General features: G+C 45.3%; 4 protein-coding genes and 3 long non-coding RNA genes across 9 annotated transcripts in view; 3 read left to right on the top strand and 4 right to left on the bottom strand.

Annotated features, from left to right (window-relative positions):
- Nucleotides 1-2,248, top strand: part of LOC118379457 (XK-related protein 6-like) — a 143,536-nt gene extending 141,288 nt beyond the window's left edge. Inside the window, exon 3 of the mRNA XM_052471651.1 lies at nucleotides 1-2,248. This exon is cut by the window's left edge and continues 625 nt beyond it. Within this exon, the coding sequence (XP_052327611.1) occupies nucleotides 1-340 (340 nt within the window). The 3' untranslated portion in view covers nucleotides 341-2,248.
- Nucleotides 2,249-36,872: 34,624 nt separating this feature from the next.
- On the top strand, nucleotides 36,873-94,363 carry LOC127909564 (myotubularin-related protein 9-like). The gene is given in 12 exon segments (XM_052471649.1): nucleotides 36,873-36,983; nucleotides 38,160-38,366; nucleotides 39,711-39,819; nucleotides 42,419-42,544; nucleotides 48,424-48,597; nucleotides 54,554-54,771; nucleotides 68,671-68,832; nucleotides 68,921-69,023; nucleotides 69,025-69,066; nucleotides 71,130-71,350; nucleotides 86,643-86,794; nucleotides 94,170-94,363. Coding segments are annotated over 11 exon segments (1,653 nt in total). The 5' UTR covers nucleotides 36,873-36,983; nucleotides 38,160-38,184; the 3' UTR covers nucleotides 94,334-94,363.
- On the bottom strand, nucleotides 44,592-46,090 carry LOC127909566 (uncharacterized). Of its 2 annotated transcripts, none has more exons than XR_008071948.1 (3): nucleotides 45,794-46,090; nucleotides 45,558-45,629; nucleotides 44,592-44,837 (listed from the first exon to the last, which is right to left on the bottom strand). It is a non-coding gene; the product is annotated as an uncharacterized LOC127909566 (long non-coding RNA). The 2 variants fall into 2 exon arrangements; XR_008071949.1 differs by lacking the exon at nucleotides 44,592-44,837 and adding an exon at nucleotides 45,100-45,248.
- Nucleotides 90,107-91,143, bottom strand: LOC127909565 (uncharacterized). Its single transcript, XR_008071947.1, has 3 exons — nucleotides 91,036-91,143; nucleotides 90,612-90,695; nucleotides 90,107-90,223 (listed from the first exon to the last, which is right to left on the bottom strand). It is a non-coding gene; the product is annotated as an uncharacterized LOC127909565 (long non-coding RNA).
- Nucleotides 94,364-105,588: 11,225 nt separating the features above from the next.
- LOC127909082 (uncharacterized) lies at nucleotides 105,589-107,794 on the bottom strand. Its single transcript, XM_052468985.1, has 2 exons — nucleotides 106,716-107,794; nucleotides 105,589-106,580 (listed from the first exon to the last, which is right to left on the bottom strand). Exons 1-2 carry the CDS (start codon nucleotides 107,792-107,794, stop codon nucleotides 105,968-105,970), a joined length of 1,692 nt encoding a protein of 563 aa, XP_052324945.1. The 3' UTR covers nucleotides 105,589-105,967.
- Nucleotides 107,795-109,818: 2,024 nt separating this feature from the next.
- On the top strand, nucleotides 109,819-134,260 carry LOC118370622 (L-threonine 3-dehydrogenase, mitochondrial). Of its 2 annotated transcripts, none has more exons than XM_035755692.2 (9): nucleotides 109,819-109,977; nucleotides 119,719-119,914; nucleotides 120,576-120,618; nucleotides 120,909-120,979; nucleotides 125,705-125,854; nucleotides 125,974-126,146; nucleotides 126,354-126,444; nucleotides 130,766-131,035; nucleotides 132,439-134,260. In XM_035755692.2, the coding sequence occupies exons 1-9, from the start codon at nucleotides 109,834-109,836 to the stop codon at nucleotides 132,576-132,578; spliced, it is 1,278 nt and encodes a 425-aa protein (XP_035611585.1). In that variant the 5' UTR covers nucleotides 109,819-109,833; the 3' UTR covers nucleotides 132,579-134,260. The 2 variants fall into 2 exon arrangements, with proteins under 2 accessions (XP_035611585.1, XP_035611586.1); XM_035755693.2 differs by lacking the exon at nucleotides 109,819-109,977 and adding an exon at nucleotides 112,978-113,142.
- Nucleotides 129,905-130,757, bottom strand: LOC127909563 (uncharacterized). The gene is made up of 3 exons (XR_008071946.1): nucleotides 130,384-130,757; nucleotides 130,161-130,293; nucleotides 129,905-130,071 (listed from the first exon to the last, which is right to left on the bottom strand). It is a non-coding gene; the product is annotated as an uncharacterized LOC127909563 (long non-coding RNA).
- Nucleotides 134,261-143,580: the final 9,320 nt, after the last annotated feature.

Genomic DNA, 143,580 nt, shown 5'->3' with positions numbered 1-143,580 from the left:
GGCCCCCACCCCGGGCCCCCGAGCCTCTCAAGCCACCCCGACACGGGCCTTTGCGGGGGATGGGCAGGATGATGAGGCTACGGACACCTGTCTGCCTGTGTTCCAGGTGAGGTCCACGGAGCCGATGGACGCGACCGGGAGACCCATCCGACCAGAGGGGCCCCTCATAAAGATAGACATGCCCAGAAAGCGCTACCCGGCCTGGGACGTACACTTTGTGGACCGGCGGCTCCGCAGGACCATAAACGTGCTGCAGTACATCAGCCCCAACGCGGCGGGCATCAGGTATAGGGATGGGCCGCTCCTATATGAGCTACTGCAGTACGAGTCCTCTCTCTGAAGGAATTACTCTCCTTCCTTCTCCCCCACTCCTCCACTCCCTCTCTCTCTCTCTCTCTCTCTCTCTCTCTCTCTCTCTCTCTCGTCCTGTTCTTCCTGGATCTTCTCCTCTGCTATATCTGGTGCTCTCCCAGTCATCCAGTCCCTCTACATGAGCCTGTGTGTGTGTGTGTGTGTGTGTGTGTGTGGGTGTGTATATGCTGTCAACTCTACCAAGAAGCTGTCAAGACTATACACATATAGTACGATCATACTTTATTTTTGGGGAAAAACAACACATACAGAGAATCTAATATGAAAGATGATTTGCAAAGTGACATATATAACCCTCTTGGGGGCGGGGGGGGCGTTGTCTGTCTGTCTGTGTGTCTGTCTGAATGTGTATATAAAGTATGTCTGTGTAACTATGATGTGTGTTCATATATACTGCGTTGGGTGATGACGAAGGTGATGATGATGATGATGATGATATTTGTGATATTTATGTGTTTTTCCTGTCATGTGACTGGTGCAGTGATGAGAATGATGGAGGAGGGGTCGACACTGTGGCAGATCTTTGCACGCAAAGACACCAATCTAACTTCCATATCTCTACGGAATTGAATTCTTTAAATGGCTGAACACAAACGACAGCCCGTCAGCCTCAAAATAATCAGACCTACAGTTGAGAAGCACACAGGTATCAGATTACAAAGGAACACATAGGCACATTTTGACATTTTTTAAAATGTCTGCACAACTATATGTGACTATTCTATGAATGTCGATCACCTTCTCTCCCAGCCCTGGAAATGTGTTTTAATCATTTCACACTTTCTGCAGAGGTTATCCCTAAACACAGGTCTTGGATCAACTCTCAACCCCTAATTTCAACCGTTTGAGGAGAAATCAACCAAATCAGAGTTTATTGGCACAAATTCCACCCATAGCGTAACAAACAGTGGCCTCTGCTGGTAGCAGTTTGTAACAGCATGCTCGATGTGGTTATTTCTATGGATGGTTGACAATATGTCCCAGTGGCAATAAATCCCAGTGGAAATTTATACTGGGACACATGAGACAAGCATTAGTTCAGACACAACTCTTCTTTCCTCTGACATGTCTTTCTCCCACCAGTAAGAAAAACAAAGAATGCTAATGGCATGTCTCTATAGCAAAGAGGCCGGCACAATGTTTAGAGGTGTTTCTACGCAACGGTTGTAAGGTGAAAAGAGTTTATTCCGACATTCCAAAGAACTATGTTTTGTTATTGAAACGAACAACTCAAATTTTGAAATATAGTCAAATATCTAGATAAATCCAATAAGTTTAGAGGTCACAATGGTGGCTGTTCAAAAGCAACCATCAAAAAGCACATAACGATGTACAGAACAGAACAATGCAAAGACTTTCACTATTCCTCCAGCATTCCCTGCTGTTTCACTGTTCCTCCAGCATTCCCTGCTGTTTCACTGTTCCTCCAGCATTCCCTGCTGTTTCACTGTTCCTCCAGCATTCCCTGCTGTTTCACTGTTCCTCCAGCATTCCCTGCTGTTTCACTATTCCTCCAGCATTCCCTGCTGTTTCACTGTTCCTCCAGCATTCCCTGCTGTTTCACTGTTCCTCCAGCATTCCCTGCTGTTTCACTGTTCCTCCAGCATTCCCTGCTGTTTCACTGTTCCTCCAGCATTCCCTGCTGTTTCACTGTTCCTCCAGCATTCCCTGCTGTTTCACTGTTCCTCCAGCATTCCCTGCTGTTCCACTATTCCTCCAGCATTCCCTGCTGTTCCACTATTCCTCCAGCATTCCCTGCTGTTTCACTGTTCCTCCAGCATTCCCTGCTGTTCCACTATTCCTCCAGCATTCCCTGCTGTTCCACTATTCCTCCAGCATTCCCTGCTGTTTCACTGTTCCTCCTCTTCTTTGTTTCTCCCCCTCCTCCTCCTCCTCCTCCTCCTCCTCCTCCTCCTCCTCCTCCTCCTCCTCCTCCTCCTCCTCCTCCTCCTCTTTGTTTCTCCCCTCCTCCTCCTCCTCCTCCTCCTCCTCCTCCTCCTCCTCCTCCTCCTCCTCCCCCCCTCCTCCTCCTCCTCCTCCTCCTCCTCCTCCTCCTCCTCCCCCTCCTCCTCCTCCTCCCCCTCCTCCTCCTCCTCCTCCTCCTCCTCCTCCTCCTCCCCCTCCTCCTCCTCCCCCCCCTCCTCCACCTCCTCCTCCTCCTCCCCCTCCTCCTCCTCTTTGTTTCTCCCCCTTCTCATCCACCTGCATGTCTTTCTTTCCCCTCCTGTTTTCAACTTTACCACGAGGTCTTAGGTTGAACAATAAGCTCATCGGGTGCAAATACTTGTTGCAGGTTCTTAGAACAGAAACCTTGACCAGCATGTGTTGATATGTCATATTGTATTATACTTCAGTCTTATTGTTGTGCCCTGTTCTGTTCTACTGTTGAAATGATGATGGTGATGATGATGATGACGAGTGTACCTGTATTTGTGTTGTTGTTTTTTTACTCAACATGTTGAATTTAAAAGGTAATACTGGTCTTCGCAGTGTTCTCTGAAAGAGAACACTGTATAGCACAGGAGGTTGGTGTGCACCTTAATTACGGAGGACGGCTCGTGGTAATGGCATTTGTGGATTTAGTGGAATGGTATCAAATACATCAAACACATTCTTCCATGTGTTTGAAGGCATTCCATTCTCTTCGTTCCAAACATTATTATGAGGCGTCCTCCCCTGTGCAGCCTCCACTGCTGTATAAGGAGTACAGGTCAACTGTGCTGGCTACTGTTAAGGCAGTTCAAAACAAAGCCAAGTCATATAGAGCTGTACTGTCTACTCCAGCCCCTATACCCTATACCCTAGCCCCTATGCCCTAGCCCTAGCCCCTATGCCCTAGCCCCTATGCCCTATACCCTAGCCCCTATACCCTATACCCTAGCCCCTAGCCCCTATGCCCTCTAGCCCTAGCCCCTATGCCCTAGCCCCTATGCCCTAGCCCTAGCCCCTATACCCTAGCCCCTATACCCTATACCCTAGCCCCTATGCCCTACCCCTAGCCCCTATGCCCTAGCCCCTATGCCCTAGCCCTAGCCCCTATGCCCTATGCCCTAGCCCCTATGTCCTAGGCCCTATGCCCTAGCCCCTATGTCCTAGGCCCTATTCCCTAGGCCCTATTCCCTAGCCCCTTGACCTCCAGATCTAGACAATGCACACAGATGTGCCATGTTCCCTCCTGAGTCCAGAGGGGCTAGCTACTCCTGAGTCCAGAGGGGCTAGCTACTCCTGAGTCTAGAGGGGCTTGCTACTCCTGAGTCCAGAGGGGCTAGCTACTCTTGAGTCTAGAGGGGCTTGCTACTCCTGAGTCCAGAGGGGCTAGCTACTCTTGAGTCTAGAGGGGCTAGCTACTCCTGAGTCTAGAGGGGCTAGCTACTCTTGAGTCTAGAGGGGCTAGCTACTCTTGAGTCTAGAGGGGCTAGCTACTCTTGAGTCTAGAGGGGCTAGCTACTCTTGAGTCTAGAGGGGCTAGCTACTCTTGAGTCTAGAGGGGCTAGCTACTCTTGAGTCCAGAGGGGCTAGCTACTCTTGAGTCCAGAGGGGCTAGCTACTCTTGAGTCTAGAGGGGCTAGCTACTCTTGAGTCTAGAGGGGCTAGCTACTCTTGAGTCTAGAGGGGCTAGCTACTCCTGAGTCTAGAGGGGCTAGCTACTCTTGAGTCCAGAGGGGCTAGCTACTCTTGAGTCCAGAGGGGCTAGCTACTCCTGAGTTTAAAGGGGCTAGCTACTCTTGAGTCTAGAGGGGCTAGCTACTCTTGAGTTTAAAGGGGCTAGCTACTCTTGAGTCTAGAGGGGCTAGCTACTCTTGAGTCCAGAGGGGCTAGCTACTCTTGAGTCTAGAGGGGCTAGCTACTCCTGAGTTTAAAGGGGCTAGCTACTCTTGAGTCTAGAGGGGCTAGCTACTCTTGAGTCTAAAGGGGCTAGCTACTCTTGAGTCTAGAGGGGCTAGCTGCTCTTGAGTCCAGAGGGGCTAGCTACTCTTGAGTCCAGAGGGGCTAGCTACTCCTGAGTCCAGAGGGGCTAGCTACTCCTGAGTCCAGAGGGGCTAGCTACTCTTGAGTCTAGAGGGGCTAGCTACTCTTGAGTCTAAAGGGGCTAGCTACTCCTAAGTCTACAGGGCTAGCTACTCCTGAGTTTAAAGGGGCTAGCTACTCCCGAGTCAACTATGGTCTTCTATAGGAGGTCAACTATGGTCTTCTTTAGGAGGTCAACAGTCATTTCCAGAGAGGGCTAGTGCACAAAACCAACTAATGGGAATAGGTGAATGAATGCATTTCATATGCAAGTTAGTCCATTTACAAACCAGTTTTCTGAATATAGTGTGTGTTCAGACATTGTGTGTCAGTGTGGCATGATAATAGTTTTAACTAAGCATTAGTACTGTACTGACTTAGACATGGGGGGGGGGGGATACCTACCTGGGAGAACTGCACAGCATGGTGAAGGTCTGGGTTCTCTCTGACCCCTCAGAGGTTAGTTTTGGGTCAGGGGTCAGGTGGTTGGAGAGAGAGAGAGGGAGGAGAGGGAGAGAGGGAGAGGGAGAAGGAGAGAGGGAGAGGGAGAGAGGGACAGGGAGAGGGAGAGGGAGAGGGAGAGAGGGAGAGGGAGAGGGAGAGGGAGAGGGAGAGGGAGAGAGAGAGAGAGAGGGAGAGAGAGAGAGAGAGAGAGAGAGAGAGAGAGGGAGAGAGAGAGAGAGAGAGACTGACGGGCGAGAGGGTCTTGCCAGGGGTGGAAGTACGAGGACAGACTGTGTGAAACAGGGAAAGGTGTCTGTGCCACAGCCCTGTTGTCATGCCAACAGTTTGGCTCCATCCCTGGTTGCTGCTCTGCCCTCTCACCCATCCCATGGTGCTGTTCCCATGACAACCTTCAATTCCTGTTCCTGGGTGCAGAACAGAGGGGTTGCTATGCCAACCTTCACTTCCTGGTTACTAAGGGGTGGGGGGCTGAATGAATGAATGGAGATACTGAAGTAAGGACATGAGGTGCACTGCCATGCCGAGGTGCTGAAACCTCTGGGTGTAGGCTATAAGACTACAACCATTTAGTCTAGCCATGTTTAGCCCACCAAGGTGGGCTGAGACTACTTCTATTCATCATCTTCTTGTGTGGGCTGAGACTGGAAGCATATTCAGCCCTGAATACTGGGAGTGACTCTGGGTGAGCTCCAGTGGAACGTCAGACTATGTAATTATCTGTTGAATAAGTCCTTCCTGTCAGTATGCAACTTTGTCTTCTATGTTTTCTGACACAGTCGGTGATCCTTTTAGTTTTTTGTTTTGTCTGAATAAATCAAATGAACAATAAAATACCACAGTAAAAAAAAAACACAAATAAATAAACAAATAAACAGGCCAAAACAGGGATTGGTTCCTCAGGACCAATAGGATCATGGCCACTCAACTAGCTGACTCAGGGGTCAGGGGTCAGGGGTCTCTCGACACAGTCATGGGCTATAAAGTGCACTACTTTTGACCAGGCCCCATAGGGCTCTAGTCAAAGGGGTCAAAAGTAGTGCACTACTTTTGACCAGGCCCCATAGGGCTCTAGTCAAAGGGGTCAAAAGTAGTGCACTACTTTTGACCAGGCCCCATAGGGCTCTAGTCAAAGGGGTCAAAAGTAGTGCACTACTTTTGACCAGGCCCCATAGGCCTCTAGTCAAAGGGGTCAAAAGTAGTGCACTACTTTTGACCAGGCCCCATAGGGCTCTAGTCAAAGGGGTCAAAAGTAGTGCACTACTTTTGACCAGGCCACATAGGGCTCTAGTCAAAGGGGTCAAAAGTAGTGCACTACTTTTGACCAGGCCCCATAGGGCTCTAGTCAAAGGGGTCAAAAGTAGTGCACTACTTTTGACCAGGCCCCATAGGGCTCTAGTCAAAGGGGTCAAAAGTAGTGCACTACTTTTGACCAGGCCCCATAGGGCTCTAGTCAAAGGGGTCAAAAGTAGTGCACTACGTAGGGAATATGGTGCCATTTGAGAGGCAGCCACGGCATGTCCTCACGGGTCTCCGTCCATCCTCGGACTGCAATGCATTCTGGGGCACTGTTGTGTTCTGGGATACCTCCAAATGTTTCTGTGTTGATTTCATTTTTTTCCCCTCACACGTGTGAGGTTACAGGTGTGTTTCGGTGGGCAGGTGTGTTTCGGTGGGCAGGTGTGTTTCGGTGGGCAGGTGTGTTTTCGGTGGGCAGGTGTGTTTCGGTGGGCAGGTGTGTTTTCGGTGGGCAGGTGTGTTTTCGGTGGGCAGGTGTGTTTTCGGTGGGCAGGTGTGTTTTCGGTGGGCAGGTGTGTTTCGGTGGGCAGGTGTGTTTTCGGTGGGCAGGTGTGTTTTCGGTGGGCAGGTGTGTTTCGGTGAGCAGGTGTGTTTTCGGTGGGCAGGTGTGTTTTCGGTGGGCAGGTGTGTTTTCGGTGGGCAGGTGTGTTTTCGGTGGGCAGGTGTGTTTTCGGTGGGCAGGTGTGTTTTTCGGTGGGCAGGTGTGTTTCGGTGGGCAGGTGTGTTTTTGGTGGGCAGGTGTGTTTTCGGTGGGCAGGTGTGTTTCGGTGGGCAGGTGTGTTTCGGTGGGCAGGTGTGTTTTCGGTGGGCAGGTGTGTTCGGTGGGCACGCTCTACCATTACCTATAGATAAGGTATATATTGATGTATATATTGAAGTATATATTGAGGTAAATATTGAGGAATATACTGAGATATATATTGACATATATATTGAGTTATGTATTGAGGTATAAATTGAAGTATATGTCAAGGTATATACTGAGATATATATCGAGGTATATATTGACTGAGGTATATACTGAGGTATATACTGAGGTATATACTGAGGTATATATTGAAGTATATACTGAGGTATAAATTGAGGTATATACTGAGGTATATACTGAGGTATATATTGAAGTATATATTGAGGTATATACTGAGGTATATATTGAAGTATATATTGAGGTATATACTGAGGTATATATTGAAGTATATACTGAGGTATAAATTGAGGTATATGTTGAGGTATATACTGAGGTATATATTGAAGTATATATTGAGGTATATACTGAGGTATATATTGAAGTATATATTGAGGTATATACTGAGGTATATATTGAAGTATATACTGAGGTATAAATTGAGGTATATGTTGAGGTATATACTGAGGTATATATTGAAGTATATACTGAGGTATAAATTGAGGTATATGTTGAGGTATATATGGATACGTGATATGTTATCTTTAGGTATATTATATAAACTAGGGATATACATCAAAGGTACACTGTGATTCCCTCCATGCGTCATCATCATAGCCTTGTCGCAACGCTAGATGGCATGGCTGTCTTTCTCTTCATTCTACGGTACCTCATACCCTCACACTGAACCAGTATATTTGAATCCTTAATTTAACTCATTCAGCTCTCCAGATAAATCTTCTCATGGCATAGGCTTTATCTCAGTAGGACTTGGGTGGTCATTGTGTACGCAGAAAATGGGCGCTGCTATCGTCAACCCAAGCGAAGAGAAAACAGTCGAGACGCCCCACAGTCACTACACACACACACAGGGTGACATAGAGGACGAAACAGCAACGGCCGGGTTGGATAGCTTCTCCTTGTTGTAGTGCCTTGTTCCTCCGGGTGCTTTCGTCCAAGCAACGGCAGCCAGCTCCACTAACACCAGGTACCGGTGTCTTTCTTTACCTGTGTATCATGTGCATCGCAGATAACACCCTATTCCATATGTAGTGAAGTGCTTCGCCCAGGGCCCAGACACTAATACATTATATATGAAATAGGGAGACATTTGAGACAGATGTAGACACACCAAACAACCTATGTGACATCAGTCAATAACAACATAAAGAGGAAAGCTGGTATAAGATTATAATATTCATAATAATAATAATAATAATAATAATGATGATATTAATAATGATCATTAGAATATTAATAATGGGGTTACTGTGCCGGTGAAGCTGATTCCATATCAGAACCAGAGATTGGGTCCTATGTCTGTGAAACTCAATCTCTCGTTCTGAGAAGGACAGAGACAACAGAGAAATTCAAAGCAAGGCAATATGTGAACATTAGCTGTACCTGAGCCTGGCCTGTACCTGAGCCTGGGCTGTACCTGAGCCTGGGCTGTACCTGAGCCTGGCCTGTACCTGAGCCTGGGCTGTACCTGAGCCTGGGCTGTACCTGAGCCTGGGCTGTACCTGAGCCTGGCCTGTACCTGAGCCTGGGCTGTTCCTGAGCCTGGGCTGTACCTGAGCCTGGGCTGTACCTGAGCCTGGGCTGTACCTGAGCCTGGCTGTACCTGAGCCTGGGCTGTACCTGAGCCTGGGCTGTACCTGAGCCTGGCCTGTACCTGAGCCTGGGCTGTTCCTGAGCCTGGCTGTACCTGAGCCTGGGCTGTACCTGAGCCTGGGCTGTACCTGAGCCTGGCCTGTACCTGAGCCTGGCTGTACCTGAGCCTGGCTGTACCTGAGCCTGGGCTGTACCTGAGCCTGGCCTGTACCTGAGCCTGGGCTGTACCTGAGCCTGGGCTGTACCTGAGCCTGGGCTGTACCTGAGCCTGGCCTGCACCTGAGCCTGGGCTGTACCTGAGCCTGGGCTGTACCTGAGCCAGGGTTAGGTGGGGTATGTAAACATCAGCTGTACCTGAGCCAGGGTTGTACCTGAGCCTGGCCTGTACCTGAGCCAGGGTTGTACCTGAGCCAGGGTTGTACCTGAGCCATGGTTGTACCTGAGCCTGGGTTGGGTGTGTTGGTTCACCCTTCTTCTTTGTCTGAACCAAACTGGATTTTAAAAAAAATCCAAGTTAATTCAGCCAGCCAACCGGTTGGTTTGGAATCTGATCAAGAGAGAATAGATACTACCTCCCAAATGGCACCCTATAGTAGTGCACTATGCAGGGAATGGGATGGCATTTGGGACTCGTATATGTGTGTTGGACAGGAAGCTGGACAAATGACAGCACAGGACACGTCCAGGTGTGTTGGACAGGAAGCTGGACAAATGACAGCACAGGACACGTCCAGGTGTGTTGGACAGGAAGCTGGACAAAGGACAGCACAGGACACGTCCAGGTGTGTTGGACAGGAAGCTGGACAAATGACAGCACAGGACACGTCCAGGTGTGTTGGACAGGAAGCTGGACAAATGACAGCACAGCAACTATGGAGCTGGTGCTTCTTCTTCTTCTGTCTTGCGAGATTAATGATTTGTTGTGCCAACATGTCAAATTTTTCTTGTCTGTCGTTAGTCTTGTGATCAAAATGTCAAATAGAAAAATGCCTGCAACAACAAAAAGACACGGGAAAGACAGTAAACGTTGACAAAGTGTTTTCATGATTGGGTTGAACCAATCATCTCCACCATTGTACGATGACATCATAAGAGATTCCGAAACAGCTGTAGGAAAAGGCGTAAACACAGACTTACCCTCCCAACACCTCATTTCCTGTTTTTTTTCACAGCATGCCTGGAGTTCATCGTGAGGTGGCCCGAAAAGATATACGCATGTTAGGGCTGTCTCTCTCTCTCTCTCTCTCTCTTCTGTACAATGTCCTACTGTCTCTCTCTTCTGTATAATGTCCTCTCTCTCTCTCTCTCTTCTGTACAATGTCCTACTGTCTCTCTCTTCTGTATAATGTCCTCTCTCTCTCTCTCTCTTTTTCTGAATTCTTTGAATGCATTGATGCGTAGCAGGCCGTTGCAGTATTTGGTTCGGTTCTTTGTATCATGGCCTTTATTAGTTCTGATTTAGAGCCAAAATGCTTGGATGACAAAAAAAAAAATGGCATTTTAGTTTGTTCATTAAAGAATGAACCTGGTGCTGAACGCTGATCTTAAGGTGCTACCACCACAGAGACTGCAGAGTCTCTCGCTGCCTCTCCCCCCGACCCCCCTGCCCGCGGGGCTCTCTCTCTCTCTCCTTCGATCAGAGCATGGCCTTGCCCTCTGCCATCTGAGGGACCTGCCTGCCTCAAAAAATAAAAACACTTGCAGACACTCAATGCTCGGGGAGAACAAGCACCTCAACCCCTCACCGTTTACAGCGAAACTCTTTCAAAAATAAAACAAAAGGTGCCACCACTTTAGGATTCTCAATGAATCTGCACACAAATACAACCACAAAGAACTGTCCTATGTTAATGTAATGTTTTATTATCAGAATGTTTTAAGATTTAAAAAAAATATATATATATTATTTATTTATTTTTGTTCAAGAGGAAAAAAAAATGTCAAAAAACAAACAAATAAAGAATATTCATAAGTTTGGCCAAAAGTATAAAGCTCTTCTGATCAAAGGAATGTGGGTAAACGTATATAGAACGCGATTGCTGTGTTTTATTACTTCCTGTCATCTCTGTGTCCTAAACCTGTACGTATCTATTTCTGTTGTTACTGTAGAATTGGTTGTAATATTTTGTTAAAAAGACGAATTTTTTATATTCCAATCAAGACGACTAATGTCAATTTAAGGTTTGAATTTCTGCTGATTTTATTCAATTGTTATTGATGCTGTTTGGGAATATTGGTTGTTTAAATATTCATGACATTTTTATTTTTTTTATTTTTTTTTTAGATTGTATTAGATTGTTATTGTATTTCACAATTCTATTAGGAAACTCACATATAGTTTGTCTGTAGGTCTTCATAAAGGCACAATGTCAGTTAGTAAACTCATTGCTGCAAGCCGCAAGTATTTTTTTTATGAAAATGAAATACTCAAAACAACTGCTGAGACAAAGTGATTTATTATGAAAAAATGACATATAAAACACGTAAGTAAAATAGTTTCCTGGAATTCCCCGTTCTTAAATTATTATAATTTATTTTTTTAACAGAAACTGATGTCCTCTGAACTCTTATTAATGTCTGAAAAATAATACAAAAATAATAATAATATAATAATATATAAATATAATAATAATAATACATTCTGAAACACATGGTGCTAAAGTTATATTCTATTCTGTTCTGGGTTTTAGATGGAAAAAAAAAAAATATTTTATTTTATTTATTAATAAATATTATGCTGAGAAATGTCATGTGAAAGCCTTACTGTAGATTGCTATATCAGACTGTTCATCATCCCAGACGAGAAAATACATATAGTCTTTGAAAGTGAAAACAAAAATATACAAAAATATATATGATATTGTAGACTGTATTCACCTTTTTTGCCAGAGCAAACATGTATATGTACTGATGTGTGATATAAAACAGTAAGTTTCTTTTTATTTCCCCCCCCCCTGTCTATTAAAGAGTTATTACTACATTTACTCTCACTAACACTTATTATGGAGTGGCTGAGGTTCCGGATATTCTGTAACCCACATGTTTTGATGCTGTTGACCTGGTCCTTCTGTAGCTCAGTTGGTAAGACACACAAACACACACACCAACACACACACACACCAACACAAACACACACACCAACACACACACACACCAACACAAACACACACACTAACACACACACACACACTACCACACACAAACACACACACCAACACACACACACACCAACACAAACACACACACTAACACACACACACACACTACCACACACAAACACACACACCAACACACACACACACTAACACACACACACACTAACACACACACACACCAACACACACACACACCAACACAAACACACACACTAACACACACACACACTACCACACACAAACACACACACCAACACACACACACACTAACACACACACACAGACCCAGATTGAGACACATCCAATGCAAAAAAAAAATGATTGACATATTGTTGTATTATGCTAATTAGACGACAGTGGGGGTGTGGACATCGACGTGGGGGCGTGGACATCGACGTGGGGGCGTGGACATCGTCGTGGGGGCGTGGACATCGACGTGGGGGCGTGGACATCGACGTGGGGGCGTGGACATCGTCGTGGGGGCGTGGACATCGACGTGGGGGCGTGGACATCGACGTGGGGGCGTGGACATCGACGTGGGGCGTGGACATCGACGTGGGGGCGTGGACATCGATGTGGGGGCGTGGACATCGACGTGGGGGCGTGGACATCGTCGTGGGGGCGTGGACATCGACGTGGGGGCGTGGACATCGTCGTGGGGGCGTGGACATCGTCGTGGGGGTGTGGACATCGATGTGGGGGGCGTGGACATCGACGTGGGGGCGTGGACATCGACGTTAAACAAGCTATACGTATGCAGCATATCAAACAGGCAAGACAGGAAGACAGACAGACAGGCAGGGCAGGAAGACAGACAGACAGGCAAGGCAGGAAGACAGACAGGCAGACAGGCAGACAGACAGGCAGGAAGACAGACAGGAAGACAGACTGACAGGCAGGAAGACAGACAGGAAGACAGACAGACAGGCAGGGCAGGAAGACAGACAGACAGACAGGCAGGAAGACAGGCAGGCAGGAAGACAGACAGACAGGCAGGGCAGGGCAGGAAGACAGACAGACAGGCAGGGCAGGAAGACAGGCAGGAAGACAGACAGGCAAGTCAAAAGCGATTTTAAGTGCAAAAATGGGCTATTAGGGGGCACAGTTGTTTGACTGCATAACTATAAACATTACATCATCACACTATTCACTTCAGACGAGTCCCGTGACACTTGTGGGTCAAACCGTTCAGATGTTTTCATGAGAATATCGATTTTTCGGGATGTCTCCTGGTCTGTAGTGCTGCCATCGAACCGCCACGCAAGAAACGGACATCCCGTTTCTATGACGAAATGTAACATTTAAACAGAAGCAGCAATTGCCAAGCCTCACATCAACGAGGGGCCTGTCACTCCAAATAGTGCCCCCCCCCCTACCCATACACACACTTAGGGGTTAACATTACAACATGAAATCCATGTCGTAAACGTTACTACGTTCAAAAGACACGTAATCTACTTGACAAATTAAAATGACTTACTTTACAGATCAGGAATCAACTCATTTACACTCCATTCATACGCGTTTGATTCGGACACTGGCGAATCAGTTTGATTCGGACACTGATTCGGACACTGGCGAATCAGTTTGATTCGGACACTGGCGAATCAGTTTGATTCGGACACTGGCAAATCCGTTTGATTCGGACACTGGCAAATCAGTTTGATTCGGACACTGGCGAATCATTTTGATTCGGACACTGGCGAATCAGTTTGATTCGGACATTCTATTTGAACCTGCCCTTCCAGTAGTTCTCTATTATGATTTTAAAATGATATATTTCTTCAAATTTAACAAGGCAAGTCAGAACACATTTTTATTTACAATGACAGTCTACACCCGGCCAAATCCAGACGACACTGGCCCAATTGCACGACGCCCTATGGGACTCCCAATCACAGCCAGATGCCACTGAGATGCAGTGCCTTAGACTGCTGTGCCACTTGGGAGATATATCTCACATAGCGATTTAGTACACCCTTGTGGTTGAATATATACAGTTGAAGTCGGAAGTTTACAGACACCTAGGTTGAACTCATTTTTCAACCACTCCACAAATTTCTTGCTAACAAACTGTAGTTTTGGCAAGTCAGTTAGGACATCTACTTTATTCATGACACAAGTCATTTTTACAACAATTGTTTACAGACAGATTATTTCACTTATAATTCACTGTATCACAATTCCAGTGGGTCAGAAGTTTACGTACAGTAAGTTGACTATGAATTTAAACAGCTTGGAAAATTCCAGAAAATGATGTCATGGCTTTAGAAGTTTCTGATAGGCTAATTGACATCATTTGAGTCAATTGGAGGTGTACCTGTGGATGTATTTCAAGGCCTACCTTCAAACTCAGTGCCTCTTTGTTTGACATCATGGGAAAATCAGAAGAAATCAGCCAAAACATTGTAGACCTCCACAAGTCTGGTTCATCCTTGGGAGCAATTTCCAAACCCCTGAAGGTACCACATTCATCTGTACAAACAATAGTACGCAAGTATGAACACCATGGGACCACGCAGCCGTCACGCTGCTCAGGAAGGAGACGGCTTCTGTCTCTTAGAGATTAACGTACTTTGGTGCGAAAAGTGCAAATCAATCACAGAACAACAGCAAAGGATCTTGTGACTGGAGGAAACGGGTACAAAAGTATCTATATCCACAGTAAAACGAGTCCTATATCAACATAACCTGAAAGGCGGCTCAGTAAGGAAGAAGCCACTGCTCCAAAACCACCATAAAAAAGCCAGACTACGGGTTGCAACTGCACATGGGGACAAAGATTGTATTTTTTGGAGAAATGTCCTCTGGTCTGATGAAACAAAAATAGAACTGTTTGGCCATAATAATCATCGTTATGTTTGGAGGAAAATGGGGACGCTTGCAAGCCGAAGAACACCATCCCAACTGTGAAGGACAGGGGTGGCACTATCATGTTGTGGGGGTGCTTTACTGTAAGAGGGACTGGTACACTTCATAAAATAGATGGCAACATGAGGATGGAAAATGATATAGATATCTTGAAGCAACATCTCAAGACATCAGTCAGGAAGTTAAAGCTTGGTCACAAATGGGTCTTCCAAATGGATAATGACCCTAAGCATACTTCCAAAGTTTTGGCAAAATGGCTTAAGGACAACCAAGTCAACGTATTGGAGAGGCCATCACAAAGCCCTGATCTCAATCCTATAGATATTTTGGGCAGAACTGAAACAGCGTGTGCGAGCAAGGAGGCCTACAAACCCGACTCAGTTACACCAGCTCTGTCAGGAGGAATGGGCCAAAATTCACCCAACTTATTGTGGGAGGCTTGTGGAAGGCTACCCAAAACGTTTGACCCAAGCTAAACTATTTAAAGGTAATGCTACCAAATACTAATTGAGTGTATGTAAACTTCTGACCCACTGGGAATGTGATGAAAGAATGTGATGAAAGAAATAAAAGCTGAAATAAATCATTCTCTCTACTATTATTCTGACATTTCACATTCTTTAAAATAAAGTGGTGATCCTAACTGACCTAAAACAGAGAATGTTTACTAGGATTAAATATCAGGAATTGTGAAAAACGGAGTTGAAATGTATTTGGCTAAGGTGTATGTATGTAAACCTCCGATTACCACTGTATCTATCTATTGTAGGTCCTAAGATACAACAAGGAGTTATGTTGAACTAACAGATAGCATCAAGGGATACCTTACAATAATGAACACTTTGTGAAACAGCTATGAAAACCAACCTGCTAATATTTAAGATTGTAATACATAAACTGTGATAGTCTTTTGGTACAGTTGTGTCATGAATTCATTTTCACAGATTTATTTTATTTTTTTACACTTAAATGGTAATCATAGACTAAAACACTGGATCCTGGTGTGTGGAATATAGAGAGAGGTGGTTGCTGTGTGGGTGGGAAGTTCTGCCTGTCCCTTGTTCTCAACAGGAAGTCAGTCTCAGGAGGGGGACTTGAAGAGGGAGACGGCAAAGTCCAGGCACTGCTGCTCTCTTTGTTCTGAGTGTTGGCAGTGCTAGTGTTTTTAGTTAATCTATGTGCCCAGTATGATAGAGCAAGACCACTTTTCTCAGCAGATAATGACAACATAACAATAACCGTAGCTGTAGATGATGTAATGAAAAGTCGGAGGATGGCTAGTAATGGAGGACATTAGGAGGATCCAGGTCTGGGTGTTGTGCAGAAACCCCTAGGTCCTGGAGAACAGGTAATGGAGGACATTAGGAGGATCCAGGTCTGGGTGTTGTGCAGAAACCCCTAGGTCCTGGAGAACAGGTAATGGAGGACATTAGGAGGATCCAGGTCTGGGTGTTGTGCAGAAACCCCTAGGTCCTGGAGAACAGGTAATGGAGGACATTAGGAGGATCCAGGTCTGGGTGTTGTGCAGAAACCCCTAGGTCCTGGAGAACGGGTAATGGAGGACATTAGGAGGATCCAGGTCTGGGTGTTGTGCAGAAACCCCTAGGTCCTGGAGAACAGGTAATGGAGGACATTAGGAGGATCCAGGTCTGGGTGTTGTGCAGAAACCCCTAGGTCCTGGAGAACGGGTAATGGAGGACATTAGGAGGATCCAGGTCTGGGTGTTGTGCAGAAACCCCTAGGTCCTGGAGAACAGGTAATGGAGGACATTAGGAGGATCCAGGTCTGGGTGTTGTGCAGAAACCCCTAGGTCCTGGAGAACAGGTAATGGAGGACATTAGGAGGATCCAGGTCTGGGTGTTGTGCAGAAACCCCTAGGTCCTGGAGAACGGGTAATGGAGGACATTAGGAGGATCCAGGTCTGGGTGTTGTGCAGAAACCCCTAGGTCCTGGAGAACAGGTAATGGAGGACATTAGGAGGATCCAGGTCTGGGTGTTGTGCAGAAACCCCTAGGTCCTGGAGAACGGGTAATGGAGGACATTAGGAGGATCCAGGTCTGGGTGTTGTGCAGAAACCCCTAGGTCCTGGAGAACAGGTAATGGAGGACATTAGGAGGATCCAGGTCTGGGTGTTGTGCAGAAACCCCTAGGTCCTGGAGAACAGGAGCACAGTTACAGGGTAGGAGACAGAGACATAAACAAGCACTGTACTGGGAGAAAATGTGATGGATTAGTCCAATGTTATAAATGGGAGAAATGTACTTTTCAACAGTTTTGGAAGATGTAGCCTACCTCAAGCTGGTCCCGCTCATTCTGATCCGAACTCACGGGTTCTGGTGGACGGGATACCTCCTGGGTCCTAAAGGTCATTTGGAGAGGTACATTTTTATAAACTCAGCGTAATAACCATTTCTTGTTTTGTCTATTGGGCTTCACCGAAGTGTAGGGCGTCAGAGCTTTCAGTGGTCGACCGTCCAACTGGAGAAGGTTGTTGGCTTCCACCGAGGAAACCCTAGGAAGAGAAAGAGAAAAATGTCAGTGTTAGGGAAAACTCAAATCTAGCTTCAGGTTATTTATTGTGGTTATTATCTGAGAGTTTTTATTTTCATCTTAATGGATAGTGACCCCAGCTAGGAGCGAAAGAGCAGCAAGTTTTCCCAGGTCTCACCCTTCCTTTTGTCAATCTTCATATATGTATACATATAGCACTTAGTCTCACCTTCCTTTTGTCAATCTTCCAAACCAAGTAATTAGCCCGGATGTCGTAGTACATATATATATATATATAAGTATAGCACTTAGTCTCACCTTCCATTGTCAATCTTCCAAACCAAGTAATTAGCCCGGATGTCGTAGTCTATATTTTATAAGTATACCACTTGTCTCACCTTCCTTTTGTCAATCTTCCAAACCAAGTAATAGCCCAGATGTCGTAGTACATATTTAAATATAATATACCACTTAGTCTCACCTTCCTTTTGTCAATCTTCCAAACCAAGTAATTAGCCCAGATGTCGTAGTACATGGGAATATTATGCACTGTCCCCTTGATTCTGCTCCAGTAGACCTTGATCTTGTTTTTGGTACAGTTGTGTCATGAATTCATTTTCACAGATAGTTTTTTTATACACTTTAAATGGTAATCATAGACTAAAACACTGGATCCTGGTGTGTGGAATATAGAGAGAGGTGGATGCTGTGTGGGTGGGAAGTTCTGCCTGTCCCTTGTTCTCAACAGGAAGTCAGTCTGTTTCTCCTGTGTCTCGTCCATGTTCAGTCTCACCTTGTTCTCAACAGGCACAGACAGTCTGTTTCTCCTGTGTCTTGTCCATGTCCATTCTCACCTTGTTCTCAACAGGAAGTCAGTCTGTTTCTCCTGTGTCTCGTCCATGTCCAGTCTCACCTTGTTCTCAACAGGAAGTCAGTCTGTTTCTCCTGTGTCTTGTCCATGTTCAGTCTCACCTTGTTCTCAACAGGCACAGCCAGTCTGTTTCTCCTGTGTCTTGTCCATGTCCAGTCTCACCTTGTTCTCAACAGGCACAGCCAGTCTGTTTCTCCTGTGTCTTGTCCATGTTCAGTCTCACCTTGTTCTCAACAGGCACAGCCAGTCTGTTTCTCCTGTGTCTTGTCCATGTCCAGTCTCACCTTGTTCTCAACAGGCACAGCCAGTCTGTTTCTCCTGTGTCTTGTCCATGTTCAGTCTCACCTTGTTCTCAACAGGCACAGCCAGTCTGTTTCTCCTGTGTCTTGTCCATGTTCAGTCTCACCTTGTTCTCAACAGGCACAGCCAGTCTGTTTCTCCTGTGTCTTGTCCATGTTCAGTCTCACCTTGTTCTCAACAGGCACAGCCAGTCTGTTTCTCCTGTGTCTTGTCCATGTCCAGTCTCACCTTGTTCTCAACAGGCACAGTCAGTCTGTTTCTCCTGTGTCTTGTCCATGTTCAGTCTCACCTTGTTCTCAACAGGCACAGCCAGTCTGTTTCTCCTGTGTCTTGTCCATGTTCAGTCTCACCTTGTTCTCAACAGGCACAGCCAGTCTGTTTCTCCTGTGTCTTGTCCATGTTCAGTCTCACCTTGTTCTCAACAGGCACAGCCAGTCTGTTTCTCCTGTGTCTTGTCCATGTTCAGTCTCACCTTGTTCTCAACAGGCACAGCCAGTCTGTTTCTCCTGTGTCTTGTCCATGTTCAGTCTCACCTTGTTCTCAACAGGCACAGCCAGTCTGTTTCTCCTGTGTCTTGTCCATGTTCAGTCTCACCTTGTTCTCAACAGGCACAGCCAGTCTGTTTCTCCTGTGTCTTGTCCATGTTCAGTCTCACCTTGTTCTCAACAGGAAGTCAGTCTGTTTCTCCTGTGTCTTGTCCATGTTCAGTCTCACCTTGTTCTCAACAGGAAGTCAGTCTGTTTCTCCTGTGTCTTGTCCATGTTCAGTCTCACCTTGTTCTCAACAGGAAGTCAGTCTGTTTCTCCTGTGTCTTGTCCATGTCCAGTCTCACCTTGTTCTCAACAGGCACAGCCAGTCTGTTTCTCCTGTGTCTTGTCCATGTCCAGTCTCACCTTGTTCTCAACAGGAAGTCAGTCTGTTTCTCCTGTGTCTTGTCCATGTCCAGTCTCACCTTGTTCTCAACAGGAAGTCAGTCTGTTTCTCCTGTGTCTTGTCCATGTCCAGTCTCACCTTGTTCTCAACAGGCACAGCCAGTCTGTTTCTCCTGTGTCTTGTCCATGTTCAGTCTCACCTTGTTCTCAACAGGAAGTCAGTCTGTTTCTCCTGTGTCTTGTCCATGTCCAGTCTCACCTTGATTGATAACATATCTCTTGGAGCGCCAGAATATACATGAACAGCGGACAGTCATTTTTACCTGGTCAAAAACCTCCGTATCCTGGTCAAAAACCTCCGTATCCTGGTCAAAAACCTCTGTATCCTGGTCAAAAACCTCTGTATCCTGGTCAAAAACCTCTGTATCCTGGTCAAAAACCTCCGTATCCTGGTCAAAAACCTCTGTATCCTGGTCAAAAACCTCTGTATCCTGGTCAAAAACCTCTGTATCCTGGTCAAAAACCTCTGTATCCTGGTCAAAAACCTCCGTATCCTGGTCAAAAACCTCTGTATCCTGGTCAAAAACCTCTGTATCCTGGTCAAAAACCTCTGTATCCTGGTCAAAAACCTCTGTATCCTGGTCAAAAACCTCCGTATCCTGGTCAAAAACCTCCGTATCCTGGTCAAAAACCTCCGTATCCTGGTCAAAAACCTCCGTATCCTGGTCAAAAACCTCTGTATCCTGGTCAAAAACCTCTGTATCCTGGTCAAAAACCTCTGTATCCTGGTCAAAAACCTCCGTATCCTGGTCAAAAACCTCTGTATCCTGGTCAAAAACCTCCGTATCCTGGTCAAAAACCTCCGTATCCTGGTCAAAAACCTCCGTATCCTGGTCAAAACCTCCGTATCCTGGTCAAAAACCTCCGTATCCTGGTCAAAAACCTCCGTATCCTGGTCAAAAACCTCCGTATCCTGGTCAAAAACCTCCGTATCCTGGTCAAAAACCTCCGTATCCTGGTCAAAAACCTCCGTATCCTGGTCAAAAACCTCCGTATCCTGGTCAAAAACCTATGTATCCTGGTCAAAAACCTCCGTATCCTGGTCAAAAACCTCCGTATCCTGGTCAAAAACCTCCGTATCCTGGTCAAAAACCTCCGTATCCTGGTCAAAAACCTCCGTATCCTTCTCAGCCTGAAGGTGGTCCTCGGAGGCGATCTGGATCTGGTTCGATAACTTCCACATCAGGTGGGGTTTCAGCGATCTGAAAATACCTTATACAAAAATAGCAATAGACCAACAACACTAATAGACAAACAACAACAACACTAATAGACAACAACAACACTAATAGACAAACAACAACAACAACAACAACACTAATAGACAACAACAACACTAATAGACAAACAACAACACTAATAGACAACAACAACACTAATAGACAAACAACAACAACAACACTAATAGACAAACAACAACACTAATAGACAAACAACAACACTAATAGACAAACAACAACACTAATAGACAAACAACAACAACAACACTAATAGACAAACAACAACACTAATAGACAACAACAACACTAATAGACAAACAACAACACTAATAGACAAACAACAACAACAACACTAATAGACAAACAACAACACTAATAGACAACAACAACACTAATAGACAAACAACAACACTAATAGACAAACAACAACAACAACACTAATAGACAAACAACAACACAAATAGACAAACAACAACACAAATAGACAAACAACAACACTAATAGACAAACAACAACAACAACAACACAAATAGACAAACAACAACAACAACAACACTAATAGACAAACAACAACAACAACACTAATAGACAAACAACAACAACAACAACAACAACAACAACACTAATAGACAAACAACAATGGAAGATATTGAAATATGTCTGATTTTCTACCATAGAAAAACAATAACAACGACTTGTCAATCAAAAAATAAAAACCTTGGTCACAACCTATGATATCCTTATCTTGTTCCGAAGTTCATGACCTCAAAACGACCTTGGCAGAACCGTAGGTATTGAAGATGTCCAATATTGCCTTGCCAGTCTTGTCCTTGATGGGTATCAATACAAAATAAAAATAAAATACATTTTTGGTTCCAACCACCCTTTCTAATGGGGTTACACAAGGGGATCTAGAGTTAAGCACAATCTCTTCCTTTACTGACTTTAATGGGTATTGGCTCCACCCACTTGGTAAGGCGATTGGTCGTCATCAGACCAATCAGCTGTTGCCATTCCTGGAGTATAGTGAAGAGTCTGATGAGTTCCACCACTAACATTTACAGTGAGATTAGAAGATGACTTTATTCTTACCCATGTCTGTGTCATACAGTACACAGATTTTAATATTTGTAAGGATACTCACACACACACACACACACACACACACACACACACACACACACACACACACACACACACACACACACACACACACACACATTCAATAATGTTGAACTCTGCTGTGGTCAAATAAAGCATCTTATCAGGGCAATATGTGAATTTGTGGCAATTTACCGATCATGTGCCATGGTGAAACAACCGATGGGCTTCAACTCCACCACCAGTCTTCACCCTCTCAAACGTCTGGCAGACTAGACAGGTACTGATGGGCTTCAACTCCACCACCAGTCTTCACCCTCTCAAACGTCTGGCAGACTAGACAGGTACTGATGGGCTTCAACTCCACCACCAGTCTTCACCCTCTCAAACGTCTGGCAGACTAGACAGGTACTGATGGGCTTCAACTCCACCACCAGTCTTCACCCTCTCAAAGGTCTGGCAGACTAGACAGGTACTGATGGGCTTCAACTCCACCACCAGTCTTCACCCTCTCAAAGGTCTGGCAGACTAGACAGGTACTGATGGGCTTCAACTCCACCACCAGTCTTCACCCTCTCAAACGTCTGGCAGACTAGACAGGTACTGATGGGCTTCAACTCCACCACCAGTCTTCACCCACCACCAGTCTCAAACGTCTGGCAGACTAGACAGGTACTGATGGGCTTCAACTCCACCACCAGTCTTCACCCTCTCAAAGGTCTGGCAGACTAGACAGGTACTGATGGGCTTCAACTCCACCACCAGTCTTCACCCTCTCAAAGGTCTGGCAGACTAGACAGGTACTGATGGGCTTCAACTCCACCACCAGTCTTCACCCTCTCAAAGGTCTGGCAGACTAGACAGGTACTGATGGGCTTCAACTCCACCACCAGTCTTCACCCTCTCAAACGTCTGGCAGACTAGACAGGTACTGATGGGCTTCAACTCCACCACCAGTCTTCACCCTCTCAAACGTCTGGCAGACTAGACAGGTACTGATGGGCTTCAACTCCACCACCAGTCTTCACCCTCTCAAACGTCTGGCAGACTAGACAGGTACTGACCTATAAGCACAAAGTGACACATTGAAACATTGTGTGCTCTCTGATATGACATTCATTGAAATCATAATCATTTCAGATATGATACAATGCGATTGATAAACAAAAAGATTATTTCACTTGCCCCAGCTGTCCTCATCCTTGACAATTCCACGCCAGAAGAAGTGTAGGTTGATTTTGGCAATCATGCTCTTCACTCCCGAAATGGCCAGCATGCATCTCGGTCAGCATGGCCTCCTCCTCCTCCTCCTCCTCCTCCTCCTCCTCAGTGAAAGTCACCCTGCTGTGTGGCTGGCCATCCTTCCCCCGTAGGTAGATATGATTGATTAACAAGTTGGAGGACAAGAGTTGTTGAAATACTCTTGTCTAAGTGCATTGACACTGCTGTCTCTCTCTGTTTCTCTCTCTTCCCACCTCTCTCTTTCATCCTTTCTCTCTCTGTTTCTCTCTCTTCCCACCTCTCTCTCTCTTTCATCCTTTCTCTCTCTGTTTCTCTCTCTTCCCACCTCTCTCTCTTTCATCCTTTCTCTCTCTGTTTCTCTCTTCCCACCTCTCTCTCTTTCATCCTTTCTTTCTCTGTTTCTCTCTCTTCCCACCTCTCTCTTTCATCCTTTCTTTCTCTTCTTCTCTCTCTTCCCACCTCTCTTTCTCATCCTGTCTCTCTCTGTCTGTCTGTTTCTCTCTCTCTCTCCTCCCACCTCTCTCTCTTTCATCCTTTCTCTCTCTGTTTCTCTCTCCTCCCACCTCTCTCTCTTTCATCCTTTCTCTCTCTGTTTCTCTCTCTTCCCACCTCTCTCTCTTTCATCCTTTCTTTCTCTGTTTCTCTCTCTTCCCACCTCTCTCTTTCATCCTTTCTTTCTCTGTTTCTCTCTCTTCCCACCTCTCTCTTTCATCCTTTCTTTCTCTTCTTCTCTCTCTTCCCACCTCTCTTTCTCATCCTGTCTCTCTCTGTCTGTCTGTCTGTCTGTCTGTCTGTTTCTCTCTCCTCCCACCTCTCTCTCTTTCATGCTTTCTCTCTCTGTTTCTCTCTCTTCCCACCTCTCTCTTTCATCCTTTCTCTATCTGACTCTCTCTCTTCCTGTTTCTCTCTGTCTGTCAGTGTGTCTGTCTAGCAAAGACACCCAGTAAAGGTAAAGTGAAACAACCACTACTGCTCTAAAAATGTAATGCCATTTGTAGCCATTGTTCTCTCTCTTACGTTTTATCTTAACAAGATATGATCACGGTTGTTTTATACTGTTAACCTTGGTTTATTGGGCGTTACTGCCAAACAGTAGCCTGTATTGAGTTTGGTTAATAAACCTGGAATTGGTCAACCCCCACAGCGACCGGCAGAGGAAGCCCAGCGACCGGCAGAGGAAGCCCAGCGACCGGCAGAGGAAGCCCAGCGACCGGCAGAGGAAGCCCAGCGACCGGCAGAGGAAGCCCAGCGACCGGCAGAGGAAGCCCAGCGACCGGCAGAGGAAGCCCAGCGACCGGCAGAGGAAGCCCAGCGACCGGCAGTGGGATAAAGTTGAAGCAAGAGAGTTTTTGGCCGATATTGTGCTCTTTTTTTCTCATTGACTAAATATTTGATCTCCTTACAGGTTTTCAGTTTCAAAAGCTATAAACTGTAACAAACAGAGTGGACTGCATTTTGTTATTTGTTTTTTGTTTTGTTTAGAAGGAGTTCAAGGGCAAATTAGTTATTACACTTCACAGAGTTAGGTGTTAGAAAATGGGAGGGAACCCCAGAGACAAGAGAAAATGGGAGGGAACCCAGAGACAAGAGAAAATGGGAGGGAACCCAGAGACAAGAGAAAATGGGAGGGAACCCAGAGACAGAGAAAATGGGAGGGAACCCCAGAGACAAGAGAAAATGGGAGGGAACCCAGAGACAGAGAAAATGGGAGGGAACCCCAGAGACAGCGAAAATGGGAGGGAACCCAGAGACAGCGAAAATGGGAGGGAACCCCAGAGACAAGAGAAGATGGGAGGGAACCCCAGAGACAGCGAAAATGGGAGGGAACCCAGAGACAAGAGAAAATGGGAGGGAACCCAGAGACAAGAGAAAATGGGAGGGAACCCAGAGACAAGAGAAAATGGGAGGGAACCCAGAGACAAGAGAAAATGGGAGGGAACCCAGAGACAGAGAAAATGGGAGGGAACCCAGAGACAAGAGAAAATGGGAGGGAACCCAGAGACAGCGAAAATGACCGTTTCGTCCACGCTGCAAACCTGTCTGCAGCCCTGCCGAAGCACATGGGCATCAAGTACAGGGAACGGTTTGACGAAAACAAAATATGGCAAAACGCATCTGGTGTATATATGGCATTGGCTCAGATCAAGTGTAGTTACTTTGACAGTGCTGCACTTGATCGGAGAAGCGATCGTAGGCCGGAGGGCGCCCGGGAAATTGTGTTTTTATTTCTGTTTAAAATTATTGTCATTTTGTTGTATTGTTTCACCATTGTTTTTTTGTCCTGGGTTAGGTGGTGGTTTTGGTGGAGGGCTACAGGTGCACCAGCACCTGTAGGGTGAGTTTAAAAGGCCCTCTGGTCTTTTCTTTTCTTATTTTATTTAATTGTAGTCTTTTCCCTTGTTGTCCTGTTTTGCATCTCTCCTCCCCCTTGTATCCTACCCTCCCCCCCCTTTGCTCTCCCTATTGTTTTGAGTTTGGTGTGGCCTGCTAGCCGGAGTTGCCTTTTGGCTTGTTGCCTGCTAGCTTTAGCTGGGTCAGCTAGCCTCTTGGCTCTTCAGGCGAGGCAGGCTTTGTTTGCTTGTTTGTTTGTTTGTTGTCTGTTTGTCTGACTAGCCTCTGTTGTTTTTTGTTGCCAACTGGGGGACTTTTTGCTGGCTGGCCTGCTAGTTTGCTAGCTTAGCCTGGCCTACTGGTGAGGCTTGCTAGCTTAATTGCCCCACGTTTTTGGCAGGTGTCGCTCGTTAGTGTGTCTCCTTTTGTTATCCCCATATCCCCGTGTTTGTGGTTGTGAGGCCTCTTGGCTTGTAGGCCTGCCAGCTGGTAAGCTTAGTCTGTCCGGCTGGTGTGGCCTGCTAGCCTCCAAGCCTGTGTCTAGTGTCATTTACCCTTGTCTCCCCCTTGTGTCCTTCCCCTTGTGAGAAAAATAATTTAGAAAAACAAAAAAAAACAACCCCCCTTGTGTCCCTTCCCATTGTCAACAAAATTAGCTTGGTGCTGTGTTAGATAGTTGTTGTGTGTTCCGGGGTGCTGGTAGGCCCTGTTTAGCATAGCCTGGCTGAGCCTGCCAGCTCCCTTGGTTGTCCTACACTTTCCCCCCCTTTTTTTGTCTTTCCCTTCCCCCAACCCCACTTCCCTTCCCCCAACTCCACCTCCCCTCCCCCACTCCATTTACCCTTCCCCCACTCCCTTCACTTGCCCCTCCCCCTTTCCAAACCCCCCTCCCCCTTTTTCCCTTCCCCTCCCCCCCCTTTTCACTGGTGTTGGGTTGTAAAGGGAGTGGGCCTCCATCATGTCAGCAGCACAGGCTGGCATGAGGAGGCACCATGCAGTGCGCCTCCTTTTAAAGGAGAAGGGAGGGAAAATAATGGAGTTATCCCGATTGGATTTCTCCAGAAAATTCCTCCAGAAAGAACTCGGTTTCCACCCCGCGCAGGTAAACTGCATCCTAGCCCTCCCCTATAGGAAGGGCTTCGATGTCAGTTTTGCCAACGCCAGCTTCCTGAGGGAGTTCTGGGGAAACTCCAGAACTCCCTGAACACCCAGGGGTCCCTCACAGCAATGTTCGAGGTGACCAAGCTGACGGACAATAGCATTAAAACCGTTATTGTCCGTATGTACAACGAAACCGTACAGCCGGAGGACGTTGCAGTATGGCTGGACAGGTACTGCAACGTAAAGGGGCCCCTTATCCAGGTAAAAGACCTTGACGGGATCTGGACAGGGGCCTGGAGGGTCACTGTCCAGCAAAGGGAGGACCCTGGGGGCTATGGTGGGTTGAAAGCCATCCCATCCACCATAGTCCTCGGAGAGAACAGGGGCCATGTTCACTACCAGGACCAGCCCAAGCTGTGCCGTAAGTGTGGTGAACATGGCCACCTGGCAGACGCCTGTCAAAAGGTCGTCTGCATGAAGTGCCGGGAGGTGGGCCACCGCTACGAGGAATGCACGAACGGAAGGTCGTGCAACCTCTGTGGCGAGCGGTCCCACCTCATCCGCGACTGCCCCTCCTCCTGGGCCAACAGGGCCAAGTTCGGAAGGAGGGAGTGGGCGGCCGCGGACCGGGCTTCGGAGCGCCGGAGGGCCGAAGCGGCAGTTGCCGAGGTGGTAGTGGAGGAGCCGGTGGTGGTGGAGGAGGTGGTAGTGGAGGAGCCGGTGGTGGTGGAGGAGGAGGTAGTGGTGGAGCCGGTGGTGGAGGAGATAGTGGTGGAGCCGGTGGCTGTAGTGGAAGGCGCGGAAGGAGCAGTGGTGGAAGTAGCGGGAGGAGAGGACAAAACCCTCCCCACCCCAACCCCCCTGCCCCAGACTAATGTGACCCCTGAAGGAGAAAGGGCCGAGAAAGACGGCTCTGGAGAGATCTTTAGTGAAAGCTCCCCAAGTGGGTCAGACATTATAGGGACGGTGTCGGAAAGCACCAGGGAGACAGAGTCGGGAGACATGGGAGAAGGGGGGGAGATTCTGGAGGAACACCTCCCCCCACGTAAAAGAAATGCTGAGGAGCTCTCCGACCCCGAACAGGGCGAGGAGAAAAAAGGAAAGGTGGAATGGGAGAGCTCCCAGGGGGAGGAAGAATTTAGAACCTTCCCTCCAACTCCCCCAATCAAGTCTCCTTTTTAAACCCAGTTTTAACCTCCTCTCCCTTCCACCCCCCTTTACCCCGGAGGGAGAGAGAGAAATCACCAGAAAAATAATCCCCTTTTAACTGTTCAATGCCTTTTCTTTTAGCACTGTTTTTACTCACCCCTTTTATGGCTTTTAAAATCACCACAATAAATGTAAGGAGCGTAAAAACAGAAATGAGAGCACAGTCGGTTTTATCCTTTTTAGAAAGGTTTAACTCAGATGTGTTTTTATTACAGGAGTGTGGTCTACCCTTTTTATCCTCTTACAGCAAATGGGAGGATAAGTGGCAGCACGGGCCCTCCCTTTGGAGTGGCTCAAATTTTAACAAGAACGACGGTGTTGCCATTTTAATCAAGACCCCACAGGTGGTGGTGAAGGGGAGCACGGTGTTGGTAGGTGGGCGTGCTCTTTTAGCCAATTGTACTTTTATGGGGAGGGATTTTAACGTGCTAAACGTATATGGTTTTAATGATAAACATGACCGGTGCGCACTTTTAGAGGACCTGCAGTCCCACATGCTAGGGAGGGATCCTCTAGTGGTGGGTGGGGATTTTAATTGTGTTTTAAGTAGAGCAGACAGGAGAGGGGCAGGAGAGGATTTTAAGGTAGACAGGTCAAGTGTTTTATTGCAAGGGTTGTGCAGGGATTTTAAACTGACGGACTGTTTTAAAACCCTGCATCCAAGAGAGGAGGGCTTCACCTGGACCAGTGGTGACGGCACCAGAGCCTCTCGCATTGACTATCTGTTTACCCGGGACTGTCCCCCAACTGATGCTAGAATAACCCCTGCTTTCTTCTCAGATCACGTAATGCTGACGTGCACCCTTTCACTAACCTCGGGTGTGACTGTGGGAAGAGGGCCCTGGAAATTGAACTGCTCCCTGCTAGAAGATGATAGAGTAGTTAGCCAGTACAGAGAGCAGTTCAGCCAGTGGCAGACGCTACAGGACTTTTTTGACACACGAGCACAGTGGTGGGAAATGGTGAAGGGAAGGACGAGGACTTTCTTTAGAGAGATAGGAAAGGAAAAAAGCAAGGCAAAAGATAGACGCATGGTGGGACTGCAAAAGCGACTGGAAAGGTATTTTAACTTACGCCAACAGGGCTTTGATTTTAACCAAGAAATTAAAGAAGTTAAAAAGGAAATGGCATTTTTAGCAGAACAGAGAAGCAAGGGGGTTATTTTAAGAAGCAAGGAAAGGGAATTAGAAGAGGGGGAGAAGTGCACTAGGTACTTTTTTAAGAAAATAGTTAGCCAGGGTAGGATTATGACAGGATTGAAAAACAAGGACGGGGTTTTAAAAACAGACACAGAGGGAATAAAGGAAGTGGTCGAGGACTTTTATGGGGAACTGTTTGGGGAAAAAGACGTGTGCGAGGGAACAATGGGGGACCTTTTAACATATCTTGACAAGACCTTACCCAACACGGACGACCTGAGAAAAGACCTGACGAGGACAGAAATCGACCAAGGACTGAAACGTTTTAAGAGGGGTAAATCACCGGGGAGGACGGCCTCCCTTGGAGTTTTATCTGACCTTTTGGGATGTTTTAGCCGACGAACTTTTGACTGTTTTTACTGACTTCGAACACCTCGATAGACTACCCGACAGTTTTAGAGTGGGGATCGTGACTCTTTTATACAAGAAAACGACAGGACAGACCTGAAAACTGGAGACCGATTACCCTTTTAAATTTTGATTGTAAACTTTTTACCAAAGTTTTAACACTCAGAATGTCTTCTGTTTTAGGGGAGGTGATCCACCCGGACCAAACCTGTGCCGTGCCCGGAAGGAAGATCACGGACAGCCTGATACTGATCCGAGATGCCATCTGTTATGCGAGAGACAGAAATATGCGGCTTGTAGTCCTAAATTTAGATTTTGAAAAAGCCTTTGATCGGGTCTCGCACCAGTACCTCTTTAAGGTACTGCAAAAAATGGGTTTCCCGGACAGGTTCTTAGCTTGGGTGGGACTGCTGTACGGGGATATCACCAGCAAAATCCTTGTAAACGGGCATTTGTCAAAAGCAGTGGGAGTACACTGCGGCGTCCGTCAGGGCTGTCCTTTATCTCCTCTTCTGTTCGTGGCCTGCATTGAACCACTGGCACAGGTCTTGAGAAGGGACCAACGGATCAGTGGGGTGGGTATCCCGGGGAGTGGGGGGATGACCGCCAAGTGCGTATTTTACATGGACGACGTCAACATTTTATGCACTGACCTTTTATCCGTCGACAGGACTCTGGACAGGACTGACTGGTACGGACGAGCCTCTGGGGCGAGACTGAACAGAGACAAGACAGAGGCCCAATTCTTCGGACCGTGGGCAGACCCAGACTTGACCAGACTACCTTTGACAGTCAAACTGACGGACATAAGGGTACTGGGGGTAAAGTTTGACCAGGAGGGAGGAGGGAGTGGGAACTGGAGTGGGATCCTGGGGACAGTAAGACAGAGACTGGGTTTTTGGGGACTACGACAGCTGACTTTTGAGGGCAAGGTTTTAATCATAAAAGCTGTGATTTTACCTGTGCTTTTATTAATCAGTTCTGTTTTTATCCCCCCGAAGGAGTATTTTAGCCCTGGAGCGGATGCTGTTTTATTTTCTGTGGGGAAGCAAGTGGGAGAGGCTGAGGAGGGAGGTGGTCAAGAGGCCCAGGTCCAAGGGGGGAAAGGCTTGCCTGACCTCTACTTGTTCCTGGGCAGCCGCTACACAGCGTTACATCTGACTCTGGCCACCTCCCGGTCAATAACAAGACACAGGCCCTCGCACGGTTCTGGCTGGGATCTTACCTCAGGACTCTGAGGCTGATCCCAGTCGACCTGCGAGCCCCAGTCTCTTTCCTGCTCCCCACCCACTACGTCCAGCTCCAGAAATTTTTAAGACATTTCAAACTGGAAAAGGAAGCAGTCACGGTTTTAACTAAACACCGCTCTCTTCTCTCTCTTGTGCAGGAACGGGAACCAGTGTGTCCAGTGCGCGGGCTCGCTATAGGCGAGCCCACAACGGTCTGGCGCAACGTGGCCCATCCTGCACTCCTGAATCGGCATCGGGACCTGTCCTGGATGGTCGCCCACGAGATCCTCCCGGTCAGGGCCGTTATGCACTCACGGGGCATGGCGAGGACATCCGCGTGCCCCCCGACCGGGCTGCGGCCAAGAGGAGTCGGTGAGGCACATGCTCTGGGAGTGCAGAGCCGCCAGGGACCTGTGGAAGGAAGCAGGCCCCCTGATCACCTCGTGTCTGCCAGCAGGGGAGGACCTAACACCTCAGCTCGTGCTGTACGGGGTGGGCCGAAGGCCCATTCCACCGAAGGCCTTCACCAAGTTCTGGCCCACCCTCACGTGTCTGAAGGAAGCACTGTGGTCCTCCCGTAACCTGCTGGTAGCAAAAAACGTAGCGACCACCCCCCAGGCAGTGGCCATGGTAGCCACGGAAGCCCTGGGGTGGTACGAACGGAAGGGGGCCTCGACCCCAGGCGAAGGGTCCCCCACAACACCCTAGGTCCCTGCGGCCACGGCCTGACAGCGCTGCGGCGCCTAGGGCGATGCGCCTAGGGGAGGGATCTCCTCTGGGCCCCGAAGGACGGGACGATGGTCTATTCGGGAGAGCAGGATGAGGCGAGCTTGATAAGGACTCACCCCGCTCCTGTACAAGCGATTGAAGACAGCCTTTTAACAAAGTGACTTTTTAACATGTTTCTAACGTCTTAAAAATGTTTTATCCTTGTTGAATCATTTTGTACACATTTTAAATGGCTTTTACAGATTTGATGTTTTTACAAAGAAAGTACTTTTTATTTATAGTTGTTGTCATTGGTTTTAACAACATGTACTTTTAACAAATTTAAATGTAAATTCAAATGCTGTGTTTTATGCCTTGTAGCCGTTTTTATGTGTATAAATGATTAAATGAATGTACGAGCTGTTTTTAAAGGAATGGTGCTAATAAAACTTTTCCAAAAGAAAAAAAATATATGGCATTGGGATGAAAGCATCGGGGAGATAAGTAATTTCAGACACTTATTGAGACTTGAAGGAATTATTTTTAGTGTGAAGGCTTGGGGGTTGTGACATTTCTGGGGGCTGAGTAGACCTCACCTCGTCTGCCCCATATAGCCCCGTCTAATATACTAAACAGAAAGCTGGTCAGTCAACCCTTTTAAAAATGTCCTTAAAATGTCGAAAATGCTCGCTGACTGTACATGTGATGTTTATTATTCAGGAAAAGGCAAAGAACTCAACAGTGATTGAAAATATTTACTCAAACATAATTGGTTACTCAATGAAAATATTTACTCAAACATAATTGGTTACTCAATGGGCAATGTGGTTGTAATTGTCGTTGCATTTGAATCAAGGCTTTGATCATTTAAACTATGTGCCTACTTTTTGAAGGTTGTTTGGCAATCAGATGAAAAACATCATTGTATTCATGGCACATGAATGCAATGGGGCGGCAGGGTAGCCTAGTGGTTAGAGTGGAGGGGCGGCAGGGTAGCCTAGTGGTTAGAGTGGAGGGCGGCAGGGTAGCCTAGTGGTTAGAGTGGAGGGGCGGCAGGGTAGACTAGTGGTTAGAGTGGAGGGGCGGCAGGGTAGCCTAGTGGTTAGAGTGGAGGGGCGGCAGGGTAGCCTAGTGGTTAGAGTGGAGGGGCGGCAGGGTTGCCTAGTGGTTAGACTGTAGGGGCGGCAGGTAGCCTAGTGGTTAGAGTGTAGGGGCGGCAGGTAGCCTAGTGGTTAGAGTGTAGAGGAGGCAGGGTAACCTAGTGGTTAGAGTGGAGGGGCAGCAGGGTAGCCTAGTGGTTAGAGTGGAGGGGCGGCAGGTAGCCTAGTGGTTAGAGTGGAGGGACGGCAGGTAGCCTAGTGGTTAGAGTGGAGTGGCAGCAGGGTAGCCTAGTGGTTAGAGGAGGGACGGCAGGTAGCCTAGTGGTTAGAGTGGAGCGGCAGCAGGGTAGCCTAGTGGTTAGAGTGGAGGGCGGCAGGTAGCCTAGTGGTTAGAGTGTAGAGGAGGCAGGGTAGCCTAGTGGTTAGAGTGGAGGGGCGGCAGGGTAGCCTAGTGGTTAGAGTGTAGGGGCGGCAGGTAGCCTAGTGGTTAGAGTGGAGCGGCAGCAGGGTAGCCTAGTGGTAAGAGTGGAGGGGGCAGGGTAGCCTAGTGGTTAGAGTGGAGGGGCGGCAGGGTAGACTAGTGGTTAGAGTGGAGGGGCGGCAGGTAGCCTAGTGGTTAGAGTGTAGAGGAGGCAGGGTAACCTAGTGGTTAGAGTGGAGGGGCAGCAGGGTAGCCTAGTGGTTAGAGTGGAGGGGCGGCAGGTAGCCTAGTGGTTAGAGTGGAGGGACGGCAGGTAGCCTAGTGGTTAGAGTGGAGTGGCAGCAGGGTAGCCTAGTGGTTAGAGGGGAGGGACGGCAGGTAGCCTAGTGGTTAGAGTGGAGCGGCAGCAGGGTAGCCTAGTGGTTAGAGTGGAGGGGCGGCAGGTAGCCTAGTGGTTAGAGTGTAGAGGAGGCAGGGTAGCCTAGTGGTTAGAGTGGAGGGGCGGCAGGGTAGCCTAGTGGTTAGAGTGTAGGGGCGGCAGGTAGCCTAGTGGTTAGAGTGGAGCGGCAGCAGGGTAGCCTAGTGGTAAGAGTGGAGGGCGGCAGGGTAGCCTAGTGGTTAGAGTGGAGAGGCAGCAGGGTAGCCTAGTGGTTAGAGTGGAGGGGCGGCAGGGTAGCCTAGTGGTTAGAGTGGAGGCGGCAGGGTAGCCTAGTGGTTAGAGTGAAGCGGCAGCAGGGTAGCCTAGTGGTTAGAGTGGAGAGGAGGCAGGGTAGCCTAGTGGTTAGAGTGTAGGGGCGGCAGGTAGCCTAGTGGTTAGAGTGGAGTGGCGGCAGGATAGCCTAGTGGTTAGAGTGTAGAGGAGGCAGGGTAGCCTAGTGGTTAGAGTGTAGAGGAGGCAGGGTAGCCTAGTGGTTAGAGTGGAGGGGCGGCAGGGTAGCCTAGTGGTTAGAGTGGAGGGGCGGCAGGGTAGCCTAGTGGTTAGAGTGGAGGGCGGCAGGGTAGCCTAGTGGTTAGAGTGGAGGGGCGGCAGGGTAGCCTAGTGGTTAGAGTGGAGGGGCGGCAGGGTAGCCTAGTGGTTAGAGGGAGGGGCGGCAGGGTTGCCTAGTGGTTAGAGTGGAGGGGCGGCAGGGTAGCCTAGTGGTTAGAGCGGTGGACTAGTAACCGGAAGGTTGCAAGTTCAAATCCCTGAGCTGACAAAGTACAAATCTGTCGTTCTGCTCCTGAACAGGCAGTTAACCCCACTGTTCCTAGGCCGTCATTGAAAATAAGAATTTGTTCTTCACTGACTTGCCTAGTTAAATAAAGATCAAATTAAATAACCTAAATAAATAAATTAAATAAAATAAAATAAAATGCTGCATATGGAACATTTCAGCCCATGAAACATGGGACAAACACTTTACATGTTGCGTTAAAAAATCAATAACAAATCCCATTCAAAATCTGTGTATTTAAGCTAGAGACAGGACATAGTGATTTGGAGGCCCCAGGCAGTGGCCACGCCCTCCCCCCACTGGTTTTAATGGGTTTTACAGTAAAGGTGTTATTTAACTGTATTATTTAACCCATAAAGCTTATTTCTCACAATTGTTGTGCACAATTGTGTTTATATCCATGTTAGTGAGCATTTCTCCCTTGCCAAGATAATCCATCCCCCTGACTGGTGTGCCATATCAAGAAGCTGAATAAACGGCATGATAATTACAAAGGTGCACTTTGTGCCGGGGACAATAAAAGGCCATTCTAAAATGTGCAATTTTGTCACACAACACGATGCCACAGATGTCTCAAGTTTTGAGGGAACGTGCAATTGGCATGCTGACTGCAGGAATGTCCAATTAAATGTTAATTTCCCTTAAGTCGCCTCCAACGTAATTTTAGAGAATTTGGCAGTACACCCAACCAGCCTCTCAACCGCAGATCACATGAAGCCACGCCAGCAAAGAACCTCAACATCCGTCTTCTTCACTTTCGGGATCATCTGAGACCAGCCACCCAGACAGCTGATGAAACTGAGGAGTATTTCTGTCTGTAATAAAGCTCTTTTGTGGGGAAAAACTCATTCTGATTGGCTGGGCCTGGCTCCCAAGTGGGTGGGTCTATGCCCTCCCAGTCCCAACCCATGGCTGCGCACCTTGCCAATCATGTGAAATCTATAGATTAGGGCCTAATGAATTAATTTCAATTGACTGATTTCCTTATGAACTGTAACTCAGTAAAATCATTGAAATTGTTGCGTGTTGTTTTTATATTTTAGTTTGGTGCTGCATCCATGGCAAAGTCTCACTAGCGCCACCTGCTGGTTTCTCAAACTTCAGTTTCAGGATATGAAAGCTCAGTCGCTGACTTTAATTCAAATAGTTAGATTAGATACACATAGTGCCAGTCGAATGTTTGGACACACATACTCATTCAAGGGTTTTTTCTTTATTTTTTGCTATTTTCTACATTGTAGAATAATAGTGAAGACATGAAAACTATCAGATAAAACATATGGAATCATGTAGTAACCAAAAAAGTGTTAGAAATAATCAAAATATATTTTATATGTGAGATTCTTCAAAAGCAGACACCCTTTGCCGTGATGACAGCTTTGCAAACTCTTGGCATTCTCTCAACCAGCTTCATGAGAGTCACCTGGAATGCGTTTCAATTAAAAGGTGTACCTTGTTAAAAGTTAATTTGTGGAATTTCTTTCCTTCTTTATGCGTTTGAGCCAATCAGTTGTGTTGTGACAAGGTAGGGGTGGTATACAGAAGATAGCCCTCTTTGGTACAATACCAAGTCCATTACAGCTCAACTACTCAAAGAGAAAAGACAGTCCATCATCCCTTTAAAACATGAAGGTCAGTCAATCTGGAAAATAACGTTGAAAGTTTCTTTAATTGCAGTCGCAAAAACCATCAAGTGCAATGATGAAACTGTCTTTCATGATATCCCGCCACAGGATATCACGTTACCTCTCCTGCAGATGATACTGTAATGACCCTGGGTTTATAGGCGTGGATATCGACTCTGCTGCTCGAGCTTTTGCGGCACAGTCAATAGCGCGCTGGACTTCGGGCTAGAAGGTCGAGGGTTTGAGACCTGCGCCCAGCCTGTTTCATTACATTGGTGTCAGAGGTGATCGGACCTTGCATCCACGCCGGTGAGCGCTTTCCTATAAGACGTAGAGTCGCAAGCTAGTGCAAGAACGCGCTCTTTTAAAGGAGGGAGTAGTGTAACGACCCTACGTTTATAGGCGTGGATATCGACTCTGCCGCTTGAGCATGCTTTTGGGGTACAGTCAATAGCGCACTGGACTTTGGGCTAGAAGGTTGAGGGTTTGAGGCCTGCTCCCTGCCTGTTTCATTACAATATGTTAACCAGAGTTAACTGCTTCTCAGATTTGCAGCCCAAATAAATGCTTCACAGAGTTCAAGTAACAGACACATCTCAACATCAACTGTTCAGAGGAAACTGTGTAAGTCAGGCCTTCATGGTCGAATTTCTACAAAAAAAAAACACTACTAAAGGACACCAATTAGAAGAAGAGACATGCTTGGGCCAGGAAACAAGAGCATTGGACATTAGACCAGTGGAAATCTGTCCTTTGGTCTGATGAGTCTAAATCTGAGATTTTTGGTTCCAACCACCGTGTCTTTGTGAGACGCAGAGTAGGTGAATGGATGATCGCCGCATGTGTGGTTTCTACCGTGAAGCATGGAGGAGGAGGAGGTGTGATGGTGTGGGGGTTATTTCCTGGTGACACTGTCTGTGATGTATTTAGAATTCAAGGCACACTTAACCAGCATGGCTACCACAGCATTCTGCAGCGATATGCCATCCCATCTGGTTTGCACTTAGTGGGAATATAATTTGTTTTTCAACAGGACAATGACCCAAAACGCCTCCAGGCTGTGTAAGGGCTATTTGACCAAGAAGGAGAGTGATGGAGTGCTGCATCAGATGACCTGGCCACCACAATCACCCGATCTCAACCATAATTGAGATGGTTTGGACCACAGAGTGAAGGAAAAGCAGCCAAAAAAGTGCTCAGCATATGTGGGAACTCCTTTCAGACTGTAGAAAAAGCATTCCTCATGAAGCTGGTTGAGAGAATGCCAAGAATGTGCAAAGCTGTCATCAAGGCAAAGGGTGGCTGCTTTTGAAGAATATCAAATCTCAAATATATTTTGATACACTTTTTTTTGGTTACTACATGAATCCATATGTGTTATTTGATCGTGTTGATGTCTTCGCAATTATTCTACTATGTAGAAAATAGTAAAAAAAGAACAAAAAACCCTTGAATGAGTAGGTGTGTCTGAACTGTTGACTGGTGCTGTATATGTAACATCTATAGTGTCGTTGTGAATTAGAAATAGTTTTCCATTGATTGGCATCGGAACCATAATGTCAGTTGTCCTCTTGTTCCAGTCGGCATGTTTTTGTGTTCCCACTTCATTCTCACTCAACCAGTAACATTTTTGGTCAAACATCAGCAGAGGTGCCAGGTAAGGATGCTGGTGTTTACACAAGTTACATTTAAAATCTAAATGTGTTGTTGTTGGACGTGTTGATTAACCAATGTATCGGACAAAGATATTATTATCAGCTTTGCTACACTTTCGGGTTGCAGTGTCTACGCAGTTAGCTAGTTAACCTGAGATAGGAAGTTAGCTCTCTAGCTAAATCTGTCATTCGTTGATAGAAACTCAACTATGGTCTCCACCGCTCGCTACTTTATTCCGTTACCTGTATAAAAGCCGTCTGTCAGGAACCAAAGATACACGTTTTGTATGAACTTAAAATGATCTAATATCAGCCTACTAGCTTGCGTACGTCGTTAGTTAGCTAGCTAGATGCCTAGCCGGTCGCTAATGTTAGTGGAGCTAAGAGATGTGGCTTTCTAAACAACTGGCTACTCGGGAAATCAATTCAATTACTGGCTTTATTGGTATATGTTAAATATACAGAAGTGAAATAAACACAAATATACAGTAAACATTAGACTGCATAGAAGTTCCAAAAATAAATAGGATTACAAATGTCATTAAAACAATATCAATTCAATTCAAGGGCTTTATTGGCATGGCATGTGTTAACATTGCCAAAGCAAGTGAGGTAGATAATATATAAAGTGAAATTAACAGTAAACATTACACATATCTCCAACTGGGACAAATCGATTTGAACAGTCAACCAACTCGGGTCTCTTTCTTGAACTCCGACCCGAAGATCACCGATGTCTTGATTTGACCTCGTATTTTTCCGAGTTCGTAGTTTGTTTTGAACGCGGCATGAGGGCTGTCACTCCTACCACCCGAGTTGGTTAGTTATCTAATCTTATGGTGCTTTCAATACAACTAATGCCGCGTTCAATACAACTGCGAACTCGGAAATCGCCGATTCCTGAACGTTCAATCTACATGGGAAGTCGGGGCGGAAACGAGCTCCCGGACTGTTGAAAAATCGACTTGAATACTCATCCAACTCAAGGGCTATTTATAAAACTCTGACCTGAAGGTCACTGCCATCATGATTTGTTTTGAACTCGGGGGGATAAAATAAAAAAAGGTGACAGACACACTAAATATTATTAAACATACAGAGTGCATCTGAGTGGACTATCTCTGGTTAATGAACAAATACAAAAAGGTGAGCTAACTCACACTATCGCCGTATGGTAGGCTGTCTGTGTCTCTGTTTTAGGAAATGGAGTTTGCTGAGCTGATTAAGACTCCCAGAGTGGATGGGGTGGTGTTGAGGAGACCCTTCCTTCCCACAGTGGAGGGAACTCTCTGTCTGACAGGACATCACCTCATACTGAGCTCCAGACAGGACAACACAGAGGAACTCTGGCTGCTGCATGCTAACATCGACGCCATAGAGAAGAGGTGGGTGGTCGGTAGCTCAGGCTCAGCTTCAGGCTGCTGCATGCTAACATCGACCCCATAGAGAAGAGATGGGTGGTCGGTAGCTCAGGCTCAGCTTCAGGCTGCTGCATGTTAACATCGACCCCATAGAGAAGAGGTGGGTGGTCGGTAGCTCAGGCTCAGCTTCAGGCTGCTGCATGTTAACATCGACCCCATAGAGAAGAGGTGGGTGGTCGGTAGCTCAGGCTCAGCTTCAGGCTGCTGCATGCTAACATCGACCCCATAGAGAAGAGGTGGGTGGTCGGTAGCTCAGGCTCAGCTTCAGGCTGCTGCATGCTAACATCGACCCCATAGAGAAGAGGTGGGTGGTCGGTAGCTCAGGCTCAGCTTCAGGCTGCTCCATGCTAACATCGACCCCATAGAGAAGAGGTGGGTGGTCGGTAGCTCAGGCTCAGCTTCAGGCTGCTCCATGCTAACATCGACCCCATAGAGAAGAGGTGGGTGGTCGGTAGCTCAGGCTCAGCTTCAGGCTGCTGCATGCTAACATCGACGCCATAGAGAAGAGGTGGGTGATCGGTAGCTCAGGCTCAGCTTCAGGCTGCTGCATGCTAACATCGACCCCATAGAGAAGAGGTGGGTGGTCGGTAGCTCAGGCTCAGCTTCAGGCTGCTGCATGCTAACATCGACCCCATAGAGAAGAGATGGGTGGTCGGTAGCTCAGGCTCAGCTTCAGGCTGCTGCATGCTAACATCGACCCCATAGAGAAGAGGTGGGTGGTCGGTAGCTCAGGCTCAGCTTCAGGCTGCTGCATGCTAACATCGACCCCATAGAGAAGAGGTGGGTGGTCGGTAGCTCAGGCTCAGCGTCAGGCTGCTGCATGCTAACATCGACCCCATAGAGAAGAGGTGGGTGGTCGGTAGCTCAGGCTCAGCTTCAGGCTGCTGCATGCTAACATCGACCCCATAGAGAAGAGGTGGGTGGTCGGTAGCTCAGGCTCAGCTTCAGGCTGCTGCATGCTAACATCGACCCCATAGAGAAGAGGTGGGTGGTCGGTAGCTCAGGCTCAGCTCCAGGCTGATGCATGCTAACATCGACCCCATAGAGAAGAGGTGGGTGTGTGTGTACAGGACAAACACAATGGGGTTGTAGGGGGATATTTGGGGTTAGGGACTTGCTAGTAGGTATAAAGACCTGAGTGTCAGGGTTGAGGATGGGGTGAGGGGTTAGGATCAGGGGTGAGGGTTTGGGATCAGGGTGAGGATGGGGTTAGGATCAGGGTGAGGGTAAGGAGGGGTTAGCATCAGGGGTGAGGGGTTATGATCAAGCTTAGGGTCAGTGTTAACCTTCTCCTCCCCCTGTCTTCAGGTTTGTGGGGTCTATGGGCACCATCATAGTCAAGTGTAAAGACCTCAGGGTGATTCAGCTGGATATCCCTGGCATGGAGGAGTGCCTCAACATCGCCAGCTCTATCGAGGTGAGGAGGGACTATAGTCTCCCATGTTTTATATAAAAACATCAATGGAATGAATAGGAACAATGCAGGTTGACCAGTAAACTAGCCTCTGGTATCAATCCCAGCGTGGAGATAGACCTCTAGAGGAGTTTCTCTGTGGTTCTAATCTCATTCACAGACACTTCCGCCTAAATGCCTGGTCTGGTGGACCAACGAGTCAAACTTGGCATTCGTCAGCCGACGCACAGACAGTCGGAAGAACCCCCCACCTCCAAATAAGTAGTCTTAATCTACCCACCAATCCTCTCCGACAACACCTTCCCTCTAACTCTCCCCTTTACACTAGCAAAGCACAGATTCACACATCAGTCATGTGATTCGCTAAAATTAATTGATGAATTGATGACAAATACTTTAGTCAGTAGGTCCCTCAGAATTCTACGGTCACTCCCACTAAAGGTCAACTCTGAGTGGTTGCTGTCCCAGGCTTGTATGTGCTGTGCACAATAACCTGGGGAGGAGGTTAGCTATGGTTCTCAGGCTGTGGTCACATTCTCTATGAAGTGTGCACTCGTTCACTACAGAGTGCACACTCAACGTAATACCTGCTCTCTTCCTCTAGGTTCTGTCCACTCTGGACTCGGTCTCTTTGATGTACCTGCTCAACCTAATACCTGCTCTCTTCCTCTAGGTTCTGTCCACTCTGGACTCGGTCTCTTTGATGTACCTGCTCAACGTAATACCTGCTCTCTTCCTCTAGGTTCTGTCCACTCTGGACTCGGTCTCTTTGATGTACCTGCTCAACGTAATACCTCCTCTCTTCCTCTAGGTTCTGTCCACTCTGGACTCTGTCTCTTTGATGTACCTGCTCAACCTAATACCTCCTCTCTTCCTCTAGGTTCTGTCCACTCTGGACTCTGTCTCTTTGATGTACCTGCTCAACGTAATACCTGCTCTCTTCCTCTAGGTTCTGTCCACTCTGGACTCTGTCTCTTTGATGTACCTGCTCAACGTAATACCTCCTCTCTTCCTCTAGGTTCTGTCCACTCTGGACTCTGTCTCTTTGATGTACCTGCTCAACCTAATACCTGCTCTCTTCCTCTAGGTTCTGTCCACTCTGGACTCGGTCTCTTTGATGTACCTGCTCAACGTAATACCTGCTCTCTTCCTCTAGGTTCTGTCCACTCTGGACTCGGTCTCTTTGATGTACCTGCTCAACGTAATACCTCCTCTCTTCCTCTAGGTTCTGTCCACTCTGGACTCTGTCTCTTTGATGTACCTGCTCAACGTAATACCTCCTCTCTTCCTCTAGGTTCTGTCCACTCTGGACTCTGTCTCTTTGATGTACCTGCTCAACGTAATACCTCCTCTCTTCCTCTAGGTTCTGTCCACTCTGGACTCGGTCTCTTTGATGTACCTGCTCAACCTAATACCTCCTCTCCTCTAGGTTCTGTCCACTCTGGACTCGGTCTCTTTGATGTACCTGCTCAACGTAATACCTGCTCTCTTCCTCTAGGTTCTGTCCACTCTGGACTCGGTCTCTTTGATGTACCTGCTCAACGTAATACCTGCTCTCTTCCTCTAGGTTCTGTCCACTCTGGACTCGGTCTCTTTGATGTACCTGCTTAACATAATACCTCCTCTCTTCCTCTAGGTTCTGTCCACTCTGGACTCTGTCTCTTTGATGTACCTGCTCAACCTAATACCTCCTCTCTTCCTCTAGGTTCTGTCCACTCTGGACTCTGTCTCTTTGATGTACCTGCTCAACGTAATACCTGCTCTCTTCCTCTAGGTTCTGTCCACTCTGGACTCTGTCTCTTTGATGTACCTGCTCAACGTAATACCTCCTCTTTTCCTCTAGGTTCTGTCCACTCTGGACTCGGTCTCTTTGATGTACCTGCTCAACGTAATACCTCCTCTCTTCCTCTAGGTTCTGTCCACTCTGGACTCGGTCTCTTTGATGTACCTGCTCAACGTAATACCTCCTCTCTTCCTCTAGGTTCTGTCCACTCTGGACTCGGTCTCTTTGATGTACCTGCTCAACGTAATACCTCCTCTCTTCCTCTAGGTTCTGTCCACTCTGGACTCTGTCTCTTTGATGTACCTGCTCAACCTAATACCTGCTCTCTTCCTCTAGGTTCTGTCCACTCTGGACTCTGTCTCTTTGATGTACCTGCTCAACCTAATACCTCCTCTCTTCCTCTAGGTTCTGTCCACTCTGGACTCGGTCTCTTTGATGTACCTGCTCAACGTAATACCTGCTCTCTTCCTCTAGGTTCTGTCCACTCTGGACTCGGTCTCTTTGATGTACCTGCTCAACGTAATACCTCCTCTCTTCCTCTAGGTTCTGTCCACTCTGGACTCTGTCTCTTTGATGTACCTGCTCAACCTAATACCTCCTCTCTTCCTCTAGGTTCTGTCCACTCTGGACTCTGTCTCTTTGATGTACCTGCTCAACGTAATACCTCCTCTCTTCCTCTAGGTTCTGTCCACTCTGGACTCGGTCTCTTTGATGTACCTGCTCAACGTAATACCTCCTCTCTTCCTCTAGGTTCTGTCCACTCTGGACTCTGTCTCTTTGATGTACCTGCTCAACCTAATACCTGCTCTCTTCCTCTAGGTTCTGTCCACTCTGGACTCTGTCTCTTTGATGTACCCACTCTTCTACCGGCCCATGTTTCAGGTCATCGAGGACGGATGGAAGTCTTTCCTTCCAGAGGATGCTTTCAAAGACCTGGAGTCCATGGTATGTAGTAGGGCTTCCCTGTTCACCCTGGAACCTGCTGAGATAATACGAATACGATGAGTCTACAAAACATTAAGAACACCTTCCTAATATTGGTATGTAGGGCTGCCCTGTTCACCCTGGAACCTGCTGAGGTAATACGATGAGTCTACAAAACATTAAGAACACCTTCCTAATATTGGTATGTAGGGCTGCCCTGTTCACCCTGGAACCTGCTGAGGTAATACGATGAGTCTACAAAACATTAAGAACACCTTCCTAATATTGGTATGTAGGGCTGCCCTGTTCACCCTGGAACCTGCTGAGGTAATACGATGAGTCTACAAAACATTAAGAACACCTTCCTAATATTGGTATGTAGGGCTGCCCTGTTCACCCTGGAACCTGCTGAGGTAATACGATGAGTCTACAAAACATTAAGAACACCTTCCTAATATTGAGTTGCACCCTCTTTTTGCCCTCAGAACAGCCTCAGTGCGTCAGGTCGTGGACTCTACAAGGTGTCAAAAGCGTTCCACAGGGATGCTGGCCCACGTTGATTCACACGGATGTCAAGTTTGCTGTATGTCCTTTGGGTGGTGGACCATTCTTGATACACACAGGAAACTGTTGTGTGAAAAACCCAGCAGTGTTAGTTTTTGACACAAACCGGTACACCTGGTTATTACCACCATACCCCATTCAAAGGCACTTAAATATTATCAAATCAAATCAAATTTATTTATATAGCCCTTCGTACATCAGCTGATATCTCAAAGTGCTGTACAGAAACCCAGCCTAAAACTCCAAACAGCAAGCAATGCAGGTGTAGAAGCACAGTGGCTAGGAAAAACTCCCTTGAAAGGCCAAAACCTAGGAAGAAACCTAAGAGAGGAACCAGGCTATATGGGGTGGCCAGTCCTCTTCTGGCTGTGCCGGGTGGAGATTATAACAGAACATGGCCAAGATGTTCAAATGTTCATAAATGACCAGCATGGTCGAATAATAGTAAGGCAGAACAGTTGAAACTGGAGCAGCAGCATGGCCAGGTGGACTGGGGACAGCAAGGAGTCATCATGTAAGGTAGTCCTGGGGCATGGTCCTAGGGCTCAGGTCAGTTGAAGCTGGAGCAGCAGCATGGCCAGGTGGACTGGGGACAGCAACTAGTCATCATGTCAGGTAGTCCTGGGGCATGGTCCTAGGGCTCAGGTCCTCCGAGAGAGAGAGAGAAAGAAAGAAGGAGAGAATTAGAGAACGCACACTTAGATTCACACAGGACACCGAATAGGACAGGAGAAGTACTCCAGATATAACAAACTGACCCTAGCCCCCCGACACAAACTACTGCAGCATAAATACTGGAGGCTGAGACAGGAGGGGACAGGAGACACTGTGGCCCCATCCGAGGACACCCCCGGACAGGGCCAAACAGGAAGGATATAACCCCACCCACTTTGCCAAAGCACAGCCCCCACACCACTAGAGGGATATCTTCAACCACCAACTTACCATCCTGAGACAAGGCTGAGTATTATGTCTTGCCCATTTACCCTCTGAATGGCAGAGGTATGCAATCCATGTCTCAAGACTTAAAAATCATTCTTTAACCCCGTCTCCTTCCATTCATCTACATGTCTCCTCCCCTTCATCTACATGTCTCCTCCCCTTCATCTACATGTCTCCTCCCCTTCATCTACACTGATTGAAGTGGATTTAACAAGTGACATCAATAAGGGATCATATCTTTCACCTGGTCTGGTTATGTCATGGAAAGAGCAGCTGTTCTTAATGTTTTGTACACTCAGTGTATATTGAGTTAATTACCCTTGTATGTCTGTTTCTAATTACCGCTGGGTGTTGTATGGCTGTTTCTAATTACCCCTGTATGGCTGTTTCTAATTACCCCTGTATGGCTGTTTCTAATTACCGCTAGGTGTTGTATGGCTGTTTCTAATTACCCCTGTATGGCTGTTTCTAATTACCGCTGGGTGTTGTATGGCTGTTTCTAATTACCCTGTATGGCTGTTTCTAATTACCCCTGTATGGCTGTTTCTAATTACCCCTGTATGGCTGTTTCTAATTACCCCTGTATGGCTGTTTCTAATTACCCCTGTATGGCTGTTTCTAATTACCCCTGTATGGCTGTTTCTAATTACCCCTGTATGGCTGTTTCTAATTACCCCTGTATGGCTGTTTCTAATTACCGCTGGGTGTTGTATGGCTGTTTCTAATTACCTCTGGGTGTTGTATGGCTGTTTCTAATTACCCCTGTATGGCTGTTTCTAATTACCCCTGTATGGCTGTTTCTAATTACCTCTGGGTGTTGTATGGCTGTTTCTAATTACCCCTGTATGGCTGTTTCTAATTACCCCTGTATGGCTGTTTCTAATTACCCCTGTATGGCTGTTTCTAATTACCCCTGTATGGCTGTTTCTAATTACCCCTGTATGGCTGTTTCTAATTACCGCTGGGTGTTGTATGGCTGTTTCTAATTACCCCTGTATGGCTGTTTCTAATTACCCCTGTATGGCTGTTTCTAATTACCCCTGTATGGCTGTTTCTAATTACCCTGTATGGCTGTTTCTAATTACCCCTGTATGGCTGTTTCTAATTACCGCTGGGTGTTGTATGGCTGTTTCTAATTACCTCTGGGTGTTGTATGGCTGTTTCTAATTACCCCTGTATGGCTGTTTCTAATTACCCCTGTATGGCTGTTTCTAATTACCTCTGCATGTTGTATGGCTGTTTCTAATTACCCCTGTATGTATGTTTCTAATTACCCCTGTATGTATGTTTCTAATTACCCCTGTATGTATGTTTCTAATTACCCCTGTATGTATGTTTCTAATTACCCCTGTATGGCTGTTTCTAATTACCTCTGGGTGTTGTATGGCTGTTTCTAATTACCCCTGTATGGCTGTTTCTAATTACCCCTGTATGGCTGTTTCTAATTACCCCTGTATGGCTGTTTCTAATTACCCCTGTATGGCTGTTTCTAATTACCCCTGGGTGTTGTATGGCTGTTTCTATTTACCCCTGTATGGCTGTTTCTAATTACCCCTGTATGGCTGTTTCTAATTACCCCTGTATGGCTGTTTCTAATTACCTCTGCGTGTTGTATGGCTGTTTCTAATTACCCCTGTATGGCTGTTTCTAATTACCTCTGGGTGTTGTATGGCTGTTTCTAATTACCCTGTATGGCTGTTTCTAATTACCCCTGGGTGTTGTATGGCTGTTTCTATTTACCCCTGTATGGCTGTTTCTAATTACCCCTGTATGGCTGTTTCTAATTACCTCTGGGTGTTGTATGGCTGTTTCTAATTACCCCTGTATGGCTGTTTCTAATTACCCCTGTATGGCTGTTTCTAATTACCTCTGCGTGTTGTATGGCTGTTTCTAATTACCCCTGTATGGCTGTTTCATTTAGATCTGGGTGTTTCAAGGTTTATTTGTCAAGTAAGGCAAATGGTTCTTTCATGATGTTATTTTTCAATAATGTTCTGTCAAATCAAACCAAATGTTTTTCTAAAGCCCTTTTTACATCAGCAGATGTCACAAAGTGACGTAAAAACAACCCATAAAAACCCAGCTTTCCTTAAGTATTTTAATGATCAAATCTCCCCTCCTCACTACCCCACCTCCATCCATCCATCCATCCATTCCCTCCCTCCATCCATCCTCTCCATCCCTCCTCTCCCTCCATCCCTCCTCTCCATCCATCCCTCCTCACCCGCCATCCCTCCTCTCCCTCCATCCCTCCTCTCCATCCCTCTCCCTCCATCCACACCTCCCTCCATCCTCTCCATCCCTCCCTCCATCCATCCATTCCTCTCCATCCATCCATCCATCCCTCCTCTCCATCCATCCATCCCTCCTCTCCATCCATCATCCATCATCCCTCTCCATCCATCCATTCCCTCCCTCCATCCATCTCCTCCTCTCTCTCCATCCATCCCTCCATCATCCCTCTCCATCCATCATACCTCCTCTCCCTCCCTCCATCCATCCATTCCCTCCCTCCATCCATCCCTCCTCTCCCTCCATCCATCCCTCCTCTCCCCCTCCATCCATCCCTCCTCTCCATCCATCCATCCCTCCTCTCCCTCCATCATCCCTCTCTCCTCCATCCATCCCTCCTCCCTCCATCCATCCCTCCCTCCCTCCATCTCCATCCATCCATCCATCCCTCCTCTCCATCCATCCTCTCCATCCATCCATCCCTCCTCTCCATCCATCCATCCATCCATCCCTCCTCTCCCTCCATCCATCCCTCCTCTCCATCCATCCTCTCCATCCATCCATCCCTCCTCTCCATCCATCCATCCCTCCTCTCCATCCATCCATCCCTCCCTCTCCCTCCATCCATCCCTCCTCTCCATCCATCCCTCCTCTCCCTCCATCCATCCCTCCTCTCCATCCATCCTCTCCATCTACCCCTCCTCTCCCTCCATCCATCCCTCCTCTCCATCCATCCCTCCTCTCCCTCGTCCATCCCTCCTCTCCATCCATCCATCCATCTCCTCTCCTCTCCTCTCCATCCATCCCTCCTCTCCCTCCATCCATCCCTCCTCTCCCTCCCTCCGTCCATCCCTCCTCTCCCTCCATCCATCCCTCCTCTCCCTCCATCCATCCCTCCTCTCCCTCCATCCATCCATCCATCCATCCATCCATCCCTCCTCCCTCCATCCATCCCTCCTCTCCATCCATCCTCTCCATCCATCCATCCATCCCTCCTCTCCATCCATCCATCCCTCCTCTCCCTCCATCCATCCCTCCTCTCCATCCATCCCTCCTCTCCATCCATCCCTCCTCTCCATCCATCCCTCCTCTCCCTCCATCCATCCCTCTCCCTCCATCCATCCATCTCCTCTCCTCCATCCATCCCTCCTGTCCCTCCATCCATCCCTCCTCTCCCTCCATCCATCCCTCCTCTCCCTCCATCCATCCCTCCTCCATCCATCCATCCATCCCTCCTCTCCATCCATCCATCCCTCCTCTCCCTCCATCCATCCATCCCTCCTCTCCCTCCATCCATCCCTCCTCTCCCCATCCATCATCCCTCCTCTCCATCCATCCATCCCTCCTCTCCCCATCCATCCATCCCTCCTCTCCCTCCATCCATCCCTCCTCTCCCTCCATCCATCCCTCCTCTCCCTCCATCCATCCCTCCTCTCCCTCCATCCATCCCTCCTCTCTCTCCATCCATCCCTCCTCTCCTCCATCCATCTTTCCCTCCCTCCCTCCCTCCTCCCCCTCCCTCCCTCTCCCTCCCTCCCTCCCTCCCTCCCTCCCATCCATCCATCCATCCATCCATCCATCCATCCTCTCCATCCCTCCCTCCCTCCCTCCATCCATCCCTCCTCTCCCTCCATCCATCCCTCCTCCCATCCATCCATCCCTCCTCCATCCATCCATCCATCCCTCCTCTCCCTCCATCCATTCCTCCTCTCCATCCATCCATTCCTCCTCTCCATCCATCCCTCCTCTCCATCCATCCTCCTCCATCCATCCCTCCTCTCCCTCCATCCATCCCTCCTCTCCTCCATCCATCCCTCCTCTCCATCCATCCCTCCTCTCCCTCCATCCATCCATCCCTCCTCTCCTCCATCCATCCATCCCTCCTCTCCCTCCATCCATCCCTCCCTCTCCTCTCCATCCCTCCCTCCCTCCTTTCCTTTCCATCCATCCATCCATCCATCCATCCATCCATCCATCCATCCCTCCTCTCCCTCCCTCCCTCCCTCCCTCCCTCCCTCCCCCTCCCTCCCTCCCTCCCTCCCTCCCTCCCTCCCTCCCTCCCTCCCTCCCCCTCCCTCCCTCCCTCCATTCCTCCTCTCCCTCCATCCCCCCCTCCCCATTCCTCCTCTCCCTCCATCCCCCCCTCCATCCATCTCTCCTAGACTGAAGAGTGGCGTCTGAGTGATGTGAATAAGGACTACAGTGTGTGTTCCTCCTACCCTCCTCTGGTGGCCGTACCTAAAGATGTGGATGACGACACCCTGAGGAAAGCTGCCGCCTTCCGCCACGGTGGACGCTTCCCCGTACTCAGCTACTATCACAAGAAGAACGGCATGGTGAGAGGAGTGCACGGCACCATGGGAAATTGAGTTTATAGTCAATGTAGTTCACCATAGAGAAGTGTTCTCGTCTACAATGTTCATAATTTATGTGGCAGAATGACTTGAGGTCTTTTAGGCTTTCCAAGGTATCAAAACCCCAACTGAATTGGTCTATTTGAGTCTGATCTTAAAGGGAAAATCCACCCAAAAACGGTCTTTTGGTATTTGTTTCATCAGTCCATTGTTGCAACAAACAAACAAACAAAAATGCATGTCATCAATCAATATTAGTTGGAATCGGCTAAACTTTGAACATTGAGATATTCAATAAATGACAGAGAATAGGAAGAGTGGAAGAGACTGGTAATACACTTTCATAACACAGGAATACAGCTAGTGGGATTTGTTTTGGGCTGGTGATTTCCTTCAAGCCTTTTAGAGGTGGTGGGATTGTTTTTGGCTGGTGTTTTCCTTCAAGCCTTTTAGAGGTGGTGGGATTGTTTTTGGCTGGTGTTTTCCTTCAAGCCTTTTAGAGGTGGTGGGATTGTTTTTGGCTGGTGTTTTCCTTCAAGCCTTTTAGAGGTGGTGGGATTGTTTTTGGCTGGTGATTTCCTTCAAGCCTTTTAGAGGTGGTGGGATTTGTTTTGGGCTGGTGTTTTCCTTCAAGCCTTTTAGAGGTGGTGGGATTTGTTTTTGACTGGTGATTTCCTTCAAGCCTTTTAGAGCTGGTGGGATTGTTTTTGACTGGTGATTTCCTTCAAGCCTTTTAGAGGTGGTGGGATTGTTTTGGGCTGGTGATTTCCTTCAAGCCTTTTAGAGGTGGTGGGATTTGTTTTTGACTGGTGATTTCCTTCAAGCCTTTTAGAGCTGGTGGGATTGTTTTGGGCTGGTGATTTCCTTCAAGCCTTTTAGAGGTGGTGGGATTTGTTTTTGGCTGGTGTTTTCCTTCAAGCCTTTTAGAGGTGGTGGGATTTGTTTTTGGCTGGTGTTTTCCTTCAAGCCTTTTAGAGGTGGTGGGATTTGTTTTTGACTGGTGATTTCCTTCAAGCCTTTTAGAGCTGGTGGGATTGTTTTTGACTGGTGATTTCCTTCAAGCCTTTTAGAGGTGGTGGGATTGTTTTTGGCTGGTGTTTTCCTTCAAGCCTTTTAGAGGTGGTGGGATTGTTTTGGGCTGGTGTTTTCCTTCAAGCCTTTTAGAGGTGGTGGGATTGTTTTTGGCTGGTGATTTCCTTCAAACCTTTTAGAGGTGGTGGGATTTGTTTTTGGCTGGTGATTTCCTTCAAGCCTTTTAGAGGTGGTGGGATTTGTTTTTGGCTGGTGATTTCCTTCAAGCCTTTTAGAGGTGGTGGGATTTGTTTTTGGCTGGTGATTTCCTTCAAGCCTTTTAGAGGTGGTGGGATTTGTTTTTGGCTGGTGATTTCCTTCAAGCCTTTTAGAGGTGGTGGGATTTGTTTTTGGCTGGTGATTTCCTTCAAGCCTTTTAGAGGTGGTGGGATTTGTTTTGGGCTGGTGATTTCCTTCAAGCCTTTTAGAGGTGGTGGGATTTGTTTTTGGCTGGTGTTTTCCTTCAAGCCTTTTAGAGGTGGTGGGATTTGTTTTTGGCTGGTGTTTTCCTTCAAGCCTTTTAGAGGTGGTGGGATTGTTTTTGGCTGGTGTTTTCCTTCAAGCCTTTTAGAGGTGGTGGGATTGTTTTTGGCTGGTGATTTCCTTCAAGCCTTTTAGAGGTGGTGGGATTGTTTTTGGCTGGTGTTTTCCTTCAAGCCTTTTAGAGGTGGTGGGATTTGTTTTTGGCTGGTGATTTCCTTCAAGCCTTTTAGAGGTGGTGGGATTTGTTTTTGGCTGGTGTTTTCCTTCAAGCCTTTTAGAGGTGGTGGGATTTGTTTTTGGCTGGTGTTTTCCTTCAAGCCTTTTAGAGGTGGTGGGATTTGTTTTTGGCTGGTGTTTTCCTTCAAGCCTTTTAGAGGTGGTGGGATTGTTTTTGGCTGGTGTTTTCCTTCAAGCCTTTTAGAGGTGGTGGGATTGTTTTTGGCTGGTGTTTTCCTTCAAGCCTTTTAGAGGTGGTGGGATTGTTTTTGGCTGGTGTTTTCCTTCAAGCCTTTTAGAGGTGGTGGGATTGTTTTTGGCTGGTGTTTTCCTTCAAGCCTTTTAGAGGTGGTGGGATTTGTTTTTGGCTGGTGTTTTCCTTCAAGCCTTTTAGAGGTGGTGGAATTTGTTTTTGGCTGGTGTTTTCCTTCAAGCCTTTTAGAGGTGGTGGGATTGTTTTTGGCTGGTGTTTTCCTTCAAGCCTTTTAGAGGTGGTGGGATTGTTTTTGGCTGGCGTTTTCCTTCAAGCCTTTTAGAGGTGGTGGGATTGTTTTGGGCTGGTGATTTCCTTCAAGCCTTTTAGAGGTGGTGGGATTGTTTTTGGCTGGTGTTTTCCTTCAAACCGTTTAGAAGATGTTTGTTTTTCATAAATGACCAGCATGGTGGGATTGTTTTTGGCTGGTGATTTCCTTCAACCTTTTAAGGGATTGTTTTTGGCTGGTGATTTCCTTCAAGCCTTTTAGAGGTGGTGGGATTGGGGATTTCCTTCAAGTCATTTAGAGGTGGGATTTGTTTTGGCCTGGGGCAAGCCTTTTAGGGTGGTGGGATTGGGCTGGTGATTTCTTCAAGCCTTTTAGAGGTGGTTTTAGAGGATTTGTTTTTGGCTGGTGATTTCCTTCAAGCCTTTTAGAGTGTGGTGGGATTTCCTTCAAGCCTTTTAGAGCTGGTGGGATTGTTTTTGGCTGGTGTTCCTTCAAGCCTTTTAGAGGTGGTGGGATTGTTTTTGGCTGGTGATTTCCTTCAAGCCTTTTAGAGGTGGATTGTTTTGGCTGGGACAAGCAGAGGGGATTGTTTTTGGCTGGTGATTTCCTTCAAGCCTTTTAGAGGCTGGTGGAAACCTTTTAGAGGTTTGGCTGGTGATTTCCTTCAAGCCTTTTAGAGGTGGTGGGATTGTTTTTGGGCTGGTGATTTCCTTCAAGCCTTTTAGAGGTGGTGGGATTGTTTTTGGCTGGTGATTTCCTTCAAGCCTTTTAGAGGTGGTGGGATTGTTTTTGGCTGGTGTTTTCCTTCAAGCCTTTTAGAGGTGGTGGGATTGTTTTTGGCTGGTGATTTCCTTCAAGCCTTTTAGAGGTGGTGGGATTGTTTTTGGCTGGTGTTTTCCTTCAAGCCTTTTAGAGGTGGTGGGATTGTTTTTGGCTGGTGTTTTCCTTCAAGCCTTTTAGAGGTGGTGGGATTGTTTTTGGCTGGTGTTTTCCTTCAAGCCTTTTAGAGGTGGTGGGATTGTTTTTGGCTGGTGATTTCCTTCAAGCCTTTTAGAGGTGGTGGGATTTGTTTTTGGCTGGTGATTTCCTTCAAGCCTTTTAGAGGTGGTGGGATTGTTTTGGCTGGTGATTTCCTTCAAGCCTTTTAGAGGTGGTGGGATTGTTTTTGGCTGGTGATTTCCTTCAAGCCTTTTAGAGGTGGTGGGATTTGTTTTTGGCTGGTGATTTCCTTCAAGCCTTTTAGAGGTGGTGGGATTGTTTTTGGCTGGTGATTTCCTTCAAGCCTTTTAGAGGTGGTGGGATTGTTTTGGCTGGTGATTTCCTTCAAGCCTTTTAGAGGTGGTGGGATTGTTTTTGGCTGGTGATTTCCTTCAAGCCTTTTAGAGGTGGTGGGATTTGTTTTTGGCTGGTGTTTTCCTTCAAGCCTTTTAGAGGTGGTGGGATTGTTTTTGGCTGGTGTTTTCCTTCAAGCCTTTTAGAGGTGGTGGGATTGTTTTTGGCTGGTGATTTCCTTCAAGCCTTTTAGAGGTGGTGGGATTTGTTTTTGGCTGGTGTTTTCCTTCAAGCCTTTTAGAGGTGGTGGGATTTGTTTTTGGCTGGTGTTTTCCTTCAAGCCTTTTAGAGGTGGTGGGATTTGTTTTTGGCTGGTGTTTTCCTTCAAGCCTTTTAGAGGTGGTGGGATTTGTTTTTGGCTGGTGTTTTCCTTCAAGCCTTTTAGAGGTGGTGGGATTTGTTTTTGGCTGGTGTTTTCCTTCAAGCCTTTTAGAGGTGGTGGGATTGTTTTGGGCTGGTGTTTTCCTTCAAGCCTTTTAGAGGTGGTGGGATTGTTTTGGGCTGGTGTTTTCCTTCAAGCCTTTTAGAGGTGGTGGGATTGTTTTTGGCTGGTGTTTCCTTCAAGCCTTTTAGAGGTGGTGGGATTGTTTTTGGCTGGTGTTTTCCTTCAAGCCTTTTAGAGGTGGTGGGATTGTTTTTGGCTGGTGTTTTCCTTCAAGCCTTTTAGAGGTGGTGGGATTTGTTTTTGGCTGGTGTTTTCCTTCAAGCCTTTTAGAGGTGGTGGGATTGTTTTTGGCTGGTGTTTTCCTTCAAGCCTTTTAGAGGTGGTGGGATTGTTTTTGGCTGGTGATTTCCTTCAAGCCTTTTAGAGGTGGTGGGATTGTTTTTGGCTGGTGATTTCCTTCAAACCTTTTAATCAATCAATCAATCAAATTTTATTTATATAGCCCTCCGTACTGGTGATTTCAAGCCTTTCTCAAAGTGGTGGGATTGTTTTTGGCTGCCTAAAACCCTTCAAACAGCAAGAATGGTGGGATTGTTTTGAAGCTGGTGTTTTCCTTCAAGCCTTTTTAGAGGTCCCTGGGATTTGTTTTTGGCTGGTGAAGAAACCTTTTAGAGAGGAACCAGGGCTATGAGGGTGGGATGGCTGGTGTTTTCCTCTTCTGGCTGTTAGCCGGTGGTGGAGATTATAACAGAACATTTCCAAGATGTTAAATGGTGGGATTTGTTTTTGACCAGCATGGTCAAATAATTTTACAAGGCAGAACAGTTGAAACTGGTGCAGCAAGCCTTTTAGTCAGGTGGACTGGGGACAGCAAGGAGTCATTGTTTTTGGCATTCAAGCCTTTTAGAGGTGGTGGGATTGTTTTTGGGCTGGTGGTCCTTCAAGCCTTTTAGAGGTGGTGGGATTGTTTTTGAGGTGATTTCCTTCAAGCCTTTTAGAGGTGGTGGGATTGTCCTTTCTGGCCTTCAAGCCTTTTAGAGGTGGTGATTATTTTTGGAACTGGTGTTTTCCAAGATGTTCAAATGTTCATGGGAAATGACCAGCTGGTGTTTTCCTTCAAGCCTTTTAGAACAGTGGAATTGTTTTTGAGCAGCAGCATTCAAGCCAGGTGGACTGGGGACAGTTTTCCTTCAAGCCTTTTAAGGTGGTGTCATCATGTTTTGAGGTGGGGGATTGTTTTTGGGCTGGTGATTTCCTTCAAGCCTTTTAGCATGGTGGTGGATTTGGGGCTGGTGATTTCCATCAAGCCAGGTAGTCCTGGGGGATGGTCCTTCAAGCCTTTTAGAGGTGGTGGGATTTGGGCTGGTGTTTCCTTCAAGCCTTTTAGAGAGAGTTTTTGGTGGGGTGGTGGGATTGTTTTTGGCTGGTGTTTTCCTTCAAGCCTTTTAGAGGTGGTGGGATTGTTTTTGGCTGGTGTTTTCCTTCAAGCCTTTTAGAGGTGGTGGGATTGTTTTTGGCTGGTGTTTTCCTTCAAGCCTTTTAGAGGTGGTGGGATTGTTTTTGGCTGGTGATTTCCTTCAAGCCTTTTAGAGGTGGTGGGATTTGTTTTTGGCTGGTGTTTTCCTTCAAGCCTTTTAGAGGTGGTGGGATTGTTTTTGGCTGGTGTTTTCCTTCAAGCCTTTTAGAGGTGGTGGGATTTGTTTTTGGCTGGTGTTTTCCTTCAAGCCTTTTAGAGGTGGTGGGATTGTTTTTGGCTGGTGTTTTCCTTCAAGCCTTTTAGAGGTGGTAAAAGTCTCATCTTTCTGTATTTTCAGTAGCACGTATAATGTAAATACATTTTTATTCAGTGACTTGAGTGAAAAATATAACAACCTAATTAACCAATCAAAATGCTCAATTTCTGTCTTCCTCTGTGGTGTCTGCTTCTTGAACCCTGAGCTCTAATCCCTGATTCGCTCTCTGTCACCAGGTGATGATGCGTTCAGGCCAGCCGCTGACCGGCACCAACGGGCGTCGCTGTAAGGAAGACGAGAAGTTGATCAACGCCACGTTGCGGGCGGGGAAACGCGGCTACATCATCGACACGCGTACCGTCAGCGTGGCGCAGCAGGCCAAGGCACGGGGAGGAGGGTTCGAATCAGAGGCCAACTACCCACAGTGGAGGAGGATTCACAAGGCTATAGAGAGGTGATGGGAGGGTGATAGTTATATTATATATATTATTAGGTGATGGAAGGGTGATAGTGATATTATATATATTATTAGGTGATGGAATGGGTGATAGTGATCAAATCACATTTTTCACATACACATGGTTAGCAGATGTTATTAGTCACATACACATGGTTAGCAGATGTTATTGGTCACATACACATGGTTAGCAGATGTTATTAGTCACATACACATGGTTAGCAGATGTTATTAGTCACATACACATGGTTAGCAGATGTTATTGGTCACAAACATGGTTAGCAGATGTTATTGGTCACATAAACATGGTTAGCAGATGTTATTAGTCACATACACATGGTTAGCAGATGTTATTAGTCACATACACATGGTTAGCAGATGTTATTGGTCACATACACATGGTTAGCAGATGTTATTGGTCACATACACATGGTTAGCAGATGTTATTGGTCACATACACATGGTTAGCAGATGTTATTGGTCACATACACATGGTTAGCAGATGTTATTGGTCACATACACATGGTTAGCAGATGTTATTGGTCACATACACATGGTTAGCAGATGTTATTGGTCACATACACATGGTTAGCAGATGTTATTGGTCACAAACACATGGTTAGCAGATGTTATTGGTCACATACACATGGTTAGTAGATGTTAATGGTCACATGGTTAGTAGATGTTAATGGTCACATACACATGGTTAGTAGATGTTAATGGTCACATGGTTAGTAGATGTTAATGGTCACATGGTTAGCAGATGTTAATGGTCACATGGTTAGTAGATGTTATTGATCACATGGTTAGCAGATGTTATTGATCACATGGTTAGCAGATGTTAATGGTTACATGGTTAGCAGATGTTAATGGTCACATACACATGGTTAGCAGATGTTATTTATCACATAAACATGGTTAGCAGATGTTATTGGTCACATAAACATGGTTAGCAGATGTTATTAGTCACATGGTTAGTAGATGTTAATAGTCACATACACATGGTTAGCAGATGTTATTGGTCACATGTTTAGCAGATGTTATTAGTCACATGGTCAGTAGATGTTATTGGTCACATACACATGGTTAGTAGATGTTAATGGTCACATGGTTAGTAGATGTTATTGGTCACATGGTTAGTAGATGTTATTAGTCACATACACATGGTTAGCAGATGTTATTGATCACATGGTTAGCAGATGTTATTGGTCACATAAACATGGTTAGCAGATGTTATTGGTCACATACACATGGTTAGCAGATGTTATTGGTCACATACACATGGTTAGCAGATGTTATTGGTCACATACACATGGTTAGCAGATGTTATTGGTCACAAACATGGTTAGCAGATGTTATTGGTCACAAACATGGTTAGCAGATGTTATTGGTCACATAAACATGGTTAGCAGATGTTATTAGTCACATACACATGGTTAGCAGATGTTATTTGTCACATACACATGGTTAGCAGATGTTATTGGTCACAAACATGGTTAGCAGATGTTATTAGTCACATACACATGGTTAGCAGATGTTATTGGTCACATACACATGGTTAGCAGATGTTATTTGTCACATACACATGGTTAGCAGATGTTATTGGTCACATACACATGGTTAGCAGATGTTATTGGTCACATACACATGGTTAGCAGATGTTATTGGTCACATACACATGGTTAGCAGATGTTATTGGTCACAAACATGGTCAGCAGATGTTATTGGTCACATGGTCAGCAGATGTTATTGGTCACATGGTCAGCAGATGTTATTGGTCACATACACATGGTTAGTAGATGTTAATGGTCACATGGTTAGTAGATGTTATTGGTCACATGGTCAGCAGATGTTATTGGTCACATGGTCAGCAGATGTTAATGGTCACATACACATGGTTAGCAGATGTTATTGGTCACATAAACATGGTTAGCAGATGTTATTGGTCACATACACATGGTTAGCAGATGTTATTGGTCACATACACATGGTTAGCAGATGTTATTAGTCACATACACATGGTTAGCAGATGTTATTAGTCACATACACATGGTTAGCAGATGTTATTGGTCACATACACATGGTTAGCAGATGTTATTAGTCACATACACATGGTTAGCAGATGTTATTAGTCACATACACATGGTTAGCAGATGTTATTGGTCACAAACATGGTTAGCAGATGTTATTGGTCACAAACATGGTCCGCAGATGTTATTGGTCACATACACATGGTTAGCATATGTTATTGGTCACATACACATGGTTAGCAGATGTTATTAGTCACATACACATGGTTAGCAGATGTTATTGGTCACAAACATGGTTAGCAGATGTTATTGGTCACAAACATGGTTCGCAGATGTTATTGGTCACATAAACATGGTTAGCAGATGTTATTGGTCACATACACATGGTTAGCAGATGTTATTGGTCACATACACATGGTTAGCAGATGTTATTGGTCACATACACATGGTTAGCAGATGTTATTAGTCACATACACATGGTTAGCAGATGTTATTGGTCACAAACATGGTTAGCAGATGTTATTGGTCACAAACATGGTTCGCAGATGTTATTGGTCACATAAACATGGTTAGCAGATGTTATTAGTCACATACATATGGTTAGCAGATGTCATTAGTCACATACACATGGTTAGCAGATGTTATTGGTCACATACACATGTTTAGCAGATGTTATTGGTCACATACACATGGTTAGCAGATGTTATTGGTCACATACACATGGTTAGCAGATGTTATTGGTCACATACACATGGTTAGCAGATGTTATTGGTCACATACACATGGTTAGCAGATGTTATTGGTCACATACACATGGTTAGCAGATGTTATTGGTCACATACACATGGTTAGCAGATGTTATTGGTCACAAACATGGTTAGCAGATGTTATTGGTCACATACACATGGTTAGTAGATGTTAATGGTCACATGGTTAGTAGATGTTATTGGTCACATGGTCAGCAGATGTTATTGGTCACATACACATGGTTAGTAGATGTTAATGGTCACATGGTTAGTAGATGTTAATGGTCACATGGTTAGCAGATGTTATTGATCACATGGTTAGCAGATGTTAATGGTCACATGGTTAGCAGATGTTATTGGTCACATACACATGGTTAGCAGATGTTATTTGTCACATACACATGATTAGCAGATGATATTTATCACATAAACATGGTTAGCAGATGTTATCGGTCACATAAACATGGTTAGCAGATGTTATTAGTCACATGGTTAGTAGATGTTAATAGTCACATACACATGGTTAGTAGATGTTAATGGTCACATGGTTAGTAGATGTTATTAGTCACATGGTTAGTAGATGTTAATAGTCACATACACATGGTTAGTAGATGTTATTGGTCACATGGTTAGCAGATGTTAATGGTCACATACACATGGTTAGCAGATGTTATTTGTCACATACACATGGTTAGCAGATGTTATTTATCACATAAACATGGTTAGCAGATGTTATTGGTCACATACACATGGTTAGTAGATGTTATTGGTCACATGGTTAGTAGATGTTATTGGTCACATGGTTAGTAGATGTTATTGGTCACATGGTTAGTAGATGTTATTAGTCACATACACATGGTTAGCAGATGTTATTTATCACATGGTTAGCAGATGTTAATGGTCACATAGATGTTATTGGTCACATGGTTAGCAGATGTTAATGGTCACATAAACATGGTTAGCAGATGTTATTGGTCACATACACATGGTTAGCAGATGTTATTGGTCACATACACATGGTTAGCAGATGTTATTAGTCACATACATATGGTTAGCATTTGTTATTGGTCACAAACATGGTTAGCAGATGTTATTGGTCACATAAACATGGTTAGCAGATGTTATTAGTCACATACACATGGTTAGCAGATGTTATTTGTCACATACACATGGTTAGCAGATGTTATTGGTCACATACACATGGTTAGCAGATGTTATTGGTCACAAACATGGTTAGCAGATGTTATTGGTCACATACACATGGTTAGTAGATGTGAATGGTCACATGGTTAGTAGATGTTATTGGTCACATGGTTAGCAGATGTTATTGGTCACATGGTTAGCAGATGTTATTGGTCACATGGTTAGCAGATGTTATTGGTCACATGGTTAGTAGATGTTATTGGTCACATGGTTAGCAGATGTTATTGGTCACATGGTTAGTAGATGTTATTGGTCACATGGTCAGCAGATGTTATTGGTCACATACACATGGTTAGTAGATGTTAATGGTCACATGGTTAGTAGATGTTAATGGTCACATGGTTAGTAGATGTTAATGGTCACATGGTTAGTAGATGTTAATGGTCACATGGTTAGCAGATGTTAATGGTCACATGGTTAGCAGATGTTAATGGTCACACGGTTAGTAGATGTTAATGGTCACATGGTTAGCAGATGTTAATGGTCACATGGTTAGTATATGTTAATGGTCACATGGTTAGTATATGTTAATGGTCACATGGTTAGTATATGTTATTGATCACATGGTTAGCAGATGTTAATGGTCACATGTTTAGCAGATGTTAATGGTCACATACACATGGTTAGCAGATGTTATTTGTCACATACACATGGTTAGCAGATGTTATTGATCACATAAACATGGTTAGCAGATGTTATTAGTCACATACACATGGTTAGCAGATGTTATTAGGTCACATACACATGGTTAGCAGATGTTATTGGTCACATAAACATGGTTAGCAGATGTTATTAGTCACATGGTTAGTAGATGTTATTAGTCACATACACATGGTTAGCAGATGTTATTGGTCACATGTTTAGCAGATGTTATTAGTCACATACACATGGTCAGTAGATGTTATTGGTCACATAGATGTTAATGGTCACATGGCTAGTAGATGTTAATGGTCACATGGTCAGCAGATGTTATTGGTCACATACACATGGTTAGTAGATGTTATTGGTCACATAGTTAGTAGATGTTAATAGTCACATACACATGGTCAGTAGATGTTATTGGTCACATACACATGGTCAGCAGATGTTATTGGTCACATAAACATGGTTAGCAGATGTTATTAGTCACATGGTTAGTAGATGTTAATAGTCACATACACATGGTCAGTAGATGTTATTGGTCACATACACATGGTTAGTAGATGTTATTGGTCACATGGTTAGTAGATGTTATTGGTCACATGGTTAGCAGATGTTATTGGTCACATGGTTAGTAGATGTTAGTAGATGTTAATGGTCACATGGTTAGCAGATGTTATTGGTCACATACACATGGTTAGCAGATGTTATTGGTCACATACACATGGTTAGTAGATGTTATTGGTCACATACACATGGTTAGCAGATGTTATTAGTCACATACACATGGTTAGCAGATGTTATTAGTCACATACACATGGTTAGCAGATGTTAATGGTCACATACACATGGTCAGCAGATGTTATTTATCACATAAACATGGTTAGCAGATGTTATCGGTCACATAAACATGGTTAGCAGATGTTATTAGTCACATGGTTAGTAGATGTTAATAGTCACATACACATGGTTAGTAGATGTTAATGGTCACATGGTTAGTAGATGTTATTGGTCACATGGTTAGCAGATGTTAATGGTCACATACACATGGTTAGCAGATGTTATTTGTCACATACACATGGTTAGCATATGTTATTTATCACATAAACATGGTTAGCAGATGTTATCGGTCACATAAACATGGTTAGCAGATGTTATTAGTCACATGGTCAGTAGATGTTATTGGTCACATGGTTAGTAGATGTTAATGGTCACATGGTTAGTAGATGTTAATGGTCACATGGTTAGTAGATGTTATTGATCACATGGTTAGTAGATGTTAATGGTCACATGGTTAGTAGATGTTAATGGTCACATGGTTAGTAGATGTTAATGGTCACATGGTTAGCAGATGTTAATGGTCACATGGTTAGCAGATGTTAATGGTCACATGGTTAGCAGATGTTAATGGTCACATACACATGGTTAGCAGATGTTATTGGTCATAAACATGGTTAGCAGATGTTATTAGTCACATACACATGGTTAGCAGATGTTATTAGTCACATAAACATGGTTAGCCCCACTCGGGGCTGATGGATGATGGCTGGACGCCACTCGGGGCTGATGGATGATGGCTGGACGCCACTCGGGGCTGATGGATGATGGCTGGACGCCACTCAGGGCTGATGGATGATGGCTGGACGCCACTCGGGCTGATGGATGATGGCTGGACGCCACTCGGGGCTGATGGATGATGGCTGGACGCCACTCGGGGCTGATGGATGATGGCTGGACGCCACTCGGGGCTGATGGATGATGGCTGGACGCCACTCGGGGCTGATGGATGATGGCTGGACGCCACTCGGGGCTGATGGATGATGGCTGGACGCCACTCGGGGCTGATGGATGATGGCTGGACGCCACTCGGGGCTGATGGATGATGGCTGGACGCCACTCGGGGCTGATGGATGATGTTTCCCCATCTCGTCATCTGTCCTTATCGGAATGGTCTTTGCTACCTGGAACTAGGCTGCCAAGGAAGTCTTCTCCATCTGCTTCTTCTCATCCATCTTGTAGTGAAGTAGGTGAAAAAGATTGATATAAGGAATAGCTTCGCTCCCATTGGTGCCTGATCTACCGGCGCCATCATCGATGGAATTGCCTGTGTCTGCGATGGCGGTTCTGACGCCAGCAGCAGCTTTGTCGCCGAGTTCGACTCCTTCCCCTCTCTTTGGATCTGACCGGGCACTGCCTGCTGTGGGAGGTGTGGACCTATCGCCGGGAGCAACGGGGGCGCACTCTATCCTGCTTCTCGTGGGCCCGTGGAAAGGTTCAAATAATTGTGTAAGTGGTAGGAATGGGCGGATTTCTCCGTTCCCTTCTCCTGCTGCTGTATTGGACAGTTCAATGGTGAGAAATGTCTCAGTCCCTGGAGTACGTTGTGCTATCCAGGAGCACGAGTACAGACCATCAACAAGCTACTCCCAGACATTATAAACCTGCATCAGGACATCAATAACCTGCTCCCTAACATTATAAACCTGTATCAGGACATCAATAATCTGCTCTCTAACATTATAAACCTGCATCAGGACATCAATAACCTGCTCCCTAACATTATAAACCTGTATCAGGACATCAATAATCTGCTCTCTAACATTATAAACCTGCATCAGGACATCAACAAGCTACTCCCAAACATTATAAACCTGCATCAGGACATCAATAAACTGATCCTAAACATTATAAACCTGCATCAGGACATCAATAACCTGCATCAGGACATCAATAATCTGATCCTAAACATTATAAATCTGTATCAGGACATCAATAAACTGATCCTAAACATTATAAACCTGCATCAGGACATCAATAAACTGATCCTAAACATTATAAACCTGCATCAGGACATCAATAACCTGCATCAGGACATCAATAAACTGATCCTAAACATTATAAACCTGCATCAGGACATCAATAATCTGATCCTAAACATTATAAACCTGTATCAGGACATCAATAATCTGATCCTAAACATTATAAACCTGCATCAGGACATCAATAATCTGATCCTAAACATTATAAACCTGCATCAGGACATCAATAATTTGGGTTCCTGGATCCTTTCACAGCGTTATAAGGCTGTTGAGACAATGACTTATCAATGACCCAAATCCAGCTCAGTTAATCCCTACCATTGTGTCTCTGAGTCATCATAATGCTTCAGTAAATGTACATTATCCCAGGGACGTTGGTACACAAAATGTAAGTAAGCTAATTTATGTCCCTCTTATTTCCCTGAATGCCTTTGCTGATCCCACAGCAGTAATCATGTACCTATGAACCAGATGTATACTGTCAGAACTGACGCGGTGTGCCCTAGTAGACAGTCTACTGTGTGCAGCTCACCCTGCACTAACATAAATAACATGAGCATGTCTACTTATTCTAAGCTTTCCAGTAAAGCAATGAAAAGAATCAAGCATCCCCCCGAAAAGTGTTAAACTGTCCACGTTATAACAAATGTAGCTTAACCTCTCTTGGATATGGTGGACGCTGGCCAAAAGCCACTTGAAATGCAGAACGCCAAATTCAAAGAAATTATGCTTTATGGTTAACGTGACGTTGTGTGGCCACAACAACATACAGGAACTCAAGTCCTTCTGTTCACCTGATTTAGAATTCCTCACAATCAAATGTAGACCGCATTATCTACCAAGGGAATTCTCTTCGATTATAATCACAGCCCCCCAAGCAGACACATCGATGGCTCTGAACAAACTTTATTTGACTCTTTGCAAACTGGAATCCATATATCCGGAGGCTGTATTCATTGTAGCTGGGGATTTTAACAAGGCTAATCTGAAAACAAGACTCCCTAAATTTTATCAGCATATCGATTGCGCAACCAGGGCTGGTAAAACCTTGGATCATTGTTACTCTAACTTCCGCGACGCATATAAGGCCCTGCCCCGCCCTCCTTTCGGAAAAGCTGACCGCGACTCCCATTTTGTTGATCCCTGCCTACAGACAGAAACTAAAACAAGAAGCTCCCTGAGCTGAGGTCTGTTCAACGCTGGTCCGACCAATCTGATTCCACGCTTCAAGACTGCTTCCATCACGTGGACTGGGATATGTTCCGTATTGCATCAGACGACAACATTGACGAATTCGGTGTGCGAGTTCAATAGAACATGCGTTGAAGATGTCGTTCCCATAGCAACGATTAAAACATTCCCAAACCAGAAACCGTGGATTGTTGGCAGCATTTGCGTGAAACTGAAAGCGCGAACCACTGCTTTTAATCAGGGCAAGGTGACTGGAAACATGACCGAATACAAACAGTGTAACTATTCCCTCCGATAAGGCAATCAAACAAGCTAAGCGTCAGTATAGAGACAAAGTAGAATCTCAATTCAACGGCTCAGACACAAGAGGTATGTGGCAGGGTCTACAGTCAATCACGGATTACAAAAAAAAAAACCAGCACCGTCACGGACCAGGATGTCTTGCTCCCAGGCAGACTAAATTACTTTTTTACCCGCTTTGAGGACAATACAGTGCCACTGACACTGCCCGCAACTAAAACATGCAGACTCTCCTTCACTGCAGCCGACGTGAGGAAAACATTTAAACGTGTCAACCCTCGCAACGCTGCAGGCCCTGACGGCATCCCCAGCCGCGCCCTCAGAGCATGTACAGACCAGATGGCTGGTGTGTTTACGGACATATTCAATCAATCCCTATCCCAGTCTGTTGTTCCCACATGCTTCAAGAGGGCCAACTGGGTACTGGACTTCCTGACGGGCCGCCCCCAGGTGGTTAGGGTAGGCAACAACATCTCCACCCCACTGATCCTCAACACTGGGGCCCCACAAGGGTGAGTTCTGAGCCCTCTCCTGTACTCCCTGTTCACCCACGACTGCGTGGCCACGCACGCCTCCAACTCAATCATCAAGTTTGCGGACGACACAACAGTGGTAGGCTTGATTACCAACAACGACGAGACGGCCTACAGGGAGGAGGTGAGGGCCCTCGGAGTGTGGTGTCAGGAAAATAACCTCACACTCAACGTCAACAAAACTAAGGAGATGATTGTGGTCTTTAGGAAACAGCAGAGGGAACACCCCCCTATCCACATCGATGGAACACTAGTGGAGAGGGTAGTAAGTTTTAAGTTCCTCGGCGTACACATCACAGACAAACTGAATTGGTCCACCCACACAGACAGCATCGTGAAGAAGGCGCAGCAGCGCCTCTTCAACCTCAGGAGGCTGAAGAAATTTGGCTTGTCACCAAAAGCACTCACAAGCTTCTACAGATGCACAATCGAGAGCATCCTGTCGGGCTGTATCACCGCCTGGTACGGCAACTGCTCCGCCCACAACCGTAAGGCCCTCCAGAGGGTAGTGAGGTCTGCACAACGCATCACCGGGGGCAAACTACCTGCCCTCAGGACACCTACACCACCCGATGTTACAGGAAGGCCATAAAGATCATCAAGGACAACAACCACCCGAGCCACTGCCTGTTCACCCCGCTATAATCCAGAAGGCGAGGTCAGTACAGGTGCATCAAAGCTGGGACCGAGAGACTGAAAAACAGCTTCTATCTCAAGGCCATCAGACTGTTAAACAGCCACCACTAACAGTGAGTGGCTGCTGCCAACACACTGACTCAACTCCAGCCACTTTAATAATGGGAATTGATGGGAAATGATGTAAAATATATCACTTGCCACTTTAAACAATGCTACCTAATATGTTTACATACCCTACATTATTCATCTCATATGTATACGTATATACTGTACTCTATATCATCTACTGCATCCTTATGTAATACATGTATCACTAGCCACTTGAACTATGCCACTTTGTTTACATACTCATCTCATATGTATATACTGTACTCAATACCATCTACTGTATCTTGCCTATGCTGCTCTGTACCATCACTCATTCATATATCTTTATGTACATATTCTTTATCCCCTTACAATTGTGTCTATACGGTAGTAGTTTTGGAATTGTTAGTTAGATTACTTGTCGGTTATTACTGCATTGTCGGATCTAGAAGCACAAGCATTTCGCTACACTCGCACTAACATCTGCTAAACATGTGTATGTGACCATTAACATCTGCTAAACATGTGTATGTGACCATTAACATCTGCTAAACATGTGTATGTGACCATTAACATCTGCTAAACATGTGTATGTGACCATTAACATCTGCTAAACATGTGTATGTGACCATTAACATCTGCTAAACATGTGTATGTGACCACTAACATCTGCTAAACATGTGTATGTGACCATTAACATCTGCTAAACATGTGTATGTGACCACTAACATCTGCTAAACATGTGTATGTGACCATTAACATCTGCTAAACATGTGTATGTGACCATTAACATCTGCTAAACATGTGTATGTGACCACTAACATCTGCTAAACATGTGTATGTGACCATTAACATCTGCTAAACATGTGTATGTGACCATTAACATCTGCTAAACATGTGTATGTGACCATTAACATCTGCTAAACATGTGTATGTGACCACTAACATCTGCTAACCATGTGACCACTAACATCTGCTAACCATGTGACCATTAACATCTGCTAAACATGTGTATGTGACCACTAACATCTGCTAAACATGTGTATGTGACCATTAACATCTGCTAAACATGTGTATGTGACCATTAACATCTGCTAACCATGTGACCACTAACATCTGCTATCCATGTGACCATTAACATCTGCTAACCATGTGTATGTGACCATTAACATCTGCTAAACATGTGTATGTGACCATTAACATCTGCTAACCATGTGACCATTAACATCTGCTAACCATGTGACCACTAACATCTGCTAACCATGTGACCACTAACATCTGCTAACCATGTGACCACTAACATCTGCTAACCATGTGTATGTGACCACTAACATCTGCTAACCATGTGACCATTAACATCTGCTAACCATGTGACCACTAACATCTGCTAACCATGTGACCATTAACATCTGCTAAACATGTGTATGTGACCATTAACATCTGCTAACCATGTGACCACTAACATCTGCTAACCATGTGTATGTGACCATTAACATCTGCTAACCATGTGACCATTAACATCTGCTAAACATGTGACCACTAACATCTGCTAAACATGTGTATGTGACCATTAACATCTGCTAACCATGTGACCAATAACATCTGCTAACCATGTGTATGTGACCACTAACATCTGATAAACATGTGTATGTGACCATTAACATCTGATAAACATGTGTATGTGACCACTAACATCTGCTAAACATGTGTATGTGACCATTAACATCTGCTAAACATGTGACCACTAACATCTGCTAAACATGTGTATGTGACCATTAACATCTGCTAAACATGTGACCACTAACATCTGCTAAACATGTGTATGTGACCATTAACATCTGCTAAACATGTGACCACTAACATCTGCTAAACATGTGTATGTGACCATTAACATCTGCTAACCATGTGACCAATAACATCTGCTAACCATGTGTATGTGACCACTAACATCTGCTAAACATGTGTATGTGACCATTAACATCTGCTAAACATGTGACCACTAACATCTGCTAAACATGTGTATGTGACCATTAACATCTGCTAACCATGTGACCAATAACATCTGCTAACCTGTGTATGTGACCACTAACATCTGATAAACATGTGTATGTGAGCATTAACATCTGATAAACATGTGTATGTGACCACTAACATCTGCTAAACATGTGTATGTGACCATTAACATCTGCTAAACATGTGACCACTAACATCTGCTAAACATGTGTATGTGACCATTAACATCTGCTAAACATGTGACCACTAACATCTGCTAAACATGTGTATGTGACCATTAACATCTGCTAAACATGTGACCACTAACATCTGCTAAACATGTGTATGTGACCATTAACATCTGCTAACCATGTGACCAATAACATCTGCTAACCATGTGTATGTGACCACTAACATCTGCTAAACATGTGTATGTGACCATTAACATCTGCTAAACATGTGACCACTAACATCTGCTAAACATGTGTATGTGACCATTAACATCTGCTAACCATGTGACCAATAACATCTGCTAACCATGTGTATGTGACCAATAACATCTGATAAACATGTGTATGTGACCACTAACATCTGCTAAACATGTGTATGTGACCATTAACATCTGCTAAACATGTGACCACTAACATCTGCTAAACATGTGTATGTGACCATTAACATCTGCTAAACATGTGACCACTAACATCTGCTAAACATGTGTATGTGACCATTAACATCTGCTAAACATGTGACCACTAACATCTGCTAAACATGTGACCAATAACATCTGCTAACCATGTGTATGTGACAAATAACATCTGCTAAACATGTGTATGTGACCAATAACATCTGCTAAACATGTGACCACTAACATCTGCTAACCATGTGACCAATAACATCTGCTAAACATGTGTATGTGACCAATAACATCTGCTAACCATGTGACCAATAACATCTGCTAACCATGTGTATGTGACCACTAACATCTGCTAACCATGTGACCACTAACATCTGCTAACCATGTGACCACTAACATCTGCTAAACATGTGACCATTAACATCTGCTAAACATGTGTATGTGACAAATACAATTGGATTTGTTTTGACTACTTTCCTAATACAACTTTAGGTGTGACTAGACTGGAGCCTCGTTCTGAACAGTGTTACTTCTTCATTTCTCAAAAGGAAAAACCTCAACCATTTTCTAAAGACTGTTGACATCTAGTGGAAGTGATAGGAACTGCAGGAAAGTCGATTTAGAAATCCTGGATTCCCAATGAAAATTCATTTGAAATGAAAAGTGACCTAAAAAATAAATAAAAAATCAGAACCGTTTGTCCTCTGGGTTTTGCCTGCCAAATAAGTTCTGTTATACTCACAGACATGATTGTGTGTTTTCTATCCACATCTACTGACAGTATGCTGACACTACACATCCAAGTATATCAATCAAACCAAATTATGAAAATTAACCCTAACCCTAACCCAAATTATGTAAAGTGGAGAGCCTGATAACCTCTCCCCCCTGGATCCTCCAGGAGAGCCTGGTAAAGCTGGTAGAAGTCTGTTATAACCCCCCCAGGTTCAGTATCCTCCAGGAGAGCCTGATAAAGCTGGAAGAAGTCTGTTACAACCCCCCACACCCAGGTCCAGTATCCTCCAGGAGTGCCTGATAAAGCTGGTTGAAGTCTATTATAACCTCTCCTCTCCCCCCACCCAGGTCCAGTATCCTCCAGGAGAGCCTGATAAAGCTGGTAGAAGCCTGTAATGACCAGAGCCACAGTATGGACCGCTGGCTCAGTAAACTAGAGGCTTCTAATTGGCAGACTCACGTCAAGGAGATCCTCACGACTGCCTGTCTGGCTGCTCAGTGCATCGACAGGTAGATAACCTCTATAGCTATCTATCTATCTCTGTCTCTCTTTAAGTTAAACTCAAACTTTTATCCTTCTCGCGTCTGTCTGTCTCAGGGAGGGTGCGTCAGTACTTGTGCACGGGACAGAGGGGACAGACTCGACCCTACAGGTGACGTCTCTGGCTCAGATCATCCTGGACCCAGCCTGCAGGACCATGGGTTCAAGGATTCCAAGCTTTAGTGGAGAGAGAGTGGCTGCAGGTAACACACACACCACACACACACACCCTGAGCCTGAACTGATGATGGGACTCCATCATTTTTGTCTTACTGAGATTTACTGTCTGGGCCCAGGTCTGTCAGAATCTGTGCAGAAGATCTAGGTGCTGCTGTAGACCCTCTTTGGTTGGGGACAGAAACACCAGATTAATCTGCAAACAGGAGACATTTGACTTCAGATTCTAATAGGGTGAGGCCAGGTGCTGCTAGTAGGGTGAGGCCAGGTGCTGCTAGTAGGGTGAGGCCAGGTGCTGCTAGTAGGGTGAGGCCAGGTGCTGCTAGTAGGGTGAGGCCAGGTGCTGCTAGTAGGGTGAGGCCAGGTGCTGCTAGTAGGGTGAGGCCAGGTGCTGCTAGTAGGGTGAGGCCAGGTGCTGCTAGTAGGGTGAGGCCAGGTGCTGCTAGTAGGGTGAGGCCAGGTGCTGCTAGTAGGGTGAGGCCAGGTGCTGCTAGTAGGGTGAGGCCAGGTGCTGCTAGTAGGGTGAGGCCAGGTGCTGCTGACTGTTCTAGTGCCTTTCGCCAATTCATCCTTATTCTTAAATGGGTGAAGAAAAATAATCCTCATCAATCTACACACAAAACCCCATAAAGACAAAGCGGAAACAGCTTTTTAGAACTTCTGGCAAATTTATATGAAAAAATATATATATACTTCCAACGCAGGAGTGGCTTCGGTACAAGTCTCTGAATGTCCTTGAGTGGCCCGGCCAGAGCCCGGACTTGAACCCAATCTAACATCTCTGGAGAGACCTGAAAATAGCTGTGCAGTGACACTCCCCATCCAACCTGACAGAGCTTGAGAAGATCTGCAGAGAAGAATGGGAGAAACTGCCAAAGTACAGGTGTGCCAAGCTGGTAGCGTCAAACCCAAGAAGACTTGAGGCTGGAATCTCTGCCAAAGGTGCTTCAACAAAGTACTGAGTAAAGGGTCTGAATTCTTATTTAAATGTGATATGTCAGTTTAACTTTTTTATACATTTCTGAAAACATGTTTTCGCTTTCATTATGGGTTATTGTTTGTCGATTGAGGAAAAAAACAAATCTATTTTAGAATAAAGCTGTAACGTAAGAAAATGTGGAAAAAGTCAAGGTCTGAATACTTTCCGAATTCACTGTATTTATGTTGAAGAGGGTGGGGCTTGTGCTGCATCCCTGTCTCACCCCACGGCCGTGTGGAAACACATCTGTGTAACTCTGTGTCGTTGTATCTGTCGAACTGCTTTGCTTTTTCTTGGCCAGGTCGCAATTGTAAATGAGAACTTGTTCTCAACTTGCCCTACCTGGTTAAATAAAGTTGTTCTCAACTGGCCTACCTGGTTAAATAAAGGTGTTCTCAACTGGCCTACCTGGTTAAATAAAGGTGAAATAAAAAATATATATAAATGAAAAAATCTAATAGCGGAGTTAGAGAATCCAGTGGGTTCTGGTGCTCTCTCTAATAGCTGAGTTAGAGAATCCAGTGGGTTCTGGTACTCTCTCTAATAGCTGAGTTAGAGAATCCAGTGGGTTCTGGTACTCTCTCTAATAGCTGAGTTAGAGAATCCAGTGGGTTCTGGTACTCTCTCTAATAGCTGAGTTAGAGAATCCAGTGGGTTCTGGTACTCTCTCTAATAGCTGAGTTAGAGAATCCAGTGGGTTCTGGTACTCTCTCTAATAGCTGAGTTAGAGAATCCAGTGGGTTCTGGAACTCTCTCTAATAGCTGAGTTAGAGAATCCAGTGGGTTCTGGTACTCTCTCTAATAGCTGAGTTAGAGAATCCAGTGGGTTCTGGAACTCTCTCTAATAGCTGAGTTAGAGAATCCAGTGGGTTCTGGTACTCTCTCTAATAGCTGAGTTAGAGAATCCAGTGGGTTCTGGTACTCTCTCTAATAGCTGAGTTAGAGAATCCAGTGGGTTCTGGAACTCTCTCTAATAGCTGAGTTAGAGAATCCAGTGGGTTCTGGAACTCTCTCTAATAGCTGAGTTAGAGAATCCAGTGGGTTCTGGAACTCTCTCTAATAGCTGATTCTAAGTTTAGTAATGTGTTTATTGGTTATATCTCCCTCTAGGCGGGCCATCCGTTCCAGCAGCGTTGTTCCCAGTCAGCCTACAGTAACAGTAAGCCTCGTTGTGAAGCCCCGGTGTTCCTGCTCTTCCTCGACTGTGTGTGGCAGATCCTCCGCCAGTTCCCCTGCTCCTTCCAGTTCTCACAACACTTCCTGGTTCTGCTCTTCGAACACACCTACGCCTCGCAGTTCGGGACCTTCATGGGCAACAGCGCCTCCGAGAGGTCTGTCAGAGAATTGCATCCTGAGAGTCATACGTTATGTTTAGTTATGGATATACAGTGCCTTCAGAAAGTATTCATACACCTTGACTTATTCCACATTTTGTTGTGCTACAGCCTGAATTCAAAATTGATTAAATATATTTTGTTTCTCACCCACCAACACACAATACCCCATCAAGATATCACAATACCCCATAAAGATATCACAATACCCCATAAAGATATCACAATACCCCATAATGATATCACAATACCCCATAAAGATATCACAATACCCCATAATGATATCACAATACCCCATAAAGATATCACAATACCCCATAAAGATATCACAATACCCCATAAAGATATCACAATACCCCATAATGATATCACAATACCCCATAAAGATATCACAATACCCCATAAAGATATCACAATACCCCATAATGATATCACAATACCCCATAAAGATATCACAATACCCCATAAAGATATCACAATACCCCATAAAGATATCACAATACCCCATAAAGATATCACAATACCCCATAATGATATCACAATACCCCATAAAGATATCACAATACCCCATAAAGATATCACAATACCCCATAATGATATCACAATACCCCATAAAGATATCACAATACCCCATAATGATATCACAATACCCCATAATGATATCACAATACCCCATAAAGATATCACAATACCCCATAAAGATATCACAATACCCCATAATGATATCACAATACCCCATAATGGCATCACAACACCCCATAATGACATCACAATACCCCATAATGACATCACAATACCCCATAATGACATTACAATGCCCCATAATGATATCACAATACCCCATAATGACATTACAATACCCCATAATGACATTACAATACCCCATAATGACAATGTGAAAACATGTTTTTAGAAATGTTAGCAAATGTATTGAAAATTAAATTCAGAAATAGCGAATTTACATAAGTATTCACACCCCTGAGTCAATACATGTTAAAATCACCTTTAGCAGATATTACAGCTGTGCGTCTTTCTGGGTAAGTCTCTAAGAGCTGTGAGTCTTTCTGGGTAAGTCTCTTAAGAGCTGTGCGTCTTTCTGGGTAAGTCTCTAAGAGCTTTGCACACCTGGATTGTACAGTATTTGCACATTATTCTTTAAAGAATTCTTCAAGCTCTATCAAGTTGGTTGTTGATCATTGCTAGACAGCCATTTTCAAATATTGCCATAGATAAGTCAAAACTGTAACACGGCCACTCAGAAACGTTCAGTGTAGTCTTGGTAAGCAACTACAGTGTAGATTTGGTCTTGTGTTTATGTGGTTATTGTCCTGCTGAAAGGTGCATTTGCCTCCCAGTGTCTGTTGGAAAACAGACTGAACCAGGTTTTCCTCTAGGATTTTACCTGTGCTTAGCTCTATTCCGTTTCTTTGACAAGCATACCCATAACATGATGCAGTCACCACCATGCTTGAAAATATGAAGAGTGGTACTCGGTGATGTGTTGGATTTGCCCCAAATATATCGCTTTGTATTCAGGACATAAAGTTGCATTTCTTTGCAGATTTACTTTAGTTCCTTGTTGCAAACAGGAAGCATGTTTTGGAATATTTTTATTCTGTACAGGCTTCCTTCTTTCACTCTGTCATTTATGTTAGCATTGTGGAGTAACTACAATGTTGTTGATCCATCCTCAGTTTACTATCACAGCCATTAAACTATGTAACTGTTTTAAAGACACCATTGGCCTCATGATCCCTGAGCAGTTTCCTTCCTCTCCGGCAACTGAGTTAGGAAGGACGCCTGTATCTTTGTAGTGACTGGGTGTATTGATACACCATCCAAAGTGTAATTAATAACTTCACAAAGGGATATTCAATGTCTGCTTCTTATGTGTACCCATCTACCAATAGGTGTCCTTTCTGAGGCAGTGGAAAACCTCCCTTTTGTCTTTGTGGTTGAATCTGTGTTTGAAATTCACGGCTCGACTGAGTGACCTTACGGTTATCTGTATGTGTAGAGGTACAGAAATGAGAGAGTCATTCAAAAATCATGTTAAACACTATTATCGCACACAGAGTGAGTCCATGCAACTTATTATGGGACTCATGAAAGCACATTCTGACTCCTGAACGTGGATGAATTTATCCTCAAGTTTGCCATAACATAGTGGATGAATACTTATCGACTCAAGACATTTCAGCCATAACATAGTGGATGAATACTTATCGACTCAAGACATTTCAGCCATAACATAGTGGATGAATACTTATCGACTCAAGACATTTCAGCCATAACATAGTGGATGAATACTTATCGACTCAAGACATTTCAGCCATAACATAGTGGTTGAATACTTATCGACTCAAGACATTTCAGCCATAACATAGTGGATGAATACTTATCGACTCAAGACATTTCAGCCATAACATAGTGGTTGAATACTTATCGACTCAAGACATTTCAGCCATAACATAGTGGATGAATACTTATCGACTCAAGACATTTCAGCCATAACATAGTGGTTGAATACTTATCGACTCAAGACATTTCAGCCATAACATAGTGTTTGAATACTTATCGACTCAAGACATTTCAGCCATAACATAGTGGATGAATACTTATCGACTCAAGACATTTCAGCCATAACATAGTGGTTGAATACTTATCGACTCAAGACATTTCAGCCATAACATAGTGGATGAATACTTATCGACTTTCAAGACATTTCAGCCATAACATAGTGGTTGAATACTTATCGACTCAAGACATTTCAGCCATAACATAGTGGATGAATTTCACTAACATAGTGGATGAATACGACTCAAGACATTTCAGCCATAACATAGTGTTTGAATACTTATCGACTCAAGACATTTCAGCCATAACATAGTGGTTGAATACTTATCGACTCAAGACATTTCAGCCATAACATAGTGGTTGAATACTTATCGACTCAAGACATTTCAGCTTATCATTTTTTTAATGATTTTTTTCTAATAACATAATTCCACTTTGACATTATAGGGTATTGTGTGTGTGTGTGTGTTTGTGTGTGTGTGTGTGTTAGGCCAGTGACACACAAAAAAATGGATGAATTTATTCCATTTTATATTGGCTGTAACACAACAACATGTGGAATAAGGGTTTGAATACTTTCTGAAGACCCTGTATCTCTACATGTCGTCCATGATGTTCCCACTATAGTTCTGAACGTTGGACCAGGGCCCGCCATAACAGTGGTTGACATGGCCAGTGCTGTTCTTTCCCTCGACTTTTAACCTGTGACCTGGTCAGACATTTCAGCACGCAGGTCAGCGTTACCTCAGACCTGGTCAGCCAATCACACGCAGGTAACATAGTGTTACCTCCAGACCTGGTCTTATCGCCAATCACACGCAGGTCAGTGTTACCTCAGACCTGGTCAGCCATAACACAGGTCAGTGTTACCTCCAGACCTGGTTAGACAATCACACGCAGGTCAGTGTTACCTCAGACCTGGTCTGCCAATCACACGCAGGTCAGCGTTACCTCAGACCTGGTCAGCCCGTCACACACAGGTCAGTGTTACCTCAGACCTGGTCAGCCCGTCACACACAGGTCAGTGTTACCTCCAGACCTGGTCTGCCAATCACACGCAGGTCAGGTTAACGCAGTGTTACCTCAGACCTGGTCTGCCAATCACACGCAGGTCAGTGTTACCTCAGACCTGGTCAGCCAATCACACGCAGGTCAGTGTTACCTCAGACCTGGTCAGCCAATCACACGCAGGTCAGCGTTACCTCAGACCTGGTCAGCCAATCACACGCAGGTCAGTGTTACCTCAGACCTGGTCAGCCAATCACACGCAGGTCAGCGTTACCTCAGACCTGGTCTGCCAATCACACGCAGGTCAGTGTTACCTCAGACCTGGTCAGCCAATCACACGCAGGTCAGCGTTACCTCAGACCTGGTCAGCCAATCACACGCAGGTCAGCGTTACCTCAGACCTGGTCAGCCAATCACACGCAGGTCAGCGTTACCTCAGACCTGGTCAGCCAATCACACGCAGGTCAGCGTTACCTCAGACCTGGTCAGCCAATCACACGCAGGTCAGCGTTACCTCAGACCTGGTCAGCCAATCACACGCAGGTCAGCGTTACCTCAGACCTGGTCAGCCAATCACACGCAGGTCAGTGTTACCTCAGACCTGGTCAGCCCATCACACGCAGGTCAGTGTTACACGCAGGTCAGCGTTACCTCAGACCTGGTCAGCCAATCACACGCAGGTCAGCGTTACCTCAGACCTGGTCAGCCAATCACACGCAGGTCAGCTTTACCTCGGACCTGGTCAGCCAGATCACAGAGGTCAGTGTGACCTTCTACAGGGGAGAATCTCTGTTCACTGCAAGGGACTGGGGATACACAAGTCACTGCTCAGTGTTACCCCTGGTCAGACACTAATACGGCCTTAAAGTCACTAAGTCAGACACTGGTCAGCCTTAGAGAGTCACTAAGTCAGACACTAATACGCAGCCTACCTAGAGAGTCAGCCAAGTCAGACACTAATACGGCCTTAGAGTCACTAAGTCAGACACTAATACGGACCTGGTAGAGTCACTAAGTCAGACACTAATACGGCAGCTTAAAGAGTCACTAAGGTCAGACACTAATACGGCCTTAGAGTCACTAAGTCAGACACTAATACGGCCTTAAAGAGTCACTAAGTCAGACACTAATACGGCCTTAAAGAGTCACTAAGTCAGACACTGGTACAGCCTTCAAGAGTCACTAAGTCAGACACTAATACGGCCTTAGAGTCACTAAGTCAGACACTTACCTCAGACCTGGTCACTAAGTCAGACACTAATACGGACCTGGTCACTAAGTCAGACACTAATACGGCCAGAGTCACTAAGGTCAGACACTCATACGGCCTTAGAGTCACTAAGTCAGACCTGGTCAGCCTTAAAGAGTCACTAAGGCAGACCTGGTACGGCCTTAGAGTCACTAAGGCAGACACTCACACGGCCTTAGAGTCACTAAGTCAGACACTGGTACGGCCTTAGAGTCACTAAGCAGGTCACTAATACGGACCTTAAGAGTCACTAAGGCAGACACTAAGACCTGGTAGCCCCGTCACTACGCAGGTCAGCGTTAATACCTGGCCAGCCCGTCCTCGAGTCACTAAGTCAGACCTGGTCAGCCTTAAAGAGTCACTAAGTCAGACACTGGTACGGCCTTAAAGAGTCACTAAGCAGGTCAGACCTGGTCAGACACTAAGCGTACGGACCTTAGAGTCACTAAGTCAGACACGCAGGTCGGCCTTAACCTGAGTCACTAAGTCAGACACTAAGGTCACGGCCTTAGAGTCACTAAGTCAGACACTAGGTCAGCGTTACGGACCTGGTCAGCCAGTCACTAAGTCAGACACTAAGACCTGGCCTTAGAGTCACTAAGGTCAGACACTAAGACCTGGCCTTAGAGTCACTAAGTCAGACACTAATACCCTCAGACCTGGTCAGCCACTCATACGGCCTTAGAGTCACTAAGTCAGACACTAATACGGACCTGGTAGAGTCACTAAGTCAGACACTTACCTCAGACCTTAGCCAGTCACTAAGTCAGACACTAATACCTGGCCTTAGAATCACTAAGTCAGACACCTGGTACGGCCTTAGAGTCACTTACCTCAAGTCAGACACTAATACGCCTTAGAGTCACTAAGTCAGACCTGGTACGGCCTTAGAGTCACTAAGGTCAGACACTAAGACCTGGTCTTAGAGTCACTAAGGTCAGCACTAATACGGCCTTAGAGTCACTAAGTCAGACACTGGTCAGCCAATCACACGAGGTCACGTTACCTCAGACCTAATACGGCCTTAGAGTCACTAAGTCAGACACTAATACGGCCTTAGAGTCACTAAGTCAGGTCACTACCTCATACCTGGTTTAAAGAGCCGCTGGTCATGCCGACCTGGCACGTTGCTCATAAACATTTTAATAAAGATTTCAGTGTTGTAGGTGGTGTATCACGGGTCATGATGTTTGACCTGGTCAGCCATCAAGCACTGCATATCAGCGTTACCTCAAAATGGTCAGCCAAGAATGAATCTTAAGATATTTTGGTATTTTTTTCCCCCAAATCACACGTAAAATTGCCCAAGAAAACAACGTCAGCCAATCAAGGTGTTTTGACCTGTCACTGCAGCAAATGTACATCGTCAAATCAAAAACAAATGTATTCTAGTTACGCCTTGTAGTCAATTTTCAGACGCTAGAATAACGCCTGACTCACTATCGATGCCACATAGGCCATTTTCAAAGATTTGTTGCTTTTTAAAGGCAGTCACGGGACTTTTATTTTTACCCCTTATTTTTATTTTTATTTCACCTTTATTTAACCAGGTAGGCACTAGTTGAGAACACCTTTATTTAACCAGGTAGGCCTAGTTGAGAACACCTTTATTTAACCAGGTAGGCTAGTTGAGAGTCACCTTTATTTAACCAGGTAGGCCAGTTGAGAACACTAAGTCAACACAATAGGCCTTAGAACACCTTTATTCAGACACAGGTAGGCCAGTTGAGAACACCTTTATTTAACCAGGTAGGCCTTGAGAGTCACTTTATTTAACCAGGTAGGCCAGTTGAGAACACCTTTATTTAACCAGGTAGGCCAGTTGAGAACACTAAGTTAACCAGGTAGGCTAGTTGAGAACACTTTATTTAACCAGGCCTTAGGTCACAAGTTGAGAACACTAATATTTAACCAGGTCAGACACTAATACGGCCTTAGAGTCACTAAGTTAACACAGGTAGGCCAGTTGAGAACACTAAGTCAACCAGGTAGGCCAGTTGAGAACACCTTTATTTAACCAGGTAGGCCAGTTAGAACACTAAGTCAACACTAATAGGCCTTAGAACACTAATTTAGACACAGGTAGGCCAGTTGAGAGTCACCTTTATTTAACCAGGTAGGCCTTGAGAACACTTTATTTAACCAGGTAGGTTAGTTGAGAACACCTTTATTTAACCAGGTAGGCCAGTTGAGAACACCCTTATTTAACCAGGTAGGCCTTGAGAACACCTTTATTTAACCAGGTAGGCTAGTTGAGAACACCTTTATTTAACCAGGTCAGGCTAAGTTGAGAACACCTTTATTTAACCAGGTAGGCTAGTTGAGAACACTAAGTTAACCAGGTAGGCTAGTTGAGAACACCTTTATTTCACCAGGTAGACTAGGCCTTGAGAACACCTTTATTTAACACAGGTAGGTTAGTCACTGAGAACACCTATATTTAACCGGGTAGGCTAGTTGAGAACACCTTTATTTAACCAGGTAGGCTAGTTGAGAACACCTTTAGTTATTTAACCAGGTAGGTTAGTTGAGAACACCTTTATTTAAGTCACAGGTAGGCTAGTTGAGAACACCTTTATTTAACCAGGTAGGCCAGTTGAGAACACCTTTATTTAACCAGGTAGGTTAGTTGAGAACACCTTTATTTAACCAGGTAGGCCAGTTGAGAACACCTTTATTTAACCAGGTAGGCACAAGTTGAGAACACCTTTCATTTAACCAGGTAGGCCAGTTGAGAACACCTTTATTTAACCAGGTAGGTAATAGTTGAGAACACTTTAGTTAACCAGGTAGGCCTTAGAACACTTTATTTAACCAGGTAGGTTAGAGTCACTGAGAACACTTTATTTAACCAGGTAGGCTAGTTGAGAACACCTTTATTTAACCAGGTAAACAGTTTAATAAAGATTTCTTTATTTAACCAGGTAATGATGTTTGTCCCCCCCAGAACACCTTTATTTAACCAAAAGGCCAGTTGAGAACACCTTTATTTAACCAGGTAGGCCAGTTGAAAACACCTTTATTTAACCAGGTAGGCTAGTTGAAACACCTTTATTTAACCAGGTAGGTTAGTTGAGAACACCTTTCCTGACTTAACCGGGTAGGCTAGTTTCAAACATTTGTTATTTAACCAGGTAGGCTAGTTGAGAACACCTTTATTTAACCAGGTAGGTTTTGAGAACACCTTTATTTAACCAGGTAGGCTAGTTGAGAACACCTTTATTTAACCAGGTAGGCTAGTTGAGAACACCTTTATTTAACCAGGTAGGCTAGTTGAGAACACCTTTATTTAACCAGGTAGGTTAGTTGAGAACACCTTTATTTAACCAGGTAGGCTAGTTGAGAACACCTTTATTTAACCAGGTAGGTTAGTTGAGAACACCTTTATTTAACCAGGTAGGCTAGTTGAGAACACCTTTATTTAACCAGGTAGGCTAGTTGAGAACACCTTTATTTAACCAGGTAGGCTAGTTGAGAACACCTTTATTTAACCAGGTAGGCTAGTTGAGAACACCTTTATTTAACCAGGTAGGTTAGTTGAGAACACCTTTATTTAACCAGGTAGGCTAGTTGAGAACACCTTTATTTAACCAGGTAGGCTAGTTGAGAACACCTTTATTTAACCAGGTAGGCTAGTTGAGAACACCTTTATTTAACCAGGTAGGTTAGTTGAGAACACCTTTATTTAACCAGGTAGGTTAGTTGAGAACACCTTTATTTAACCAGGTAGGCTAGTTGAGAACACCTTTATTTAACCAGGTAGGCTAGTTGAGAACACCTTTATTTAACCAGGTAGGCTAGTTGAGAACACCTTTATTTAACCAGGTAGGTTAGTTGAGAACACCTTTATTTAACCAGGTAGGTTAGTTGAGAACACCTTTATTTAACCAGGTAGGCTAGTTGAGAACACCTTTATTTAACCAGGTAGGCTAGTTGAGAACACCTTTATTTAACCAGGTAGGCTAGTTGAGAACACCTTTATTTAACCAGGTAGGCTAGTTGAGAACACCTTTATTTAACCAGGTAGGCTAGTTGAGAACACCTTTATTTAACCAGGAAGGCTAGTTGAGAACACCTTTATTTAACCAGGTAGGCCAGTTGAGAACACCTTTATTTAACCAGGTAGGCCAGTTGAGAACACCTTTATTTAACCAGGTAGGCTAGTTGAGAACACCTTTATTTAACCAGGTAGGCTAGTTGAGAACACCTTTATTTAACCAGGTAGGCTAGTTGAGAACACCTTTATTTAACCAGGTAGGCTAGTTGAGAACACCTTTATTTAACCAGGTAGGCTAGTTGAGAACACCTTTATTTAACCAGGTAGGCCAGTTGAGAACACCTTTATTTAACCAGGTAGGCTAGTTGAGAACACCTTTATTTAACCAGGTAGGCCAGTTGAGAACACCTTTATTTAACCAGGTAGGTTAGTTGAGAACACCTTTATTTAACCAGGTAGGCTAGTTGAGAACACCTTTATTTAACCAGGTAGGCCAGTTGAGAACACCTTTATTTAACCAGGTAGGCAAGTTGAGAACACCTTTATTTAACCAGGTAGGCAAGTTGAGAACAAGTTCTCATTTACAATTGCAACCTGGCCAAGATAAAGCAAAGCAGTTCGAGAGATACAACGACACAGAGTTACACATGGAGTAAAACAAACATACAGTCAATAATACAGTATAAACAAGTCTATATACAATGTGAGCAAATGAGGTGAGAAGGGAGGTAAAAGCAAAAAAGGCCATGGTGGCAAAATAAATACAATATAGCAAGTAAAACACTGGAATGGTAGTTTTGCAATGGAAGAATGTGCAAAGTGGAAATAAAAATAATGGGGTGCAAAGGAGCAAAATAAATAAATGCATTAAATACAGTTGGGAAAGAGGTAGTTGTTTGGGCTAAATTATAGGTGGGCTATGTACAGGTGCAGTAATCTGTAAGATGCTCTGACAGTTGGTGCTTAAAGCTAGTGAGGGAGATAAGTGTTTCCAGTTTCAGAGATTTTAGTAGTTCGTTCCAGTCATTGGCAGCAGAGAACTGGAAGGAGAGGCGGCCAAAGAAAGAATTGGTTTTGGGGGTGACTAGAGAGATATACCTGTTGGAGCGTGTGCTACAGGTGGGAGATGCTATGGTGACCAGCGAGCTGAGATAAGGGGGACTTTACCTAGCAGGGTCTTGTAAGGTGGCCTGCATCCTAAATGGAACACTATTCCCACATTTATAGTGCACATGTCCTGGTCTAAAGTAAAGTAATAGGGTTCTATGCACACTATGTAGGGAATAGGGTTCTCTCTGGTCTAAAGTAGTGCACTATGTAGGGAATAGGGTTCTACTCTGGTCTAAAGTGTAGGGAATAGGGTTCCATAGGGCTCTGGTCTAAAGAAGTAGTTATTAGGTGACTATGGTTTGAGGGCACTATGGAATAGGGTTCTAGGGTTCCATAGGTCTCTGGTCAAAAGTAGTGCACTATGTAGGGAATAGGGCTCTGGTCTAAAGTAGTGCACTATATATATATATATATATAAGGAATAGGGTGCCATTTGGGATGTAGACTTGTCACTCAGGGCTGCTCCAGCAGACAAGGCCCACTTACCACTCTTAGTTACTTGGTTCTTATGTGTGTGTACTTTTGAAAGCCGGGATGGGTTTCATTTGGGACAGATAGCTCCTAGCTGGTCTCATATTAAATCTCAACTAAAACGCGTAATGAATCATGTGGTAATTGAGCAAGTTGAGATGACTAAACTGCTTGGAGTAACACTAGATTGTGAACTGTCGTGGTCAAAACATATTGATACAACAGTAGCTAAGATGGGGAGACGTCTGTCCATAATAAAGAGCTGTTCTGCCTTCTTAACAGCACTATCAACAAGGCAGGTCCTACAGGCCCTAGTTTATACCTTCTTAACAACACTATCAACAAGGCAGGTCCTACATGCCCTAGTTTCTACCTTCTTAACAACACTATCAACAAGGCAGGTCCTACAGGTCCTAGTTTCTACCTTCTTAACAACACTATCAACAAGGCAGGTCCTACAGGCCCAAGTTTCTACCTTCTTAACAACACTATCAACAAGGCAGGTTCTACAGGCCCTAGTTTCCTTCTTAACAACACTACCCTACAGGCCCTTTTCTACCTAACAGCACTATCAAGAAGGCAGGTCCTACAGGCCCTAGTTTCTACCTTCTTAACAACACTATCAACAAGGCAGGTCCTACAGGCCCTAGTTTCTACCTTCTAGACAGCACTATCAACAAGGCAGGTCCTTCTACAGGCCCTAGTTTCTACCTTCTTAACAGCACTATCAAGAAGGCAGGTCCTACAGGCCCTAGTTTCTACCTTCTAGACAGCACTATCAACAAGGCACGTCCTACAGGCCCTAGTTTCTACCTTCTACACAACACTATCAACAAGGCAGGTCCTACAGGCCCTAGTTTCTACCTTCTTAACAACACTATCAACAAGGCAGGTCCTACAGGCCCTAGTTTCTACCTTCTTAACAACACTATCAACAAGGCAGGTCCTACAGGCCCTAGTTTCTACCTTCTTAACAGCACTATCAACAAGGCAGGTCCTACAGGACAGATGGACTTCATCACTGCTGTTTGTTTCTTATTGTTCAGAGTAAATAACTCATGGACACTAGAGAAGCTTTAACCAAGTTTAATTCTGCCCAAAGGTTCTGTAAAGCTGTAATTAGGTAGCGGTCCTGCTGCTGGGTTGTTGCCCTCCTACGGCCTCCTCCACGTCTCCTGATGTACTGGCCTGTCTCCTGGTAGCGCCTCCATGCTCTGGACACTACGCTGACAGACACAGCAAACCTTCTTGCCACAGCTCGCATTGATGTGCCATCCTGGATGAGCTGCACTACCTGAGCCACTTGTGTGGGTTGTAGACTCATGCTACCACTAGAGTGAAAGCACCGCCAGCATTCAAAAGTGACCAAAACATCAGCCAGGAAGCATAGGAACTGAGAAGTGGTCTGTGGTCACCACCTGCAGAACCACTCCTTTATTGGGGGTGTCTTGCTAATTGCCTATAATTTCCACCTGGTGTCTATTCCATTTGCACAACAGCATGTGAAATGTATTGTCAATCAGTGTTGCTTCCTAAGTGGACAGTTTGATTTCACAGAAGTGTGATTGACTTGGAGTTACATTGTGTTGTTTAAGTGTTCCCTTTATTTCTTTGAGCAGTGTATATATATCCCACTGAAGACACTCCAATCCGTTCATCTTGTGTTCTACAGGAAAAGAGTAAAGGGATACAAAACCCGTATTACTCCCTTCAGGGGATCTGACCTGACCTCCTGACCTCAACCCCTCCTTCACCTAATCCACAGATGTCCATCTGTCTCCCCTATGTCAACACGGTGCTCTCCTCCCGTCCACCCAGCACATTCTTTCTACAGATCTCTCTCCTCAATATACCCTGCGTCTGATCTATCATGTCAGATGTAACAGAGTCAGATTCGCCGACCTCACTTCCCAGCTTGAAAAGTCTCCACCCGTACTATTGAAACCTAGTTGGCTAAGACGTTGCTAAGTCGGTGGTCACGTGTGTTTTTGCGAGGCAGAGGTCCCGGGTTCTAGCCTCGGTGGAAGCTGGTGCGGAAGGTCAAGCACAGGGCTTTAGGGAAACATATGTTAACAAAGCCAAAGCAAGTGAAATAGATCAACAATAGTAAAATAAACACACACAAAATGTACAGTAAACATTACACTCACAAAAGTTCCATAAGAATCGAAAATACATTTTAAATGTCATATGTCTGTATACAGTGTTGTAACGATGTGCAAATAGTTAAAGTACAAAAGGGAAGATAAATAAACATAAATATGGGTTGTATTTACAATTGTGTTTGTTCTTCACTGGTTGACCTTTTCTCGTGGCAACAGGTCACAAATATTGCTGCTGTGATGGCACACTGTGGAATTTCACCCAGTAGATATGGGAGTTTTATCAACATTTGATTTGTTTTCTAAATCTTTGTGGGTCTCTGTAATCTGAGAGAAAAATGTCTCTCTATGATGGTCATACATTTGGCAGGAGGTTAGAAAGTGCAGCTCAGTTTCCACCTCATTTTGTGGGCATTGTGCACATAGCCTGTCTTCTCTTGAGAGCCATGTCTGCTTACGGTGGCCTTTCTCAATAGCAAGGCTATGCTCACTGAGTCTGTACATAGTCAAAGCTTTCCTTAAGTTTGGGTCAGTCACAGTGGTCAGGTATTCTGCCACTGTGTACTCTCTGTTTACGGCCAAATAACATTCTAGTTTGCTCTGTTTTTTTTGTTAATTCTTTCCAATGTGTCAAGTAATTATCTTTTTGTTTTCTCATGATTTGGTTGGGTCTTATTGTGTGGCTGTCCTGGGGCTCTGTGGGGTCTGTTTGTGTCTGTGAACAGAGCCCCAGGACCAGCTTGCTTAGGAGACTCTTCTCCAGGTTCATCTCTCTGTAGGTGATGGCTTTGTTATGTTGCTTTGTTGAATTTAAAAGCTCCTTTCTGTGTTTTGATAATTAGCAGGTATCTGGATGCATTATTTGGTGTTTTGCGTTGTACACAGAGGATATTTGTGCAGAATTCTGCCTGCAGAGTTTCAATTTGGTGTTTGTCCCATTTTGTGAATTCTTGGTTAGTGAGCAGATCCCAGACCTCACAACCATAAAGGGCAATGGGCTCTATGACTGATTCAAGTATTTTTTTAGCCAGATCCTAATTGGTATGTCAACTTTTATGTTCCTTTTGATTGCATAGAAGGCCCTTCTTGCCTTGTCTCTCAGATCGCTCACAGCTTTGTGGAAGTTACCTGTGGTGTTGATGTTTAGGCCGAGGTATGTATAGTTGTTTGTGTGCTCTGGGGAAACGGTGTCTAGGTGGAATTTGTATTTGTTGTCCTGGTAACTGGACCTTCTTTTTTTTTTTTTTTTTTTTTTGGAACACCATTATTTTGGTCTTACTGAGATTTACTGTCAGGGCACCAGGTCTGACAGAATCTGTGTAGAAGATCTAGGTGCTGCTGTAGGCCCTCCTTGGTTTGGGACAGAAGCACCAGATCATCAGCAAACATTAGTAGGGTCAGGCCAGGTGCTACAGACTTCTAGTGCCCTCGCCAATTCGTTGATATATATGTTGAAGAGGGTGGGGCTTAAGCTGCATCCCTGTCTCACGCCCCGGCCATGTGGAAAGAAATAGATGTTTGTGTCCATGGATTTTATAATGGTGTATGTTTTTCCCCCAACACCACTTTCCACCAATTTGTATAACAGACCCTCGTGCCAAAGTCAAAAGGTTTTTTGAAATCAACAAGACATTAGAAGACTTTGCCTTTGTTTTGTTTTTGTTTGTCAATTAGAGTGTGCAGGGTGAATATGTGGTCTGCCGGACGGTAATTTGGTATGAAGCCAATTTGGCATTTGTTCAGTACATTTTTTTTTCTGTCTGCAGTTAATGATAGTGCAGAGGATTTTCCCAAGGTTGCTGTTGACACATATTGGTAGTTGGTAGTTTTTGGGGTCAAATTTATTTAGTCTTTCGTGGATTGGAGTGATCAGTCCTTGGTTCCAAATATTCAGGAAAATACCTAAGGAGTTAGAGTTTAAGTATTGCCAATTGGAATTTGTATTTTATATATTTTATAATTTTGCATTACCATCAACACCACAGTCATTTTTGGGTTGGAGGGTTTGTATTTTGTCCTGCACTTTATTCAATGTAATTGGAGAATCCAGTGCGTTCTGGTCGTCTTTAATAGTTGTATTTGATCATGTATATGTTTTTGCTGTTCTTTGTTACAGAGCCAAAAAGATTGGAGAAGTGGTTTACCCATACATCTCCGTTTTGGATAGATAACTCTTCGTGTTGTTGTTTGTTTAAGAGTTTTCCAATTTTCCGGCATGCTGCTCCTTATTTTTTTGAGTAGATGTTCAAGTAGACTGTGAGTTTGCTGTGATCTGATAAGGCTGTCAGTGTGCTGACTGACTGTGAACACTCTGAGAGACTCTGGGTTGAGGTCAGTGATAAAGTAGTCTACTGGGCTATTGCCAAGAGATGAGTTATAGGTGTACCTACCATAGGATTCCCCTCAGAGCCTACCATTGACTATGTACATACCCAGCGTGCGACAGAGCTGCAGGAGTTGTGACCCGTTTTTGTTGGTTAAGTTGTCATAGTTGTGCCTAGGGGGCATATGGGGGAGGGAATGCTGTCACCTCCAGGCAGGTGTTTGTCCCCTTGTGTGCTGAGGGTGTCAGGTTCTTGACCGGTTCTGGCATTTAGGTCACCACAGACTAGTACATGTCCCTGGGCCTGGAAATTATTGATTTACCCCTCCAGGATGGAGAAGCTGTCTTCACTAAAGTATGGGGATTCTAGTGATGGGATATAGGTAGCACACAGGAGGACATTTTTCTCTGTTGAGATCATTTTCTTCTGAATCTCTCCTATTCCCCCCCAGGTCTAAGTTGAACCTGTCTCAGAAGACGGTCTCTCTGTGGTCGTGGGTGAACAGGCCCCAGGAGGTGGAGAGGCTGTCTAACCCGCTCTACGAGGCCAACTGTCTGGTTATATGGCCCTCCGTAGCCCCTCAGAGCCTGCTACTATGGGAAGGTAAGAACCGGGCTCCATTCCTAACCCCTGACCCCAAATGTTCTGCCTACTCCCAGGTCGGTGTTCTGTTTTGGATGGTTCACGAGTAGAATGGGTTTAGGGGTGCTCGACACTGACTAACTCGGACGCACGACTAGCAACATCTAATATTCCAAACTACATGTTTGTGTGAGAGATGTTCATTTTTACACTTTGCATTTTTTTTTTTTTTTTTTTTTTTACAATTTCACAAAAAAAAGGACTTTCAAAACAAAAAGTGTTCGTCTATTGCAGCTTCCCTCCCTTTTCTTAGTTTCTTGTTCACCTCTCAGTATGACCTCTTCCACTTCTTTCTCTTAGTATCTGTATTTATTATGGATCCCCATTAGTTCCTGCCAAGGCAGCAGCTATTCTTCCTGGGGTTTATTATGGATCCCCATTAGTTCCTGCCAAGGCAGCAGCTATTCTTCCTGGGGTTTATTATGGATCCCCATTAGTTCCTGCCAAGGCAGCAGCTATTCTTCCTGGGGTTTATTATGGATCCCCATTAGTTCCTGCCAAGGCAGCAGCTATTCTTCCTGGGGTTTATTATGGATCCCCATTAGTTCCTGCCAAGGCAGCAGCTACTCTTCCTGGGGTTTATTATGGATCCCCATTAGTTCCTGCCAAGGCAGCAGCTATTCTTCCTGGGGTTTATTATGGATCCCCATTAGTTCCTATCAAGGCAGCAGCTATTCTTCCTGGGGTTTATTATGGATCCCCATTAGTTCCTATCAAGGCAGCAGCTATTCTTCCTGGGGTTTATTATGGATCCCCATTAGTTCCTGTCAAGGCTGCAGCTATTCTTCCTGGGGTTTGTTATGGATCCCCATTAGTTCCTGCCAAGGCAGCAGCTACTCTTCATGGGGTTTATTATGGATCCCCATTAGTTCCTGCCAAGGCAGCAGCTACTCTTCATGGGGTTTATTATGGATCCCCATTAGTTCCTGCCAAGGCAGCAGCTACTCTTCCTGGGGTTTATTATGGATCCCCATTAGTTCCTATCAAGGCAGCAGCTACTCTTCCTGGGGTTTATTATGGATCCCCATTAGTTCCTGTCAAGGCTGCAGCTACTCTTCCTGGGGTTTATTATGGATCCCCATTAGTTCCTGCCAAGGCAGTAGCTACTCTTCCTGTGGTTTATTATGGATCCCCATTAGTTCCTGCCAAGGCAGCAGCTACTCTTCCTGGGGTTTATTATGGATCCCCATTAGTTCCTGTCAAGGCAGCAGCTACTCTTCCTGGGGTTTATTATGGATCCCCATTAGTTCCTGTCAAGGCAGCAGCTACTCTTCCTGGGGTTTATTATGGATCCCCATTAGTTCCTGCCAAGGCAGCAGCTTCTCTTCCTGGGGTTTAATATGGATCCCCATTAGTTCCTGCCAAGGCAGCAGCTTCTCTTCTGGGGTTTATTATGGATCCCCATTAGTTCCTGCCAAGGCAGCAGCTACTCTTCCTGGGGTTTATTATGGATCCCCATTAGTTCCTGCCAAGGCAGCAGCTACTCTTCCTGGGGTTTATTATGGATCCCCATTAGTTCCTGCCAAGGCAGCAGCTACTCTTCCTGGGGTTTATTATGGATCCCCATTAGTTCCTGCCAAGGCAGCAGCTTCTCTTCCTGGGGTTTATTATGGATCCCCATTAGTTCCTGCCAAGGCAGCAGCTACTCTTCCTGGGGTTTATTATGGATCCCCATTAGTTCCTGCCAAGGCAGCAGCTACTCTTCCTGGTGTTTATTATGGATCCCCATTAGTTCCTGACAAGGCAGCAGCTACTCTTCCTGGGGTTTGTTATGGATCCCCATTAGTTCCTGCCAAGGCAGCAGCTACTCTTCCTGGGGTTTATTATGGATCCCCATTAGTTCCTGCCAAAGCTGCAGCTACTCTTCCTGGGGTTTATTATTATATTTCACATTATTTAACAAGGCAAGTCAGTTAAGAACAAATGACAATGACGGCCTACAGTTGGTTAACTGCCTTGTTCAGGGGCAGAACGACAGCTCGGGGATTCGATCTAGAACCCTTCCGGTTACTAGTCCAACGCTCTAACCACTAGGCTACCGACCATTCCCACAGGACACAACTCTACCACCACATATCCACAACACAAAATCCATGGGTGTTTCCCAATATGCATGCTACCGTGCTCCACGGTCTCATGCTCCGAGTGCATTCTCCAACAATGTTCTCTTGAATACGTTCTTGTGAGGACGAGAGTGGAGAACACATAGAATATTCCATTTGAGCAGCACTCCCCCTACTGTATTACCTCACACTCCCCCTACTGTATTACCTCCCACTCCCCCTACTGTATTACCTCACACTCCCCCTACTGTATTACCTCACGCTGAGCAGCACTCCCCTACTGTATTACCTCACACTCCCCCTACTGTATTACCTCACACTCCCCCTACTGTATTACCTCACGCTGAGCAGCACTCCCCCTACTGTATTACCTCATACTCCCCCTACTGTATTACCTCACACTCCCCCTACTGTATTACCTCGCGCTGAGCAGCACTCCCCCTACTGTATTACCTCACACTCCCCCTACTGTATTACCTCACACTCCCCCTACTGTATTACCTCACACTGAGCAGCACTCCCCTACTGTATTACCTCCCACTCCCCCTACTGTATTACCTCCCACTCCCCCTACTGTATTACCTCACGCTGAGCAGCACTCCCCCTACTGTATTACCTCACGCTGAGCAGCACTCCCCCTACTGTATTACCTCACGCTGAGAAGCACTCCCCCTACTGTATTACCTCACGCTGAGCAGCACTCCCCCTACTGTATTACCTCCCACTCCCCTACTGTATTACCTCACGCTGAGCAGCACTCCCCCTACTGTATTACCTCACGCTGAGCAGCACTCCCCCTACTGTATTACCTCACGCTGAGCAGCACTCCCCCTACTGTATTACCTCACGCTGAGCAGCACTCCCCCTACTGTATTACCTCACGCTGAGCAGCACTCCCCTACTGTATTACCTCACGCTGAGAAGCACTCCCCTACTGTATTACCTCAGCACTCCCCTACTGTATTACCTCACGCTGAGCAGCACTCCCCTACTGTATTACCTCATGCTGAGCAGCACTCCCCTACTGTATTACCTCACGCTGAGCAGCACTCCCCCTACTGTATTACCTCACACTGAGCAGCACTCCCCCTACTGTATTACCTCACGCTGAGCAACACTCCCCCTACTGTATTACCTCCCACTCCCCTACTGTATTACCTCATGCTGAGCAGCACTCCCCCTACTGTATTACCTCACGCTGAGCAGCACTCCCCTACTGTATTACCTCACGCTGAGCAGCACTCCCCCTACTGTATTACCTCACGCTGAGCAGCACTCCCCCTACTGTATTACCTCACGCTGACCAGCACTCCCCCTACTGTATTACCTCACACTGAGCAGCACTCCCCTACTGTATTACCTCACGCTGAGCAGCACTCCCCCTACTGTATTACCTCACGCTGAGAAGCACTCCCCCTACTGTATTACCTCACGCTGAGCAGCACTCCCCTACTGTATTACCTCGCGCTGAGCAGCACCTCCCCCTACTGTATTACCTCAGCACTCCCCCTACTGTATTACCTCACGCTGAGCAGCATTCCCCCTACTGTATTACCTCACACTGAGCAGCACTCCCCCTACTGTATTACCTCACGCTGAGCAACACTCCCCCTACTGTATTACCTCCCACTCCCCCTACTGTATTACCTCATGCTGAGCAGCACTCCCCCTACTGTATTACCTCACGCTGAGCAGCACTCCCCCTACTGTATTACCTCACGCTGAGCAGCACTCCCCCTACTGTATTACCTCACACTGAGCAGCACTCCCCCTACTGTATTACCTCACGCTGAGCAGCACTCCTCCTACTGTATTACCTCACGCTGAGCAGCACTCCCCCTACTGTATTACCTCACGCTGAGCAGCACTCCTCCTACTGTATTACCTCACGCTGAGCAGCACTCCTCCTACTGTATTACCTCACGCTGAGCAGCACTCCCCTACTGTATTAGCTCACGCTGAGCAACACTCCCCCTACTGTATTACCGCACGCTGAGCAGCACTCCCCCTACTGTATTACCTCACGCTGAGTAGCACTCCCCCTACTGTATTACCTCACGCTGAGCAACACTCCCCCTACTGTATTACCTCACGCTGAGCAGCACTCCCCCTACTGTATTACCTCACGCTGAGCAGCACCTCCCCCTACTGTATTACCTCACGCTGAGCAGCACTCCCCCTACTGTATTACCTCACGCTGAGCAGCACTCCCCCTACTGTATTACCTCACGCTGAGCAGCACTCCCCTACTGTATTAGCTCACGCTGAGCAACACTCCCCCTACTGTATTACCTCACGCTGAGCAGCACTCCCCCTACTGTATTACCTCACGCTGAGCAACACTCCCCCTACTGTATTACCTCACGCTGAGCAGCACTCCCCCTACTGTATTACCTCACGCTGAGTAGCACTCCCCCTCCTGTATTACCTCACGCTGAGCAACACTCCCCCTACTGTATTACCTCACGCTGAGCAGCACTCCCCCTACTGTATTACCTCACGCTGAGCAGCACCTCCCCTACTGTATTACCTCACGCTGAGCAGCACTCCCCCTACTGTATTACCTCACGCTGAGAAGCACTCCCCCTACTGTATTACCTCATGCTGAGCAGCACTCCCCCTACTGTATTACCTCACGCTGAGCAGCACTCCCCCTACTGTATTACCTCACGCTGAGCAGCACCTCCCCCTACTGTATTACCTCACGCTGAGCAGCACTCCCCCTACTGTATTACCTCACGCTGAGCAGCACTTCCCCTACTGTATTGTGTCTGTGTGTAGTGCATATGTTATCCTGTGTGTCTGTGTGTAGTGCGTATGTTATCGTGTGTGTCTGTGTGTAGTGCATATGTTAAGTGCATATGTTATCGTGTGTGTCTGTGTGTAGTGCATATGATATCGTGTGTGTCTGTGTGTAGTGTGTGTGTGTCTGTGTGTAGTGCATATGTTATCGTTTTAACACCACTGAACCAGGAGGGGGCAGTATGCTGCTTGGTGTTTTAACACCACTGAACCAGGAGGGGGCAGTATGCTGCTTGGTGTTTTAACACCACTGAACCAGGAGGGGGCAGTATGCTGCTTGGTGTTTTAACACCACTGAACCAGGAGGGGGCAGTATGCTGCTTGGTGTTTTAACACCACTGAACCAGGAGGGGGCAGTATGCTGCTTGGTGTTTTAACACCACTGAACCAGGAGGGGGCAGTATGCTGCTTGGTGTTTTAATACCACTGAACCAGGAGGAGGCAGTATGCTGCTTGGTGTTTTAACACCACTGAACCAGGAGGGGGCAGTATGCTGCTTGGTGTTTTAACACCACTGAACCAGGAGGGGCAGTATGCTAATACCACTGAACCAGGAGGGGGCAGTATGCTGCTTGGTGTTTTAACACCACTGAACCAGGAGGGGGCAGTATGCTGCTTGGTGTTTTAACACCACTGAACCAGGAGGGGGCAGTATGCTGCTTGGTGTTTTAATACCACTGAACCAGGAGGAGGCAGTATGCTGCTTGGTGTTTTAACACCACTGAACCAGGAGGGGGCAGTATGCTGCTTGGTGTTTTAACACCACTGAACCAGGAGGGGGCAGTATGCTGCTTGGTGTTTTAATACCACTGAACCAGGAGGAGGCAGTATGCTGCTTGGTGTTTTAACACCACTGAACCAGGAGGGGGCAGTATGCTGCTTGGTGTTTTAACACCACTGAACCAGGAGGGGGCAGTATGCTGCTTGGTGTTTTAACATCACTGAACCAGGAGGCAACCCAAAAATACACCTAACTTGCCTAATAGGCAAGTGCCTTTCAGACTTTAATGTCAATTCCTGGACAGCCTTACTAACTCATGACTGGCTTACGAAGCTCACACATATATGACTGTCTTCCAATGCTTCGTGTGGGTTACCAGACGTCACTGAATTCCACCCTGGCATTCTCTCCCTGGCTGGGAATTGTTTGCTATCTGTGGCACGTGGACTGACTCTCTCTGCCCCCTCCAAAGTGCCCTGCGTTGTCTGCTTATTATAGGGCGTCCTTACTGACTTTTTTTTGGTCACTTGAGTTGCAGTGACGCCTCCACAGAAGGTCAAAGGCCGGACGGGAGGCTTGTGTGTTAATTACCATTACGTGAACATCGACGGACAAGCCAGCCGCGAGAGCAGACCCTAATCTTATGCCCGATGTCCAGCAGATGCCTTTTGTTTTGCCCGGATTTTCCGTACTTGACGCCCAAGTGATTCGCTTTTTTCAAATAGCTAAAAGCTAAAAGCGAGCTATTTCTAGTCTGGTTATGAACTTTTGTTTTTACCACAGCACGGTAAAGCAACACACGAGTTTATAATATTACCCAGAACGCACCGCAGCCTTGTGTGGCATCCCCAATGTATTGTTCCTGGACTGCTCAATCAACGACTTCCTCCGGAGTTTGACTCATCTGGTGGCCATGAGGCATTAGTCCCTAGTTATTCTGTATGACGTTTTAGATTCATACAAGACGGGTCAGATGCCACTTAAGTTCCCTGACCTTTAACCCTAAAGGCTGAATCATAACTTTTCCCGGTTTACACCACTTTCACTCCCAATGACTCCTATGCATGTGTTCATACATTCACTCTGGCACTTCAGGGAGAATAAAATGTCACATTTGCTGTACAGACTTTACAGTGAAATGCTTTCCCAACGATGCAGAGTAAAACATGTTTTTTAATTATTTTTTTTATAGTAACACAAGGAATAAAAATATGAACCTATATACAGGAAGTACCAGATCATTCTGGAGCTATATACAGGAAGTACCAGATCAATGTTGAGCTACATACAGGAAGTACCAGATCAATGTTGAGCTACATACAGGAAGTACCAGATCAATGTGGAGCTATATACAGGAAGTACCAGATCAATGTTGAGCTATATACAGGAAGTACCAGATCAATGTGGAGCTATATACAGGAAGTACCAGATCAATGTGGAGCTATATACAAGGAGTACCAGATCATTCTGGAGCTATATACAGGAAGTACCAGATCAATGTTGAGCTACATACAGGAAGTACCAGATCAATGTGGAGCTATATACAGGAAGTACCAGATCAATGTTGAGCTATATACAGGAAGTACCAGATCAATGTGGAGCTATATACAGGAAGTACCAGATCAATGTGGAGCTATATACAAGGAGTACCAGATCAATGTGGAGCTATATACAGGGAGTACCAGATCAATCTCTCTCTCTCTCTCATTTTCTCTCTCACCCTCTCTCTTTCTGTCCCCCCCCCCCCAAGGTGTGTTCCTGCGTTGGAAGCGCAGCTCCAGGTGTCTGGATGAGGCGTACGACGAGATGGTTCATATCATACAGTACAACAAAGAGCTGCAGAATAAAGTCAACAACCTCAGGAGACAGCTGGCCCAACTGGAGACTGAGGAGCCTCTGCTGCAAACACCATAGAGGATAGGGGAGAGAGGGGGGGAGAGAGGGAGAGAGAGGGAGGGAGAGAGGGAGGGAGAGAGAGAGAGAGAGAGAGAGAGAGAGAGGGAGGGAGGGAGAGAGGGAGGGAGAGGGGAGAGAGAGAGAGGGAGGGAGAGAGAGAGAGAGAGAGAGAGGAGAGAGAGGGAGGGAGAGGGGAGGGAGAGGGAGGGAGGGAGAGAGGGAGAGAGAGAGAGAGGGAGGGAGAGAGAGAGAGAGGGGAGGTGGTGGTGGAGAAGAGGAGTGGGAGAAGGAGATGTGAAGGAGGAAAGGGAGCAGGGAGAGAGCGCAGGAGAGGAGGAAGATTAAAGGAGAGGTAACAACACTGTAGGTTACTACTCAAGCAACCTGAGGCTGTATGTATTAAACATCTTGGACAGGATTTACCTGATCCTAGATCAGCACTCCTACTCTATCTAATGTTATTCATCATTATTATGTAAAAGGCCTTATTGATGCTCCTACTCTGAACTGCTTGGCGCATACTTTCCCAGAAGAAGAGTACGATATGAACTGGGACGAGGACGGGGATGAGGGACAAAGGGACGAGGAACGGAGGGACAGGGATGGGACAGGGACGGAGGGACTGGGACGGAGGGACAGGGACGGGACGAGGAACGGAGGGACAGGGACAAAGGGACGAGGAACGGAGGGACTGGGTAGAGAGATTTTTGAGTACTTTAAAAATGCTTCCTCGTCTTTAAGTAATGCGGTAGATTCCTTGCTTTACACCAATCTGCTGGTGTTAGGTCAGTGACTGCTGGAAAGGTGAGAGAGTTCTCTAGAGCAGCACTAAAGCCCAAAGATATATATAAATATATATATATACACACACACATCTATCTATATTACAGACATGTATATAGATAGATATGTTCCTCATGCTCCCCCTCTGGTCACCAGCCAGCAGCTGCCTGACTTTAGTAACCCCCCACCAGCTCACGTTCTACATAAATAGATCCACACACCCAGGCACCTCGTCCAGTTATGAAAGGGGCTCTTATTGCTGGATATGAGGAGACTTTGAAACACTACTCTGAGTAACCACGGCAACACGTGCCAGTAGCTGCACTGTGTACACCCACGGGCTACTGTAGAACACACAGAACCACACACACACTGGCTATTATAGGACACACATAACCACATACACACTGACTACTTTAGAACACACAGAACCACATACACACTGGCTACTTTAGAACACACAGAACCACATACACACAGACTACTATAGGACACACAGAACCACATACACACAGACTACTATAGGACACACAGAACCACATACACACTGACTACTGTAGAACACACAGAACCACGTACACACTGATCTACTATAGAACACACAGAACCACATACACACTGACTACTATAGAACACACAGAACCACATACACACTGACTACTATAGAACACACAGAACCACATACACACTGACTACTATAGAACACACAGAACCACATACACACTGACTACTATAGAACACACAGAACCACATACACACTGGCTACTTTAGAACACACAGAACCACATACACACTGGCTACTATAGAACACACAGAACCAAATACACACTGGCTACTATAGAACACACAGAACCACATACACACTGGCTACTATAGAACACACAGAACCACATACACACTGACTACTATAGAACACACAGAACCACATACACACTGGCTACTATAGAACACACAGAACCACATACACACACACTGGCTACTATAGAACACACAGAACCACATACACACTGACTACTATAGAACACACAGAACCACATACACACTGACTACTATAGAACACACAGAACCACATACACACTGACTACTATAGAACACACAGAACCACATACACACTGACTACTATAGAACACACAGAACCACATACACACTGACTACTATAGAACACACAGAACCACATACACACTGACTACTATAGAACACACAGAACCACATACACACTGGCTACTATAGAACACACAGAACCACATACACACTGAACCACATACACACTGGCTACTATAGAACACACAGAACCAAATACACACTGGCTACTATAGAACACACAGAACCACATACACACTGGCTACTATAGAACACACAGAACCACATACACACTGACTACTATAGAACACACAGAACCACATACACACTGGCTACTATAGAACACACAGAACCACATACACACTGGCTACTATAGAACACACAGAACCACATACACATTGGCTACTATAGAACACACAGAACCACATACACACTGACTACTATAGAACACACAGAACCAAAAAATCAGAACGATTGAAAATCAAATGTTGAAAAAAATTTAACAAGATCATCGCTATCGAAATAAAAGTCTATATATCCAAACTGAAAACGTTTAAATAAATTGAAAAAAAAATTGCAGTTTAACCATTGTCTTGGCAGACGTTACTACTGCCATTGCTGTTCTGCTCTAAAATAGCTTTTTGGGAGAGGTATTTCATGTGTAATATTGTCATTATACTAGCTAACTGCAGTAGATGGAAAGTTGATTTATGTTGTATGTTTAACACTACGATGAACCTGTTTTGTGCTTTTCATTGACTTGCTGTCTTCATTGGTCAAAATGTCTTAAGATAACAGTATAGGGTGTTCATCAGGGTTTAGGGTCCATTCCGATTCAGAAAGTTAACCAAATTTAGAAAATGTTCCTAGTTAAAAATGCGTTGCAGAGAATTGGAACGGAAATTGACCCCAAAACCCCTGAAAGGGCGATACCTAGTCCCCCTAGCTTAATGTAGAGGTCAAAGGGCGATACCTAGTCCCCTTAGCTTAATGTAGAGGTCAAAGGGCGATACCTAGTCCCCTTAGCTTAATGTAGAGGTCAAAGGGCGATACCTAGTCCCCTTAGCCTAATTTAAATCTATGAACACTCTGTCTTAATAATGCCACTGACTGTCTACTTGTAGGGGGGCTGCCTGCTTTCTGCTAAGTCATGTTGCAGGATTGGCTAGCCAACAATTTTACAAGAGTTGGCCTCTGAAAATTACACTGTCATTTGGGTGAAAAGCTGAGCGACTTAAGACACCGAGACGACTATTTGGATCTGTATATTGAAAGAGTTTCTGAAAAGGGTCTCATGTTCGATGCCCGTTTTTATATACCTATACTTATCTTGTAAACCACATAATGATTTGCGTGTATGAATGGCTTTTAGATGTCAAACTAGTTACAGCTTCAGAATGACGGGAAAGAGCTGTACATATTAGCCTTCTATCGGTGTCCACTGTTATCACGTGGGTTATAATTAGGCTCATGCTATGCTATGCTATCTATACTAATACATCGCTGTTATCGCTGACACAAGTTGCTCTGTTTTAGCCTTCTCACGTTCTGACATTCACACCTCTGATCGGTGCAATTCCTTCTGGGGGAATATTCTGTTTAATCTAAGTTAAATATTTTAGTTTTTTTTCTCTCGTCTCCCATTTTGATTTCTTCTGTCTTTATGAAATGAACCTTTTTTTTTTAATTGAGTGATTTAAATGAAATATGTTTTTCTCGGGCATTAAAATTGTGCTGAAGGCATTAACATGTGTTTATTGTTTTATGTTTTTAATTATGTGTTTATTATTGTTTATTATTATTATGATTTATTATTTATTATTATTATCTCAAGACTTATTTCAGACAGGTTGTGTTTCAGCTTCACACCGGACAGGCTGTACTGGACACTACATGACCTGCTCATCCAACATCTCTTTCTAAAATCATGGGCATTTAAATATGGAGTTTGGTCCCCCCCATTGATGCTATAACAGCCTCTACTCTTCTGGGAAGGCTTTCCACTAGATGTTGGAACACTGCTTGCTTTCATTCAGCCACGAGCGTTGGTGAGGTCGGGCACTGATGTCGGGCGATTAGCTCTGGCTCTGCAGTCAGTGTTCCAATTCATGTTTTTATGGGGTTGAGGTCAGGGATCAAATCAAATTGTATTTGTCACAACAGGAATACACATTACAGTGAAATGTGTACAGGTCCTTAACCAACAATGCAGTTTCAAGAAAATAACCCCCAAAAAAGTAAGAGATAATAATAACAAATAATTAGAGAGCAGCAGTAAATAACAATAGCGGGGCTTTATACAGGGTATTACGGTACAGAGTCAATGTGGAGGCTATATACAGGGTGTTACGGTACAGAGTCAATGTGGAGGCTATATACAGGGTGTTACGGTACAGAGTCAATGTGGAGGCTATATACAGGGTGTTACGGGGAGTCAATGTGGAGGCTATATACAGGGGGTACAGAGTCAATGTGGAGGCTATATACAGGGTGTTACGGTACAGAGTCAATGTGGAGGCTATATACAGGGTGTTACGGTACAGAGTCAATGTGGAGGCTATATACAGGGTGTTACAGTACAGAGTCAATGTGGAGGCTATATACAGGGTGTTACGGTACAGAGTCAATGTGGAGGCTATATACAGGGTGTTACGGTACAGAGTCAATGTGGAGGCTTTATACAGGGGGTACCGGTACAGAGTCAATGTGGAGGCTATATACAGGGGGTACCGGTACAGAGTCAATGTGGAGGATATATACAGGGGCTACCGGTACAGAGTCAATGTGGTGGCTATATTCAGGGTGTTACGGTACAGAGTCAATGTGGAGGCTATATATAGGGTGTACCAGTACAGAGTCAATGTGGAGGCTATATACAGGGGTACCTGGTACAGAGTCAATGTGGAGGCTATATATAGGGTGTTACGGTACAGAGTCAATGTGGAGGCTATATACAGGGGGTACCGGTACAGAGTCAATGTGGAGGCTATATACAGGGTGTTACGGTACAGAGTCAATGTGGAGGCTATATACAGGGTGTTACGGTACAGAGTCAATGTGGAGGCTATATACAGGGGGTACCGGTACAGAGTCAATGTGGAGGCTATATACAGGGTGTTACGGTACAGAGTCAATGTGGAGGCTATATACAGGGGGTACCGGTACAGAGTCAATGTGGAGGCTATATACAGGGTGTTACGGTACAGAGTCAATGTGGAGACTATATACAGGGGGTACCGGTACAGAGTCAATGTGGAGGCTATATACAGGGTATTACGGTACAGAGTCAATGTGGAGGCTATATACAGGGGTGCTGGTACAGAGTCAATGTGGAGGCTATATACAGGGTATTACGGTACAGAGTCTATGTGGAGGCTATATACAGGGTATTACGGTACAGAGTCAACGTGGAGGCTATATACAGGGTGTTACGGTACAGAGTCAATGTGGAGGCTATATACAGGGTATTACGGTACAGAATCAATGTGGAGGCTATATACAGGGTGTTACGGTACAGAGTCAATGTGGAGGCTATATACAGGGTGTTACGGTACAGAGTCAATGTGGAGGCTATATACAGGGTGTTACGGTACAGAGTCAATGTGGAGGCTATATACAGGGTATTACGGTACAGAGTCAATGTGGAGGCTATATACAGGGGGTACCGGTACAGAGTCAATGTGGAGGCTATATACAGGGGGTACCGGTACAGAGTCAATGTGGAGGCTATATACTGGGGGTACCGGTACAGAGTCAATGTGGAGGCTATATACAGGGGGTACCGGCACAGAGTCAATGTGGAGGCTATATACAGGGTATTACGGTACAGAGTCAATATACAGGGGTACCGGTACAGAGTCAATGTGGAGGCTATATACAGGGGGTACTGGTACAGAGTCAATGTGGAGGCTATATACAGGGTATTACGGTACAGAGTCAATGTGGAGGCTATATACAGGGGGTACCGGTACAGAGTCAATGTGGAGGCTATATACAGGGGGTACTGGTACAGAGTCAATGTGGAGGCTATATACAGGGTATTACGGTACAGAGTCAATGTGGAGGCTATATACAGGGGTACCGGTACAGAGTCAATGTGGAGGCTATATACAGGGTATTACGGTACAGAGTCAATGTGGAGGCTATATACAGGGTATTACGGTACAGAGTCAATGTGGAGGCTATATACAGGGTATTACGGTACAGAGTCAATGTGGAGGCTATATACAGGGTATTACGGTACAGAGTCAATGTGGAGGCTATATACAGGGTGTTACGGTACAGAGTCAATGTGGAGGCTATATACAGGGTATTACGGTACAGAGTCAATGTGGAGGCTATATACAGGGTATTACGGTAGAGTCAATGTGGAGGCTATATACAGGGTATTACGGTACAGAGTCCATGTGGAGGCTATATACAGGGTGTACCGGTACAGAGTCAATGTGGAGGCTATATACAGGGGGTACCGGTACAGAGTCAATGTGGAGGCTATATACAGGGTATTACGGTACAGAGTCAATGTGGAGGCTATATACAGGGGGTACTGGTACAGAGTCAATGTGGAGGCTATATACAGGGTATTACGGTACAGCGTGATTCAGGGGAAATATCTCTCTAATAACAACTCCCGTTTAACCTGGAACCACACCAATGTGTCGGAGGAAACATCGTACATCTGGTGACCGTGTCAGCGTGCATTGCACCCAGCCCGCCACAGGAGTCGCTGATGCGCGATGGGACAGGAATATTCCTGTCGGTCAATCCCTCCCCTATCCCGGACGACGCTGGGCCAATTGTGCGCTGCCCCATGGGTGTCCCAGTCGCACCCAGCTGCCTGGACTCAAACCAGGATCTCTAGTGGCACAGCTAGTACTGCATTGCATTGAATTGCTTCCTTTTATGTGGTTGTAGAATTTAACGTCTCTTTTCTGTATTTTGATCATTATTTGGTATTGACCTGCATTGTTCATTTTCTTAGGTTGTCTGCTTGACATTTTTTGATTTGATACGGAAGCTAAGAGGTCAAATATACTGTTTAGGTTTGATAGGGAAGCTAAGGGGTCAAATATACTGTTTAGGTTTGATAGGGAAGCTAAGAGGTCAAATATACTGTTTAGGTTTGATAGGGAAGCTAAGGGGTCAAATATACTGTTTAGGTTTGATAGGAAGCTAAGAGGTCAAATATACTGTTTAGGTTTGATAGGGAAGCTAAGAGGTCAAATATACTGTTTAGGTTTGATAGGGAAGCTAAGAGGTCAAATATACTGTTTAGGTTTGATAGGGAAGCTAAGAGGTCAAATATACTGTTTAGGTTTGATAGGGAAGCTAAGAGGTCAAATATACTGTTTAGGTTTGATAGGGAAGCTAAGAGGTCAAATATACTGTTTAGGTTTGATAGGGAAGCTAAGAGGTCAAATATACTGTTTAGGTTTGATAGGGAAGCTAAGAGGTCAAATATACTGTTTAGGTTTGATAGGGAAGCTAAGGGGTCAAATATACTGTTTAGGTTTGATAGGGAAGCTAAGAGGTCAAATATACTGTTTAGGTTTGATAGGGAAGCTAAGAGGTCAAATATACTGTTTAGGTTTTCTACTGCAAAGTTTACACCTTCACTATTACAGTTGGAACATTTTGTCCAGGAAATTGTCTAGAAATGTTTGAATATGTTGTTGCCTAATTGTTTTATGGTAAATATCCACACTACTTTCCTTCCATCTGTAGCATTTCTTAATATTACTCAGTTCCTTTGGCTTTGATGTCTCATGATTGATCATAGCTCTGTTCAAGTAGAGTGTGATTTTGCCGTGATCTGATAGGGGTGTCAGTGTGCTGACTGTGAGCGCTCTGGGAGACTCTGGGTTGAGGTCAGTGATAAAGTAGTCTACAGTACTACTGCCAAGAGATGAGCTATAGGTGTACCTACCATAGGATTCCCCTCAGAGCCTACCATTAACTATGTACATACCCAGCGTCTGACAGAGCTGCAAGAGTTGTGGTTACATTGTCGTAGTTGTGCCTAGGGGGGCATATGGGGGAGGGAATGCTGTCACCTCCAGGCAGGTGTTTGTCCCCCTGTGTGCTGAGGGTGTCAGGTTCTTGTCCAGTTCTGGCATTTAGGTCGCCACAGACTAGTACATGTCCCTAGGCCTTTAAATGGTTGATCTCCCCCTGTAGGATGGAGAAGCTGTCTTCATTACAGTATGGGGATTCTAGTGGGGGGATATAGGTAGCACACAGGATACAGCAGGATTCTAGTGGGGGGATATAGGTAGCACATAGGATACAGCAGGATTCTACTGGGGGGATATAGGTAGCACATAGGATACAGCAGGATTCTAGTGGGGGATATAGGTAGCACATAGGATACAGCAGGATTCTAGTAGGGGGATATAGGTAGCACATAGGATACAGCAGGATTCTAGTGGGGGATATAGGTAGCACACAGGATACAGCAGGATTCTAGTGGGGGGATATAGGTAGCACACAGGATACAGCAGGATTCTAGTGGGGGATATAGGTAGCACATAGGATACAGCAGAATTCTAGTGGGGTGATATAGGTAGCACACAGGATACAGGATTCTAGTGGGGGATATAGGTAGCACATAGGATACAGCAGGATTCTAGTAGGGGGATATAGGTAGCACATAGGATACAGCAGGATTCTAGTAGGGGGATATAGGTAGCACATAGGATACAGCAGGATTCTAGTGGGGGGATATAGGTAGCACATAGGATACAGCAGGATTCTAGTGGGGGGGATATAGGTAGCACACAGGATACAGCAGGATTCTAGTAGGGGGATATAGGTAGCACACAGGATACAGCAGGATTCTAGTGGGGGGATATAGGTAGCACACAGGATACAGCAGGATTCTAGTGGGGGGATATAGGTAGCACACAGGATACAGCAGGATTCTAGTAGGGGGATATAGGTAGCACACAGGATACAGCAGGATTCTAGTGGGGGATATAGGTAGCACATAGGATACAGCAGGATTCTAGTGGGGGGGGTAGCACACAGGATACAGCAGGATTCTAGTGGGGGATATAGGTAGCACATAGGATACAGCAGGATTCTAGTAGGGGGATATAGGTAGCACATAGGATACAGCAGGATTCTAGTAGGGGGATATAGGTAGCACATAGGATACAGCAGGATTCTAGTGGGGGGATATAGGTAGCACATAGGATACAGCAGGATTCTAGTGGGGGGATATAGGTAGCACACAGGATACAGCAGGATTCTAGTAGGGGGATATAGGTAGCACACAGGATACAGCAGGATTCTAGTGGGGGGATATAGGTAGCACACAGGATACAGCAGGATTCTAGTGGGGGGATATAGGTAGCACACAGGATACAGCAGGATTCTAGTAGGGGGATATAGGTAGCACACAGGATACAGCAGGATTCTAGTGGGGGGATATAGGTAGCACATAGGATACAGCAGGATTCTAGTGGGGGGGGGTAGCACACAGGATACAGCAGGATTCTAGTGGGGGATATAGGTAGCACACAGGATACAGCAGGATTCTAGTGGGGGGATATAGGTAGCACACAGGATACAGCAGGATTCTAGTAGGGGGATATAGGTAGCACACAGGATACAGCAGGATTCTAGTGGGGGGATATAGGTAACACACAGGATACAGCAGGATTCTAGTGGGGGATATAGGTAGCACACAGGATACAGCAGGATTCTAGTAGGGGATATAGGTAGCACACAGGATACAGCAGGATTCTAGTGGGGGGATATAGGTAGCACACAGGATACAGCAGGATTCTAGTAGGGGGATATAGGTAGCACACAGGATACAGCAGGATTCTAGTGGGGGGATATAGGTAGCACACAGGATACAGCATGATTCTAGTGGGGGGATATAGGTAGCACACAGGATACAGCAGGATTCTAGTGGGGGGATATAGGTAGCACATAGGATACAGCAGGATTCTAGTAGGGGGATATAGGTAGCACACAGGATACAGCAGGATTCTAGTGGGGGGATATAGGTAGCACACAGGATACAGCAGGATTCTAGTAGGGGGATATAGGTAGCACACAGGAGGACATTTTTTTGTGTTACGGTCATTTCCTTTAGAATTTCTAGCCAAATGTAAAAGGTTCCTGTTTTGACTAATTTAATAGAGAGGGTTAGGTCTGCTCTATACCAAATTAGTATGCCCCCTGAGTCTCTGCCCTGTTTTACACCTGGTAGTGTGGTGGATGGGACTACCAGCACTCTGTAACCTAAACCAGTGGGTCCATCTCCTTTATACCACACACCTGGTAGTGTGGTGGATGGGACTACCAGATCTCTGTAACCTAGAGGACAACCAGTGGGTCCATCTCCTCTATACCACCCACCTGGTAGTGTGGTGGATGGGACTACAAGCTCTCTGTAACCTAGAGGACAACCAGTGGGTCCATCTCCTCTATACCACCCACCTGGTAGTGTGGTGGATGGGACTACCAGCTCTCTGTAACCTAGAGGACAACCAGTGGGTCCATCTCCTCTATACCACCCACCTGGTAGTGTGGTGGATGGGACTACCAGCTCTCTGTAACCTAGAGGACAACCAGTGGGTCCATCTCCTCTATACCACCCACCTGGTAGTGTGGTGGATGGGACTACCAGCTCTCTGTAACCTAGAGGGCAACCAGTGGATCCATCTCCTCTATACCGCCCACCTGGTAGTGTGGTGGATGGGACTACCAGATCTCTGTAATCTAGAGGGCAACCAGTGGGTCCATCTCCTCTATACCACACACCTGGTAGTGTGGTGGATGGGACTACCAGCTCTCTGTAACCTAGAGGACAACCAGTGGGTCTGTCTCCTCTATACCACCCACCTGGTAGTGTGGTGGATGGGACTACCAGCTCTCTGTAACCTAGAGGGCAACCAGTGGATCCATCTCCTCTATACCGCCCACCTGGTAGTGTGGTGGATGGGACTACCAGCTCTCTGTAACCTAGAGTGCAACCAGTGGGTCCATCTCCTCTATACCACCCACCTGGTAGTGTGGTGGATGGGACTACCAGCTCTCTGTAACCTAGAGGACAACCAGTGGGTCCATCTCCTCTATACCGCCCACCTGGTAGTTTGGTGGATGGGACTACCAGCTCTCTGTAACCTAGAGGGCAACCAGTGGGTCCGTCTCCTCTATACCACCCACCTGGTAGCTCTCTGTAACCTAGAGGGCAACCAGTGGATCCATCTCCTCTATACCGCCCACCTGGTAGTGTGGTGGATGGGACTACCAGATCTCTGTAACCTAGAGGGCAACCAGTGGGTCCATATCCTCTATACCACACACCTGGTAGTGTGGTGGATGGGACTACCAGCTCTCTGTAACCTAGAGGACAACCAGTGGGTCTGTCTCCTCTATACCACCCACCTGGTAGTGTGGTGGATGGGATTACCAGCTCTCTGTAACCTAGAGGACAACCAGTGGGTCCATCTCCTCTATACCATGTTTCACACCTGGTAGTGTGGTGGATGGGACTACCAGCTCTCTGTAACCTAGAGGACAACCAGTGGGTCCTTCTCCTCTATACCACCCACCTGGTAGTGTGGTGGATGGGACTACCAGCTCTCTGTAACCTAGAGGACAACCAGTGGGTCCATCTCCTCTATACCACCCACCTGGTAGTGTGGTGGATGGGACTACCAGCTCTCTGTAACCTAGAGGACAACCAGTGGGTCCATCTCCTCTATACCACCCACCTGGTAGTGTGGTGGATGGGACTACCAGCTCTCTGTAACCTAGAGGACAACCAGTGGGTCAATCTCCTCTATACCACCCACCTGGTAGTGTGTGGTTTAGGCCCGGGCCATCACAGTAGGTGTGAGCAGTACACAGCAGGTGCCCTACACGCTTTAGAAGCCCTGCTGGTGGAAACCAGGCTGTAGTCCTAGCCCTCTTTAGGAGCCCTGCTGGTGGAAACCAGGCTGTAGTCCTAGCCCTCTTTAGGAGCCCTGCTGGTGGAAACCTGGCTGTAGTCCTAGCCCTCTTTAGGAGCCCTGCTGGTGGAAACCTGGCTGTAGTCCTAGCCCTCTTTAGAAGCCCTGCTGGTGGAAACCTGGCTGTAGTCCTAGCCCTCTTTAGAAGCCCTGCTGGTGGAAACCAGGCTGTAGTCCTAGCCCTCTTTAGAAGCCCTGCTGGTGGAAACCTGGCTGTAGTCCTAGCCCTCTTTGGGAGCCCTGCTGGTTGAAACCAGGCTGTAGTCCTAGCCCTCTTTAGGAGCCCTGCTGGTTGAAACCAGGCTGTAGTCCTAGCCCTCTTTAGGAGCCCTGCTGGTTGAAACCAGGCTGTAGTCCTAGCCCTCTTTAGGAGCCCTGCTGGTTGAAACCAGGCTGTAGTCCTAGCCCTCTTTAGAAGCCCTGCTGGTGGAAACCTGGCTGTAGTCCTAGCCCTCTTTAGGAGCCCTGCTGGTGGAAACCAGGCTGTAGTCCTAGCCCTCTTTAGGAGCCCTGCTGGTGGAAACCTGGCTGTAGTCCTAGCCCTCTTTAGAAGCCCTGCTGGTGGAAACCTGGCTGTAGTCCTAGCCCTCTTTAGGAGCCCTGCTGGTGGAAACCAGGCTGTAGTCCTAGCCCTCTTTAGAAGCCCTGCTGGTGGAAACCTGGCTGTAGTCCTAGCCCTCTTTAGGAGCCCTGCTGGTGGAAACCAGGCTGTAGTCCTAGCCCTCTTTAGGAGCCCTGCTGGTGGAAACCTGGCTGTAGTCCTAGCCCTCTTTAGGAGCCCTGCTGGTGGAAACCAGGCTGTAGTCCTAGCCCTCTTTAGAAGCCCTGCTGGTGGAAACCTGGCTGTAGTCCTAGCCCTCTTTAGGAGCCCTGCTGGTGGAAACCAGGCTGTAGTCCTAGCCCTGTTTAGAAGCCCTGCTGGTGGAAACCTGGCTGTAGTCCTAGCCCTCTTTAGGAGCCCTGCTGGTTGAAACCAGGCTGTAGTCCTAGCCCTCTTTAGGAGCCCTGCTGGTGTAAACCAGGCTGTAGTCCTAGCCCTCTTTAGGAGCCCTGCTGGTTGAAACCAGGCTGTAGTCCTAGCCCTCTTTAGAAGCCCTGCTGGTGGAAACCAGGCTGTAGTCCTAGCCCTCTTTAGGAGCCCTGCTGGTGGAAACCAGGCTGTAGTCCGCCCTGCTGGTGGAAACCAGGCTGTAGTCCTAGCCCTCTTTAGGAGCCCTGCTGGTTGAAACCAGGCTGTAGTCCTAGCCCTCTTTAGGAGCCCTGCTGGTTCAAACCAGGCTGTAGTCCTAGCCCTCTTTAGAAGCCCTGCTGGTGGAAACCAGGCTGTAGTCCTAGCCCTCTTTAGGAGCCCTGCTGGTGGAAACCAGGCTGTAGTCCTAGCCCTCTTTAGGAGCCCTGCTGGTGGAAACCAGGCTGTAGTCCTAGCCCTCTTTAGAAGCCCTGCTGGTGGAAACCAGGCTGTAGTCCTAGCCCTCTTTGGGAGCCCTGCTGGTGGAAACCTGGCTGTAGTCCTAGCCCTCTTTAGAAGCCCTGCTGGTGGAAACCAGGCTGTAGTCCTAGCCCTCTTTAGAAGCCCTGCTGGTGGAAACCAGGCTGTAGTCCTAGCCCTCTTTAGGAGCCCTGCTGGTGGAAACCTGGCTGTAGTCATAGCCCTCTTTAGGAGCCCTGCTGGTGGAAACCAGGCTGTAGTCCTAGCCCTCTTTAGGAGCCCTGCTGGTTGAAACCAGGCTGTAGTCCTAGCCCTCTTTAGAAGCCCTGCTGGTGGAAACCTGGCTGTAGTCCTAGCCCTCTTTAGAAGCCCTGCTGGTGGAAACCAGGCTGTAGTCCTAGCCCTCTTTAGGAGCCCTGCTGGTTGAAACCAGGCTGTAGTCCTAGCCCTCTTTAGAAGCCCTGCTGGTGGAAACCAGGCTGTAGTCCTAGCCCTCTTTAGAAGCCCTGCTGGTGGAAACCTGGCTGTAGTCCTAGCCCTCTTTAGGAGCCCTGCTGGTGGAAACCTGGCTGTAGTCCTAGCCCTGTTTAGAAGCCCTGCAGTCCTAGCCCTCTTTAGGAGCCCTGCTGGTTGAAACCAGGCTGTAGTCCTAGCCCTCTTTAGGAGCCCTGCTGGTTGAAACCAGGCTGTAGTCCTAGCCCTCTTTAGGAGCCCTGCTGGTTGAAACCAGGCTGTAGTCCTAGCCCTCTTTAGGAGCCCTGCTGGTGGAAACCTGGCTGTAGTCCTAGCCCTCTTTAGGAGCCCTGCTGGTGGAAACCAGGCTGTAGTCCTAGCCCTCTTTAGAAGCCCTGCTGGTGGAAACCTGGCTGTAGTCCTAGCCCTCTTTAGGAGCCCTGCTGGTGGAAACCTGGCTGTAGTCCTAGCTCTCTTTAGAAGCCCTGCTGTCCTAGCTGATGATCTGGGGCTCCGTTTAATACAGCTTATACAACTAGTTTAATACAGCTTATCCAACTAGTTTAATACAGCTTATCCAACTAGTTTAATACAGCTTATCCAACCACCCAACTAGTTTAATACAGCTTATCCAACTAGTTTAATACAGCTTATCCAACTAGTTTAATACAACTTATCCAACTAGTTTAATACAGCTTATCCAACTAGTTTAATACAGCTCATTCCAACTAGTTTAATACAACTTATCCAACTAGTTTAATACAACTTATCCAACTAGTTTAATACAACTTATCCAACTAGTTTAATACAGCTTATCCAACTAGTTTAATACAGCTTATCCAACTAGTTTAATACAGCTTATCCAACTAGTTTAATACAGCTTATTCAACTAGTTTAATACAGCTTATCCAACTAGTTTAATACAGCTTATTCAACTAGTTTAATACAGCTTATTCAACTAGTTTAATACAGCTTATTCAACTAGTTTAATACAGCTTATCCAACTAGTTTAATACAACTTATCCAACTAGTTTAATACAGCTTATCCAACTAGTTTAATACAGCTTATCCAACTAGTTTAATACAGCTTATTCAACTAGTTTAATACAGCTTATCCAACTAGTTTAATACAACTCATCCAACTATCCAACTAGTTTAATACAGCTTATCCAACTAGTCAACTAGTTTAATACAGCTTAATCAACTAGTTTAATACAACTTATTCCAACTAGTTTGTAATCAAAAATACCTGTTCAATTCCAGGTATCAGGGTCCAGGGGGATAGATTTAGGACATAACCCAGAGTAATTTCCTTGGTCACTGAACTTTGTGTACTTTAAAAAGTGTGTCGCTCTAAATCACTGATTAACCTGTTGCTTTGGAGTCAGGGGCCTAAAGTAGTGCACTATGTAGGGAATAAGGTGCCATAGGGCTCTGGTCTAACGTAGTGCACTATATAGGGAATAGGGCTCTGGTCAACAGTAGTGTCCTATATAGGGAATAGGGCCCTGGTCTAAAGTAGTGCACTATATAGGGAATAGGGCTCTGGTCAACAGTAGTGCACTATTTGGGATGCACTTGGTGTCTTGATTCCTAATTCCCATACCCCTGATGACGGAAAGGGGGTGTGCACCTATCGACCAATCACAAGTCATCTGAGTTATGAGCCTGCTCTCTGGTTACTCGAGTCAGTCCGTGGTCAGCCCTGCCCTGCCTCTCCTCAGATACAAACAAACCTCAAAGTCAAACGAAGGGTGTGGAAAAACCAACATGTTCACACTGTAGGTCGAGTCACAGTGTTTGGAATGCAGACCCCCCCCCCCCACCCCCCGTCTGTGGTGGGAGGTGGCAGAGCTACAGTGGTGTTTGTCAGACCAGGTGACATCCCCAAAAATCAGTCTTCTCACAATAGTGTCACTGCATTCGATGGTGTTCTTCGTAAGTATTATGTAAGTGGCTATATGAGAAGTGTATGATAATAAGGGTGTATTGTATGTATTAATGCTGAGTGTGTAATGTACAGTGTCTATTTTCTATACAGCAGTACCTGTGTTTAAGACAGTTTTCCCCTTGGGACATTTCCTATGTATCATTTACTAAATCGTAATAAACATGAAAAAAAAAAGGTTATGCTACCACGCCTATATTTTGTACCAATTGATAGCAACACAAAAGTATTTTCAGTGAACTGTTGCTTTGTTACAATGTTATGGGATTGTCAAAACAAATAATATATATATATATATAATGTAAGATTCCTTTCCAGAACATTTTTCTGGTAAACAGCTTTCCGGCACCTTAGCGTCATATTCCGTATTCCGTATGTTATCATAATGTTGCTTCATACTCCCACTTGAGGTCAGTTGCCAAATGCCAGCTCTGAGGTAATACATTACCCAGTATACCGGAATAACGTTTCTTACCACAATTACAGAAATCCCTGGTTGACTCAGTATAATTTTATTTTGCAAATAGATTGTGCAAGAAATTGGACTTCCAGACATTTAGAGGAGGAGGTTTTTTTAGTGGCATTTTTTTCTAGTTTTGTCACTTCCTTCTCCCTTTTGTCAATACACACACAATAGTGATGAGCGGCTTGACTCATAAACCCGCAGCGGACGACCTTAACATGTTGTATAAATGTATCATTCTTGTGCAATTTATATCTATAGGCTACATTGAGGTCATTAATTATTTCAGGTGATCTAGTTTAGGTGCATAAACCTAAACGTTAGGGTTTAACTGTACTCCTCGCACCAAATAGCCAACACAGCCAATCGCTAAATGATGCTTTTGGGATCAGCAATGTCGGCTGTGTTGTGTGGTGATTGTGAGGCTGTATTGTGTGGTGATTGTGAGGCAGCAGTGCCGGCTGTGTTGTGTGGTGATTGTGAGGCAGCAGTGCCGGCTGTGTTGTATGGTGATTGTGAGGCTGTATTGTGTGGTGATTGTGAGGCAGCAGTGCCGGCTGTGTTGTGTGGTGATTGTGAGGCAGCAGTGCCGGCTGTGTTGTATGGTGATTGTGAGGCAGCAGTGCCGGCTGTGTTGTGTGGTGATTGTGAGGCAGCAGTGCCGGCTGTGTTGTGTGGTGATTGTGAGGCTGTGTTGTGTGGTGATTGTGAAGCAGCAGTGCCGGCTGTGTTGTGTGGTGATTGTGAGGCAGCAGTGCCGGCTGTGTTGTGTGGTGAGTGTGAGGCAGCAGTGCCGGCTGTGTTGTGTGGTGATTGTGCGGCAGCAGTGCCGGCTGTGTTGTGTGGTGAGTGTGAGGCAGCAGTGCCGGCTGTGTTGTGTGGTGATTGTGCGGCAGCAGTGCCGGCTGTGTTGTGTGGTGAGTGTGAAGCAGCAGTGCCGGCTGTGTTGTGTGGTGATTGTGAGGCAGCAGTGCCGGCTGTGTTGTGTGGTGAGTGTGAGGCAGCAGTGCCGGCTGTGTTGTGTGGTGAGTGTGAGGCAGCAGTGCCGGCTGTGTTGTGTGGTGAGTGTGAGGCAGCAGTGCCGGCTGTGTTGTGTGGTGAGTGTGAGGCAGCAGTGCCGGCTGTGTTGTGTGGTGAGTGTGAGGCAGCAGTGCCGGCTGTGTTGTGTGGTGAGTGTGAGGCAGCAGTGCCGGCTGTGTTGTGTGGTGAGTGTGAAGCAGCAGTGCCGGCTGTGTTGTGTGGTGATTGTGAGGCAGCAGTGCCGGCTGTGTTGTGTGGTGATTGTGAGGCAGCAGTGCCGGCTGTGTTGTATGGTGATTGTGAGGCAGCAGTGCCGGCTGTGTTGTGTGGTGATTGTGAGGCAGCAGTGCCGGCTGTGTTGTGTGGTGATTGTGAGGCAGCAGTGCCGGCTGTGTTGTGGTGATTGTGAGGCAGCAGTGCCGGCTGTGTTGTGGTGATTGTGAGGCAGCAGTGCTGGCTGTGGTGATTGTGAAGCAGCAGTGCCGGCTGTGTTGTGTGGTGATTGTGAGGCAGCAGTGCCGGCTGTGTTGTGGTGATTGTGAAGCAGCAGTGCCGGCTGTGTTGTGTGGTGATTGTGAGGCTCTATACAAATGCAACAGTCACAAGATGGGATTTCAAAATAGGCCTTGTGGCACGTCAAGGGAACTGTATGTAGCCTGCTGTTGAGATGGGTTAAATGGAAACTGAAATCTGGACACTGACTGTAGGTCTAGAACTTCTCACATTACCTTAATAACTTTTGCAGAATGAAGCGTTTCTTGCAGTAAAATGATACTCCAAATGTAGGCTAAATGTGGACCTGGGAACAGGAGCGGTGAAATATGCTGAATTTATTTCTGCATCGTGAGAGAACGCAATAGTCAGTTAGATACAATCTGTAGAGGTGCTGTCTTCGTCATAAAAGCAGATAGTACTTAATATATATATATATATATTAAGTACTATATAATCTTTCCCGTTTTTTTTTTGTTTTTGCGTTATTGTATTTCTCCCCTAAACGTATTTGCACCGCGAAAGATGACCGAGAACTTTACCGATGTCAACTAGATTTAAGCATTTATTCTATCGACCTATTGCATTATTCTGTTGAACAAGGGTTGATTTAGTCTTCTAGGGCAAAAATATAATGACAAAAGATAAGCTGTATGTATCTAATTATAGACAAGTTGACTAACAAAAAGCCTTACAAAATGACGGAAATTATCAGCAGAAACTAAATCGGACAACAACGAAAAATCCTGCACCCCCTGTCAAAAAAATCGTTCTGCCGTGTTTACTGTAGCCTATAGTGCATTTTCTATATTTACGGGTTAGGTTTGAGTGGGGCCTCAGATTTTCACATATCGTCGTTGAGTTGGTGTGCAGGCTCAGTTAATATCCTGACAGAACACAACACTCATTGACGTCATGTGGGTGTGGACTCGGCGCGGCAGTGGGACCGCACCTCCGAGGCTCCGCCAATCCGAGGGGAAACCGGCTTCTCTTGAACCCAGATGGCTTCTGCTGATATATAACGCCTGGTGCTGAGACATAATTTATGAAAACTTACGAGCGTCGTATAGCTTGTCTAGCTGACAGCGAATAGGACGGACCAGCCAAACTTGGGGAGAAGCATACCTAACCAAGGCGCAAAGAAACAAGGAACACTCTTCGAATTTCATAAAGATCCAGACTATTTATTTGGTGAGTAATTATTCATTTTAACGTATTAAGTTAAAGCAGATATGTTGTGTAAACTGAATTGGGGTTTTATTCAAAATTCTTGAAGCAAAATGGACAATTATATGGGACAACATTGAGGTTTTTTTTTATGCTGCCGTAAATTAGAACTTTTATTTTACGAACGTAATATAAATAACTATATTATAGAGACTGTCGCTTATTGTTAATATTTCTCGAAATCAGCACTCTAGTAGAATTAAAACAACTCGATCGATTCAACTGTTGGCACATCTAACCTTCGCTCAAAAAAAAAGTATCCTAAGCAAATAAGACGAAAAGAAGAATAATATATAACACTAATGCTTGAAATTAAAAGCCTGCCAATGTGGTTTATAGCATTTCCGTTACGCGGCCGACACCCGGCCTTTGTTCGGTGTAGGCTTTTCCAATCAGTCCCAGGACACCGTTCATATCAACCAGTGTGAGGAGTTGGACCAAAGCCCGGTAGATGGCGATATTGAGCAGTTTCATCTTACCTTCCAAAGGGAATGTGTGCAGCTTGCTATACATTTATTCCCCATGTGGACCAATCCCTTACATAAAACATTCTCCATTCAACTGCAATGGCATCAATTTCCTCAACTCGATTTAATGGCGAGAAGGCGGGAAAAATAATTGATTGGCTGAAAGTGACATGCAACCAACCCCCTAGTGACTAGCATTACCTACTCCAGCATGGTGGTGGTAAATGGTGTTTCATCAACAAAGTGCACATTTTCCCTGTTTTTGTTGTTGTTGTGTTTGCCTTCTCTCTATTAAATAGAGTAAAGGAGGAAATTGACGCTATAGCCAAGTTATCGTTACTCATTGTGTATTTATTATTACTGGTACCCAGTGTCTATAGCCAAGTTATCGTTACTCATTGTGTATTTATTATTACTGGTGCCCAGTGTCTATAGCCAAGTTATCGTTACTCATTGTGTATTTATTATTACTGGTACCCAGTGTCTATAGCCAAGTTATCGTTACTCATTGTGTATTTATTATTACTGGTACCCAGTGTCTATAGCCAAGTTATCGTTACTCATTGTGTATTTATTATTACTGGTACCCAGTGTCTATAGCCAAGTTATCGTTACTCATTGTGTATTTATTATTACTGGTACCCAGTGTCTATAGCCAAGTTATCGTTACTCATTGTGTATTTATTATTACTGGTACCCAGTGTCTATAGCCAAGTTATCATTACTCATTGTGTATTTATTATTACTGGTACCCAGTGTCTATAGCCAAGTTATCGTTACTCATTGTGTATTTATTATTACTGGTACCCAGTGTCTATAGCCAAGTTATCGTTACTCATTGTGTATTTATTATTACTGGTACCCAGTGTCTATAGCCAAGTTATCGTTACTCATTGTGTATTTATTATTACTGGTACCCAGTGTCTATAGCCAAGTTATCGTTACTCATTGTGTATTTATTATTACTGGTGCCCAGTGTCTATAGCCAAGTTATCGTTACTCATTGTGTATTTATTATTACTGGTACCCAGTGTCTATAGCCAAGTTATCGTTACTCATTGTGTATTTATTATTACTGGTACCCAGTGTCTATAGCCAAGTTATCGTTACTCATTGTGTATTTATTATTACTGGTGCCCAGTGTCTATAGCCAAGTTATCGTTACTCATTGTGTATTTATTATTACTGGTACCCAGTGTCTATAGCCAAGTTATCGTTACTCATTGTGTATTTATTATTACTGGTGCCCAGTGTCTATAGCCAAGTTATCGTTACTCATTGTGTATTTATTATTACTGGTACCCAGTGTCTATAGCCAAGTTATCGTTACTCATTGTGTATTTATTATTACTGGTACCCAGTGTCTATAGCCAAGTTATCGTTACTCATTGTGTATTTATTATTACTGGTACCCAGTGTCTATAGCCAAGTTATCGTTACTCATTGTGTATTTATTATTACTGGTACCCAGTGTCTATAGCCAAGTTATCGTTACTCATTGTGTATTTATTATTACTGGTACCCAGTGTCTATAGCCAAGTTATCGTTACTCATTGTGTATTTATTATTACTGGTACCCAGTGTCTATAGCCAAGTTATCGTTACTCATTGTGTATTTATTATTACATGTATCATTACGTGTTATTCCTTTTCTATTATTCCTCTATTTTCTTTCTCTCTGCGTTGTTGGGAAGGGCCCGTAAATAAGCATTTCACTGTTAGTCTACACCTGTTGTTTACGAAGCATGTGACAAATAAACATTTATTCGAAACTCACGATCTATGGAAACGTAACGGCACTCAGGGCCGGGTGCAACCTTGGTTAAGTAAGAGACAGAAATGAAACACATCCTTCTGTGTTCTAGAAGTTATAGCCTACTTCATAGTGATCCTGAACAACAACAAAACATGGACTGAGCACATGGCAGTAGGTAGAAGGTATGAAGGAATAGGTATGCTCTGTTTAAATACAGTTGAAGTCGGAATTGTAAATACACCTTAGCCAAATACATTTAAAGTTTTTCAGTTCTTCACAATTCCTGACATTTAAATCCTCGTACAAATTCCCTGTTTTAGGTCAGAGAGGATCACCACTTTATTTTAAGAATGTGAAATGTCAGAATAATAGTAGAGAGAATGAATTATTTCAGCTTTTATTTCTTTCATCACATTCCCAGTGGGTCAGAAGTTTACATACACTCAATTAGTATTTGGTAGCATTGCCTTTAAATTGTTTAACTTGGGTCAAATGTTTCGGGTAGCTTTCCACCACATACCCACAATAAATTGGATGAATTTTGGCCTATTCCTCCTGACAGAGCTGATGTAGCTGAGTCAGGTTTTTTTTTTCAGTTCTGCCCACACATTTTCTATAGGATTGAGATCAGGGCTTTGTGATGGCCACTCCAATACCTTGACTTTATCGTCCTTAAGCCAGTTTGCCACAACTTTGGAAGTATGCTTGGGGTCATTGTCCATTTGGAAGACCCATTTGCGACCAAGCTTTTACTTCCTGGCTGATGTCTTGAGATGTTGCTTCAGTATATCCAAATAATTGTCCCCCCTCATGATGCCATCTATTTTGTGAAGTGCACCAGTCCCTCCTGCAGCAAAGCACCCCCACAACATGATGCTGCCACCCCCGTGCTTCACGCTTGGGATGGTGTTCTTTGGCTTGCAAGCCTCCCCTTTTTCCTCCAAACATAACGATTGTCATTATGGCTAAACAGTTCTATTTTTGTTTCATCAGACCAGAGGACATTTCTCCAAAAAGTACGATCTTTGTCCCCGTGTGCAGTTTGCAAGTCATAGTCTGGCTTTTTTATGAGGGTTTTGGAGCAGTGGCTTCTTCCTTGCTGAGTGGCCTTTCAGGTTATGTAGGACTCGTTTTACTGTGGATATAGATACTTTTGTACCTGTTTCCTCCAGCATCTTCACAAGGTCCTTTGCTGTTGTTCTGGGATTGATTTTCACTTTTCGCACCAAAGTACCTTCATTTCTAGGAGACAGAACGCATCTCCTTCCTGAGCTGTATGACGGCTGCGTGGTCCCATGGTGTTTATATTTGCGTGCTAGTCTTTGTCCAGATGAATATGGTACCTTCAGGCGTTTGGAAATTGCTCCCAAGGATGAACCAGACTTGTGGAGGTCTACAATGTTTTCTGAGGTCTTGGCTGATTACCTTTGATTTTCCCATGATGTCACGCAAAGAGGCACTGAGTTTGAAGGTAGGCCTTGAAATACATCCACAGGTATACCTCCAATTGACTCAAATGATGTCAATTAGCCTATAAGTAGCCATGACATCATTAGCCTAAAGCCATGACATAACTTTCTGGAATTTTCCAAGCTGTTTAAAGGCACAGTCAACTTAGTGTATGTGAACTTCTGACCCACTGGAATCTAAAATGCTGAAGTTGTCCATGATGAGATTTGAACACACAACCTTTTGGGTTGCTAGATGTCCTAACCGACTTGCCAAAACTAGATTGTGGAGTGGTTTAAAAACAAGTTTTAATGACTCCAACCTAAGTGTATGTAAACTTTCGACTTGAACTAAAGCCTTAGGCTATAGGAATGCTGCGTTTACATAGCCAGTCCTTGGCTCAACGTGTTCTCAGGGCATTTCGTATTATTCTGTACGTATATCTTTACATTACATTTTGTATGGTAGGCTTTGTATTAATTAGTGAATGTCTGTCATCCTTTCCGTATGATGTGTTACAAATTGCAATTTGTACAGTATGTTTACGAATTTTCTAAATGTACAAATGGTACGAATTGCAAAACGTATAATATGTTATGAAATCCAATTTGTTCTGGCTAATGTTAGATGACTTAAGCTAACGCTAGCTAGCATTAGGGGTTAATGTTAGGGTTTAGGTTAGGGGAAGCCAACATGTTAAATATCTAAAATGCTGAAGTTGTCCGTGATGAGATTTGAACACACAACCTTTTGGGTTGCTAGTGCTTCTCATTGTCTCAATGTGCTAGGCTTGGCTCAACAGACGGAGATGCATGAGGGCGCTAATTTAACCTTGAAAGAGGAATTCATTCAGTGAGTAAAATGAGTGTCAAGGACAATTTATTATTTTGCACTTGCAACTGTGGGGAAAATGAGACCAATCACTACATGACTACACTACACTATATGTTTGAATGTTCTTGGCAGACACAGACCAAATGAACAGTGTTTATTGAATTAGACAAATTAGACTAGGCTAGAGTTAGATACATTACGAGTCCTAGCGGGACGAGAGCGAGTCCTAGCGGGACGAGAGCGAGTCCTAGCGGGACGAGAGCGAGTCCTAGCGGGACGAGAGCGAGTCCTAGCGGGACGAGAGCGAGTCATAGCGGGACGAGAGCGAGTCCTAGCGGGACGAGAGCGAGTCCTAGCGGGACGAGAGCGAGTCCTAGCGGGACGAGAGCGAGTCCTAGCGGGACGAGAGCGAGTCCTAGCGGGACGAGAGCGAGTCATAGCGGGACGAGAGCGAGTCATAGCGGGACGAGAGCGAGTCCTAGCGGGACGAGAGCGAGTATGATTGTAGGCGTGTGAAAACGCTGAACCTGGAAAAAAGATATTGAATGGTCAGTGAACATCACCATTTGAGGCATGTAATTAACTAAATGTATTTAAATTCAGGCTGCAATATGATATCGGTGTATCAATACACCCAGACACTACAAAGATACAGGCATCTTTCCTAATTCAGTAGCCGGAGAAGAATGACACCACTCAGGGATTTCCCCATGGTGACTAAAACACAGTTAGAGTTTAATGGTTGTGATTCCATTTCTATTGTTTTATTACCATTTTCATTGTATTATTTCACTAATCCTGCATGTTGAAGTGGGGGAGGCTGAGATTTCACTGTACCCTGTAATCTCACCTGCAACCCTGTACATGTGACTATTAAACGATCTGACGCTGATAGGAGAAAACTGAGGACGGATCAACAATATTGTAGTTACGGTACTCTAATTGACAAAGTGAAAAGAATGAGGCCTGTACAGAAAATGCATCTCATTCGCAAAAAAAATATGGAGAGGCAATTAACTTTTTGTCCTGAATACGAAGTGTGATGTTTGGGTCAAATCCAATAAAGCACATTACTGAGTAGCACTCTCCGTATATTAAAGCACAGTTGTGGCTGCATCATGTTATGGGTATGCTTGTAATTGTTAAGGACTGGGGAGTTTTTCAGGACAAAAAAATAAACAGAAACATGCAAAATCCTAGAGGAAAACCTGGTTCAGTCTGCTTTCCACCAGACACTGAATGAATTCACCTTTCAGCAGGACAATAAGTTAACCCCCTAAGGTCGATGTCCGCACCCACGCGGAAATCTAAATTATTATTTTTTTAAATCCTCAGCCTTAAATCCGTCAGTTTAAGCTAGATATTTTTTTTTTTCTGTCTCAATCCACCGTATCCGCCTATGTTGCACTTCTGCATCTGCTGTGACAGAGCTAGAGCAGTGTTGGTCAGACCTTGAGACACTCCGAAAATTTGCCTTCTCACAAAATCGTCTGTAGCGTTCGAACGGTTTGGCCTACAGGGTCTCATCTGTGGAAAGATGAGACTCTCACAAACACGATTCCTTATTTTGCTCTAAGACCCCCACAAGCATCTGAAGTCGGCACAGCCGATCTGACAACTTCTGTCTGTAGCGTCCCAACATCTTATTATGTGCAGAGGTGAGACTCTCAGGAACACATACACATGTCAATTGTTTTGCTCTAGGATTTTATGACAGAGATTCCTCTAGTGTAAAGTATTCAGATTGCTTCTGTTTATATTTTTTAATTGAACTTTTATTTATTCAGCCCAATACCTATGCCCGTCTAAGGTCTGATGCTGCAAATTAGCAAAAGAGTGATGGTGGATCAATGCATCTGATTGATGATCCAATATGTTTTAATTGTATCTGTAGCTAGCAAATAAAAACATTTATTATAGGTAATGTATTCTGACCCATGAGTTTGAGTCCTTGACAACAAAAGCATTCTACTTATTTGTAAAATATTCAGGTGAGTGGGGTCCTTACAATGCCCCCCCATCCTCCTCCTTTAGGTGACTGTCAAGATGCCTGTTATTAGAACTCTCAGCAAGGTGGCTAAGCAGGCCCTCCTGAACCCAGGATGTGGCTGTCAGCCAATCACAGTGGCCGTACGGACCATCAGCTTCTCACCTCGCCAGGTCACCTCAGACGCCAGCTTCCACTCCGTGTCCTTCTCCGAGACGGACCACCCCAAGGTTCTCATCACAGGTAAGACCAATCAATGAATCACTCAGTTAAGACCCCCCCCCCGAGAGATCACCTAAAGGAAGAAACATAACACAATGAAATCTCTAATTAATGATTTGGAGAAGCATCTTCCTCTTTCTCAAGCTAGCTGTAGTCTGTGGGACGAACCTCAATAACACAATTTCTCTCTGAATAAGATGAGCTTTGTCTAACTGAACATTAACAAGGATTCTCAAGCAACAGACAGGCATAGCTCTATTTGTGGGAAGCGAACCTTAATTACACATCCTTACAACCTAACACAATAGGACCTCTATCTATGGTTTATCTAAGTAACCTAAATGACACTCCCAAGCAACAGATAGCTGTATTGATGAAGAGGTTGGTTTGTTGTGTGAACAGAACAGCTGTAGGTGTGAAGCTAGGGCCTCTCCTTCTCCGATGTAGCTTCTCTATGCCTGACTTAACCTGATCTCCACGGCAACCCTGTCGTCATGTTGCTGATCTGTAACGATAACGTCTCTAATGTCCTCTAATAGTAATATGTTTTGTCTCTCTCTCTCTCTCTCTCTCTCTCTCTCTCTCTCTCTCTCTCTCTCTCTCTCTCTCTCTCCCTCTCTCTCCCCTCTCTCTCCCCCTCTCTCTCCCTCTCTCTCCCTCTCTCCCTCTCTCCCTCCCTCAGGTGGCCTTGGACAGTTGGGGGTAGGGCTGGCTAAAAGGTTGAGGTAAGACCATTACAGTGTTCTGTAATAGCGTATGCTTGCCCTTCTACAAGTGTTGCTGTGTATTAACAGTATATACATATGGTATACATTCATTTAGGATCAGATTTGGATGCATATTATTAGTACTTAATCTAGGTCCCACTTAAAACAAACTACAATTTATAAAGCCTTTGTATAGCATACATAAAGCCTTCAAAGCCTTTAAAGCCTTCAAAGTCTTTAGGAGGGAATGTTTTAGTCAAGCTTCTTCTTCTTCTTGCGTTTTTAAAATGTAACTTCCTGTTTCACAGGAAGCGGTTTGGAAACAAGAATGTAATCCTGTCAGATATCAGGAAGCCTCCAAGCCACGTTTTCTACAGCGGTGAGTGATACACAATATAACCTCTCAGACGTTATGCACAGTATCAAGCATCTGCTGATCTAGGATCAGTTGTTGCCCTTTAGATCACAGTGAACAACCAAGATTTCTGATCCTAGATCAGCACTCCTACTCCGAGACACTTAAGAGTATTATTCAATTGGTCTGTTGTGAATATGGCGTGACGTCTGTGAGGTGAAACTACAGGCACACAATGGCATGTGTTGAAGTAGGATGGTGGTTTACTGTGCTACTGAAGTCGACCGGTCTGTCTATCTACCGATCTGGCTGTATTTGCATCACACTGGGTTGACGTCAGACTAGGTTGTTCTAGGTTGTTCATTCACCAGACTGTGTAAATATTCTGTTGGCGTCTGATCAGCTCACCAGCTAACGGGCTAAATTACGGCGTTACTAGGGCTGTTTCGGTGACCGTATTTCCACCACACACACACCACACGAGTCATGAAGGCAGTCAAATTCCATTCAATAATTAGGCTTCTCCATGCTCTGATGCTGCTGATGGTCATTAGTAGCCTACTAAACTTGCTAATTGCCTGGTACTCACCACTCTATTGTCCCTCTGACATCAATGGAAATGTATTTGAAAATCAAATTTAAACACTTCATGAGAGCCCATGAGCTCATGTTGCATAACATTTCAATAGGCTATGCAATTGCGGTGATAAAATAGTGTGATGGCCTCTATTAAAAAGAGGAGGATCCCATCAGCGTTCTATAGGCTGACATGGAAAATAAACCACATTTTTTCCCATTGCCCCTGTTTCAGACAGGTGAATCATAATGGTCCATTCTTAATCAAACACATTTCACAATTCATACATATTATTTAGTACATGTAAAGACGAGATTAAATCAAGAATAGTCCGATGGGTGACAATATTAGCCTATCACTTGTGAATTATATATTATCACACATTAATCCGCTTTATAAGGGGTGTAGAGCCTAACTACATACATAAACAGCAGGTGAGTAGGTGAGTTTCAAGTTTGGGGAAGATAATATTGACCATAAAAATTCACCTTTATAATAAAAGCATAACATGCATGATCACATTTGCGTTCGCTTTTGATAATGGTGATTTCCGCTACTGAAAGATTAGCGCTTGAAAGCTTCTACCATGTACCTACTTCTACCTACTGCCATGCACCTACTTCTACCTACTGCCATGTACCTACTTCCACCATGTACCTACCTCTACCTACTGCCATGTACCTACTGCCATGTACCTACTTCTACCTACTGCCATGTACCTACTTCTACCTACTGCCATGTACCTACTTCTACCTACTGCCATGCACCTACTTCTACCTACTGCCATGCACCTACTTCTACCTACTGCCATGTACCTACTTCTACCTACTGCCATGCACCTACTTCTACCATGTACCTACTTCTACCTACTGCCATGTACCTACTTCTACCTAGTGCCATGTACCTACTTCTACCATGTACCTACTTCTACCTACTGCCATGTACCTACTTCTACCATGTACCTACTTCTACCTACTGCCATGTACCTACTTCTACCTAGTGCCATGTACCTACTTCTACCATGTACCTACTTCTACCTACTGCCATGTGAGCATTGCATCACTTATAATATGGAGAAATAGACTAATAGTTTATCAATATTGAAAGCTAAGTGTTTTGATCTGTTGCGTCAGCCACATTGCTAGTGGTTGTATTAATTTGGGCTCTATCACATCCCACAACTGTCCCCGACTATGTTTGTAATATTTATTTCTCTCACAGAATAGAATAGGTCAACTTTTGTACTATGGAGGATAGTAGATTGACATAGACCAGTGCTTTTGCTGTTCGTTAGGCCGACTCATCTTAGTTGGCTGACAAAAAGTAAATGTGGACAGTTCTTCCAATATCTTCAATATGCGCCTCGGAATTTGCTAAGGATGCGTCCCCGACGTGTCTGTCTTCACTTGTAGCCTGTGAGAAAGACCCGAGTCGCATCATGCAACCTTACAATGTATAAGAATCAAAATACCTGTGTCTTTGTTAACCTCTCAACACAGAATAGCTGCATGTGCAACACTCCCTCAAATCGTTTGGAGAAAATCTGTTCGGTTTTATTCACTTTTTTTTTTCAATCGATCAGGACCTAGCATAAGGACAACTCAGAGTATGCTATTGTGTTCTTCTGAAATAACTACATTTTCTTCATATCATGTGTCATGTCTACTCCCTCTCCCCCTCTCTGGCGCTCGTTGTCGCCAGTTTTTTCATTATTATGCACACCTATCACCATCGTTACGCTCACCTGCACCTCACGAGACTCACCTGGGCTCCATCACCTCCTTGATTACCTGTACTATATCTGTCACTCCCTTTGGTTCTTTCCTCAGGCGTTATTGTTTCTGGTTGTATGATTCATGTCTGTACACTACTCATGTTTCTTGTTTTGTTCCATGTTCGTTTATTTACTAAATTCACTCCCTGTACTTGCATCCCGTTTATTAGCGTACAAGTTACAGAATAACGCCTCACCAAAGGGAAGAAACAGTTTGTTTTTTACTGGTGACATCGGGTCCATGGGCCGCTGCCAGAGTTACCAGGGATGCCTCAGCTGGCTCGTCAGGCTTTCAAAACTCAGCTGGCTTGATAGATTCACAAGCCTTGGTTGGCTCGTCAGGCTTCCATTACCGAAGTTACCGGGGATGCCTCAGCTGGCTCGTCAGGCTTTCAAAACTCAGCTGGCTTGATAGGTTCACAAGCCTTGGTTGGCTCGTCAGACTTCCATTACCGAAGTTACCGGGGATGCCTCAGCTGGCTCGTCAGGCTTCCATTACCGAAGTTACCGGGGATGCTTCAGCTAGCTCGTCAGGCTTTCAAAACTCAGCTGGCTTGACAGGTTCGTAAGCCTCAGCCGGCTCGTCAGGTTCCCGTGCCTCAGCCGCCTCGTCAGGCTCCCGTGCCTCAGCCGGCTCGTCAGGCTCCCGTGCCTCAGCCGGCTCGTCAGGTTCCCGCGCCTCAACAGAGATGACAGGCCTGCTCCTGGTCCCCGGGACCAACCCTATGGTCGGCGTCCTGCAGCTGGAACCGCGCATCAGGGACGGGGTGCTGTCAAGTCCACTTCTGGTCCTCGGGACCGTCCCTCTGGTTAGTGTCCTGAGGCAGGAGCCGCGTGTCAGGGAGGGGGTGCTGTCAAGTCTACTTCTGGTCCACGGGACCGTCCCTCTGGTTAGTGTCCTGAGGCAGGAGCCGCGTGTCAGGGAGGGGGTGCTGTCAAGTCTACTTCTGGTCCTCGGGACCGTCCCTCTGGTTAGTGTCCTGAGGCAGGAGCCGCGTGTCAGGGAGGGGGTGCTGTTAAGTCTACTTCTGGTCCTCGGGACCGTCCCTCTGGTTAGTGTCCTGAGGCAGGAGCCGCGTGTCAGGGAGGGGGTGCTGTTAAGTCTACTTCTGGTCCTCGGGACCGTCCCATTGGTTAGTGTCCTGAGGCAGGAGCCGCGTGTCAGGGAGGGGGTGCTGTCAAGTCTACTTCTGGTCCTCGGGACCGTCCCTCTGGTTAGTGTCCTGAGGCAGGAGCCACGTGTCAGGGAGGGGGTGCTGTTAAGTCTACTTCTGGTCCTCGGGACCGTCCCATTGGTTAGTGTCCTGAGGCAGGAGCCGCGTGTCAGGGAGGGGGTGCTGTCAAGTCTACTTCTGGTCCTCGGGACCGTCCCTCTGGTTAGTGTCCTGAGGCTGGAACCACGTGTCAGGGAGGGGTACTGTCACATCTACTCCCTCTCCCTCTCCCTCTCCCCTCTCCCCCTCTCCCCCTCTCCCCCTCTCCCTCTCCGGCGCTACTTTTCACCAGTTTTTTATTAGAGTACACGTTACATCATGCTTAATCAGACCTGACTAAAATAAATAATGGATGTATTGTGTTGGTGTAGACTATATTACATGGATTTATTGTGATGTGTAGGTAGACTATATTACATGGATTTATTGTGAAGGTGTAGACTATATTACATGGATTTATTAGACTTTTTAAAATGTAGATGTACCAAAGGTCTACATCAGTGTCTTGTAGGCTGTGCGTGGAAGCCAGGAGATGCTAAGTGTGTTTATGTTAATTAACGGTAAATTACTGTGAGACCGACAGTTATATTTGCTTGACAATCACCGGCTGAATACATTTTGTGACTGCCACAGCCCTAGTCGTTACAACCAGGAAGGATGCATTAACCTGATTCCCGTTTGGCTAACGTTACATTTATTAATTCATTAATTCAGGAGAATGTAAACTTGTCCGTCGTTTGCTTTAACATTTCTGAAATGTAAATTGAAAAGACATCTGGAGGGTTCCGTAGTTAAAATAGGGAATGATTTGGTTAGTTGTGATATTGATCCTATTGAAAAGCTTCTTGTACAGAACGTCACCAGGAAGTGAATGTGTTTTGAACAGTTCATGAATGGTGATTGATTGGTCAAAACTGTCTACCTCAATGCTTGATGAATGGTGATTGGTTAGTCAATAACCTGTAATGAACTGTCTGCTACATTGACTGATGCAGGGCCAGCTACTACTAAGTAAGTCTATAGGAATTGACCAGGGCACTGTATAACCAACCGTTATCATGAGTACTATAAGTAATTCTCATCCAAAATCCAGAAGACGTTACAATTATACTTGGGGCTTTAAGTGAGACCACTGTTTTATATTGATGCTTGTTGTTTCTATGCTGCTTCCTGTTTCTCCTCAGGCCCCTTCATCTACTCTGACATCCTGGACTATAAGAACCTGCGTGAGATTGTGGTGAACAACCGCATCACGTGGTTGGTCCATTACAGTGCCCTGCTCAGCGCCGTGGGAGAGGCCAACGTATCTCTGGCTCGCGACGTCAACATCACTGGTGAGCAATGGAGAAACTGTCATCTTGGCTCAGCCTAGATCCTTGCCACACCAAAGCTTCCTTTTAACCTGGCCTGGGAGGTGCCCAAAGAGAGTAACTGTGAACTTCCTGTTCCTCAGGGCTCCACAACATCCTGGACATTGCAGCGGAGCACGGCCTGCGTCTGTTCGTCCCCAGCACCATCGGAGCCTTTGGGCCCACCTCACCCCGGAACCCGACCCCTGACCTCTGTGTCCAGAGACCCAGGACCATCTATGGAGTGTCCAAGGTTCACGCAGAGCTCATGGGAGAGGTGAGATAAAAACATATGAATACAGAAGAAATGACCAATCAGCATTCAGCCTCAGTCCAGAACCAGAATCACCTTAATTCCCCATTTACATGTACCAAGAATTTGACCCGGTGAATTCGACCTCTTCAAATCATCTGAAAACATTGGTCTGTAATGTCACTAAAAGTGAAACATCCTAACTCTTATTGCCTGTCATCCTTCCAACAGTACTACCACCACCGCTACGGCCTTGACTTCCGCTGTCTGCGCTACCCAGGAATAATATCTGCTGACTCACAGCCTGGAGGAGGAACGACAGGTGAGTTAGAGAGACACACACCCCCTCCCCACACACACACCAAAGCGGAACACCAGGCTCCTCACTGTCATAACTCTATTTGAGTCCACCCCTCCTGACTTCATCGTGTCGTTGGGGGTTATCTAACAGGGACATGTTGTAGAACGTCTGCCTCCTGACTTCAGCGTGTCGTTGGGGTTTATCTAACAGGGACATGTTGTAGAACGTCTGCCTCCTGACTTCATCGTGTCGTTGGGGGTTATCTAACAGGGACATGTTGTAGAACGTCTGCCTCCTGACTTCAGCGTGTCGTTGGGGTTTATCTAACAGGGACATGTTGTAGAACGTCTGCCTCCTGACTTCATCGTGTCGTTGGGGGTTATCTAACAGGGACATGTTGTAGAACGTCTGCCTCCTGACTTCATCGTGTCGTTGGGGGTTATCTAACAGGGACATGTTGTAGAACGTCTGCCTCCTGACTTCATCGTGTCGTTGGGGGTTATCTAACAGGGACATGTTGTAGAACGTCTGCCTCCTGACTTCATCGTGTCGGGACATTTGTAGAACGGCCTCCTGACTTCATCTAATCTAACAGGGACATGTTGTTCAGAACGTCTGCCTCCTGACTTCATCGTGTCGTTGGGGGTTATCTAACAGGGACATGTTGTAGAACGTCTGCCTCCTGACTTCATCGTGTTGTTGGGGTTTATGTAACGGGGACATGTTGTAGAACGTTATGGTTATGGCCTTCAGCACTTTTAGCCAGGGTGATGATGTGAGAACGTGATGCAGTATGTAACTCATGTCTCAACCCCTGCCCTCCTCGACACACCCCTCCCACCACGCCTGGTAACCTCACTTTGGGACGGGTTGTGGTTGTTGCTTTGGTAACTGTAAGGAAGTTAGTCTTGTCTATGCCAGGATTTACCTGAATGTCCTGTTTCTGCAGCCAGTGTGAGGCAGCTTGATGTACAAGCTAGTAAACCCCCTGGACACAGCCTGGTCTCATACACTAAACGTAACACTGGACACTCAAATTAGTATGACATTACGTTTGGTATGGTTACATAAGACAGATGGTTACTTAAGGCAAAAACGAAAGTAGGGTGGTTGGTATGGGTGGGCGTATAATGTGATCGTTTAGCAACCCGAAGGTTGCAAGTTCGAATCTCATCACAGACAAGTTGAGCTAATTAGCATTTTTTCACCTACTTTCTACTTTGCAACTACTTAGCATGTTAGCTAACTCTTCCCCTATGCCTAACCTTATCCCTTTAACGTAACTCCTAAACTTAACCCTTCTAGCTAACCCTAACCCTAACCCTGTAACCTAAACTTAACCTTAACACGAACCCCTAGCCTAGCTAACGTTAGCCAGCTAGCTAACGTTAGCCACCTAGCTAGATTGCGTAACATGTCATACGTTTCACAAATGTGTAACATATTGTACGCTTTCTGTAAGGTAACAAGATCAGATTGCAGCTCTAACATAGAACACACGTTCTAGCCTGGTGAACAGTTGGGACAATGGGAACACATAACAGCATCTGCAAACAGATGACTGTTACAAGTTAACAGAAAGACCAATATTATTTATAGAATTAGTCTAGGATAACCTAGGATTATCTACACCTGGTGGATTATCTAGACCTGGTGGATTATCTAGACCTGGTGGATTATCTAGACCTGGTGGATTATCTACACCTGGTGGATTATCTTGACCTGGTGGATTATCTACACCTGGTGGATTATCTACACCTGGTGGATTATCTAGACCAGGTGGATTATCTAGACCTGGTGGATTATCTAGACCTGGTGGATTATCTAGACCTGGTGGGTTATCTAGACCTGGTGGATTATCTAGACCTGGTGGATTATCTAGACCTGGTGGGTTATCTAGACCTGGTGGATTATCTAGACCTGGTGGATTATCTTGACCTGGTGGATTATCTACACCTGGTGGATTATCTAGACCTGGTGGGCTATCATGATGCTGTGGGTTATCTAACCTGGTGGGTTAAAACATATGGATTATCTAGACCTGGGCATCATCTAACCTTGGTTATCTAGACCTTGGATTATCTATGGTGGATTATCTAGACCTGATGCATCTAGACCTATGATTTGAAAAGACCTGGTTATCTAGACCTGACTGGATTATCATTCCTGTGATTATCTACATTGTCACTTATCAGACTGACTATTATCTCAATTTAATCTGGTCTTTACATGTAATAAATAATGGTGAAATTAGTTTAGATTGGATTAATGCATCTGTCAGAACAGGGCCAAGGTGGAAGATCTAAATACATTATCAACCATAAGCACTTGAATACAAATGGAGGATTACTTTTCCCTGGTTCATTTCATGCCAGTCAGGTAGACTATACTCCTGTTGTTAAAGAGAAGGCAATGATGCTTAATATTAAGAAAGTTGAAAATATAGATAGTAGGCCTAGCCTATCAGAAAACATATAGACTGATGGGACCCTCCACTGTTTGTCTATGGTCGTAACCCCATTGAAGTGTTGCGCAACCTGACTAATCAAAACATATAGACTTCATTCTGGGCATCAAAATTAATTTGAGTTAGTTGATTGTCTAGAGCATGGCGCATGCAACTATGATTTGATAAAGGGTTGATTCCTCAGGACTGCACATCATTCAATGTATGCACACATCAGACTGTACTATTTGGATAAAATCTGGTCTTTAATGTAATATATTATTAATATTACTAATAGGAACAGGCCAAGTTATATCAAAATACATGTCAACCATAAGCACTTGAATAGCAAATGGAGGACACTTTTCCTGCATGTCAGCTGATCCTATTCACTGGCTCTTATGAAAGTGTTCGATTTGCATTGATGTCAGAGTGGTTAGAGGGACAATAGTGCCCTGAGTACCAGGCCATTAGTGACCTGATGGAGGGATGATAGAGCCCTGAGTACCAGGCCATTAGGACCTGATGGAGGGCTTACAATAGAGCCCTGAGTACCAGGCCATTAGTGACCTGATGGAGGGACAATAGAGCCAACTGAGTACCAGGCCATTAGTGACCTGATGGAGGGACAATAGAGCCCTAGTACCTAGACCATTAGGACCTGATGGAGGGACCACTGTTTGCCCTGAGTACCAGGCCATTGAAGTGATGGAGGGACAATAGAGCAGTTATACCAGGCCATCTAGTGAGTTGATGGAGGGACAATAGAGCCCTGAGTACCAGGCCATTAGGACCTGATGGAGGGACAATAGAGCCCATGACTGTACCAGACCATTAGTGACCTGATGGAGGGACAATATTATTATATTAGTACCATTATATTATTATATTATTATAGGGATTATATTATTATATTATTCCAGGCATTAACCACCTGATGGAGGGACAATAGAGCTCACTGAGTACCAGGCCATTCACTGGCCTGATGAGGGAAGTGTTCCCTGAGTACCAGACCATTAGATGTGATGGAGGGACAATAGAGCCCTGAGTACCAGGCCATTAGTGACCTGATGGAGGGACAATAGAGCCCTGAGTACCAGGCCATTAGTGACCTGATGGAGGGACAATAGAGCCCTGAGTACCAGGCCATTAGTGACCTGATGGAGGGACAATAGAGCCCTGAGTACCAGGCCATTAGTGACCTGATGGAGGGACAATAGAGCCCTGAGTACCAGACCATTAGTGACCTGATGGAGGGACAATAGAGCCCTGAGTACCAGGCCATTCGGACCTGATGGAGGGACAATAGAGCCCTGAGTACCAGGCCATTAGTGACCTGATGGAGGGACAATAGAGCCCTGAGTACCAGGCCATTAGGACCTGATGGAGGGACAATAGAGCCCTGAGTACCAGGCCATTAGGACCTGATGGAGGGACAATAGTGCCCTGGGTACCAGGCCATTAGTGACCTGATGGAGGGACAATAGTGCCCTGGGTACCAGGCCATTAGTGACCTGATGGAGGGACAATAGAGCCCTGAGTACCAGGCCATTAGGACCTGATGGAGGGACAATAGAGCCCTGAGTACCAGGCCATTAGTGACCTGATGGAGGGACAATAGAGCCCTGAGTACCAGGCCATTAGTGACCTGATGGAGGGACAATAGAGCCCTGAGTACCAGACCATTAGGACCTGATGGAGGGACAATAGAGCCCTGAGTACCATACAGTTTTGGAGATACCTAGTTACCATGACTCAACAGTCACGTGGAATTTGACTCGTGACTGTGGTGGTCAACAGCCCTATTTTAGTGTGTATACTCTAAATAGATTGAAAGTCATCAATTACTATGATCAGACCAAACCTATCTAAACCTCTCCTCCTCCCTTTCTCCAGACTACGCGGTAGCCATATTCCATGATGCCGTCAAAACGGGGAAGTTTGAGTGCAACCTGAAGCCAAACACGCGGCTGCCCATGATGTACATCGACGACTGTCTGCGTGCCACCGTGGAGATGATGGAAGCGCCCGCAGACACCCTCTCCATGAGGACCTATAACATCAACGCCATGAGCTTTACCCCTGAAGAGCTGGCTCAGGAGGTCCAGAAGCAGCTGCCGGACCTGGAGGTCACCTACGACATCGACCAAGTCAGACAGGCCATCGGTAAGATCAATCCATTTAATTTATCCTTTATTCAGACTGGTTGGTTGCAAAATCCCTATTTCCTGAAAACCTAGTGGGAGGATTCCTTCCTGATTCTGGCAATCATCCAACTGGGGATTTCTGGGAATTTTGGGAAAAGTTATTCTGATACTGGTGGGTGATACCATTGAGATCGATGAACGAGGGAGCCTTGTCTAAATGCGCCACTGAAGGGTCTTTCGAGATTCTTTTGAACTTCCAAGCATTTATATTTGAGTGAAATGTAGAAACTAGCAACAAAAGTCTCATGTGACAATTTTAGTAACTACTTTACAGCCTTTAGAGTAAGAAGATATTATTTTAGCAGACGCTCTTACCCAGAGAGACTAGCAGACGCTCTTACCCAGAGAGACTAGCAGACGCTCTTACCCAGAGAGACTTAGTCAGTGAGTCATTTAGCAGACACTGTTATCCAGAGAGACTTACAGTCAGTGAGTCATTTAACAGACGCTGTTATCCAGAGTCACTTACAGTTATTGAGTCATTTAACAGACACTCCAATCCAGAGAGACTTACATTCAGTGAGTCATTTAGCAGACACTGTTAACCAGAGAGACTTACAGTCAGTGAGTCATTTAGCAGACACTGTTAACCAGAGAGACTTACAGTCAGTGAGTCATTTAGCTGTTAACCAGTTACAGTCAGTGAGTCATTTAACAGACGCTGTTATCCAGAGTCACTTACAGTTATTGAGTCATTTAACAGACACTCCAATCCAGAGAGACTTACATTCAGTGAGTCATTTAGCAGACACTGTTAACCAGAGAGACTTACAGTCAGTGAGTCATTTAGCAGACACTGTTAACCAGAGAGACTTACAGTCAGTGAGTCATTTAGCAGACACTGTTAACCAGAGAGACTTAGTCAGTGAGTCATTTAGCAGACACTGTTAACCAGAGAGACTTAGTCAGTGAGTCATTTAGCAGACACTGTTAACCAGAGAGACTTAGTCAGTGAGTCATTTAGCAGACACTCCGATCCAGAGAGACTTAGTCAGTGAGTCATTTAGCAGAAGCTCTTACACAGAGAGACTTACAGTCAGTGCATTCTTAAGGAAGCTAAGTGAGACGGACAACCACATATAGTAAGCAAATGTTTCCTCAATAACTAGCTGTCAGCGAAGTCAGTGCCAATAATAAAAGACATTCACATTATGAACACGCCCCCAACATTATGAACACGCCCCCAACATTATGGACACGCCCCCAACATTATGAACACGCCCCCAACATTATGAACACGCCCCCAACATTATGAACGCGCCCCCAACATTATGAACGCGCCCCCAACATTATGAACGCGCCCCCAACATTATGAACACGCCCCCAACAAAACGGATCCTCTTCTCTTCTCTCCCTTTTCAGCTGACAGCTGGCCAATGAACTTTGACGACTCTAACGCGCGGAACGACTGGGGCTGGAAACACGACTACGACCTCCCGGAGCTCGTCCAGACCATGCTCAACTACATCGGCTCAGACTCGCGCATCGCACAGACCAACTGAGGGGCCAGCGGCGTCATGCTGGATCAGTGTTGTTTCTTTGTACATACTGTAAAAAAAAACATTGTTATAGAGGAGGGAGACATGTGGTCTATGAAGACTTGTTAGAGAGGAGGGAGACATGTGGTCTATGAAGACTTGTTAGAGAGGAGGGAGACATGTGGTCTATGAAGACTTGTTAGAGAGGAGGGAGACATGTGGTCTATGAAGACTTGTTAGAGAGGAGGGAGACATGTGGTCTATGAAGACTTGTTAGAGAGGAGGGAGACATGTGGTCTATGAAGACTTGTTAGAGAGGAGGGAGACATGTGGTCTATGAAGACTTGTTAGAGAGGAGGGAGACATGTGGTCTATGAAGACTTGTTAGAGAGGAGGGAGAAACGTGGTCTGGAAAATAGTCAACGTTTTCTCTCTCTCCTCTCTCTGTCTTTCTCTGTCTTTCTCTGTCTTTCTCTGTCTGTTTCCGTCTGTCTCAGTCTATGTGGCAGAACCAGCTACTACAATGTAAAGGTTGGTCGCTCGAGAAATAGACGTTTGACTCTCCCCTTCTGGGAGGTTAGAACACACAGGGTCTGCGAGAACATGTTTAGATGAAACATCTCAGAGAGGTTGACTTGCGCACGGCTATGAATTGTTCACTCTATTGTACCATTGTGACATTTTCAAGGCAAACAATCGGTCAATCTTAAGTGCTTGAACCCTTCTCCTCTCTGTGGTGAGCTATGTAAGGCTATTGTAAAGGGGTTAACGATTGTATAAATGTTTTTGATAAGAGCTGAGAATTCAGGTATCAGAGGGCCTAAATGTATGGCCATAATCACATTAAGTTGAAGTTTTACTAGCATATAAGCATTGTAATTTGATGCAGTTTAGAGTAAAGAGATTGAAACCCTTTAAAAAAATGTTTTATTTTGTATCATTGAACAGTTTTAATATATAACCAGTTTTAATATCGACGTGTGGAAACACACATCGAGTACCAGCTCACATTTTTCTATTATTTTATGTTATTTCAGCTGGGGTTTTTTTTTTTCTCCCACTGATTTCATTCTTGTATGTATTCTGTCTGCTGGTGATAACTGACTGGGAATGATGTTGACTGGGAATGATGTTGACTGGGAATGATGTCGACTGGGAATGATGTCGACTGGGAATGATGTTGAATCAATGTGCTCCTTGCACTGCTTGTATGTAAAGTGTGAATATTCCACAAATGACTCTCAAACGACTCCCTAGATAGTGTCCACCATATTCCTTAAATATTCCCTATACACTATAAAAGGGATTTCCCATTTGGGATGTGTCCTATTTGACTGTTTCCGTTAGTTCGTAAGTGACCTGTCAGGGATGTCCGTTTTCACTCCGTCTGTTCGTCAAAAGGGGTCCATGTGGATGTTATTAAAAAAGGCAAATGGTTTTGTGGTGGTTGTATGTTTTTCTTGTCGGATGCTTTTCGTTGTAAATTAATTCAATGCTTTCTGTGTGTAAGTCTGGAAACAAACGTCTTTCAATCACAAGTCTGCTTTGTCATTACAGTATCTCTTTGCTGTATCCTCTTAATATGACGTGTATTTGTCAGGGACCGTGTTCAACATGCCATTGCACCATCTTTATATAGATTTATATAGTTCATTTTCATCTGTAGTCCAGAAAACAGTCAACATTAAAAGAGCAATACAACCCTACAGTATAATGTTTTCCTCCTCACTGTTACAATGTAAACAGGCTCTTCCTTTAATTTTCCTCCTCACTGTTACAATGTAAACAGACTCTTCCTTTTCACTGCATCACCAGGCATTTACAGGCATTTATTTGATTAACATATGACTGACAATTTGGTTAAATAAAAAAATAAAAAACAACACTGGGTAGCTACTGCGGTGAACCTGAAGCATAAGAAGGGGCTGCGATGAACCAGTGATACTTTGGGAGTTACGTTGAGCCATGTACTCTGGACAACAGTCATGAATGACAGCTCCTGTATGAGCCAAGGAATGTTAAGCTGTTCCAAGGTGTTAATGGTGTCCTGTAAAATACTAGGAACATCCTGTACTCAAAACACGCAATGACACGTGACTGACTTTTACTGCACTATCACACTGAAAATACACCGAAAATACACTGCCTCCGATGGAATGGAATGTATTCTAAAACACCTTAACAGAACTTACACTGAACCAAAAAGTTTTTACTGAGTTACAGTACATATAAGGAAATCAGTCAATTGAAATACATTCATTAAGCCCTAGTCTATGGATTTCACAAGACTGGGAATCAGAAAACCAGTCTGTATCTGGTGTGACCACCATTTGCAGCGCCACACATCTCCTTCACATAGAGTTGTGGCCTGTGGAATGTTGTCCCACTCCTCTTGAGTTGGGGCGGCAGGGTAGCCTAGTGGTTAGAGTGTTGGACTGGTAACCGAAAGGTTGCAAGATCAAATCCACCAAGCTGAAAAGGTGAAAATCTGTCATTCTGCCCCTGTCATTGAATATAAGAATTTGTTCTTTAATAAAAGCTCAGTTACTGGATATTGGCGTGAACTGGAACACACTTGTCAATCCAGAGGATTCCAAACGTGCTCAATGGGTGACATGTCTGGTTAGTATGCAGGCCATGGAATAACTATGACATTTTCACCATCTAGGAGTTGTGTAGAGATCGTTTTATTTAATTGAATTTCACCTTTATGTAACCAGAACAAGTTCTCATTTGCAACTGCGACCTGGCCAAGATGAAGAAAAGCAGTTTGACACATACATCCATGTGTAACTCTGACAAGTCGGTTAGGACATCTAACTTTGTTCATGACACAAGTCATTTTTCCAACAATTGTTTACAGACAGATTATTTCATTTATAATTCACAATCACAATTCCAGTGGGTCAGAAGTTTACATACACTAAGTTGACTGTGCCTTTAAAAAGCTTGGAAAATTCCAGAAAATTATGTCATGGCTTTAGAAGCTTCTGATAGGCTAATTGACAACATTTGAGTCAATTGGAGGTGTACCTGTGGATGTATTTTAAAGCCTACCTTCAAACTCAGTGCCTCTTTGCTTAGGTTGAGACGTCGCCGGATGCCCATCTGCTATCCTAGCTGTCTGAATCGCTGTGTCTCCAGCTCGCCTATCGTAGCAGCGACTACGGAATTGGCTCCCTGACTCATCTAGTGCTACTAACTGGACACTATGATCACTCGGCTACACATACCTCTCCCTAATGTCAATATGCCTTGTCTATTGCTGTTTTTTTTCTTATTTCAATGTAGATTCCCTAGTCCTGCCCAATATGCCTTAGATAGCCCTTTTGCTCCACCCCCTTCACAGGGGAAGGACCTGTTCCACCGGTCATCTGAAGTCATTCTAATTCTCCGGTTGGAACGTTATTCAAGATATATGTAAACAACATTCTAAAGAATGATTCAGTACATCGTTTGTTTCTACTGACTGTTACGGAACTTTTGGACATTTCGTCACGTTATAGTGGACGCGCTTGTGACTTTGGAATTGTTTACCAAACGCGCTAACCAAAGTAGATAATTGGACATAAATAACGGACATTTCGAACAAATCAAGCATTTATTGTGGACCTGGGATTCCTAGGACTGCATTCTGATGAAGTTCATCAAAGGTAAGGAAACATTTATCATGTATTTTCTGGTTTCTGTTGACTCCAACATGGAGGCTACTTTGGCTACTGTTCTGAGCGCCGTCTCAGATTATTGCATGTGTTGCTTTTTCCGTAAACTTAAAAAAAAAAAAAAATCTGACACAGCGGTTGCATTAAGGAGAGGTATATCTATAATTCCATGTGTATAACTTGTATTATCATCTACATTTATGATGAGTATTTCTGTTGAAACGATGTGGTTATGTAAAATCACTTGATGTTTTTGGAACTAGTGAATCTAATAAGGCAATGTAAACTCTGATTTTTTTTTATATAAATATGAACTTTATCAAACAAAACATGCATGTATTGTGTAACATGTAGCCCTATGAGTGTGATCTGATGAAGATAATTCAAAGTTAGTGATGAATTTTATTTTTATCTTTATTTCTGCTTTTTGTGACTGCTGTATTTCACTGGAAAATGGCTGTGCTTATTGTGGTTTGGTGGAGACCTAACATAATCGTTTGTAGTGCTTTCGCTGTAAAGCCTATTTGAAATCGGACACTTTGGTGGGTTTAACAACAAGATTACCTTTAAAATGATATAAGACACATGTATGTTTTAGGAATTGTAATTATGAGATTTCTGTGTTTTGCATTTGGCGCCCTCTATTTTCACTGGTAGTTGTCATATCGATCCCGGTAGTGGGATTGCAGCCATAACTATAACATAATTACTTAAAAATCATAATGTGATTTTCTAGATTTTTGTTTTAGATTCTGTCTCTAACAGTTGAAGTGTGCCTATGATAAAATTACAGACCTCTACATGCTTTGTAAGTAGGAAAACCTGCAAAATCGTCAGTGTATCAAATACAGTGCCTTGCGAAAGTATTCGGCCCTCTTGAACTATGCTACCTTTTGCCACATTTCAGGCTTCAAACATAAAGATATAAAACTGTATTTTTTTGTGAAGAATCAACAACAAGTGGGACACAATCATGAAGTGGAACGACATTTATTGGATATTTCAAACTTTTTTAACAAATCAAAAACTGAAAAATTGGGCGTGCAAAATTATTCAGCCCCCTTAAGTTAATACTTTGTAGCGCCACCTTTTGCTGTGATTACAGCTGTAAGTCGCTTGGGGTATGTCTCTATCAGTTTTGCACATCGAGAGACTGAAATTCTTTCCCATTCGTCCTTGCAAAACAGCTCGAGCTCAGTGAGGTTGGATGGAGAGCATTTGTGAACAGCAGTGGAGACAAGCACAAGGACAGGTGAAGCAGATCAGGGTGGGACAGTTTGTTTACTGGGCGTGTGCATTTCAGAGTACTATCACCGACTAATCTCGAAACCCAGAACCAAATCAGCCAGTCTTCAATTGGGTCCCCTGGCACCGTATTCCCTACATATTGAGCAGGTTGACATTTATTGCCATGGTTCTTGTCATGGAGACAGAACTGAGAGATTTCCCCTTAAATAGACCAGCTGCAAAGTCAAAATTGGCTACAGTGTAAAACAAATCGGTTACGGTTAGCAGTGGGGTTAAGGTTTGGGTTTAGGTTTAAAATCTTATTTTTTGTCTTTGTGGCTGTGCCAGCTAGTGACCACTCTGCAGAGCTGCCTCCAGGATATGATTCATGTCAAAAACACACTAACCGCCATACTTTGACCAGGGGCCTATGGGAATAAAGTGCTATTTGGGACACAGTCTCTATCAGCCTATCAGTGAACCATATCACAGACATCAGTCTCTATCAGCCTATCAGTGAACCATATCACAAACATCAGTCTCTATCAGCCTATCAGTGAACCATATCACAGACATCAGTCTCTATCAGCCTATCAGTGAACCATATCACAGACATCAGTCTCTATCAGCCTATCAGTGAACCATATCACAGACATCAGTCTCTATCAGCCTATCAGTGAACCATATCACAGACATCAGTCTCTATCAGCCTATCAGTGAACCATATCACAAACATCATTCTCTATCAGCCTATCAGTGAACCATATCACAGACATCAGTCTCTATCAGCCTATCAGTGAACCATATCACAGACATCAGTCTCTATCAGCCTATCAGTGAACCATATGACAGACATCAGTCTCTATCAGCCTATCAGTAAACCATATCACAAACATCAGTATCTATCAGCCTATCAGTGAACCATATCACAGACATCAGTCTCTATCAGCCTATCAGTGAACCATATCACAAACATTAGTATCTATCAGCCTATCAGTGGACCATATCACAGACATCAGTCTCTATCAGCCTATCAGTGAACCATATCACAAACATCAGTCTCTATCAGCCTATCAGTGAACCATATCACAAACAGTAGTATCTATCAGCCTATCAGTGAACCATATCACAGACATCAGTCTCTATCAGCCTATCAGTGAACCATATGACACGTCACATGGCATGTTGAGGCTGTCTGGATGTCTTGTGTGAACTAAAGCGAACAGTTACACGAACACACTGGTCAAGAAGTTAGATACCATTAATTCATATATGTTCTTACAGTATGAAGGTCTCAATTCTCAGAGCCAGATTAATATCAGCCACCTCATATAACCTTCCTGAGGTATGTGGAGTTACATAAAACTATGGCTGATTGGGCCACTGTGCCGCAACCTGCCACAACCTTTTACACGGTAGACCCAGACAGCTGCTCAGCGGCATCCCAAATGGAAACCTATTCCCTATATAGTGCACTTATTTTGACCAAGGTCCAACAGGGAATAGGGTGCCATTTCAGTGTGACATGCATGTCTTGGCCAATAGCATTCTACTGTTAGCTCAGGGGATGAATATTAAACCAATAGTATTCTACTGTTAGCTCAGGGGATGAATATTAAACCAATAGCATTCTACTGTTAGCTCAGGGGATGAATATTAAACCAATAGCATTCTACTGTTAGCTCAGGGGATGAATATTAAACCAATAGCATTCTACTGTTAGCTCAGGGGATGAATATTAAACCAATAGCATTCTACTGTTAGCTCAGGGGATGAATATTAAACCAATACCATTCTACTGTTAGCTCAGGTGATGAATATTAAACCAATAGCATTCTACTGTTAGCTCAGGGGATGAATATTAAACCAATAGCATTCTACTGTTAGCTCAGGGGATGAATATTAAACCAATAGCATTCTACTGTTAGCTCAGGGGATGAATATTAAACCAATAGCATTCTACTGTTAGCTCAGGGGATGAATATTAAACCAATAGCATTCTACTGTTAGCTCAGGGGATGAATATTAAACCAATAGCATTCTACTGTTAGCTCAGGTGATGAATATTAAACCAATAGCATTCTACTGTTAGCTCAGGGGATGAATATTAAACCAATAGCATTCTACTGTTAGCTCAGGTGATGAATATTAAACCAATAGCATTCTACTGTTAGCTCAGGGGATGAATATTAAACCAATAGCATTCTACTGTTAGCTCAGGTGATGAATATTAAACCAATAGCATTCTACTGTTAGCTCAGGGGATGAATATTAAACCAATAGCATTCTACTGTTAGCTCAGGGGATGAATATTAAACCAATAGCATTCTACTGCTCAGGGGAAGAATAGGACGCAACAACAATATTGAGCAAATAATGGGACGAGCATCTGTCTGAGTCTCCTATTGTTTGTGGCTCTGTGTTTTGTGTGTGTATGTGGTTGTGTGTGTGTGTGTGTGTGTGTGTGTGTGTGTGTGTGTGTGTGTGTGTGTGTGTGTGTGTGTGTGTGTGTGTCTCTCTCTGAGTGATTGACTGACACTGTACAACAAACCGGAGAATAGCAGTTCTGTCACCACATGCTGGCACCTTTCTTCAATTTCAGCATGTCAGTAATAATGGTCCCACTGGCCTGAGTGACCTTGGAGGGTTTTGTTCTGCTGCAAAGGAGGAAGAGGAGCAGGACAGAGTAGGGCAGAGGGGGAGGCGAGGAGGAGGACCGGGAGGGAGGAAGAGGGGGAGGGGAGGGAGGGAGGGAGGGAGAGGGGGAGGACCGGGAGGGAGGGGGTGGGAGAGAAGAGGGAGACAGAGGTCAAGGATAGAGAGGGGGAGACAGAGGGATGGAGGAAGAGGACGGGGAGGACATGGGAGAGAGGGAGGGAGACGGGGGAGTGATGTTTTGGTGATGGCAGTGAAACCTGCTCTGCTCTCTCTCTCTCTCTCTTTCTCTCTCTCTCTCTCTCTCTCTCTCTCTCTCTCTTTCTACTCTCTTTCTCCTCTCTCTCTCTCTCTCTCTCTCTCTCTCTCTCTCTCTCTCTCTCTCGTTTCTCTCTCTCTCTCTCTCTCTCCCTCTCTCCTCTCTCCTCTCTCCTCTCTCTCTCCTCTCTCTCCTCTCTCTCCTCTCTTTCTACTCTCTCTCTCTACTCTCTCTCTCTCTCCTCTCTCTCTCTTCTCTCTCTGTCTCTTCTCTCTCCTGTCTCTTCTCTCTCCTGTCTCTCCTCTCTTTCTACTCTCTCTTGTCTCTCTCTTCTCTCTCTCTGCAGCGGTTTCAGTCCCCACAGATATTCTCTCCCTTGTCCTTCCTTTCTAAAACGTTAAGATTGCATCTTGTTGAAATGTTTGACACCTGGAATGAGGATTTTTTTTAAAAATTTTTTACGATACAGCGGTTTGAAGAAGCTCCTCTGCATTCCTTGCAGTCTCTAACTCTAGTGAGGTTCCCAGCTTTAAGTCATAAAGGTGCGATGTACTCCTTTTCAGGTAACTGGTTTCAATTAATGTTTTATATACGTTTTCCCAACCAACAACGTATAACTGTTGTCGAACGCTGTTCTGTACATCTGAGGACGTAAGGGGAATAGACAACATCACTCACACGTCACACAAAGATTCAACACATGCATCCTATTTTTAACACCTCCATAACAAATGACAAAACTTAACAACGTATTCCAAATGCCTCCACACAACTCCCAATGGAGGGATCTTCATGTCTTGTAATGTCAGACCAACACATTGTGGTTGTCAGCTAAATGTGTACTGATTACATCTAGAGGGAGATCGAAGCAGGCTACACCACATTCATAGAACACCTCCACTGGTTCTAAGAATCCTGTGTGGGAATTACTGTCACGTCTGTATGTGGCTGGTGTTACTGTGGCGTAGAAATTAGAGCCGGTTGGTTCTCTTTTCTTAGAACCAAAGCCTTGAAAGAGGGAGGGGTGGGGGTAGAGGAGGATTGGAGGTTTTGGTTTTGTAATGTCTCCCACTGTTAGTCTTCCTGGATAGCAGAGCTTGGTTTTGTAATGTCTCTCAGTGTGCACGTTCACATGCACATGCACACTGGGCTGAGCCAATGGGAGGGCCTGAGCCAATGGGAGGGCCTGAGCCAATGGGAGGGCCTGATCCATTGGGAGGGCCTGAGCCAATGGGAGGGCCTGATCCATTGGGAGGGCCTGAGCCAATGGGAGGGCCTGAGAGCCCTGGAACTTGTTTTTGTTCCTTCTTCTCTTCAGGTAACAAGATGGATGTCAAGGAGGGGGTACGAGGGGGTACGAGGGGGTACCAGGGGGTACCAGGGGGTACGAGGGCGTTGCCTGACGACTCAAACTGAATTCTTCCACTGATCCACAAAACTATATTTAATTTCAGAATTGATTAACAACAATGTAACCTTTCCCTTCTGTTTGATTCAGCCTACGCTGTTTAAATATACGGTTACCTCCCCAATTTTTTTTTCTCCAGTATCTGACAACGTCCTCTTTCAAATGCTTTCCTGTAAATACACTGTAAAGACTGTAAATACACAACTTGAAGCAACCAGATATTTACCCATGGAGCACGTTCTGATTGGTCAGTGAGGGGCCAAGCCTTCGACACGCCCACAACTCATTTTTTTCATAGAAACCATCCCTTTCGCGCTAACGACAGCAAGTGCGCCAATAATTGTGACAGTGAAAACAGCAAAAATATTTCTGACACACCACCGAACCCTGAACGCTACCGCCTGCACTTACATCTACCAATGAGTTCAAATAGAGCCCTCCATCTTAACTCCTCCTCCACATTGACTGGACTGCTTCACCAGCGCAGAAGAGAACCCCCTTTTTTTTCTCCTCATCAGGACCGGAAAGCACTCAGGCGTTTCTTTTATGCCTGATATGTTAGGGTTAGCGTAGTTTTACACGTTAGGAGTGTCCTTACAGGCCTTTGCTATTATGCTGCAGTGATTCTCTCTCTCTCTGAAAGGCTGGCAGTCAATCAAAAATCATTCATCTGAACGGCTGTGTTCATTGCTATTTTTAAAAAGAATTTAGGCAGCTCATTGCCTCGTGACTGTTCCGTTCTCCTCTGGTCCAGTTCTCCAGCTCATTGCCTCGTGACTGTCCTGTTCTCCTCTGGCCCAGTTCTCCAGCTCATTGCCTCGTGACCGTCCCGTTCTCCTCTGGCCCAGTTCTCCAGCTCATTGCCTCGTGACCGTCCCTTTCTCCTCTGGCCCAGTTCTCCAGCTCATTGCCTCGTGACCGTCCCGTTTTCCTCTGACCCAGTTCTCCAGCTCATTGCCTCGTGACCGTCCCTTTCTCCTCTGGCCCAGTTCTCCAGCTCATTGCCTCGTGACCGTCCCATTCTCCTCTGGCCCAATTCTCCAGCTCATTGCCTCGTGACCGTCCCGTTTTCCTCTGACCCAGTTCTCCAGCTCATTGCCTCGTGACCGTCCCGTTTTCCTCTGACCCAGTTCTCCAGCTCATTGCCTCGTGACCGTCCCGTTCTCATCTGGCCCAATTCTCCAGCTCATTGCCTCGTGACCGTCCCGTTCTCCTCTGGCCCAATTCTCCAGCTCATTGCCTCGTGACCGTCCCGTTTTCCTCTGGTCCAGTTCTCCAGCTCATTGCCTCGTGACTGTTCCGTTTTCCTCTGGTCCAGTTCTCCAGCTCATTGCCTCGTGACTGTTCCGTTCTCCTCTGGTCCAGTTCTCCAGCTCATTGCCTCGTGACTGTTCCGTTCTCCTCTGGTCCAGTTCTCCAGCTCATTGCCTCGTGACTGTTCCGTTTTCCTCTGGTCCAGTTCTCCAGCTCATTGCCTCGTGACTGTTCCGTTTTCCTCTGGTCCAGTTCTCCAGCTCATTGCCTCGTGACTGTCCCGTTCTCCTCTGACCCAGTTCTCCAGCTCATTGCCTCGTGACCGTCCCGTTCTCCTCTGACCCAGTTCTCCAGCTCATTGCCTCGTGACCGTCCCGTTCTCCTCTGGCCCAGTTCTCCAGCTCATTGCCTCGTGACCGTCCCGTTTTCCTCTGGCCCAGTTCTCCAGCTCATTGCCTCGTGACTGTCCCGTTTTCCTCTGACCCAGTTCTCCAGCTCATTGCCTCGAGACCGTCCCGTTTTCCTCTGGCCCAATTCTCCAGCTCATTGCCTCGTGACCGT

This window comes from Oncorhynchus keta, chromosome 19, assembly GCF_023373465.1.
Source record: "Oncorhynchus keta strain PuntledgeMale-10-30-2019 chromosome 19, Oket_V2, whole genome shotgun sequence".
NCBI classification, from domain to species: Eukaryota; Metazoa; Chordata; class Actinopteri; order Salmoniformes; family Salmonidae; genus Oncorhynchus; species Oncorhynchus keta.
This window is presented reverse-complemented; position numbering and strand designations above follow the sequence as displayed.

Bases quoted from the DNA above. Each gene is read 5' to 3' on its own strand.
- LOC118370622 (XM_035755692.2), top strand. From the start codon at position 109,834: ATGCAGACCCCCCCCCCCCACCCCCCGTCTGTGGTGGGAGGTGGCAGA. The intron at 120,619-120,908 runs GTAAGACCATTA...CCTGTTTCACAG, and splicing joins GGGCTGGCTAAAAGGTTGAG to GAAGCGGTTTGGAAACAAGA. The intron at 126,445-130,765 runs GTGAGTTAGAGA...CCCTTTCTCCAG, and splicing joins GCCTGGAGGAGGAACGACAG to ACTACGCGGTAGCCATATTC.
- LOC127909082 (XM_052468985.1), bottom strand. From the start codon at position 107,794: ATGACTACAGCCAGGTTTCCACCAGCAGGGCTCCTAAAGAGGGCTAGG. The intron at 106,581-106,715 runs GTTTCCACCAGC...GACTACAGCCAG, and splicing joins AGGGCTAGGACTACAGCCAG to GTTTCCACCAGCAGGGCTTC.